This window comes from Pelecanus crispus, chromosome 1 (genome assembly GCF_030463565.1).
Source record: "Pelecanus crispus isolate bPelCri1 chromosome 1, bPelCri1.pri, whole genome shotgun sequence".
Lineage (NCBI taxonomy): Eukaryota > Metazoa > Chordata > Aves > Pelecaniformes > Pelecanidae > Pelecanus > Pelecanus crispus.
Genome location: NC_134643.1, coordinates 149890962 through 150035140, shown reverse-complemented (window position 1 = coordinate 150035140; position 144179 = coordinate 149890962).

Sequence of the window (144179 nt, the reverse complement as noted above, 5' to 3'; positions counted from 1 at the left end):
CAGCCCTTTCCAACATCCTTGTCTTCTTTCTAATGGGGCTTCCTCGTGAGGAAAGGAGCACAGCTATTCAATGCCATGTTTCTGGGGACATCAGCAGTTGAAAAGACCCCTGTTCTTGTGAAATGCCTTCCTCCCCCTGGATGCAGGTGAAACGTCATCACAGCTCCAGAATTCACAGTGAGTTTTGTTGAGGATCAGCCGATCATCCTGGATTTTCAATCAGCACCATGAATTTTTAAAGCTGTTAAGGGTGTTAGGACTAACAAATCTGCCAGCTCTTCCTCAGGCACCTCCATCTGAGTCTTTGGTCCTAATCCAGCAAACTGTACAAGCATACGGTTATATGCAAGTGGAAGAGCAGCATGGCTGCAACTACGTACAGGTCCAACATTGAGTAGAAGTATACATTCTTTCCTGAACTGGAAGTTTCTGATGAAGCAACTCCTTAGTTCATTCATATTATCATCACAGTCTGATTTAGGGGGATAGAGCAGCTGTCCTGTGTATGTCTGTGGTGCACAAACTCGAGGTTCAGAGCACAGAGACCATGTAGCATGGCTGGAGGGAAGCAATGATTCTTCCTAATTTTTTTCCCAGAATGTTGGAAGAAGAACATGTTAAAAGGGGGGAGATAATGTTCTTTTTGACACAGTGTATTTAAAATACCCAGGTTTAAGCTGTTAGTGAATAATAACGATAAACATCTGCAAGTTAGTATAGCGAGTACACTTGTAACTTCTTAAATTCATGTAAGAGAAAATCATTCTTTTCCTTTAAATTGCTCCTGTAGTGGTACAGCCTTTGCAGGCACATCATTCGTCTGCTATCTACCTTTTAGTGGTGTTTATCATTCTGCACATTTTCCTTCTTGCTGTTATTAGCTGAGGCATAAAATGTTAATACCTCTAATTGTACCTCACACACATATATATACATATATTTATATCTATATATGCCATGTCTCAGCTTTGCTGCTGTGCCAAGGAAAATGTTGGATTCTATTCAGTTTTCTTCATATTCATTTTCCTGCCCACTTAACAAAATTACATTCAATGAGCTGTGGGAGAAATTCACATCAACGGGCCATGTAATGCAATTTCTGGTATATATGCAGGAAGAAAAAATCCTACATTTTCTTTCATTTCTGTCAAAATCAATCAAATTGTACTGAACTGAACATAATCTCTTAAAAAAATCACCCAGGCATTTCTAGTGAAATAAGCCTCTCTTACATGGTAGCATGCACATATTTAAGAGGTCTCTGTTTTATTTTTTTTTAATCATGCCTAATTAGTTTTTTTTAATCACCCACACAACTAAGGCTCTTGCCTGCATAATTTATGACATAGAGGGGCCGGTGTCAGAAATCAAATGTTGTAAATTAAAAATAACAAGTTTGAGACTAGTGATTCAATTAAAACCCTAGAAAACATTGGATTATGCATAATTGAGAGCTTGTATGCAGAGATGCATGTCATGCTTGTCAGCTTGGATGGGAGGATTGGATTGGAGCTGTCAAGAGCATTTAAATCAACTCAGTAAAAAAATTAGAAAACAAAGATGATATTTATTATTAACTTCCAGTGTTCAAAAATAAACTGAGAGGTATTTAAATTGAATGCTTAGATGACAAGGCTTTATTTATAGCAGAAGTTATAAAACTCAGTAATAACCCTAGCTGGCACAGATGTAAAGATACTACTGTGCAGTTGAGCTGCGGCCTACAGTGTGAGGATTCAGCGGTTGGCCCTGAATCAGGTTCAGCTAATAGAATGCTGTGTTGGAAGAGAAGAAATCCAGATTCTTGAAGGGAGCTGTGAATGACCAAATCCTTATTTTTCTTCTCCTTTTCTTCCCCTTCTTTTCTTCCTCCCAGAGACGACTGATGATGCTCCATGGAATACTTTGTGACCTCTGAGAATATGCGAGGCCATCCTGGGGAAAGGCTGACTTGTTCTGGTGACCCAGCTCTATAGGACTACATTTTACCAGCCAGTAATGCTATTTGGTAGGAATAGCTGAGGTCTGAAGATTAACAACATCTTCCTACTTCAGCCACACATCCCAGAGTCAGTTCCAAATTTTATTTGAAATTGTTGAATCAACAATAAATTGGGCTGTTGAGAATGAACATAAAAGCTAGCCAGGACACTTCCTACATTTGAAATTAAAGAACACTTTCATTTCTATCTTGAGAAGAAAGACTCCAGCAAAACAAAATTGTGACTCTTGGGAGTAAAATATATCTGTCTCTAAAACACCTACAGACTCACCAGGACTCATTCTAGCTCTCAGAAATACACCAAGGAACTAAATGCTCAAGAAGATAATTTAGGTCCTAGCCTATGTATCAGTCACATAAAACAAGCTCTATTTTTAAAAATCAGCCTAGTCCCTAATGATAAGGCCTTTTGGATGATGTGAGATCTTATTGCAAGGTACCTGGAAATGCTGAATATTTGTAACTTCTTTTCCTTTAAACAGGCTCTTTTCCCTCGTTCTCTTTCAACAAGTTCCAAAACATGAGATTCCATATTTTTTTCTTGAAGCTTCTGTAAATCTAAGTTTGCCTGTTCCCTATCAGGGTATCTCATATGAAACAAAACAAGAATGCAAAGAGATTGCAATCAACTTTAGAAAGTTTTAAAGCATATGGCTCAGTAAGGCGATACCTGAGAGCGGCACTGCCAGCCTTTTTAAAGTTTTACAACACTTAAACCTAAATATAATGCTAGGGAAAAATTCTTGCCTTGGGAAAGGCAAAAAGGACCTTCAGAGAGTGGGGAAAACTATATGAAGAGTTAAATTCTTCTCCTTTGGTACACCGCTAACTGCTGACGTCAACGGGATTTGTGAATGCACATCTGAGAGTGGAATTTGGCCATAAGTGAGGTGGAAAAATGATTGATGACTGCCTAACGGCGGAGGGGTTGGATCAGCGCAATCACACAGTGGAGCTGGAAGTTGCTCAGTTTACCCTCAGCAGATTTCTATCAATTTCCCCTGCAAACTCAGGGGCAGGTGGAGAATCTCCAGAAACACAGGCAGCTCTTGGTACCCGGCTACCTCGGCTGAACATTAGCCCCTCACAGTGCCACTGGGGGCAGGTTTTTGGGGGCCTGGCAGTAGAAGGAACACACCACAGAGGCGAGCCTGGGCCACCTTTCGCTTAGCGCGTGCAGGGGATGCACACCAGCCCTGAATTTAGAAAGCGAGGCAGAGATGTATTTAGGCAACTTCCAAGGATTCTAGAGGGAAATACATAGTTAAAGCCCCTTAGTGAATCTAGAGGTAAGATTTTAGTGGTTCATTTTTTTAAACCTCAATTGGCAATTCCAAATCTTTGCTATACTAAATTCCTCTTATAACCTACGATCACTTGGTAGCATTTACATATACTATCTTTGTATCTCTTTCATCATCTTTCTTTGATGTTTTATTAGTTACAAGGTTTAGCCTAGAAAAGTCTGTGCATTCCTCTTTACTTAAAAAAATTAAAATGTGAAAGATTTTAATTTAAGCCATTCTGAGAATTCTCCAAATTATAACAAGAATATAAATATGAGCAGGAAAGTTATGTAAGCAGAAGAGATGAAGCAGTGGTGTATGATTTTTACTGTATTGGAAACTGGAGTTTTATTCCTGAAAGTTCAAAATATTAAAATAATTTTCCATTTTTATAGGCAAAATCAGCTAAATGAGAAAGTTGTGTAAGTTACGGGAGATCTGCAAGTGCTTTCAACACTGGCCTAGCTTTGCTCTTATTAACCTCTCTAACAGTTTTCTTAAAAGCTTCAATGGGAATAGAGTTCAGCCAGAGTCCCTCCATTTATTAACTCTGGTGTCTGGGAAAAGGATCAAACTTTTGCTGTTTTTTTGAGGAACTGCTGGTGTCAGTAAGTAAATGTGTAATATTGAAAAAAGTTAAATTCCATTTCTGTTAGAGCACAACCAGCTATCGGAGTTCCTCACTGAAAGATAAGCAAGCCCTTTTCTTCTACACCAAAAAGAAAATGGAAATATTTTATTTGAACTGACTTTCTAGACTTGAAGGAGTGGAAATTAGAGACCATTTTTGCAGGCAAATACATTAATCATTAATACTGTTCATTGTCATGGGACTCTTCTCTTTACTGTGTTCTACACTTCCACTTCCCATAGAAACTAAGAGCTTTTGTGTTTCCCTCATGAACTAAAGTAAATGGAGGGGTACTTTAAAAGATATTTGGGCAATTTAGGTCTAAGTAGATGCACCCCACAAAAATACGTGGCAAAAAAATCTGAGCACAGATTTCTAGAATGAGAAGATAGTAAGCAGACTAACATGTTGAAGACTGGATGTGGATGAAGAAGATCTTTGAAAATGGGAATGAAATTCTAGGTCTTTGAAGTAGATGGGAGTTTCTACACTTTATTCTCAGAGATTAAGACATCTCTCTCGCATCTCTCCTCTATTTTCTATCACCTCCACTGCTTCTGCAGATCATCTGCAGATCTGTGCAAAGGAAATAAAACACAAAACCACATGACTTCTGCCTGTGTTAGAGGCTCATTAAAGTTTTTCAGATTGTCCCTGACTTGGTTTTTACTTTTGGTGGAAGCTGCACAGGGTCTCAAGGGATGAGAAGCATGAGAGAATACAGGGCTTTCATTTGGGCAAATGGCAAATCAAATGTATGTCTCGTTGCATGGACCATGGCCTAACACTGCGTGACTCATCTCTTTAATGGGATCCCCAGGTCTGAGTTACATGCCCTAACTCTATATACAGTGTGAGATGAGATAGGACTTGGAAACATTTTCCATGAAATTCAGTGTGCTGCATGGGCAGCCCCGTAAAATTACCACTTAGAGAAACTGTATGTAAACCCTTGCCTCAGCTTTCAACTGCCTCCTTGAATTAGAGATCTACAACAGCTCTTAAACACAAACTCCTCTGGAAGAAGACATGATGAAGCCACTATGACTCACTGAGAGCAAGAGGGGATGAAGGTGCACCCACTCTTGGGAGTGTTTGAATTTTCCTTGGGTACAGAGGGTCTTTCATAGCCTGGCCAAGCACTTTTGACCATAGCCTAAGCTACTAAATAAAGCAGAGAGAGTGGGCAGGCTCCCTCTTCTTGTAGTTGCATTTCTCAGTAAAGCTGAAACCAAACTGAGACCATCGTGTGGAGCTGCATTTTTCTAACATATAAGCAGTGTGTTTGGACTTGACCTCACACATTATACTTGTGCATCCCACTGTGGCTCCAAACCAGAAATATTCTTTGGTTTCTGTTTTGTCTCCTACCAGAGCAATATTTTGTGGTGTAAATCTGGGGGCATATGTTGCATGCGTTGGATAGTGTCATAAGGAGCATGTAGGCACGTTTAAGGGTGTAAATCTTGTGGATACTCTGATGAGGGAGATAGTACTTTGTCTTGTGTGGGCTGGAACAAGACAGACCTGGTGCGGTGCTGCCTATACTGCTGCTTGAGAGCATGCAGGCTGACCCCAGAGCTGTATGCAGGCGTTGCCTGGTGGAAAGGTACCAGGAGTGGTCCAAAGCAGAGCCAGGGAGCACGCTAACAATAAACCAGTATGGGCTATATGCAAAGTCATCCCTTCGACCTCCTAGCAGTGCAGACATATCCTCAGAAAGTTTAACTGGAGAATAGCAAGTTTCTGGATGCCGGCTATGCATAAGCATGAGCCAACTCTAAGATCAAAATTGAGTTATATTAGGGCACTTGCAGGGATAGAAGTTGTATGTTTCCTGCAGAAGTTTTCAGGGAAAGAATGTTGCTTGGGTGTGATTAGTGTCTGCCAGGTCAGGTGGCAGCTTAATGGAGCTTTTCAGGGTTACAGTGTGGCACACAGACAAATACATTTTTTCCTAATTCCTGCTAGAGACACCTACCTGTCTTTCTGGATGTGGTCTTGCATACCTAGAGAACATTATTAGCAGAAATTTAGGTGCCATGGGGAGACAAATATCTTCCTCTGGGGTAAGGCAGCAGCTCAGCTGGGGTTTTGAAGATCTACATTTTGGACTTAGATGTTTACAATGGCTGTTAGACTCCTAATTCTTTTTGTGGATCTAGGCCATAGCATGTAGGCAAAGCTTGGTAGAGTCAGCTGAATTTTTTCTTAGAAGTTTTGGGTTTCTTTGAAGCTGAAACTCACAATGGAACTAATTATAACTTAACTGTAGTTGTCTGCCTAATGCCTTATAATATTCTTGTTTGAGACATTCTGTACAATTATTTTTATACTTTTAAAAATGTGGTATCATGTTATATATATATAAAAATTAAGAGTGTTTGTGATGAATATGAATTCTAATATTGAATGGTAGGTGTAGAATTTTAACATGAAACCAGAAATTTCTTTTTTTCTGTTGAAAAGCTTAAATTTCTGCTGACCATTAAAGAAAAAAAAAATACGAAGAACCAAAATCAACAACAGTGTTTCAGTTAATTCATGTTGGTCATACTGGATTGATGGAACACATTACTTAATGAGTATGAATAGTGATGCAAAGTTCTGTATAGTAACTATACATCTTAGTAACTTAAAATCTTAGTAATATCTTAAACCAAAGATTTCAGATCAAAGCATTCAAAACCTGGGATTTTTGACTGAATCATTCATAGATTTTAAGATCACTAGGACCTGATACAATCATACACTCTGACCTTATATACTCAAATGCTCATCTGGCAAACAGTGAGAAAGAAATTCCCATTTTGTGGCTGTACTCACTATGAGAAGTGTGCATCCAAGAGATTGCAGGAGAGCTACTTCATCAGAGGAACCAACTTAAATGCTAGCAGACTGCTAGCTTGCCCCTAATAATTAGCCTGAAATCACTGTATTGCATTAAAGGGGAAGCTTTTCTTCCTAACAAGCTACAATACAAGGCTAATGTGATATACGTAACAAAATATTAACCTTTATACTAATCCATTTTTTTCAAAAGACAATGAAAAATGAATCTACTTGTATAATGCTGAGGAATTAATTGGGGCTGCCCCATTTCATAAGACTTGATTAAAAAGAAAAAGGAATGGCATGATGAGAAGCAAAGAACTTAGAAAAGAGGAGACCTCAGTAATAAGAAAATGAAACAAGGGCTTGAAAATACAGGTTCCAAAATCCCAAATCATCCAAAAAAAAGTAGTAAGTGAAATCCCCAAAATACAGGATCAAAAAAACATCAAAGCAAGCACGTATACACTGCCAACAATTAGAACAGTATTAATTAGCAACAATGTTCTTTAATCTATAAATAATAAAGTGATCAAACGGTCCCACAGAGAGGTGTATAACAATACATAGAATTTTACAGTCATAGGTCAAAAAGTCTATTTAAAATCCCTGTGGCTAATTCGTATGTTCAGATTTAAAGCCCTGTTTATCGTTTAGTTGAGAGATCACTCTGAGGTGGAAGAGACGTCAAAATCAGACCCAGTGCCTCAGACAAACTACATAGTGTACAATGAAGAAACTGCATTCAATCTCTACTTCTCTGTAATGAAGGAAAAAGGTGCGGTAAGTAAAAAACTACAGTAAGAAAGAGCCTATGTTTTAGAAGAAACTTAAAACAGGCACTAAGACAAGGAGTCTACACAGCATATCGGGAGTGAGCTGTGTCATCAAACTAAGAGTTCTGACAGGTGACCACAGAGCTGTAACAATACATAACATAGATATATATGCATCTATATATCACACTATCTAATAGGCCAGAATACTTAGAAATATTCTTGATCAAGTAGTATCAAAAGATTTACGTAAGTAAACCACATGATGTTCTGATGAGCTAAGTTAGTATTGCTATCTCCATTTAACTATTGAGTCAACTGAGGTAGACAGGTTAAATGAATAATGGAAGGTTAATTTTTGTCTCCTTGTTCCATCTGGGAGACTGCTTTAGAAACTGATTACTCAAATAGTTAGGAGACTTCTTATCATTCACCCAAATTTATTAAGAATTTATTTCTAAAATTTGAGTTTTTGTCATTTTATAATACACTAAAATCACAGATCATTCTCCATCTACTCTTTGATTATTTCCAAACAGGCACAGAACTCTGTAGTTTTCTTTACTGAATCATGTATTGATTTTCTTTTTTCCTGGACACTTCTTCAGTTTATCAGTCTTATAATTCTAACTGTGACCTCCAACAGGTTGCATCCCTATCCAGATGGCTTAGCCTGAAGACTCAATGAATACATTTCCTATTCTTTCATTGAAGTCATTAATAAAAATATTGACCAGTACCAGACTCCAGACAGACCCCTTCAGAACCTCCAATTTGACAGTAGGAAGTTATACTCTTGCAGTAAAGTTTCCCATCTAAAAACTGTTTCACCAGTGATATTTCCCTAGCTTGTTCATGAAATCTGTGAATCTTTGACTGTAAGCGACAGTCAAAGTACCACTGAAGTCAAGATAGATCAAGTCTACTTTTCCCATAGGGTCAAAACCTGTTGATTTGTCACAAAAATAAAAAATTTACATTAGTTTTTCCTGATCAGGATTGGTTGTTACTTGTTTCCTTGTTACCAGCTTAAAAACTGTCTGCTCTGTTATTTTTCTTGGAATCTGTAATTCCTAGACTCCTCTTTTTTTCCTTAAAAAAATTGTATGTATATATAGGCATTATACTTGTCATTTTCTGATCTTCAAGAAACTCCTGTGAGTTCTCAAAGAAGTGGTCCTGGGTCTGATCCACTCACTTCTTTGAGCATCCTCTGTGGAATCTCAAGAGGTTCAGGCAACTTGAGAGCAGCTAGCTATCACAGTGTATTCTGACTGTTCTTTCCAGTACAGAGTCTTAAATCTTAGTGATAGCAGCTTTATCAACCATTTGGTCTTAACTGGCTATTTTGGTTAAGGCAAAAAAGCTTTGAACAATTGTTTTACTGTAAAAAACCCTGAGATCTTTCCTTTCCTACTAAAATTTCTACTCTTTGCTTAGTCTTCCTCTAACTACTCTTATAGTCATGAATTTCTTTATGTGCTTTGCTACTGATATTTCATTTATATCTTGGTCTAGCTGCTTATCTTCCTATTTTTTTGTATTCTTTTACATTTGTTCTTGTTCATTGGACCTCCTTCCAGTTTCCACATGCTTTCTCCTCGTTTCCATGGCTCTTGAAGATCTTCTGCTATATAGTTTACTAACTTTCTTAGCTTTCCTCCTCACAAACATAGTTTGGTCTTCTGCTTTTTACATAGTTTTTTTCAAATATCTACCAACTCTCCTAAATGATTTCTTCTTTTAGGCTGGTTTCCTAGTCTGTTCATTTTTTGAGTTTAATCAAGGAGTTTGTATTTTGTAATTTAAAACCCCATATTATTGTTAGTTTCCTTCATCCTTAGATTTATATAACTTTTGGCCAGTTCAGGGTCATTCTGGGCAGTATTATTAGTATCCACATGAATAAGCAGCATTTAACAACACCACGAGGGCTAGCTGGATGTTGGTGACTTTCCCACAAGGTCAGATTGGGAGCACTGTAAGGTCCCAGTAGCTAGCCAAGAAGGTCTCTTTAGCCTCTGCTGGAAAGAGAGACCAGCCTGTTGTTTTCTTTCTGGAGTAATCTTGAATCTCAGGTCCTCTGCAGCATGGGGATTCTCCTTTGTCACTCCTGGAGGTTAAGTCTGCACTTGTGGATGACCACCAGCTTTTCTGCTGACTGTGCGGGGCAGTGGCAGCACTGTTACAGTAGGCAAGTGGAAGTGCTGCATGACTAACCAGCACCTTTGGGCCAGGCTTGCAAAGCTACTCAGTGTCTTCATTCCTCTCCATGAGCCGTCCATGAGGCAATTTGTTCATTTAGGCAGCTCCAGACCTACCCCACAGTAGTGCCTTCAGATAACTCCTCTCTTTCTCTGCCTGGTATTCCCATCTCAGTGTCTGAAGCAGGACATTGCTCCTACTCCCCCACTCTGGGGAACGCCAGTGGGTCCTTCACTCACTGCACTGTAGACCAAGCCCAGGATCCCTTACTCCTTCCTCTTTCCCTCTGAAATGCTGCTACCAAATTATTGTTATGTGGGCTCTGCTTCTCTGCATTCCCTGCCTCCTGTGATACTGCTTCATTACCATTTCTCTTCTAGAATGTAAGCAATGGTCCAATGGGGCAGGTTTGGTCCAAGATGCATGCTACAATCCTTGTTGTTGTGACTGAGGAATTACGTCACACATCCTGTCTGGTTCTGGGAGTCTTGGTGTCCTTTGTGCATAAACACCACCACAGGGAGACTGAGGGAATGGAGTCAAGCTGCAGCCGTAGCATACACCCAGGCATAGCAGCCAGGATGTGTTCCTGAGTACCACAACATAGAAACATAAATATAAATGTTATATACCTGGTGAGCTATAAACATAAAAAGGCTTCATTTAGGATCTTGGAAACTACTGAGCATTGAATCTGACTTCCCTTCTGGAAAAGTTGGTTGGGTCCATAACAATGAACAAGATCCCTGAGGAAATGGATTAACGCGGTGCCCTGGACACTGTCTGCTGGGTGGATTCAGCATGGCCTCTGTAAAGGGAAATCCTCCCTGGCCAACCTGAGGCACTTCTGTGAGTGAGTCAATGAACACACAGACTAAAAGGAGCCAGAGCAGGCAACATATTTTGTCTTCAACAAGGTTCCACATCAAGATTGTTAAAGTAACTGAGTTTCCTCAGGACCGTAAGAAAAGTCCTTTTATGGACTTAAATCTTATCAAACACCTGGGCATTTTTCACAGTTTAGAAATGTCACTCGTGGGCTCCCATAAGGATCAGTGCTAGCCCTAGTTTTATTCAGCAGGGACCAAGGAGACTTCAAAAATGTGAACGTGTGGTTAAAAGGTGGCAGAAATACTTCAGTATAAAAGGTATATTTTAGTGGTGAACCTGGGAAACAGTAATTTAATGTGTGCCTACATGATGCTAAACTCAGAGCTGGCAGTCATAGCTCAGGAAAGAGACCTTCAAGACATTGCTGTCTGGTTTCCAAAGTCATCATCTCTGTGTGCAGTGGCAGACAAAAAGGCAGCAGCATTGGGCATTATCAGAAAGAGCTCTGAAAACAAAGCGGATGACAACATTTTGCCCCTGTATTAAGTTGGGATGTGCCACACCTCGAGTGCTGTGTGTGCAGTCCTGGCTCTGTGTCTCAGGAAGGACTTAGCAGAGTTGGAGGTGGTATGGGAGAGAAGCAGTGAAGAGTATCCAGGGGACGGAGCAGCTGCCTTCCAAAGGGAGACTGCAAAGGTTGGGATCCTTTTGATGAGGGTACACAGTGAAGGGGAGAAAGAATACGTGTGATAAGAATCAGGAGGGTGCTGGGTAAGCTGAATACAGAGTTGTTATTGACTACATCCTGCAACACTATAACCGGGGAGCACTTGGCAAAGCAAGAGGGAGACTGGTTTAAAAGCAAGCACTCCTTTACCAAGCAAATAGTGAACTTCTCTATCTTTCTCCCATGGGGGGTGTGAAGGCAAGCAGTACCAGCAGACTGAGAAAAAGAGACAAATTTATGATTGGCAGGTGTACAAACAGATACCAAAATTACTATAGAGGAAGATAACCTTTAATAACCCTAATCCAATGATTGCAGAAGCGGGGATAGTGCAACGGAAATGGTCTGCTGTGAAGGGCCCAGCTCATGTGTTACACCTCTGCTGTTTGTGCAGGCAGAGGGCCAGGCTGGATGGACCGCTCATCCTGCCCTGTTGGGCATCTCTTCTGGTCTTATGTTCATTTTAGGGGAATGGGGGAGATCAAGAACTGAGTATCCTGTCACCTCTGAATCTGGGTTGTTTCCAGCTGTCTTTCTGTAGAAACTAGCAAAATTGCTTATACTGCAGTGCTCCTGGGGTTTTGCATTACAGAATGGTCTGGAGGCAAAGGAGAAACAAACTGACAGAAAAATATCTCACTGCAGTCATCTCAGTGTACCTGGGTCTCTCTCCTTCCCTCTTACTTGAAACTGATTAGCCCTTAGCAGAAATTCTTGCTATTAGTCCCTAAGTACATGACCTTATACCACTTATTTTATACACTTCATTACGAATACAAAATACTTTGACAGAAAACATGTATTCCATATATAACACAAAATAATTATACACACACACACGTACTTGATATGTTATATGTATTTCTATAAAAATATTGAGTAGAAGTACTGTCATTCCTGGGTCAGGATGAACTTTTACACAGAATTGACCTCTATCTTGAAGATGCAATACAAGTCTTCTAGCAAACTAATAAACTGTTTTTGAGAACTTTGAATTTTCATTTACATACCTTGTGTACTTCTTGTATTATTTCTGTAATTTTTAAGATTTTCAGAATCTTCATAATGTTTGTCAGATTTAAGCAGCTAACCTTTATCAGAGACCTGGGTAGCCATGACTTTTCAGCTTGGTGATTAATTCACCTTTAACCACTATAATGAAGTTTAATGTGCAATGACTTCATGCTGATGCAATGTTTGTGACAGATCATTATCATTAATATCTTTTGGAAACTTCAACATTATTTTACTACTGGCTACACGTATCCTTCAACATTTGCCTCCAAAACTCAAAAGTCCTTTAACAACCCAGTTTTTCTTTGCACATATTGCAGAGTAATTAAGTCTGTATTCTTTTTAGATTGGTCATCAGGAGGCCTGGTCCATACAGCTTTCTGCTCCCAAGCTTTCTTAGGCCAGAGGTCCTATACACATCCAAAAGATTGTACTTCTCTGTTGGGAATAACTCGAAGAGAAGTTGTTTTTAATATAGAGCTCTCCCCCTGTGCCCCCATTAGTTGTGGTGCATTTCTCCTCAGCAAAGAGAACTTCAGACTTTTCTGGCTTGCAAAAAAATGCTGCCATACAATAACTGAAAACTGTCTCCTCTTTACGTTTTTTTGGTATCTTTCTTTTTGTGTGATGTGCAGCATTGGAATATATGTCCCTTTTGTCATCCTAGCCTCTTTAATTTTTTTTTACTTGAGCGTCCTTTTAGCTGATTTGGGCCTAGAATCCTCTTAGCTGTCTTTAGCCAGAAAGACTGGCTAAAGACTCTTCCTATCCAGTTATAAAAACTCCTTCGCCACTGTAGTAGAGTGCATCAAGTGAATCTGCTTGTAGACAGAGATTTAATTTGTTCAGCTGTTAGGCAGTTTTGGGGCTTGTGGTTCCATGTTTTCCATTTTCTCATTTTCTTTGAAAGAAAAATCTTGCTACTTAGCACTACTCACTCATGTACTCAAAACCATTAATGCTGCATCTCAATGGTAATTTCAAAATCAGGCAGACACACAGAAAGAAACAATTTAGCCACAAATGTTTTAAGTTTGACAGTAACATGCACTGAAAGGAGTGCTGAACAACTTTTAGCTGCGGCTTTTTCTACTTACATTGCCTACAACTCACCCCCAAGGTAAGGATGACTCTCTCTTACTGTGTTCTATGCTCTTCTAGGCTAAACAGCACTTTGAGGAGGTACTTACATTTTTTCCTCTAGAAAAGTGTGATTTACAGACAAATACATCTGGGCTATATGATACGTATTTGCTTACCATTACCATTTTTTCTGTAGAATTGTAGGTGGTTCACTGTTTGCAAAGAACATAATCATAAGTGCTGATAGCTCTATGTCCACAGGGTCTGCTAGCTTTTCATGAAACAGCAGGAGTTCTCTGGCGCTATTTGGTCTACAGATTTTAGCTTATGCAACTGATACTTTTACATTTCTGATTTTTCCACCTGGGGACTAACTAATGAATATTTGGACCATTTCCTACTCTTCTTGTCTCACTGTCTGCCCCTTCCCTGAACTGTATAACTCTGTATAGCAAATATGATATGATTCATGGTACATAAATGAGCCAAAAAGAAGAATTATCTGTTCTCTTCAACCAAGGAAAAAGTAGGTTTGTGTACTATACAGATAACATCAGAAAGCTGATCAACACAAAAGCATACATTTTTCTAATGACATAGGTAATTTCATTCAATGAAACGAGGACATTTTCATGTCATCTTAATTTCAGTAAAATTTCCCTGGGCAATATCTTACTCACATTGTGAGTGTCTCATAGTTAATCCAATTTCAGAAAAGCTCATTGGTGCATTTCTCAATATTGATATGTAAGTAATTGGGTATTCGTTAAAATTTTAATATTAAGCACAGTTTAAAGAATTCCACTATGGAAACCTTGGACTTTCCTTTTCAGATTCCTATTCAGAAACTTGGGGTTTGGATGGTTATATGAACATCATAGGATGTCTGCACTGGAAAATGATTCCCGTCATGATTTTGTAAGAAACTAGGGCCAATGTTTTAAAGTTATATATCAAATTGTACAAGGGTGAAGTGGGTTTATAATTCATTTTGCCAGAGCTGGAAGAAAATCTTGACAACACCACAAAAAATTGCAGAGGAAAACAAAACAACTTTCTGCCTGTTTTTCCTCTCTGTGGTGAAATTCATAATCAGATCAAGACAGTATTCTCTGTTCATCTTCTGACTTATATTGACTAGGCACTATCCTCTTTCTTTTTAAAGGCTTCATGTTACGATCCTTAGTTCAGTCCTGCAGTAATTAAAAAAGGACAGTCTTCTGGGTTGGGGAAGGTTCAGTTAAGTTCATTCCTTTTTGTAGTTGCTCTTGGTGGTTATTTAGCAAATATATATACAGACAGACTACAGAATAAGAAGGAGGGAGAAACTGGTAATTGCAAATATTTGCTTAAGTAAGCTGATTCTCATCTAGCCAGGACACAGGAATGTGTATCATGTAACCCCAATTTCACACCTCAAAATATATTGAGAATTAGGTGTAGTTTAACAGGGCATAATCTACATGCTGATCAAGAACTTACAGAATAATGAATGCTTTTTTAAATAATGAATACATTTGACAAAATCAGTTTGTTCAGAAACAATCAGTGAAGAGATAGGTATATTCAGCGAATACGATTTTTGTTATGAATTATTAACCTATGACTAGTAATTAGCTCCCAAACATGGAATTCTAACATGAGCCTTTTGCAAGAAGTCTCTTCCTCCCAAATACTGGAAATGTCCATCAGCAGAGCAGTCATTGCCTGGTCAGGAACAGAGTTAGCATAGGAAAGTCATAATTTAATCGTACATGGAGTTTTGTGAAGTATTTTACACAAAGCACTTTTTACTCAGTCTACTTTCCTTTCACCCACTGTGAAATCAGGAATAACAGAGGAAGCTGGACAAGCTGATGATCAAAGTTTAAATGTTGCTCGCAGCATCTCATAGACCTCAATTTGAATTCTGCCCAGTGTGATCTGTGACATTCCTATTGTCTTAAGGAAGCTTTGAAAGAAAAAGGAAAAAGAAAGCTCACTGTCAGGGGAGAAAAAAAAGCAAGCCTGAATTAAAATGTAAATTAAAAGAAGGAACTAATCATTCTCTTCTGCTTTGCTGCTGATGGCAACAGGGTTGTCTAAAGATAAGTACGCACTTAATTGTACTCCTGAATTTAAGGTCCTTGTGCAGTTTCTGTTACTGCAGTACCTAAGCATGTCACCATACTTCTTGTAGGCATACACACAATTCCCTTTGAGGTAGCAAAGTTTTATTTGTATTTTAAATGAGGAACAAACAGTGAGTGAGGGAGAATTGCCTAAGCCCACTAAGGTCTGAATTTATTTCACCTATTTTAGGTGTTTAACTGAGGGACTTAAGCTAGCAATACAACTGCCCTTTGGTAGAAATGTAGAGTCTCAGGTAGCCTCTCCCTTGATGCCCCTAGGTACTTCAGTGGAGTGCTTACAGTTAGGCAAAGTCACCCAGACAAATGATGATGGAGCAAGGACCTTCTGAGTGCTTCTCCAGCTCTCTCATTTCTGGAGCCTCCTTCCTCATTTGTCAAGTCTTGGCTTATTATTATCACAAAAAAGGGGACTATGTGGTGATGATAGGTGACTATGTGAGTTCATGCCGACTGATACTCACTTTGACTGTGGGGTTATGACTAAAATCACCATAACGCTTCCAGTTATTGCTGGCAGCTCTGACTGGAAGGCTGTCAACCAAAGGGACAGGAAATAAAGTTCTTCCTCCACAGCTACTGTGCCGCACTTGTGGGCGATGTGGTGGAATGCACATTGGTGCCTCTGTGTCACACTGCCTCTGTGGGCAACGAGTGCTCCCACTGCCAGCCATCTCAATGCACATTTTTCTGGAGTGCTCGGTTAGCTCAAACACCTTCCTGCAGGCACATGGTTTACAAAGGAGCTGTTTTGCCTACTTGCAACCCTTTGAGTTTTGCTAATCTGTAAGATTTCATGTCTGGGGAACAAACCCTTCTCCCTGGGCTCAAATGAATAGTTCTGCTAACTTCAAGATGAGTATTGGCTGCCATAAAGCAAGCAGAATTTGGCCCTTTCTCTTACCAGTGATAAAATGTTGCAAAAATTCCTTAAATTTTCAGAGTTATATTGACAACACATAGTTGCAATCAGCCTTGAAATATTTTGATGTTAGCCTTTGGAGCACAATATAAGCATGTGTTGTTTTTCTTAAAAAAAGAAGCTCAGGCTCTCACGCTGTAAATATTGAATTATCATTAATATATTAGCACAGAGAACTTAAGCCCTAAGACCTTCAGTGTCTTTGCTGAAGTCAGCAGCTTCAACCAGAGCCTATCATTGGTGTCTCTTGTGTAAATCCTTTGAAGTTATTACTGCTCTGAAGTGAGGAGAGAAGCCAGGATTTTAAAGGGGGAAAAAAGTACATATTGAACTGGCAGATGAGTTCTGTTCTGGGAGGAGGTGGGATCAGAGTGATAAACTATGTGGTGGACAGTACAGGACCACAGAGTGCTGTCAAGGGCTGATCACTAGCTTGTATTAATGCATGTGGCTCTACTGACTTTGGTGGAGCTACACAGGTTTCCACCACCGCACCTTTCTACTCTGGTCTCACTTGAGCTACTCTCACTTCACCTCCACCAAGGACTCCCCTGTGACAGAGGCACAGGTAAAAGATCTTACTCCTCCCACCCAGGACAGAGGTCTGGAGCCTGGTGGTTGTCCCAGCTGGGAAGAGTACTGAGACTGAAAGAGGGCTAGAGGGGGGACTATGCAAAGAGTGTATGTGTATTGTCCAGGTGCCAAAAACTCTACTGCAGCTCCTAAAAAAACTCCCTTGCACTGCTAGTGCCAAGATGATAGTTTGTGTTGCAGGACTTGCCTGCATCATTCATCTTCATGAAATTCTTAAAGTAACATTGATCCAGGTTGCTGTTCTTATGAGAAAAAAACCCAAGACAATAGGAGTGACCAAGTAAGACTCCATTGAGAAACCTTCTCCTTGTGAAAGGAGCAACAGCTCTTCAGTTTGGTGGGGGGATCCAAACAGTGCACTACTTCAGCAGTGGAGATTTGATGGTGTTTCTAGTGCTTGAAGCAGATGAACTTCACATGTAAGTAGAGGTAATCAGCTTTCTTCTGTGGGCAGATTTTGCTTCTTAATCCTTCCTTTCCTCCCACAGCTACACAGCACAGAACTAATCTGACATTCGAAGAGGACTCTAGGGGAAATATAGTTCAGTACGTTGTATAAACAGACAGGATGAACTAACATGTTAAAGACGCTGGGCAACTTAGTGGAAAAATCCCTACTGAACATCCTTTCCTATTGCTGTAGAAGACAAAGCAGTTTTAACTTCTGTTTCTTAGAAATTGGAGCAATTGGAATAAATGTTTTATGTGCTGGCCATCAAGTTATTAACGTCATCTGAAGGGCTGAATAGCATTTTGCCTTTGTGTAAGTGGAAATTAGGCAAATAGAGATACAGCCTTTCCTTTAAGAAATTTAGGTAGTTGTGCAGGTTGGGGAAAGTATTTTGTTCCATGATCACTAACCATCAGACTTCCTGACCTATAGTCACTGCAACTTTCTGTACGTTTAGCTGTCAAGATCTCCCCAGAGCGGCAGGACCTACGGATGAAAACTAAGATGTCTATGTATTTTTAATTTTTCTGCTTTTTAAACGTGATCACAGTAGGAGCTGGCACTGATGTAATGGTAAAGCATGTCCGTGCAAGTTTTACTCAGATAAAACTCTAAACTGAGTCACACTAAGTTGGATCACATAAAGAAACATGGATGAATCTCTTGCAGCCAGAGGTTCCCTTGAAGCAGTTGGAAAAAAAAAAGCAAGGAGTACAGCAGACCAGACAAAACTCTTCAGTACCATTTCAGAGTATTATGATCGACCAGGGATTCATTTTCATTGCTAGTTCAATTCCTTAAGCCTTGTCTAAACTATGGAAATGTACCATTCTAAGAAGTGGTTGGCTCTCCTAACACGGTTGTAAAATACCTCATGTCCATGCCTATAGGCCTGATTTGATTTGCGGAAGTGTGCAAATAAGAAAAAAATTCCCACTGGTGGGAGCCACAGGGTAGACAAGACGTCTATGAATGTAGCTATTTTTACCACCATTTTGCTTTGCTTTGCTTTTCCAATAGGTTTAATGAAAACTGTGGTTGTGGCTCCCACTAGTTTTAACACATTCAGCAGCATTGGATTTGAACCTGTGGAATTTTAATCAGTTGTAAATTTCCTCACTTTTAACTCTGCCAGAAATTCTTCAGTCCTTTCTTTCTTTTTTCTCTCCTTCTTTTTTCTCTCCTTCTCTCTCACTCTTTCTTTCTCTCTCCTTCGTTCCTTCCGTTCTTTCTTTCTTTCTGCTTCTCTCTCTCTCTCTCTCCTCTTCTCTCCTTTCTCCTTTTCTCCCTTCCCTTCTCTCTCTCTTTCAATACAGCTTACATTACATTTGATATGAGCTATTCAAACCATTACTGGAGCCTTATACATTACACTTGCATGGCCTTGATGCCTGTGCAAACAGAAGTCACTACCCTTCATGCAGAGACTTGCCTGAAGTTCACTTCTGGCCTTTCACAGTCTTCAGGTCTCATTGAGATGACAGAGCTGCCAAGTGCATCCGCAGTGTTACTGCCCCCGCCGTGACTAGGTGCTGTGTGAGATCCATAAGCAAGATGGGTGGCAACTCTACCTTCCCTCCAATGGACATGCCAAATGCTCATAAAGACCAGAGGGTCAGCTAAAGGACCCTGGGAGATGTAGGTGGAGGAGCTAGGAGGTACTTGGCAGCTGGTCAGAGAACTTAGTGGCTGGGAAAAACCAGAGGGTAAGGTAGCTCTGAAGAAGGAATGATCCTAAGAAGAGAACATCCCATGCACCCGCATGTGTGGCTTTGCTTCTGTCACTCAATATGCCTTGTTCGTCTAGAAATAGCCTCGTTTTCTACTGCTGGCACATAGCCAGGGTGTTGAAAAGCTTTGTGTGGGTAAGTACCGGAGAATCAGGTTATGGTCTAGCTCTGCACTTTCCTCACATTACACAAATACTAGACACGGTACCAAGGGGGATACATTTTTAACCTTAACACTTCAGTGATGGATAATAGGATGGATAGCTATGCTTTCTAAGAGTCTTTCATTTATATTTGGGGCTCTCAGGTGACAGACTACTATTCCACCCTCCTTGAGCTCTCTTTCAGTGAATAAGCACAATTGCAGCTTAGTTCCAAAAACAATTTTTAAGCTGAAAATAAATGTTTTCTTTTCTCTAGGAGGGAGAGAAAAATCCCTGTCTAACAACCACAGGCTGAGGCTGTCTCTTTAAGTTTTCAAATCTTTACAACCAATTTACAAATGAGTACATTTCTATAACCCCTGTGAATAGCCATGTTTTTTTAATGCAAGAATCTGTTTTATTTGGACTGTCTCTTCTTTTTTTCCCCAAGAAAGTGTACCACATGAAGAAGAATGTGTGGGCGTTGTGAGAGCGAATGATTTTCAAGCTGTGAGGACATTATGGCCTCATGTACCCTAGGAAAAGTACTCGCTGCTGATGACTGGTGTCAACAGTGACTGCGGCTGAACAGTGTTGAAAACAATTTAAGTCCTTCTGTCCCCCAGCTCACACAGTATTCAGCAACATTTCAGGTAGTTTGATTAAAATCTGAAGAGGCACTGATTCCGCTAGCCTGGTATTAACAGGAGAGTGAGCCCTAGTGTAGACAGCTGCCTGGCTCCAGAAGCCATCGGCAGTGCTCTGTGTGCTCGACGTGTCCTGGAAATGGCTTCTGAGCCAGAAAACTGTCTACACTAAAGTGTTCACTATTTATGCCACCCCTTTTCTTGTGTTAGCATCAGAATGGGGTGAAAATTAAAGAAGTGCAGTTGAAAAATATAAATGTTCTTTTTATTTGAAATTTTCTCACCAAACAGATTTAAGATACTTTGGCGAAATCTGAATTACCTTTTCTTCATATCCTTTTCACAATAGTAAAAAGAAAGAAAGATAGACTGAAAAGGAAACAAACCCAATAGTTTTCTGGATTAAGATTTTCAATTAAAAATATAATCTTGGCAGGAATCTTTTTAATTCTTCCCAAAAGAAAAAGACTTTTTCACATTAGCTTGTTATGCATGTATGAAAGGATAAAGTGCAGTGCACTTTAATGCTGTTTCCACGGGAAACAGCATGAACAATCCTCTGTTACCCAACAGGTACTTCCAAATGAAGCTGAAATGCAAAGCTAGTAGCTTCATTTTCCAATAAAAAGTGTAGCAATAGGTATCAGCACCTTGTTAATAGAAGGACTTTTTAATGGTGTCCTACCCACCTACTGTATCTCAGCCCATAGACTGAGAAAGAGATTAAAAAAAAAAAAAGGTGAGAAACAAGCAAGCTAGAACTACTTCTTTTTTGAATGAAAGAAGTGTGAAATTCTTTTGCAAAATTCTTTTGTAAATTTCTTGTGAAAAAAAAGACAAAACTAAACATTTGGCCTGATGAGTGAATTCAAAAACATTGTGAACAGAATTAACTAATTCATATTTACAAAATTTAACAGATTTAACTCTATGTGCTGCAGAACATATTGGGGTGGTGGTGGTGAAACATGCTAAATCCTAAAGTGGGATCCTACATTAGTTTATGCCATTTGGCCGTACAATTGTAAGGGTGAGAGCAACATATTTTATACATGGAGCAAGGGAGAAACACACACTTGCAGGGACCCCCTTTGCTCATGGAAAAGCGTGCACGCTATGAGGTGTCATCCCAGCCCCAAATGTGCTCCCATGCCAAACCATATCTATTCAGAGCAGCAGGTTTAAGCCACCTTCTCAAAGAGCCAACTTTTGCTTCCCAACTACCTATGGAGATGAGGGACACCACTCATTTAACTTCAGTCACCTACACGAGGGCAAATTTTTTCCAAATTCCTCCCTGAGTTACACAACTTTGCACCTCTGTTGGAAGTTAAAATAAATAAAACCATGGGGAGTCATATCTACTCTGTTTAAAGCAAACGATGTAGCTGTTCGTTTGCATGCTTTTGCATTCGGATTCTGTCATCAAACAACACTGCAGATCTTAGCAGTGGCCCACAGCACTGGAAAAATTCTCTTTCTTTTAGACCCTCTCATCAGATATAAAGTATCATGTTGGATTCTTTGTACAAGAATTTGTTTGGGAACTATTGGAGGTCTTACTGTACAGAGAAAAGTCTCCAAACAGCATACCAAGCACTACACCTCTCTGTCTTGCTGAAACCGTGTGCGAACCAGGTGCATTTGAAAAGTGTGTGGATCGTATTTTCTAAAATGATGCTTACCTTCTCCCATTGGTTCACTGATCTTCCACCTTCACACACATGAACATACTTGGCACCCTACACTTCACCTTTCACATGCAATAAATGGAAAAATCATTAGTGCTGTCAGTCACCAGTACATCTTGTTCTCTAGACCTGCGAAGCCCATTGGGCTCACTGTCTGTTTCCCAGGCACGGGAAATGCAGGAAGGATAGGTTTTGGAACACAATGGAAGATTTCCTTGCATTAGCTACCAGAAAAAAGAGACACCCTGAAGGCCTTGTCTTTTTTCATTAAATTCATAAAAAGCTGTATAATTACAAAGCTTGTGCAATGCTAATTTTCTACATAACTTTCACACTTTATCAGTCCTAAAATATATCTGAAGTGGCAGCACTGATACACAGATCAGGTACCAGCCCACATATCCTGCCATAGATAATGTGACCCACAGAAGCACAGTCTAGTCTGTAAAGAATTAAGAAGAAATACCTCTACCACGGAGAAATACTCTGGTTGGATTACTCAATGAGTGCTGACAGGAGAGGCATTAAACCAGGGCATTAACAGACTGCAAGAATTGCAGTTTTGCCCCTGCTAGGGAGAAATGTACCTTAATCATTAAATTAATGATAAACAGAACCTCCAAAAATCACATGCAACTATTAATAAACAATCTCACAAAGTTACATTTCATTAATAACCATAAACAAATCTATAAATGGTGCCCATTGGAAGGATAATGTTTTTCCCTCTCCCTGAGAACATATGTTTGTAAACCATGTAACTGGGCCCCGAGTAATTTTGGAGTGAGTAATTTCCGAATGTGCAATTACAAATGGCTAAAGTGCAATAGCTCCCCGAAGCATCATCACAATTTCTGCAGTGAGTGTTTAATTGTAGCCAGACTTTGTAACCTTACCATGGCCTGTGTCCTTGCCATAACCCTAGGCCTAAGCTCCACTCTTCAACATATGGGAAAATTTTTCAAGCTGATTGCTCCAATCTGATTAGGGGAAGTTATGTAGCTGCCATTTATTCAGAGTCTTGTTACCACACTCTAACAGCTGCTTTGTAAAAGATTCCCATTAAGGCCATTTTCTGCCTACTCCAATTCCAGCATGCCTGTCAAAGTAATTGTGATTGCACTGATCATTCTGAGGGTGCCAGCAATAAAAAAATTAAAAATGTCTTTGATATTGGGTTGGCAAAAAGCAACTTCAATACAATGGTAAATTGGTTAGGAGAAAGTGCTTCCTGCCTCAGCCAGCTTTCCTACCCTGAATCCCTTGGTAAACTCCTCAGGGCATGTGGGCACAGGTGTCTCCAGGACAGTTTGAGAGGAGTAACTTGCTCTGTAACAGGTGACTACTAAAAATCCAGCACATTTGCATTTTAAGACAACAATCTTTCCCTCCAGTTGCCACTTTGGCAACCTAAAAAGCTTTGCTGGGTTTTTCACTCCCAGTTGTAGTAATGTTGAGGTTGATAAGCTGTGCACAGCTCAAATGTCATGCCAGTACTGCAAAGCAAGTGGAGAATAGATGGCTTTCCATCACAGTGATCGTTTCCAAATTTAAAAAATAATTAGCAAAAAGAAAAATAAATGTCATGTGTTCTGAAGTGGGGGTGTCTAAAAGATGAGAAGGCCTCCTCAAATTGGTGCCAGTCATTTCAGCCTGTCCAGAAAGCTGTCATCCACATAGGATAAAGCATGATTTTTTCTCCTATTTATTCAGATATTTTGTTAGGTTCAGAAGTTTAATTAAACACACAGTTAGAGACACTTGATATCAGTTAGTTTCTGATACGAATATGCAAATGACTGGGTGAGGAAGGGTTAAAAATGGTCCAGGCTTTTGGTTTGAAACAGCACCCACATAAGTGTTTCTTGAACTACCTGGAGTTGCTTAACACTTATTCCAACACAGATGCCTTTGTCCATTTACATTTCAAATGTGTTTTTACACTTAATCCAGTGAAGAATTTATCATTGCTTGGTAGTCAGAGATACAAGATTACCAAATCTTTTTACATTCTTTCTTCTAGCTAAATGGGAATCAACATTAACATGATTAATGTCTGTCATATGTTTCAGTGCTTGCTCTTCCATGCAGCAAGTATAAGGATCAAATGCAGAAGAAATAAAAGGCTTTTCTTTAGAATCATATTCTCCTTAAGAAGCTTTGGGCTAATAACTTGGAATTATTAAAATTACTTTGTATTACATATGATCCATGGACTATGGATTTTGGAATTGCAGGCTATATTCCGCCTCTAACAGTAGTGGTTTGGCTGAGATGGTTTTAACAGGTTCCTCCACAAGTAAGAAAGTATTTTGGTCTTGCTTTGTTTTGGGCCAAAATTAAAATGCACAAATCTAATGAAAATTCTCCAACCTGAATTTTACAGTCAGCAAAACGTGTTTATGGTTGACATAAGCTTACTGAGTACCTCTGCCTGGACTGTGCAAAACATTTAAAATTGAACCCCCAAAATCCAGTTACAGCTTAACCATAGTCTAAGCAGGTTAACTCTGGCCAATCCACATTTTTTTAAAACCTAAGCTCTTCAGATCTTCTAAGAATTAAAATAACCTCAAATAACAATATTTCTTTTTTACTGAGGCAGAAAGATTTAACTTCTAGTTATTCCATGCAATGAAAACTTTTGAGAAGTTGACAAATGGAAAAGTTCTGCTCTAAGCTGTGAAACCAGTGAATTTAAGTGATTTTTCTCTCTTTAGGCATTGAATCCAAATTCTGGGTATAGATCAGGTAACAGCTAAAGGCTAAGATATATGCATGTGGGGTCCTGTGCTAAGCATCACACCTAAACAAAATACCTAAGAAAGCCCCTAAGCAAGGTTTCTAAATCTTTAAATAGGACAGAGTCTACAATAAAAGGCATTCTTGAAATGAGACTTTTGCTCTTCAGTTAGTTATGAAAATTGTCTTCAGTATCCACGAGGAGTGATTGCATGTGTTCTCTATTATGTCTGGCTTTCCAGGGGTCAGCAGCACAGAAGTTTATTTGGTGAGTTGTCCATGTTCCATGTTCCATGACAACTTGTCTGAAGGGGTCATGTTCTTGGACAGAGAATATTACATTTTCAGGCTATTTTAGATTAGTTCCTGGTGGCTAATAAGACTTCTCAGATGTGACTGAGCCTTACTGTGTAAAATAAAGTGGTTAGTTATTCCAGCAAAAGGTGCTGGCAGGGTGAACGTAGAATCTTTCTGCCATCACTGCAGACGAGTCATGCTCTCCAGAATCCCTTGTGTCTCATCAGCTTATCACAGCAGGGCTCTCACAGGTTTATTTCTAGCTGGTTTTTTGATGATGTATATTATAGGGAAGGACAGTTTGGCATTACAGAGGCAAGAGAAGAAGGCAGGCAAAGAATTTAATGTCATTAATTTTACCTCATGATGTCTTGGCAGAAAATACTTTCATGAAGTAATTTTTGGAGTTGAGGCAGAGTCTAAATATTTTTAGCTTGAAAATGGTGGTGAATAGATTTTTATTTCCGTTCGGAGGCAGAAGTGGTTTAACCAAGGCAACGTGTTCATTGTTTATGCCCACCGATAGCCTAAGGGCCCAGTCCAAATGACAGCTGGCTGTGCACATCCAAACATTACCTGTGAGAAACTTAAAATCCAGAATTCAACTATAAAGCTTTAAATCACTGCACTGAAAACTTTCTTTCTAAAGACATTGATATATCCCATGGCTGCAACTATTTTGAATTTTATAAGAACGTTTCCCTCAGTTTTCATCAAAATGTTAATTTTATGATCGCTTCTTGTAGGTCTCTGTTTCTTTTGAGTCCATGTGAGTTAACTGTTGGTTAGGCTTTGCTGGGCAACTCTGTTTTTCCTAGAATTCTGTTGATGGTATTTTTTCAAATACTTGCTTTTTCTGGGACAAGAGACTGGGTGGCCAGGCTTCTCAACGGTGGTGAAGTAGTGGTGTAACACCTTCTGAGAGAGTGGCAAAATTGTTCAAATCCCCACTGCTTTATAGGGATTAATTTAATGAGAGCTGTCAGTGAACATCGGAGGTGTGAGAGAAGACCAGGGTGTCACAAGTGCTCTTGAAACCATGCTCTGGCTGCATACCTGCCAACATTTCAAATGTTCAAAGTGGTAGACTTGGCAGATAGGCTGAGTCTGGTTCCTATGTCTGCCTGCTCCTGCAGAGCCTCCTGCCCCCTCTCTCCACGCCTCTTGGAGAGGCCAGCAGCTTCTTGTTCTTGCAGGCTGGCTTTCCGTCCTGAAATGTCATGCGCTCCCTGCTTGAATCCTCCTGCTGCTGTTGTTCAAAGAGGCAAGACACCACTGATCCTCTGAGCAGGGTACCCTGCTTCAGTGATTATGTGCCTGTCATTTTAGCAGCAGTAGAAATTTTGCAAAATGAGTGTGTTGGACCAGAGGTCTAGTGTTGGCAGGAATATTTCTAGGGCACCAAGAGGAACACCGGTCAAAGCAGTGGAAAGATGGATTATGAAGCGAATTAACTAACAGACCCATTGTCAAGTCATTTAGCAAAGGGGAGTGGTGAATATGCTTGGCATTGCAGGAAAAAGTCTTTTAGACATGAAGCAAAGTAGGACATAATTTGGAACTGATTTCAGATCTGAGATCCCCAAATGGGATTAAAAAGTCCTGCTTTGCTTTAAGCAGATAGCTTTCTCTCTGGTGGATAGAGATTCTTGTGAATCTATAGGCACGGTGTGAAACACAAAACTGGTAGACTTGTGCACTAGGTTCATCTATCTACTGAGGATTTATACACGGTTTTATACATAAAGAATCCAAGTACACCCAGGATGCACCTGATTTCCTGTGTTGTCACTGTGAAATGTATTTCTGCATGCTCTGCAAGCTCAGGGCGCCCAGCATAAATGTGAGATGTTAAGCAGGTTTATACGGGCACAAGAACACTTGTCTGGGGTTTGCAAGTGCCCAGAAACTCAGTAGATTCAGAAACTGTGAGCAAATGGCCAAATTCCTTTTGCCCCCACAAGAAGTCAACAGCAACACGGGAAAGGGGAGATAGATGACTCACAGAGGTGAAAATCTATGGCTACAAGTGTCAGAGTTGGCAGACATGGGTTCTACTAAAAAAAAAAAAAACCAAACAAACCCCAAAAACAACAGAAGAAAGCAGTCATGGAGGCTACACATGGCCTGTGTCTATTGTGGCTGTGGCAGAAGGAAGGAAATAAGAAAGCAGAGCTCCCAAGCCCCTAACCTCCAAGTATCTGAAACTCCCTCAGCAATACTCTTATTTTGACCTCAAAAATGAATCTAATGACCAACCACACAAACAAATGTTGGCCAGACCAGTAGCTAATACTCTCGGCAGAGGCAGTAACATTAAGGACTGCTTCTTTGGTTACCCAAACCTGAGCTTCTCTTCCTTCTGGCAGGTCATATTTTTTCCTCACTGCCTCGCTGATCTGGTTAGCCCTTGGTACTCTATATACCCTGCCCACACTCACTGCATTTACCTCTAGTGAAGGGAAGGTGTGTGGTGGGGAATTACAGGATCCTTCTGAGAACGAAGTATGGGAGGAATTATCCAATTTCTTTCTCCTCTGAGGAGTTAGAGTTGTAGCCAGTGGAAAGAAAAAGAGGAGACCTGGTACTGGACTAAGAAAACAGAAGGAAAAACCCAACATCTCATTTTGGGCTTGAAAATCATAGTAGTTGTCTCCTGATGAGAGACACCCAGAAGGAGAACCCAGAGGAGGCTGTGACTGCAAGAACAGGGGTAATTGCAGGTGCACAGAAGCATGCCTGGGGAGGACATCAGAGGGAGACAGTTGCTGAAAATTAGGTAGGGCTGGGAAGGCTGAGAGCACGAGAAAGACAAAATAGAGTGGTGCTCTCTGAAACAGCTTTCAACAAAATGGGTAGAGCACATCTTGTGTTCAGATGAATCTGAATGCCTCTGGTTGAGACTTCAGCGTGGGTCACCCACCTCCTTGTGAATGCTCTAATCAACAGGTTTTAATACAAACAGGGCCTAAATCCTCATATATTAAAGAAAAAAGGAAAGGCTGTCTTCAAAAGCAGCAGCCTAGACATCCTGCTCTAAGAGGGCTTGCCAGGCTCTAGGTCTTCAATTCAGACCTAGGTCTCCAGTGCTGAGAAATAATAATGGTTAGCCAGACCATGTTGCTTCCCCGCTGGCTAATTCTGAGTCCTGGCACGATGAATGGGACTGACTTTGGTGGCTCCATGCCTAATGAGGTGTGCCTTGGGCCCCATTCTACATCAGACTCTCTCCTCTTCCATGTAAGAGCGGGGCATAACCCCAGCGAGGAAACTACCCTCTGCTCTGGCAGACACATGCCTAGGTGTGAAGTGTTCCTAATGTTAAATTATTTTGGTGATGTCTCGTGGTGTCTGTGGCTGATACGGTATTTATGTGCTGGATACACCACACAGGCAAGAAGGTATGTGCTACCCACCTCCTCCCCAGTCAGTCAGACCGAGTATTTGGTTGCAGCATGCCCATCTGGTCTATGTCCTGAGGTTTCCTTTAACGCCAGGCGGTGGATGGGGAGGGGAGAAGCACGCCTTGCTCCGATCCCCATCTGGAATTGGGGTCCGGCGGAAGGCCGCACCTGGGTGTGGGAGCCGGGGAGCACTGCTGGGCTCAGCAGCACAGGCACGGTCTTTGTGTTAGGAGGGGCTGTGGTGAGCAAGGCGACTCCTGCCACGTAACTTCACTTCTGCCTTAATGGCGAGTGTTTGACTTTGAAGCTCAAGTCTGCCCTGATCAGTTTACTCCATAAATTAACGTGTTAATTGTACACACAGTGCTGTCTATTAGGGAGGTGTGTGTTTGACAGCCTCCAGCTGCGTGTTTGCAGAGATCCTGTTGTAGAAATCATTACAACAAGCAGTTTTCACAACCTTTTTAATGCACTCTTAAAAGTAACAATTACAGGAGCTTTAACATTTGCAGCTGAAACATGTTTGGAGAATGGCTCATTCAGCTGCTTTAGTGTTAACTTGATGCTAGATTGGATTGCATGATGCCAAATTAGCCGTAGACCACATATCATCCCACTAACATTGTAAGAGCTTTTCTTTTTCTCAAAAAACAAATCAAAAAATGCCACCATTTTTAAAGCTCGTACTTCAGAAATTCTTTTGTTCCATCTGTTCCATCTGTTCTTAATTTCTTGCCTAAACAGGCAGGCTAGAAAGCAAACGCTTTACTCACATCGACTCCTTGTGTGAGACAAGGCTCACAAAAGGGTGCAGGCAGTCTGGCTCTGAGATAGAGGCAAGTGCATGTTATGTATTTACAGCAAATCTGTTTGACCTCTCAAATGCAGTGGGCACTACTGTTAATATACCAAGCCTTGTGAATCAGACAAGCAGAGCCAGAACAGATGTGTATTAAAGTTTTTTTTTGTTTGTTTTGTCATCCTTTTCTCTTTGGACACTGATTCATACACCTGTAAAAACAAGTAAATATAATTTTGTTTCTTTTAATGATAGGAACTAAAGTCTAGCTGATGTGTATATATGTCTACAGAAATTACTATTTCACAGTCTGTCAAATGAATATTGCCAGGGTGCTCCAAAGGGTCCAGACATTAATGGGTTTGAGAGTATCCAAAAAGGCATTCACACCCACCACCAAGGCATACAACCCAAACAACAGCTGATGAATTGCTTGTCAAATCTACAGGCAAATGTGTATGTGCCGGAACAATGAACAGATCATTGCATTGGTAAAAAACACTTGCACCTTCAGCTGGACCCATGTTCCAGTGGCTGTGGATAGAAGTTGTTTGTCAGGAAAGCAGAAACAATCTGTTTTTCTTTCCCTTTTTACACTAATTTGCTCTCTACAAACCTGGAAGGGCGTGGAGGGTGACAGCAGAGAGGAAGCAAAGCATCGGAAGGTGAGAAAAAGATGCAGTGGAAGTTAAAGCGGCTTGACCCAAGGAGACACCTATCTGTGTAATGTAGATGGGAAAACTTGAAGAAAGAAATGGTTTGCAGACAAATAATTGGAGAAGGTTGACCTCAATACTGAAAGGGGAGGGGAAGGAGAGAGGGAGAGAAAGAGGAAGAGAGGAGTGAAGACCTGTGTAATGTAAATTAAAAAGACTTCAGTATAAGCATTTACAGACCAGTTGGAGCCTAGAGAACGTGCGCCTGTCCTCTAGCCACAGAATGTTTCAATATGCAATTTTCTAAAGTAATCTAAAGTGCTGCTTGTTTCAAGAAAAAAAACCCAAACCTTTACAAGGCTCTGCAATTTGCTATTTAAATTGCTTTGAGGAGTTTCACGTAGTAGGTCACAGGTATGCTGCCCTACTTCACCAATCCTTTTCAACAGGCAGCGTGCTTAATGCATGCTGCTACCTATCAGGGTTTTCCTGAATTTACGGATGTAATAATACAGTAGGTTCTAAAATGCTTGAAAAATAAAATGAAGATTAAGATTAAACAAAACATTTTTCTTGGTGATAAATTTAAGCAAATTGAATGTAATTGCTCAATTTTATTCAAAGAAAGAATCTGTGCTGACTTTACACTCAAATATTCTTCCTGACTTTTGCAAGCCTGGGTACATGACATCATTTGGACAATTTGCACATATTTATACAATTTGTCATCATTCTGTCTTACAGTCTGGAGAGTTACAGGATTTGCCTCTAGGCTTACTTTTCCCCCTGCACAAGATGCTTTATGAGAATCATATGCTTGCAATACTATTTTTAAGAACTCAAAAATTTAAGTAAACATTGGGAACCTACTTCATATTTAAAGCTGATATGAAGAAAATAAATTGTGAACAGAGAAACAGGGGCTGGAAAATTCTAAACCCAAGCACGTACTGGAGTCACAAGTGTTTTTTTTCCTTAGGCTACCTTTGACATGGGTATGTATGAACAGCATGGGCCAGGATAGTATTTCAGAGATGGGGGAGGCATTAAATGAATTTTTTTGTGCTTCCACCCAATGTAATTGACTCCCGTACCTCATTACCATATCAGTCAGTTGTGTGGTTTATCAGGAATATTGGGAAAGTGGCTATTTGGCATGCACTCCAAACTTAGATTCTTTTGAGATGAAGGAAGGGGAAAAGATTAGCACAGTAGAGAATAAAACCAATAGATGCTTCAAATGAAAATTAGCATTAATTTTTGAGATTTTAAGCCCTTATATTGGGCATTTTCTTAGGTCTGCCCCATTCAGCTCCTAGGTTTCAAATTAGAAAACGCTTTGCTTGTTTATAGTAGTTGTTATTCCCAAGGCAGTCTTTAAAAGAAAACAGCAGAGTATGTTCTTGAGAGGGCTGAGATGCTCTTTTCCAACTCTGTTCTTTTATGCTGCACCTAAACCGAGGACATCTGTGAATTTTGGTTTAGGTGTATACTATGGGTGTGTTTGGTTTCTTATCAGGACAAGACCTGACTAGGTACCAACATTCCCTTCTGTCTGCTCATTTACTTCTACATCCTGAAGTACAGTTCAAAGCTGATCTATATAGCAGATTGGCTGAATCACCACTTGAGGGTGGTAGTAAATATGGGGTTGGCAGAACTCATTGGCTTTGTGGTGTTTGCTACACTTTTCTTAGTCCTAATAAAAAGATCTAGGGTTTTTTTTTGGGTTTTTTTTTTTTTTTCCCCAAAAGGGAAAAAAAAGAATTGATTTAAAAGAAGCCCAAGCTATTTGTAAATAAAGATCAAGTATGACAATTTTTTTTTTCTGGGAAAGGGGATTTTTTTTTTTTTCCTAAAGTTATACTTTTTCTGTTTTGAATCAGCATTTTGGATTTCACTTCATGATTTTAGAATAATTATGATTATCCCACAATTAAAAAAAAAATCACCTCAGGTTGAATTAAATTTTTTGTTCAAATAACATTTTTTCAGCATTGTGGTTTGACCATTGAATCAAGAAAAACTGCAGTGTGTGCAGCTAGTAAGACTTTTCTCCCACAGCAAGAAACAAGCTTGGTCATTGATTTCAGCTAGTATAAAATGAGGTCCGAATCGATTCACACCAACAGCTTTTGACTTTCAGAGGGGGCTTACATTTGAACGATAGACTGAAAGTGAGTGATCCATAAACCTGATAAATAACACTTTATTGCTCTTGTAACTCAGTAGATGTGCATTGAGCTTTATAGACAAAAGCAAATCTTCTCTCTAAGTTATTATGAACAAATAGAGAAGAGACAAACAGCAGACTCAGAAAGGTGAGGATGGATGAAGATGGTAACCATCAATTGAAGTATACTTCCAGAGAGTAATTGGAAGCAGGGGTCAGATATTCTGGCTTCTTGAAACAATCACTTTTTTAGGAGAGTTAGAGGTAGAAAGATGGAGGGTCTTAGTGAAAGCAGAAAGAGATGAAAGCAGAAAGATAAACACAGAACCTTGCTTTGGGGGCATGCATTTTGGGCTCAGTGACAGATGCAGGGAAAGAGGTATGGTAAGTATATAAAGCATCAGCACATCATAGGTAAGGCTGAAGAACTTTATTCTGACCCTGTAAGTGAAAACAAACCTGAAGAGAGACTTTCAAAGCTCCTTGTGGTTGAAGTCATGCCATGATTTTGCAGAAAGACTCAGTTAATTAAAACCTGGAAAACAAAACACTGCTAGTAGTGCATTAAATGGTCCTGTGGACTAACAGGCTGCTAATGTAGCTTATGCAGACCCTGTGCCACTTGCCACTTGTAACAGCAGATCCTGCAGGCAGCGATGAGGCAAGACTTTTGCTTATGCTTACCTTTATGCACCGCCACTAAATCTTTGCACAATCAGGGCCTAAGCATCTGTCAATAAGTCCTGACCACACAGGCACATTGACTTATAATCTGACTTCTATTCAGTATGCGCACGGGTTATCAATGCACATATTTGGTACCCTTCATTAGTTTAGTGTGCTATCTTTAGAGAAAAGTCAATGGTCTGCCCATCTCAATGGATACCCTAGAATAAATTTGTGAACTAACTACAAAAGAGTACATAAAACCAGATGAGGCATGACAGAATTAAAGTCTTTGAGTCAGAGGCTCAGCTGTGGCAAGCAGCCAGCTGTGCCACTGCCAGTTAGGCCATGCGTATTACCATTACAATTATATCGAAGGGAAATGACTTCATGTGCAGGGTATGGCTTGAATATTAAAAATTCCTTGAGCGAAATGAAAGGCGCATTACAGTATGATAGAAAAAGAGTGCAAACATGTTTCATTTTATTTCAACACTATGCTCCAGCAGATGCACTGGTAAGCAAAGGAAATTGCTAGGTCTCAGTTTCATGTTCCAGGGCTTTACTGATTGGAGGACAGATTTACAGCACATGTAAGAAACAATTAGAATAGGGACTCCACCAACAACAAAGCGAGGGAATAAATTCCGATAATGAGACGGGAAAAGTACAAGGTAGAAATGATCTATGTGCTTGCATTCGGGGTATAAAATGTCAAAAAGCCCTGTGTCAGCATGAATTGCACTAGGCAACAGATGGTGTACAGATTACGCTCTCTCTCCTTCTCTCTCTCTCTCTCTCCTTGCGTCTCTTTTATAGGTTTCTTTCCAAAAAACCTACAGATTTCCCCCAAACACTTTGCTATTTATTGGCTGTCAACTGAATAACCATAAATGTTTGGTTGGGAGATTGTTGGGTAAAGAAAGAAAGGAGGGAACAGACAGGAAAAACTTCAAAGTTTCCCAGTCACGTTGCATGGACAGGAGATCTACTCTTTGGATTCTGAATTGTTGTTTTCGGTTAAATTTTCTAGGCTGAAAGATTTGATTTTTTTCTTTCCTATCCCGGAGACAGTAACTAAGTGTCATGCAAAAAAGAAAGAGAGAGGTGCCTGAGGACTAAGGGCTATGCAATGCTGAAGTCACGTCTGACATCACAGCAATGAAACAGAGCTCAAAGAAACTTGTTGCTCCTTCTTAGCATCTATTTACGTTGCATAGAGCAGAGTGCCCGAATCATGCAAAGGTCTCATTTTGTGTGAAAAATTCATGAGTCACTGAGGGATCTGAAATTTGTGACATACTTTTACTTTGGTGAATCATAAAACACAACACTTTATCACTATAGAACAAACAACACTTCAGAAGCCATGTGGGTAGGGATTGTTTTAATCTATTCCCCCAGTGTAGCCACTTTGTGTGTGAAACTGTGATATTATATACAACAGTTCAGGACAAGAGGTGAAGAAAATATTAGTTCTAAGTCAAAGGTACTTGAAACACAAACAAGATGATAACCAAATGAGAATTCACTCACAAACCTCCATCCCAATGAAAACTATAATATATGAATGTCAGTTGCATTAGGCATTTTAAAGTTAGAAGCACAAGCAACCTGAGATTTTACAGTTGTTGCATTTCTACGGTCTTCTGTTGTTTTTAACCAAACTGTTTTATTTTCACAGGGGCTGAATGCTCTGGAAGAATTAGATCAAAATAATCCTCTGGATGACATTTTTCTAATTTTCCAAATCTAAATTTGAAAACTTTTAGATGCCATTTATTCAGAATGCAACTAAACAAATTGTTATTATTTTTAAATTCCCACAGTGTATTTTCTGGCTAGACTTTGGACAATCTAAGTGACCAAAATTTATTTTAAAGTTCAAAATTCAACTGTATTATTGTGATACTATGCCTTGCACTTTCCACCCAGACCGATGCAACCCATTTAAAGTCAGACCTGTTTCTAACTTGCTTGATCACAAAAATGCAAGAGATGCAGATTTACCAAAACAGCAAAGGAGGGTTTTAACCAGAAGTAATGACCGCTTCATAGCCTGTTAACAGTTGGTGAGGTGGCACACACTCCTCTGCTTTGTGGCATGGCTGCAGCTGTGTGCTAGCCTTGTCCATCACACCCCTGCTCTTGCCCCAGGTGCTGTCCACACTGCTGCTGCAACGTCCTCCTTGCCCCACCTGGCAGTAACAGGTTGTTGCGGTTTAGCCCCAGCCAGCAACTAAGCACCATGCAGCCACATGCTCACTCTCCCTGCCCTGGTGGGATGGGGGAGAGAATCGGAGGAGTGAGAGTGAGAAAAAGCCTTGGGTTGAGATAAGAACAGTTTAAGGATTGAAATAAATTGAAATAAAGTAAGATAGTAATGATAATAATAACAATATAATAATAATGATAATAACAATAATAATATACAAAGCCAGTGATGCACAATGCAATTGCTCACCACCCACCAACCGATACCCAGACAGTCCCCGAGCAGCGATCGCTGCTCCCCAGCCAACTCGCCCCAGTTTATATGCTGAGCATGACGTCATATGGTATGGAATAGCCCTTTGGTCAGCTTGGATCAACTATCCTGGCTGTGCCCCCTCCCAGTTTCTTGTGCACCTGGCAGAGCATGGGAAGCTGAAAAGTCCTTGACTAGCATAAGCAGTACTGAGCAACAACTAAAACAGTGTGTTATCAGCATTGTTCTCCTACTAACTCCAAAACACAGCACTATGGCTGCTACTAGGAAGAAAATTAACTCTATCCCAGCTGAAACAAGGACACAGGTGACACTTAGATGTATTATGTGAAGGGAAGGACAAGGGATGCTGTAAGGGGCAGTGGTTCCTATTTGTGATAGGTACTTTATCACCACTAGAGCAAGGAAATGTGTCCAGAGGCAAAACATCCACAGCTGAGCTCAGCCCACAGCTGAGCTCTGGGGTTAGGACAGTTACAGAATTACTTTCACTCTCAAACAATAGTTTCAGTGTCAGGCTCCAGGTGGAAGTACAATTAAGTATCAAAATCCACTGGAAATGAAAGTATGAGTTATCTAGCTTTGTGTTTTACAAGTAGCATACCAGGTTGTCTAGAAGCTTCCCAAACCCAGCTGACTGTGGGTGGCCATCTGGTGTTTCCTAGTGTGTGCATCATGTAGGCATGTACTTTCAATTTGCAGATAGAACCCACCTCATTTTCTTTGCCTGTTGAGTAAGGTGACAACTGTCATATGTTGGCTCTGACTGAGTCCCATGCCTACGGACCCTCACCACACCTGTAGCTGTTCAGAGAAACCCCCACCTCCTTCTGGGGTTTTCTAAATGCCCTGCTTCTGAGGGAACCTGGCCTCTCAGTCCCAGGGAGGCAGATACAGCAAATTTGATCTACCTTTGTCTTCTGGGGATTATATGGAAGTGACGCCTTCACAAAAGTGCGAGGATGTGTACCTTCTCTAGTGTGTCTCAGAAGGATCAGCAAAAGAGCAGTAGCAGCTGTTCTCCCACCCCCTCCAATCACTCAGGGTTTTCGCACTTAAGGAATTCTAAAGAAGCAAACGGTATCACGATTTGAGGGCCTTTTCATTTCTCAGTGAACGAGGAAAACGTTTAAATTGTTTTTCCTCTAAAGATAAATGTCCCAGGATGCACACCCATCCCCAAATGCATATTGACCATGCTTGGACAGGAACAGTATTTCTAAAGGCAGCAGTGGAAATTATGAAAATGCCAATGATAAAAGTGTCTGGGATGTGTTAGCAATGAAACAAGGAGGTCTGCTGAGATGGAAAGGAGAGTGAACAGTTAGATGAACATGTACGAGGGGCTGACAAAAGGAATCCTAGTGGGGAATAACATTAAGGACTGAAGAATGAGACTACTGGACATCACATTATAAAACATGAGCAAAGAGAGGTCCAAATACATGAGGACTTTTTCATATTTCACAACTTGGAGAGAGAGACATTCAGCTCCAGATCGTACGGTTGGGAGTTAAAAGTTCCAGATTTTCAAATTGTAAAAGTGGCTACAGCTTCACAGTCTGCAGCCAGAGGCACCAGCGCACAAGAGGATGTCATTTATTTCTATTTCCATCTCAGAATCCCAAATTAATTTCTAAAACTTAATTAAGACTTCAGAATACCTCAGTAGTATAGATATTCTAATCACTTTCTCCATTATACAGATTGTGAACAGAAAGAGAATGAGATTTTAAAAAATACTTAGCATTAAGCTAATTGATTCCTTTGAAGTTTGTAGGAATATTACAAAGAACATGAAAGCCAACAGAATTAAGCCAGCTTTAAGTGCCAGATTTTCAGAGATCTCTTTAGAACTGATAAGAAAAAAAAGATTTCCTTTTGCTTAGGAAACTCTGACATTTGTTTTTCATACCAAAATAAGAAATAGATTCAAAATTTCCCAAAGAACTAAAATGTCAGCTCGGATGGACCACAACATTCAATTGTCAGGTAGTCTGTTAAAATTGCAACATAGATGTGCTTGTTATTTAGCTTTTTATATTATTGAGTATGTAATAAATTGTCAAAATGAAATATAAGAAAACACTAAAGTTATACTTTTCACTTTATTTGCATGAAATATTGGCTACTATAATGAGATAAGATCAAGCCAATTTAGTTTGACTTTTAATTGTAGAAAATGTCATAACACTTTGACACATCTTTGTGGAATGCTTTGAATCTGACAAAAAGTGCCTTTTCAGATGGAAACCCATTTCACCTGAAGTGTTTAAACATTTCTAGCACTTAGGTCCTCAAAGGTGAAAATTAGTTGCCTTGGAGGATCGTGATAACTACCTGAACTGGCAAAGTATGCGTCTTTCAATGAACTGTATGTCTGTTTACATCTTCAGGTTTCCAAGTAACTTTATAAAATATGGCCCTAATACGCTTGAAAATCCCACCCAGGCGACTTGGCTATCTTGCTTCAGGCCACTGAGCAAGTAGGTGTTGGCGCCAGTGAAACATGATTCAAAAGTCTACAGTCTTAACCATAAAAACAAGTATTGCTGTCCTTCCTTTTACAATAATAGAAAGGAGATAATATGAGATTTGTGTAGGAGAGAGGTACAAACTAGACTAAAAAGAGAACCAGACGGATAATTTCCATCCTGGTCGCATACCCTTTCAGTTGGCAGTGGTAAGGGCAGTATATCCTTCCTATGGAGCCAGCAGCCTGTACAGGTAGCAGCAGTTCTCCTGCTGCTTTTGTGTTACCCCAGCACCATTTCATTTCATTTGCACTGACCTAGATACAATGGTTGCCATGCCAGGAACTCCTAAACTAGAATTTGTGTTTGAGTATTGCTTTCTTCTTTTTTTCTGTGTTAAATCTTATGAATCTTAATTCTCCTTAATTCTCCTTTCACTGCCTCAGTTTCTCTAACAGTAAGGTATACACCCTGTAGAGAAGTTGTGAATACAAATTAATGAATACCAGTTAAAATACAGTGCAGGGGAAACCCTTATTAGTTAGCAGTATGTTGCTCAGTTTTACTTTTTGGATCACTCTCCCTTTTTAATCTCGGTTTATTTTAGATATCCCTTTGAGAATCACTTTGTTTTTCAGTTCCCAATAAATATATTCATTATCAGTTACTGTGACATTGTGTATTTGCAAGCCTATGATATGTTCAAAGTTTCTTTAAAGAGAAATAAGATATTGTTCTTTTGCCCATTGATCCCCAGATCAATGGAAGTGAAATTCTGAAGGTAGGCCCATTACAGACAAACAATACGTGCATGTGTATGTGTGCGTGTGTGTGTATGTATATGCATATGCATTTCTCCTGAAAGATTATATTTGAATTGCTGTTTAAATAGGCATAATTAAATATTGTTCAAAGGAAAACTTGTCACACTGAGGTGAATGTGCATGCCTCAAGACAGAGCTGTCTTAGAGAGCTTCATATCACTAAGGATAGGATAATCGTCAACTTGCAGGATTAAACCTATTAATCTGAAAAGGAGCTCAATAGACAATATTTCTAGTCCACAAAATAGGCAAAATTAAAAGCAGGTTTTCAGATCAAACAAAAAAAATCTAAAACTGTCAGTGTCAAGCTGTGAAGAAGTTAATGACAAAACTGTGATCTGCATCATTAGTTTTTGCAAGGAATCCTTTTTTATAGCTTCTACACTTAAAAACCGATCAAATTTAAATGTAGCAGTAGGTTGGGAGTTGCTTTGAGGAAACAGCAAATGTTACTGATAATTTTGGTTCTAGTGTGTACTTTGCATGCGCTAGGTTGTTAACTGCTTTATTATTTTTTCTCCTGTTACTCTTTTTCTTAGATGTAGAAAATCAACAAAAACTATAGAAGTATAAATTATGTGATGTATGGAAAAGTAGCCAGTAACATTAGTTCAGTCAGGAAAAAATGTGACAAAAATGTCCAAACCTCTCAGCTTTACATCATTTTTGGACAGTTATCACTGCCATGACTGTTGTACTTGCCCATTAAAAAGAAAATGTATATTAAGAAGAAAGAATCAAGAATAAATGTATGAAACTCAGACATGCATAAATGGATAACATGACTGCATAACCGATTTCATTAGGCAGCAATGCTAAAATGAGGACTTTGAAAAATGATTTCAAGGAGGTCTATGCAAAAATATATAGCACCTGCAGCAAAGACTGGTTCTAGGCTTCGAGGAATGCAGAGGACATGGCATAAATCATAGAATCATAGAATGCTTTGGGTTGGAAGGGACCTTGAGAGATCATCGAGCCCAACCCCCCCGCAGTAAGCAGGGATTGAACCTGTGAACTTGGCGTTATTAGCACCGTGTTCTAACCAACTGAGCTAAATCAACTTAGATAGGGATGGTGCAGGAGTGCGACTAAGTGATAGCACTCAACCATATGCCATGCCAAGTTCCCCTGATTTCTCCCAAAAGATTCTGTAAAAATTGTCTTCTATTTTGATTTGATCACCTCCTGTTCTGAAACCATCTGCCGGCTTTTACTTGCTTCCCACTTTGTTCGCCAAACTTTTCAGCTTCCAACTCAAGGCTCTGCAAAATCTGAGGCTGTGGATGCTGCACACCTCTGTGCTGCAGGTGTCTCCTCACGCAGACCAGGAGCAGAGGCAGCGCAGGCTGTACCACCATGGTACACCATAGTACAACGTGCGTGGCTGCACCACAGCTCACACAAGTTCTTGTCACACCGCATAGTGCTAATGGGATTGCATGAAAGACCCTTACAGTCTCTACTTTCCTGCTAGTAAACCTGCATCTGTGAAACTCACTACTTTGGTTGCTAACACTCCTGCAAAATATATTTTTCCACGTGGCTATCAAAAAAAAAAGGAAGGAGGAAAGAATTTTAAAAGGCATTTTTCACAGGTTCCACCAAGAAAATTGATATATTTACCTGGACTGCATGTCTCAGGAAAGGGAATTTTCTTCTGTAAATTCCACCCTCCTGTTCACAGCATCAGTGCTTCAATGAGTTAATTGCAATATCAGTAATGCATTATTAATTCCAGGATTCAGCAGAAAAAATGCTACAAAAGTGGTCTATTATGTAACTTGTTTTTAAAGCCTTTTCTTTCTTCATAAAGGAATATATCCAACAGTGCTGGTTAAGAGTATCATTGCCACTTTAATTTTCTGTAGTTTGTTTCTTCTCTGAGACACAGATCAAACATGTAGTGCTGTTTATTTTTTCCTGAAGTAGTAAATAATACCTTTATTACAGAGGCACATGACAGCTGATGTGTGATCTTCAGGCTGCAGTCTATCTTGCTGAATCAATGGTATTGCTGATAGTGTTGCAGCCTCTCACATAAAAAGCCTGTCTTAAAAATGTTTTACTGAGAGTACAAATGCAGGGTCTTGCTGTCCTAGTTTGTACAATGCATGAAGTAAGCCTGAATATAAATCATTAGCAACCTACCTTTTTTAATGGTGGACATTATCTAATGCTGATGTCAAAAGTACTTCGTTTAAGTTTCTGACGTGAAATTCACTCAAACTGATGCAGTCACATATGGGAAACCTGTGTGGTCCCCTGACAGAGCTGTCACTGGCACCTCTACTGCTGAGGTCACTGCACACCAGCTCTGCATAAGCTAAGAGTAGGGCACCCGAGGAGGTCAAATAGGTGAAATCCCGACCATTGATCAGGAGATGAGGATGCAGCATGGGATACTTGCTCCCCTCTGCTGCCTCCCCACAACTGTTCCTCTGGGCTGGAAGAGTTATTAAAAATTCTCTGTAATGCTCCATGGGAAACAGCATAATACCTATATAAATATGAATGTGTATGTGTTTTTCTCTTTTGGCATCACCCTTCACCTGTTCCTACTAAGAGCTGTGTTCCTGAGTACGTTAAGTCAACTAGAGACCTTGTGGCTGATGGCTGCAGTGCCATTATTTCCACGAAGGGATACTTTAGAGGTAAACTTCCTCAGCATAGTTATATGACAGTGATTATATGGAGCCTTGAACATACCCTGTTGTGATTCAGTGATAGGTTCCACAAAAATATGGAAATTTCTTTTAAGGATGCCTTGCTTTTTAAGTGTCCGAGTCCTTTAAAATAGAATAGAACAGGCATTTCAATACTGTAAAGAGAAAAATTCTAAAATAATCTAATTCAGCTCTACAGATATTAACACTATTTGTAGAGTCACACTCTTCCAAGTTTTTCTCGGAGTTTGTTTGAAGCAGTAGACGATAAAAGACGTTAGAAGGCAGGTGTGCTTCTACTAAGGGAAATTTATTGCTGGAAAAAACCTCCTACATTTGCTTGCACACTCACACATACAGATGGGGTATAGCATTATGCCATATGGAAGATAACCTAAAATATTAAAATACATTAATTCTTTTGCCCTGAAGGCCTGCTGGCTGATTACAGACAACTCACTGGGGGTTTACACTCCAGTAAATTCACTTAGTTTCATAACATAGGTATTTGCTGGTGCTGTGATACACTGTAGGGCAATGAACCTATTGATCTGCTGTTATTAGATGTGTTAAGGCTCTGAATCATATTTAAGAAATAAAATAACTGAATTCTGAAATTTTTCAAAAAGTTAAATATTACAAAGCTGCAAGCAAGCGGCAGAAAGTTTGGCACAATGTTGTCTTATTTCTCTAGCAGTTTTAGACATCTTTTGGTTCTGAATTTTCTTGCAGACGATTATTTCTTGGTACATCCTATGTTTTTGATTGTACCTATATGCTTGTGTACAGCAGCGTTACAGATCATGACAGCAAAAGAAGATGTGAAGCCTTTTCCAACCAGCTTCCAACTATTCTAGCTGCCTCCCACCTGCAACTGGAACTTAGATTTGTTGAACAGGTACTTAACAGTGGTCAGAACAGGCTGTAAATCCCACCATGGTGGTGCTCCTTTACTCATTGCTGGTCTGATGCAGTTGCATGAATTTTGGTTCCCTTGAGGTATCAGCCTTCAAAGAGGATAAGATAGCTGAGTCCTTTCCACTTTAGGGAGAGACCACTCACAGAGGACACTAAATCCACAAAAATCATCAGCATTTTTTGTGAATAAATATGAAAAAATTGTAAAGAGGACATTAATATGAACAGAAACAAACACTCAGTTGGATGAAGCTACCAATGTTGAATCACCTGGCTAGTTGTTTCTGAACATAACCATACTAGTGAATGAAATTTCAGCTGCTGCAATGCCTGTATATGTTGATAAAATGGGCAGCAGGGAGACTGTAGTCACATAAAGCAACTGCCCTGCAGATACAGTGGGCCAGCTCTTTAACTTCTGTAAGTCAGTTTAATCTGACTAGCTCTCCTGTAGCTATTATGGTTCAGCCTAGAAAAACCTCTGGCTGAACCATTGAAGTCTCACTTCAGGCCTGTGTTTTATGTTCTTATAAAATAGGGAGTATTTGTAAACAGCGAAAGAATCTGTTCTTCATACAATGTCTTTCAGTTGACAGCCAAGCAGCCTTCTCTTGTTGTTAGTCTTTGTTTCTATAGCAGACAGTCATAACAAGTACTATTTCAGCAAACCAATTTTTTTTCATGCACCAGTTTCTATGGAAGTCAGTGGAAAGGCCTAATGTCAGTGGGAGCTACCTGAGGCCATTGCAGCTAAGTTCTCCATTTGGGGGGGAAAAAAAAACCCAAACAAACAAAAAATAAAAACACCAAAGAGAAATACTGTTTTCAATGTCATTGTGTCAGGTCTTGATAGTTTTATTCTGAACAAGACTTAAAATGTAATTAGGTGGTGGTGGTTACTGTCCATTTTGAAACTCTTCCTTGGCTCTGCCAAACATTCACCAGAGGCAGCCTGGCCTTGCATTTTGTCTTCATGGGTACATGCTGGTCTCATGGCTGAGCGTCATTCCCTTGTCTGTGTCTCCATCCACCCATTTCGTGTTCAGGCAGGGGCTGACATGATAACCGTGGTTATTGGTATTACCTACTGCTGCCTCCTTCCTCTGCCACAGTCTCCTGGTGCTCCATCGGTCTTCACTTGGTTGCGTGGTGCTAATGTTCCCACCTTGACAGCCCACATTGTTAAAACAATTATTTCCACATCATCAGTTAGTATATGGTTGTTTACTTGGTGCCAAACTGGGTCTGGTGCCCATGGATGGGAGGATTGGAGTGGGGGCGGTGGGAGCTCTCCCTGGCTGGTGGGGGGACACTGGATGGGCTGAGCACCCCGGGGTCTCCATGCCAGGACTCACCCCCTGCCTGGCAGCACCTGGCAGCTGCCTGCTGCTTCAGAGCAGTTAGGTGTGTATCTCTGTTTTCACTGATGGCATTGCTGCAGTGAATTCTGTGATAAATGTTGTATTCACACCCTTGGAGAAGGGCCACCTACGCTTGCCAGAAATTCAGCAGATGATATCAAGAAGATGGTTCTACTTGCCTAACTGTTTTTTCCAGTATCAACTACTCCAGCACATAAAGCATTGCTGTTAACAAGCTGTTAGCATGGTGTAATATGCACCCCTGCTGCAATTATTTTTGAACAAATTATTCTTTTTATTCAACTATTTTTTTCCTGGTGAGTGACTGTCATTGGCTGCATTGGCTAATCCACAGAAGACAGACAAGAAATGCCATGGCATTTGTCACCACTACATTTATGTGAGTTACTTCTTCCTGGGTCTCAGTTTCTTTATTTACAAAAGTAGAAATAGATGATCAGTGCTGATTTCTTGGATACCATCTTATAAATCTTCTGATATAACATTTCCTAACCAGCCATATATCATCATTACTTGTTACTTCACTAATTTCCACATTTACCACATGACCTTGCCTTGGTAACCATCTGATTTCTAATGACTGAACTTCCTTTGTATGTCTGCTCCTACTAGAAAGTGCCATTAGCTGATTATAGTGCCAACCGTGGCATTTTAACACAGGAACAACCCAAACAGTATACAAGTCCCTACTGCACAAGTCAGATATCCACTGACATACTGCAAGGTAGGATCTGCTGCCCAAGTTTTAAAGCACTGGGCTTGCTTAAATAAAGGCTAAAATCCCTCCACATACTGTCAAGAAAACTATTCTTTTTTAGATAGCAAAGCACACAGTCAGCTAGCATTCAACTGAAGCAGTGTATTAAAAAAGAATCCCCAAACCTCTACAACAGCCTAAGATGCAAGGACACAAGACTTTTGATTTTTGTTGGTAAAAACTTTTCCAGCCTCTCACGTGTGGCATTTCTGGTTTCATCACAAACCTTTTCCTGAACATAGTGTCATTTACACTATGGTTCTAGATCCACAGCAATAAACATTTAGGTCAGACTGGTGAACTCTTTCCTACAGCTGAATTGACATGATGTGATTTATGTAGACAGTGAAAAAAAAATTTTTTTTCCATTTTACCCTGGAAACAGTTGATCTTCCCCAGAACTCTCAAATTTCACCTGTAAATCAAATACATTGATTTCTTTCTCAAGGAAAAGAAAAAAAATTCCCTTGAAGTAAAAGCTTTTTTTTAAAAAAAAAAAAAAAAAAGAGCTGTCCACTAAAATGTGTGAGAAACTATCTTAGCCACGTTGGTTTATGGTTCCTAACCTCAAGGCCACATCAGCCGTGAAGTTCTGCTGTACAGCTTAAATGTATTTGAGAAAAATTGGATGAAGATCAATGTGCCTCTGATGTAAAATTTTTAAAATCCTTTAAAAGAAAAAGGCTTCCAAATCCTAAGGTATGCCAACATTTTAAAGAGATATTTTCATCATCCTCTGCCTTTCAGTTAATTTAAGACTGTTAAAATTAAATGTGACTCCTTTGTGAGGGTTATTATTTTTGCACTCGGGTGGAGAAAGACAACTTCAGAGTCCCTGGGCTGAGTTGTGGCAGCCCTTCTGACACTGCATAGTACCTTTTACTGAGTGTTGTCCCACAGCCCTTTCTAGGTATAGATATAACATATGTTGGAGAGCAGCATGCTAAATGATGAATATTATTCTTGAGATAAAAAGCAGACCCATTTAAAGTGGTCCTAAGTTTTCTCATTGCATTTTGTCCCTGGGACAGGATAAGGCTATTGCATCTTTCGGTTCTTTGATTCCCTCCCCCTTCTTCATCCCACCTTTCTAGACACTTTTTAAATCTGCAGTTTGAAGACATTATTCAGCAAACTCCTAGTGAGAAGGACTGGATGAAAATCCTTTCGAAGGCTTCTACATCTTCCCTTAATCACGCGAGGCGTGGTTGGTAAGTGATGTAAGGCATGCCTTTCCCCAGGGACTGAGTGCTCAAAGCTCCTGATTGCTTGGGGAACAAGAGAGCCAGAGGGGATCCTAAATCAAACCCTGTCTCTCATTCACCAATGCACCGATTGCTGCAACAGCTCGTTTTCATTAGGAATGTTTTCTTCAATTAAGGGAGGTGTTGTCAAGTATTCTACTTTCAGAGCTCTTAATTTGTAATTTTATACTGGCAGAATTTGTAATGCCATCTCAGAGTCCCTGGCATCTTCTGGGACAATATATTGTGTGCTCCTGTGCCATGACATATTGCCATAAAACATAGGGCTATACGAGCCTATAATAATTTATGAGAGTACATTAGGTACCCATGTATAATTTATCAAATGGGCATTATGGAGGCAGGACTATGCCTGACTGACAAAGGTTACCTCTGTACGGGTGTCTTGTATAACCACACAGGGAAGAATCCAATAGTTGATGTTCACTGAATTACAACAAAGAAGCTTTTACTCCACAAACTGGGCACTCCAAGAAGTGATGACAAAGAGCATGAAAACAATTCCTGATCTTTAATGTTTTGACTCCAAATGGATGCTCTCCACAAGATTCAGACAGAAGTTTCAATACACATTAAAACTGGAGGAAGCTAAGTTTTTAAGGGGAAAGTGGTATAAAGGCCGTTCAAACTTGAGCCAGGATCTGGACTGGATTTGGCAAAAAAGCTGTGGGACATGTTCAAAATTTATTCAAATCTAAAGTAAGGAACCTGTTGAACCTTTGAGATTCCCATTTCCCAGGACCTGCTATGCCTACAGTAGCAGCTTAAACACGTCTTCACATAGCTTTTGGGGCTGAGCACTCTCCAGTTCAATTCTGCTCTCACTGAACTGAGCATGAATTGACTCATCTTGGGGAAAACCTCAAATGTCCCAGGGTTTGATTCAAAATAAAGGTCTAAATCTTATTCACAGGGAATTTTTGTTTCCTAGACTAAAAAATCTGAATAGAGACCTGAACTAAGCCTCTGCAGCACGGTACTGTGCACTTGGCCCTATGGTGATGTTATTTATATTTGTCAGAACAAATTGGCAAGACTCTGGGCTGAGCCAGCAATTTATACGCTGGCTACCCTGATGTAGCCTTTCTTCTGGGCCTCCCAACCAGACTGGCAGCTGTGCTGGTGGTGTAATCAATTGATCACAGCACTGTACGTTCAACTTTTTATTCAGTCCTCAGGGAAAGGGAATTGGTTAGAGCCTGGAGCTACCAAGCATAGCTTCTAGCTTGAAGTTCAATGGCTGCTGCTTTCAGGTTTCTTCACTAAAATCTCTAATTTTAGCAAAGGCGATATTTGTCATAATAGCTAATAGAAGACTGAAGCCAAGAAATTAATTTTGAGTCAGCTATTAAGCAGCCATCATGCAGTAAAAAAAAATGCTTGCTGCACCTCTGAACTAAATTTGTTCATTAATTCAGGACTGAAAATACTCTAATATCCTTAGGAATTGGAATTTTTTGCACTAGTATCATTTTCATGGCATCAAAATGATCTGTTTCCCCTGGGGAGGCAGATAACTCAGTGGGTGGGCTCTGGTCTGGGAGTTAGTAGGGCATTTGAGTTTTCTGTCTTGTGGAACCAGTTGAGAAATACTTTTAACGAGTAACAATTCTCAGAGTACAATTTTATTGCCTTTAAAATATTTTTTGTTCATCAAGAAAATTTCATTTCATTGTAAGCAAAAGGAAAAAAAGTTTTCTTTTTCGAAAGCTTGTATTTTACTTACCATTTCCTTTTATTACTTTTGGAGGAATGATCTTCCCTTCCTTTCTCCTCTTGCCCTCCAAGTTTTGAATGATGTCACGTTATTGCTTCTTTTGGATAATTTCCACCAAATATTCTTCTATCTACATAGAAGTACACAGACATCCCATTATCTGAGTCCCATCACACCTATCTTCCAAATCTCCCTCTGAGGCAAGCAAGTCCTCTTATCTCCATTTTCCTGAAGGGATGATGAGACAGAAGTCTAGGATCTCAAACTTATCCAGACACCCCAACTCACAGTAAGAATGGCTGACTCAGCAAAATATTAAAGTCCAGATTTTAAAATGTGTTTAGGCATGTAGAATGGGGGACCCTGCCCCCCAAAAAACCCCCACTGGTTCTATTTTTTCCCCCCTGTTACTTTGGGGAGTTTTTGTGCCCATCTTGAATGAAAAACAAGAAGGTCTGGAAACACAAATATCTCTCCAGAACTGAAATCCCACTTCTCGCACATTTATACTAATGACACATCTGTTATAATACATACCACAATGAGTCTAGCCTCAGTTGAATACAAATAATTAATATGAATAATACATGGAAATTTTCCCATTTCTTAAGTGCTAGCTGTGCTGTGTGGTCTACAAATAAAGAAAATGATCCTGCCCGTGTTCCAGCCAGTTTGGACAGTAACGTATGTAGTCATCAGTGTTCAAACATGTAATGTTGGTTGGTGGCACATTCTCCAGGAATCGTGGTATACTTTTGAAAGGAGTTTTGAGGCTCTTGTTGGAAAGCTTTAAGGAAGAAGTGAGTTTTTGAAAATAATGTAAATCAGTAAACCAAAGATTAATACCCTGGTATGAGAAGGCACAATTTCCTTGAGGTATACATGCGATACACTTTCATATTGTGTGTGAGATGTATCTAAGAGATTGTGAATTACATGCAAAAGCCAACTGGCATTTTTTACTATTTAAAGGGGAAAAAAAAAAGAAAGCAAGGCCTGGATGATGTTGCCTAGAAGTGTGTACACTTGTTTATTTTCAAAAGTTGGCTGAGGGCTTGCAGGGAACAGCAGGGTAATGGAATATTCATGAAGCAAATGCCCTTCACTTAGAGGAGGGCAAAGGAAAGCAGATTGCTAAACCCCTTCAAACTTCCTGTGCAAGAAGCTCACGCTACAGAATAATGAAGCCTGTGTTTGCCACTCTGCAGCGCAGTCCTAACCTGGCACCGCTCATCTCTTTCGCCAATCTCTTCCCTTTTGAGTCCTCCTCCTATTTTCAGGCATGGATCCCCAGCGCTGCCGCATGCTACCCCTTTGACCACAGCTGCAGTGGCACAGACCTGCATAACCCATCACAGCCTCGCTGAAACCCTCCTGTTTTCCTCTGGAGCCAGCCTGGGAGGATGAAAAGCACCAAGCTGCTGCTGCGAGCATGGTCCTCACCTGTCAATGCCTGAGCACAGCGGGGGTCAGCACGTGCCCATCACCTGCTAGCCCAGAGACACAAGCCAGTTTTCACTGTTTCATGGGTTTACACTGGGACAACTGGAAGGAAACTGTGTCTCCATTATCACGGGACACAGACAGAATTCAGGGCTCAAGCAGTCAATCTGCCGCTGTACAGAAGGTGCCAGCCATTTTCAGCCCCGCAACTGCACAGCATCTTGAACGCCAGAAAAATACCCCACCCACCCCAGCACCCCAGCATCCCAGCACCCCAGCATCCCCGCACAGGCAGGCACAATGAGAGACCCGCTGCAGGAGCGGTGCCTGTCGTGACTAACAAAAGCAGGAGCGGGGGGCGATGCCTTGTCCTCGCGTGGGCTCCTGCGCCCGTGTAGGCTCGGCGTGGCCAAGCGCAATGTGCCGCTGCCGGGCACGCAGGGCGTGATTGTTCGTCCCTGGCTGGCCAGATTGGTGTCAGCTGCCCGCGGCCCTGGGCGTCGATCCCCTGGGACCCTGCGGACGGAGGCGGCCAGCGCACAAAACCAGCAGGCACGAAGCAGCAGGTGGCCCCCGCGGAGGTAATCAGGATCACATTCAACTGGGGAGCCGGCTCAATTTTCAGTCCCATGTCTGCCGAGGGGCCTGGAGCTGCCTTGTTAATGCTGCAGGGAACACGTGGGACACATTGACTGCATTAATTGTCCCCACTCATTCAGCGGTGGATGAATTATAATGTTACCACTCCAGGGTAAAGCAAACACCTATCATAACAATCATGTCATTAGTGTGCAGATGCCGGCTGCTCTGCTTAACCTTTTGTATCTTTTTTTTTTTTTTATGGCATGCAATAAGAATATTTTTTATTGTTTTTCATATAATTGATTTTTAGGTTGCAAGTGTTGCTAAACCTTGAAACAAGCACAGCCGCATTACTCAACAGCTAGGAATAAGCGCACAGACTGGCAAGGCATAGATTAAAGTTCCTTTAGAGAGAAACAGAGAGGCTTTAAAAGTTTATGTTTGCAGTTTGGTTTATCCGTTTCAGTGTGACTGACACATTCGTTATTCACATAACAAGAGCTCTACAAAGGCTAATGGTCCTTAAAAAAATATAACAGTCTTAGAAATGCTTCTAATTTAACTACAGCTACTAGTGACCAAAGATTATATATGCACACCCAGACAAATGCTGCATTCTGGTTTGAAGATTAAACTATTCCCATCTCTGCAGAAAATCTTTTTGTTTGCTGTTATGTACATGTACACACATATATGGAGAGAGACACACACATATATATACACACACACTGTACATATGCATGCACCTATGTATATGGACATTCCTTTTTATCTATGAAACTTCATATTAATTTAATATCAGTATGTACATTAATAAAATGCTACATTGTCTTCAAGTTGCATTTACTCACACGTGCACCACAAAGCTTCTCTGTGTTACAACATCATTATCCTGCAATTAATCATCCCAAGCTGGTGCCATGTTCTCATTTCTCTTTAGTCAAGCTCTATTCTGCATTTACTGGGTATTCTTAAATGGCACCGCCAAGTGTGCTTGGAACTTCCCACTGCACGTTCCTGAAGCACTCATGTGCCCTTCCATTTGTTGCCCGTAATCCCTTTCCTTGCAAGATTTGCAAGCTGAGAACCCACTCCCACCAGCCCTTGTGCATGCCGTTAGCAATTGCTTAGCTAAACACTCAAGAAAGCAAAACTGGCAGGTTGTGAAAGGGGTTTGCATAGTTCAGCACTTGGCCCTGACTCTTCACTGATCTCTGTTAAAACACACAGATCCCTTATGCTTGTGTAGACCACTGCTGGAGCCAGCAGCCTTGTGTCACTTTTTGTTAAAGCTACTGATATGTATTGCAACACCATATAGCAGTTAACTGTTCATTCATCTTCCATACATGAGCTTCGGCATGCATTCTTTGTGAAGGTGGAAAGGAGATGCTCCCCCATCTCCCCTCTGCCCTCTCCCATCACTTCTTCATGCCCCCTTCATTAGGAAATGAACTGGGGTCCCCGGCTTGCAGACATTTATCAGTCAAATCCTTGATGTTACCCCACTGCAAGTAAGCTCAGGAGGTTCAATGGAAAGCCAAGATTGCAAACAAAATTTTGAGTAATTTGCACCTAAGACCATGGTTCAAGAGGTGGGACATGTGCATAGACAATATTGGTGTACTATTTGTAGATGTACAAATGTAAAGTTGCATTATTCATTGTGTGACATTATTATTGTGAGTTGGGTTTAGAATGAGATCTAACAGTAGACACAGTCTCTTAATGGAAGAACAGGGAACAGGAGAGGAATGATAGAGTAGTATCAATGCAAGTACTTCTGCTAAATACATGGAAATCTATAGCATGAGCAAATGCATGGCAGGATGAGGTTAAGGATGAGGTTAAAGTTTTATGGTTATTGTTTTGGTGTTTTTTAAAATCATTAGACATCTTAGCCGACTAATTTTGTGTAGGTGCTTGCGGTTTGTGAAATGGAGAAGCCATTTAAAATGGTTTAGTCACATTTTAGCCTTAAACAAGTATTTAATTTTTACATATGCATGTAAAACCATGTTGTTTATTGGTATTTCCACTGAAAATTACTGTGATTCAGCTCTTTTGGATGCATTTCAAAAGTGTAAAGTGAATTTATGTTCCATAATCAGTAGAAGGTGTATTTCCCTGAAATCAAAGAAGTTGTTTTTTATTATGATGGCGGATTCATCTGAGAATATAATACCATTTTCTGGTATGCTATATTTCTATAAAACCAGAATACAGTCTTACATAGCCCTTATAATGCCATATACAAATACATTAAACAGTATAATCTTTTTTCCATACTTCCCCTTTAGATTGTTTGTGAATGGGCGAATTCATCTTTCATACTTTCATTTGCTTTATGTGTGCAAGTACACACTGTCAGACTAAAAGCTCTGCAGTTTCTGAAAAGTGTTTTTATGAACAAACTAAAAACCTGCAATTGTATCTTGTTTGATCATTTTTTTTTCCCCTCCAAATAATATTTACGGTATGTTTTTTCAAGCGCACATATTTGGTTGATCAAAAACAATGTTATTCAGTGGCAGTTGGGTGTCTGTGCATGTGTTTTCCCCCACAAGTAACCTAGGCTAAAATCAACTTTATCCAGACTTTTTTTTCCCCTAGTCTCCAAAAAAATTACCGTAAAAATGAACCCATATGAAAATGAGCTCTTGTATGTAAAATATTTTCCCACACATTGCTGCTGCTGAATGTTTTTACTTAGCTTGCTGAAAATGGTATGTCTGCACAAATAATGAATGTGTGCTGCCGTCACATCCATTCTCACATTTTCCTATTTGAAAAATATGTGTACAGTATGGACATGCTATAGATTGGGAAATAAGTCTTCTTTTTTTGATTACAAAATATTCTACTGTAAATTAGTAAAACATTTGCTGATAATTTGACCCACTGCAATATACTGAAGTTTGATTACCAATTTTTAAACCTATGTGTGTTATTTGCTAGCATATGTGTGCATATTTATAAACATTAAAGCAGCATGATATTTTAGATTGTATATACAGATGTAATAATACTTAATAGATTGTTAGGCACATTTATTTACGAAATATTTTTGCTAATCCCTGGATGATAATGAAAAATAAAAATCTAACCTAAAGATGACTTGTGTTACAGTTTGCTATGACAGTTGCTGTAAAAATATTATTCAGACATGAAAACCACTTATGGGGAGAAGTTCACAAGTAAATAAGCTTATAAACTTAAATGCTGATTTATACTAGCTGAGGTTCTGCTCTCTAGAACATTTTTCTTTTCCTTAGCAGTCATGGATTGTTTTATACCCAAATAACTGGATAATTTAAACAGTTTATAGTTCCCCATATAATATCTATTATTATATTAACAACACTGCTGTAATGGTTTAAGAAATATAAAATTAAATTCAGGGCTGTTTTCTTAAACCCTTCATAAATATTTTAGAAGTTAATTAAGCGACTACAGGTATGAACAGACCAAGATTTATTCATAATTAAAAATCAGATATCACATGTCACCTCTTCTGATAGAGAAAAACCTTTAATTGCCTGTAATTAGGCAATTGTCCCTATAGTTTGCTAAAGTGGATTGAATTGGAATGAACTTAGTAGAAAGACATATTCATAGTAATAAGCTAAGTTTCCTGCATTTTCTTTGTTCAGTTTTTTTTTTTTTTTACATGTTGGTACAGAATATGGTAGAAATAGTAAAATATGCATAGCTTGCTTACTGATACATCAAATCACAGGAAATACCTTTCTGTATAATTTGATATAATTTGGCATCTGACCTTTATCTAATGCCTCATAACTTTTCATGCCAATTATTTTGTCTTCCTTTACCAAAATGTGAACAAAAAACTGAGCTCATGAATGACAATATATTCATTCAGCAGACCTGAGATATATTTTTCCAAAGTTGTAATTAACATTCCACTTTTTACAATGTGGAAATGAAACAAAGAAAAATAGATTTTCTGGAGCCAAATTCTTGGGGGAAATTACTGATCAAAACAAACACCAGAAACATTGTTGCTCAGGTATCTGACCCTGAAGTATGGTGTATGAGATGCATGCATGGTCTAGAGCCCTTCCCAGAAAGTATGGTGCTGGCTAAAATTTTAAAATCTGCCTTCTTTAAGGCAGGTATTTACATATAAACATCTAAATATAAATATCTTAATTTCTTGCAGTATGAACATCTATGAGTTTTGCCAAACTCAGTAAGGACTACATATGCCGTTTGAGAGTTAAGACAGTTTTAGTGTGGTTTCTACGTCCTGTAAAGACTTGCACACATGCTTTACCTGGCATACTGACTGCCTTTGAAGTCACTGGAACTTCTCACAGAGTGCAGAGTTAAGTCTGCAGAAGTTATTGCTGTGTTCAAGCCAAGGGTCTGACTCTGGAATATTCTTGCCCTTACGCTTACTAAGTGCCTTTCTAATCAATACGATATTTCATTTTCATTAGAAATTCCCAGCTACAAATCTAATTGGACTTGACTCACCCTGTATCATCAGGCATGCAACTCTCAGCTCACAGCCCTGCTGAGCCATGTCCTTCTTGGACATGGTTTGCCAAATGCCGGCTCTCATAATATCTCTGCACTGGGCATGTGCCCGGTCCCTCAAAACTAAGTAATAAAGCAAAATAATAGGTATTTAGGACGAAAACATTCCAAGGTATTTCACATCCTTCAGTTAATCAGACTTTTCTGTTCAGGTTCAAGTCAGTTGTTAGACTTGCTTTGGAGTCCTCCTTCTTTCTCATATCTATCTATCTACCTACTTATAAATACACACACACACACACACACATATATATGTACAATGTTGCCTATACAGCTTCTGGATAATGGTCATTTCTTCTGCCCTTCCTAATTACTCTTTATCTGTTTACTTTCATTTGGCCTCCAGGGTTTATCACCTAGGCTGTTGGCTATGCCCTGGATTTGTCTTCTGGGTTTTTTTTGTTGTGTTTTCTTTTCTTTTTTTTTTTTTTTTTTTTAATTTGCTCTTTGTAGCTCTTGTGACTTTGGCTCTTTCGTACCACAGATATTTAACATTTGTTATTGAGCATTGGCAAAGACTTTGAAACTAGGCCAGACTGGATGTCTAGTGCACATGGTTGCTAGCAGCGTCAAAGGACTGTACTGAATGTCATAGGTAATTTCTAGTCCTGTGTTTTTAAGTTTCTGGGTTTTTTAACTCTGGAGACAGGATTCTTGAAGCCTGCAGCTCACCTCTCTGTATTAGCAGTGTGTGCTGCAATGTCCTTGCCTTCATTTGTCATGTTGCTTTCCAGCTGGCATTTCTTATCACCCTTCGGCAATACAGGAATACTAAAAATCCTGTTAAGGTGCAGTTGCTAAATGGCAATGCTGCCTTCCAACTGTGGCTTTCCTAAGTTGTTCAGAAAATTATTACATCTCAGTTATTTAGATTATTTGTATCTGTTACGGGTATGTCTCAGAGACAGTGAGAAACACACTAACAGGTTAATTTTTAAGGTGTTTCCAGCCACCTTCCCTACTTGTTACAGCCCAGTCTTGGAGTTCCTTAAGACTTGTCTCAGCAGAACCAGAGATGTTTAAGCAGATATTTCAGGATAGTCTATGTTAACTTTAAAGATAGTTGTTGTGATATTAATGAATTACTTTGTCTTGACAACAAATTCTCGTTTACAGGTGGGATATGTCTGAGCCTAATTTTAGCCATTTAACAGTGGGACATCCAATTTCAAGTGGTCATGTAGGCTTCATTTGTAGTCACTGCAGTGAGAGGCAAACATACATTTTGGAGGCTATTCGTTCCACCTATTTTAGATGCTTATTTTGAGGATCAATTGCCCTCTACAGGTTTGTTCCTCCTTGCAGTGACATTACATGTAGCCTAGCTGACCAGCTTACACTGGATGCTTAATTTTTCTATGGCTAAAAGTAACTGAAATTAAATGAACTTTAGTTCTGTCACATTTGTAGAACTGAATTTTATTGACAATACTCCAAACTAAAGTACAGGGTCAGATTCTGTATTTCCAACTACACTTTTTGTAGGCAAAATTTGACTTGCATGTCCAAAGCTAAAATTAAGATTCTTAATTAGTCCTTCCCATAAGTATTTGAAATCCAGATATAGCAAGTTACCATCTCTAGATAAAATAAACAGACACTGTACTGAGGAAATAGGAGACATGGTCTGGTGAGTGTACTGTATGTACACATATGCACAAAGATATATTCTTATACAAATACATGGAGATGCATGCACATGTACACAGAGACTTATAGCCCCGTTCTGCAGATAGTGTTGTAGGTTAAACGTGTGTATGCATGGCATGAGTAAAGGCAAATGTCTGGACAGCTTAGTAAAAAGAAATAAGGGCCATGAAGCCATTAAACTTTACAGACCAAATATTAGTTTGCCCTAAATCAAAGTATACCGTTGACGGTCTTCCAACAGAGTCTAATATTCTGTATTTCACAACATATTACGATCAGTCATAGAACACCTGTAAAGAGTTAGTCTGGTCACGAATAAGTTGCCAGTGTTTTATGAACATCAAGATTGGTGAATGGTTAGGCATTAAACCTTTAGAAATATTTAAAGGAGACTGACAAGAAACTGTGGACTAATATACGATTTACACATGTTATGTAGGATATCTTCACTCTGTTGTGCCCTAATCAGTGTGGAGAGAATAATGAAAACTGGAACAGAATTTTATTTAAGAGAAAGGAAAGACAACAAGCCAGTTTTGAATGGAAAGCTCTTCTTTTGAAACCCTGAGCCCATTGTCTTTCTCAGATAGGAGTCGTGACTGATTACATTAAGGTTAAGCCTATGTCACATTTTGAGGGACTTAGCCTAAACCTGAGATGACCTTGGCAAACAAGCCTACAGGTGCTACTTTCAGCACTACTATAACCTACCACCAGAAGTGTGTCGGGCCCTGTGTGCTCAGGCACACTCTAATGGGCCATTAAAGTGTGCTTTGTCACTTAAACATGCCCAGAAACAATGCTGATGGGCTGCTCATAGGCTGTGAGTTGTTGGCAAGTCTGCTTTCTGTGTAAAGGAGGAGAACAGAGACAAACCTTGGAGACCAGCAGAGGTACAGCCTCAGATCCTGTTTTTGTCAGCCTTCTGCATAAAGCCAGTCACAGCTGATGGCACAGTGAGTATGGAGGCTTCAACAGCAAAACCAGTGGCTCAGAGGTGAGCTCCAAATCACAGCCAAAAGACAAGGTCCCGATAGGCTTGCTGGTCACATGACCTTGAGCATCACGTCCTCCCTGTGCAACCCAACCCCAGCAGAGTATCTTCTTGAATCATCTGTTGTTCACAGGCATAAAGGGGAAGTCTGTGTCCACCCAAGCCAATTTGTGAAAGGGAGCTGCTGGGACTGTATCCGCACACACCTTCCTCCCAAACTGTACTGCTGCAGTGATAAACTATTTGAGGGTTAGGGTTGTTGAGGCTAATGAAGCTGCTGAGATTCCAGACAAGGCAGATATCTTTCTAGTGCTCCCTTAACTTTATGAATACCTGACCAACATGCTTTGGATCCAGTTTCTTGAGGTATTTCAATACTTATCTAAATTAGAATAATCTAATTTTAACGTGTTATTTTATTATATATAGAGGTATAAACGTATATTTACATATATTTACTGTATAACACCCATGCACACACACATATATTGTTTATATGCACATTATTCATAAATCCAGCTGGAGTAAAAATCCTCATATTTGAGGAAGAGGGAAAGGAAGATATTGTCTTTCAGGATTCCATTTTCTAGTGCTTTGACTTTTATTCCGAATTTAACAGGATTTTAATAGATTTCAGTGCAAAAGAAATAATGGATTTTCAATGCCCATATGATATGCTGTGTTTCTTTATATGAGCCATATTCTGCTTAATGGGAAGATTTCTGGGCTATGATCACCCATAATATCTGTTCCATTAATATGGTCTTCATAGAAATACATCATATAACACAGGGATCCTGTGCAGTATTTGTTTTTCCATCTCCCCAACAAAAGCACGCGATGACTTTGCACAGTGTTTTTAAATAAGGACAAAACCATGGTGCAAGGCTGTAAGCCACAATTCTGTGTTTTATCAGAAGACAAGGTATGAAAGGGTAAGTCAGCTTTCGAGGAATCTCTGCAATCTGTAGCCCAGTATAAAAAAGGCAGTGATAGTAATTAGCCTTTAAAAATAATTCCTCATATCCTTAAGCACATTATGGAAATTTATAGTACACATCAGATGTCCGTCTGTGTGTGTGGGGGGATGTGCATGTATGTGCATGTATGGGTATGTGAGAGTGAAAGAGGTTTCTAACCATCTTTGCATGGCTGCATTTGTAACTGAACTGAAATGATGAAGCAATTTGTAGTGGTGTCAGCAGCTCCTCGGGGGATGCTCACTGAATGCATGTCATTAGGTGCCACACAATTTGCTTGGCTTGTTGCTCACTCTGTGACACACAATTTGCTTGGCTTGTTGCTCACTCTGTGACACCAGTTCATGATATGTCCTTAAAGATTATAACATTCTGCTCTTTAATTTTAGAGGTATTACTGTTTGGTTAATCCTAACTAATCCCAAATATTCCACTATTCCCATCCTACCACTGGATGCTCAGTGATCGAAAATACTTTTTTACTCTTTGCCAGACTGTTCTTACTGATCTGTTGCCATGATTATATTAATCAGTAACACGTACCAGAGAAGAATAAGGCGGTGGTGCAAGGCTCATTGCCCTCTTAAGTACTCCTAACTTTTCACCATAAAAAGGTAAAGATAGTATGAGACTAGGGGATTGACTTCAAATTTGAACCACCACATACACACAGACTTACTGTGCATATAGTAGCCGCTTGTCTAGCACTTCTGGACACTTGGACATTTGGTAATTACTACCCAGGAAGTCAGCTTTACAGAAGATGATCTAGAGGGTCCTGGTGGCTAAGTCGAATATGAGCAAGCAATGTGCTCTTGCAGCAACGAAGGGCAAAGGCATCCTGGGCTGCATTAGCTATGTTCTTACCTAGCCACAGGTGGAAGAAATGGTCTTTCTCCTCTATCTGGCACTTGTGAAACACTGTGCCCAGTTTTGGGCTGCCCAGTATGCATAGGAAGTCCCATGAGTGGCTACCAAGCTGGTTAGGGGCTGGAGCACATGCTGTATGAGGAGAGGTCGGGACAGTTGAGTCTGTTCGTCCTGGAGAAGAGAAGGTTTCAGGGGGATTTAAATGTTGTCTACAGCTACCCAACACGGGAGAAGACAGAGCCAATACTCCTCCCAGAAGTGTGCAGGGATAGGACAAGAGGCAACAGACATTGTTTGAAACACACAAAAATCTGAAAATTCTTCATATCAGAAATTTTTTTGGATCAACCATGAGGTTGGTCAAACACTGGAAGAGGTTGCCCAGAGAGGCTGTGGGATCAACATCCTTGGAGGTGTTCAAGATTAAACTGGACATATCCCTGTGCAACCTGATCTGAATAGACCTCCTCTAAGTGGAAGGTGGGTCCAGAGAGCTCTTGAGGTCCCTTCTGATCTACGTGGTTGTGTAATGGCCTGATTCAGTAACAGAGTCCCTTCTTCCTCATGTCCCCCACATGCAGTTCCATGCAGTATCCTTCAGCTGAGAAAATGAGACTAACATATGGCAGAAGAGGTATAGACTGGGAGTTAGGCTATACATTAAATTCTCACAAGTGGTGTGGAATGCAGGTCTCCTGTGTCTTATATGGTGCTTTAACTACTGGGCTCTTGGATAAAAGGAGGGAACCATCTCCCTCCTTCTGGGATCTGGCTCTTTGCTTCATTTGCTTTTATATGCAGTGCCTCTAAATGAAGTGTTCTGTTCTCGATTGACCCAAACACTTTTTTCTTTTTTTTTTTTTTTCATTTCTTCAAGAAGAAACAAAACCTGTTTAATTTAGTTCAGGCTGAGCCAACTTTTTTTAAAAAATGCTTTGGTTTGGCAGCTGCCTGTGAGTGATTCTCATTGCCCTTAAGAAGGAATAGAAAGTTCAGTGGCTTCCTTCCCAATCTATGGGCCAAGACAGTGGCCAGGAAGGATTGTTTTACAGCTTTAGACTCCGGCCCAGGGTCTGAATTTCATTCCAGTTTATCCTCCACTTCATGCTCATGTTACATCCAATCTTTACAATCTTTTTTATAGAGACAAAAACATCCAAAAATATTTAAAAAGATTAAAGTAAAAATCACCATTGGCAGCCTACTTAGCACTTAAATAGCAATCTCCCTCCTTTGATTGTTTTATGCAATAAAGAAAAACAAATAGAGAGTAAATAAGACAAAATTTCTAAGTGAATTCCAGACTTCTAGTTGTCGTGTTCATAAGTTTTCCAAGAACAGTCTAGAAAATTCTATGGTTTTTTTTCTGTGTAAAATTATAGAAATGTCAGTTCCAACATGAATATACACTAGTATTCAAAGAGCAACAACCAGCACTCTTCTTTCCTCCAAATTGCTTCTATACCCGGATATAGCTGTTTGTTATAGGTGAGCTGCAAGGAGAAGGACCTAGAACATGGCCAATAATAATAACTATCATCATCATAATTATTATCATATTATTATTAATAGTAAATGCTTTTAAAAAGCATTAGAGGCCGAATTAAAACAGTAGAAAAAGCGTGTTACATGGACATGTGCTTGGACGGGAACTGAAGAGTATCTGTTTCCTGTGGCCTCAGCTGCCACAGAAGAAAGCCAAGCAACTCCATACTCCATTTCTGGCAGCTCAAGACTGTTGATTTTGTTTTTAAAAAAGATGTAGCAAGGATGCATTGAGTAAAATTCCTTTTGGGAAAGATGCCAAATAGATGTATATGAGGTATATATGTGGCTTCTCTCCTATCATACAAGTACTGGCCCTGAAGTGCACCTTCCCTGTTTCCAAACTGAGCTTTGAACCTGGTACAGTGGGACCTAACCTAGCAGTAATGGGGATTAGAAAGGCTTCAAGCCTGGCACTGTCAGAGTCTAATTTGATGTAGCACAAACTATGCAACAGCTGCGGAAGGTACAGGTAGCAGAGGGAGTGGCTGAGTTGTGAGGACACCATTATGTCTTGACACAGCTCTGCATATCAAGATACCTTGAGGTATCTGCATACAATACTACCAAGAGTTCCTTGGTGAATCCTAGATACAAGTGAATCAGAGGGATTTGGGGCAGGCTTCAGTACTGCAACCTGAAGCAAACCTTCTGATGGAGCTGTTTGCAATAGCAATGGAAATGTAATCTCCATATGCTGAAGGAACAGAGTTTTCAAACACTTGCATTCTTATAACTGCCAATATCTCCTTGGTCAAGTAAACCACTTCTCATCAGTTTCCACAATTGCAAAAGGCAAATGAGGATACTTATCTTCCTTGCAAGAGTTTTTGAGGTCTGCACGTGTAAGAATTTCATAAGTGGGGGTGTTGCATTGCATAATACTGTCTTTTATAGCTACAGAAGGGCATTTGATTCTGGTAGATTTTGGTATTATGTTTAGGTAAAATACATCCTTGATGAACTAGAGCTAACTTTAAAAATAAATAAGTAAAAAAACCACCCTGAAAAAATGAAAAAAATAATCTTTTCCTTCTGTTCATTCATTTTATGTTAAGAATTTATGTTGTTATAATCAATTCCCCCCACTTTCTTCCAGGAGAAACCCACCTGAACCTTCTGATTTCATAGATGGTGAGAGCCACTTTGACTGGAATAAATTTTATAGAAATTTTTTCCAGTGATGTCCTAAGCTTTCTTTTATTCTGTTCCTTCTAAGGATGCTATAATTCTGTGGACCTTCCGTGGGAAACTGCTGGGTACTTTCCCATTCCTGCCACATACCAGACTTGGAAATATAAGCAAAGAGCGGTGTTGTCTCTTTGCATCAGTTCACACCACCACAAAGAGGCCATCAGTAATGTGAGCCTTTAACTAATATGAAATATTTCATTTATAATTACCAGTATTAAACATGTTTTTCTAAATTTTGTGTTTATGGTGATTAATTATTTAGCAATTGCATGAAGTCTGAATATTTGTGTAAAATGGGTTTAACCTTTAAAAGTACTGAACACTGTGCCAAGAATATTATCAGAGTTTGAAAAATGGGAAAGATCTAGCTGAAGAGGACTTTTGTATGTGCCTCACTTTAAGTGCCTAAGCGTGCACTTCTGTGCTGTGCTGTGCTGGGATCCTGGTGCTCAGCACCTTGCTAGATCAAGACTTCAAGAAGCACAGATTACCATTAATCCCTTCCTACTAGGAAGGACACCGTGTCCCAGCTGTGGCTCTACAGCACGCTCTGCCTGGCTAAACCTGTCCTGGCAAACAGCTTCAGGCTGTGAAGATATTGGGCTGAACAACAGAAAGCTCACACCTGCTTTTCTTCACAGCCGTAATGTACTTTGGTGCTGCCATTCCGGCACCAGGGCTTCCTACAGCCCCTCTATCTGTCTTTGCATTTTCTCACTGAGGGGAAGGTGTGAAGCAGGCTCAGTAGGAACTGCAGCGGGCTGCAGCCCCGGTGCAGCCCCGGCCAGGCTGCAGGAGGCTTGGCTGCCAATCACCCCTCTCTTTAAGCTACGCTACCCTTGTTCAATAGAGGTAATGGGTCCAGTGGGCAAGTAATAGGTCCGGTGGGTCTATTACACATTTTTATTGAAAAGCAAAATAAATAGCCCCGTAAAACTCACACACTGCCCCAGGGCTGCAATAATTTATGCACCTTCTTACACCTTCTTTTTCCTTCTTTTCCTCTTTGCCTTTTCAGTGTTGCTTGAGTGAACTTTTCCAGCATGGCAGGTAAGAGTTTTTGTAAATTCATCACCAATCATTTAAATAAGGCAGTATTTGAAAATACTGCATGTTATGTAAAGAACTGTGGCAGGCCTTTACTACTTGATTATATACATGTGTAGTACCAAAGGAGATCACATTTTACTCAGCCAAACTTGTTTAATAGAAAGAGCATAAAAATCAAAGTATGTGTACTATCAGGTTTGTTTTCCAGAGAGAATGTGTTTTTCCACAAAACTAAGGAAAGGGTAATTTACCACTCAAACAAGCTGGGAAAAAGGAGAACATTCTTCCCTAAACAGCAACAATTATGCATTTGGCAGGCAGTAGTAAAAGCAATTCTGCTTCCCTTCTTAGCCCATAGTAAAACTGTACCTGGGACTGATTAGAGAACAACTGGAGAGGTGTTGCTTTTTTTCTTCAAGGTCTACCAATGAATTTTTCTCTTTTTTTTTTTTTTTTGGGGGGGGGGGGGTGTTTTGTTTTGTTTTTGGTTCTGAATATGTTTTAGCAGTAGAATTAAGACTATCCCACCTCCTTTGTGGTTGGGTCCCACTTATTCTTCATTGTACAAATACAGATTTCTTATGAGTGGGGAGAAGAAACCCCAATGCTGCTGGAAAGTCAGGATGATGAATCAAAGGACACAATAAAGGAAATCATCCTGGTGGGAATCCCTTGAGATGTGCAGAAATACGTATTTTCTTGAGTATCATAAGAGCAGTGTTTTGAATGATGCTTTGTCTTTTCCTAGTCCAATCCAGAAGATGCAGCAGGATATGAAAATGCTGCACCTTTAAACCCTAAAACTAGTTATGGACAAAATCTTAGTAAAGTAGGTGTAGCTTTGCTGTATCAAACCAAATGACTCACTGCTTTGCTGCTCTATCTCTGGAACCTGTTTCTTCACAAGAACGTGGCTGTGTTAAGCACCTTTGGAATAATCTGTGTTTGCAGAGAGAGAAAAAATCTTAACTCCATCACTTAGAGGGTAGCATATCCCCATGAGCAAGGGAATGGATATATTTTCTAAAACTCTTTGTTGACTTTTATCCCTATTGTTAACAATTTGGATAGTCTCATTACCAGGTGGCTGTTGTGCAGGATGATTTTATCTAAAGCAGCTGTTTTCCTTTTTTTTTTTTTTTCACTTGTGAGACCAAAACAAGAGGAAAAAAATCAATTTAAAATAAATAAAAAACACTTCCTAAATTCAATAGAACACTTTAGGCAGAGCACTTGAGGCAGATGTTGAAGAAAGAGGAAAACACAATATCTTTATGTTTTACTCGTTCCCTTCTCACAAAATTGTCATTAACACCTAAAAATTGGGAGACAATAATAATTATTTCAAACTGCGAAACAGTGAATAAAACTTTATAGAAAAGCTCCTGGTAGGATTAGTGCTCAGCTGGAAACTGAGACTGCCACGTGGAGAACACCACGGCTTAACATGGATGAGTAAGGCACCAGTGAGGAAACTAAATAGGTATCCAGCACACAGGAAATAAAAGGAGAGCCCTGGGACTGTATCAGGTTGTCTTGTGTGCCGTAGTTGGCTTCTGCTCGTGCAGAAATGGTTTGGAATAGGCAGCTAATGGTGGAGAGAAGAATAGTGGGCTATTAAAACAGACAGTGTTGAAAGCTGATTACTTGAGGTTAAACCAGAAGACAAAGATTAATAAAGCACAGAGGAAAGCTTTCTTCACGGTGTTATTTTTCTAAAGTATTCCTTCTTCATATTTAATGCTGTGCCTGTGAAAGCCAACAAGCCAAGAATCCTGGAAGTTGACATGTATCTCATCTGCAGAACAGTGAGAGGATGACTTGTAGTGAGCTGGCTTCCCTACCAGCCTCAGCCTGAAAGAAATTCCCCGAGAGATGCAAAAGGATACAGGTTATCTTCAGCAGTCCTAAATTCTACTCCAGGCCCCTTTTCCTAATGTTTCTTCTAGGTAACCTCCTTGTTTGGGGCCTCTTTCTGGCTATTTAAATGATCAGGAACCTCAGAGGCACCTTGCTTTCTCTGTTGGCAAGAAAGATCCACAGTGGACCTTCAGGTGAGATAAATCCATCCCTGTGTCCCTACGCTCATTCAGCCCGGGGAGCCTTGGTGGAGACAGTGGAGCAATGTAGGTGTTTGTCTGCTAGGACCTGGGTTGGACTCGCAGTGTATTAATGTGTGAGCACAGGGTAAGCAATCTGATTACCTGTGGTGATTCCTTACAGGTCAGATCACCTTCCATATGGAATAATGACTGTGCACCACTATTTGGGAACAGTAGTGAAGTTTAAGCAATAGCAGTGCTATAGGCAGGCAGAAGGAAGTCCCCCTAAGAACAGAGAACTTACAGATGGACTGGAAATTTTCAGGTCTAATGTCTGGATTTAATTTTTATGCTGTTAGAGACAGCCTGAGTTTCTCTAAAGAATGAGCAAAGATACTGTCCTTTTACTTTCCCAGGAGTGTAATCTTAAAAAATGTCTTCACTGTTTTTCCAGTGGCTACAGCCTCCCATCACATTGTGTTACCCTGTATAGTGAGGACATCTGGGGGGTATTCAACCCTCTGGCTCCAAGTGAAATTGGTACTGGTTGTCTCTCACCTTCCACTCTTAAAAACACTTGACAATTTGACATTCTCACTGCTAAGTGGAACTGACAGAGGCTCATCAACAATAGGACATTGTTATCAGCCCTGGCAGAAATCATACCAACAGCCTTATGCGAAGTGATGACTTGCATTTACTTCCAGCAGGATGAATGCAATTGGGTGTCAAGTGTTCCCAGTGTATGACTAGGGAACAGTGAGGAAGTTACTTAAAGAACTTGTGTTCTTCCTGCTTCCATCTCCATCATCTTGGAAGTAGATTGCAAATTGTTTAAACCTTAAAATGCTGCAGAATAAATGTCTCATTATTACACTGTAGTTTGATATGGCTTGGAAAAATCCCCTAATATGGTCCAATGATTGTTTTCAGATGTTGGGCTTTATCAGGCCCAAGATGCTGGGCAAAAGATGAAGGCAAATTGTTAGTACCACTCTGCTTGCCAATAATTCTTTCTTTCTTGCTTTCTTCTTCCTTTTTTCTTCCTTTTTTTTTTTTTTTTTTTTGAATCTGGTTGTATTAATGAGACTGGTTGCGCACGCACACTGCACTGACCTTTCACGTCTAGGACAGGCATACACACCCTGCCTTCACCAGTGATGGAAAGCAACTCGGATCTGAAGGCTATAAAAGGCAAAGCTGAAATGAATTCTGACAAGTCATAGCTGAATTCTTCTTGCAGAGAAACAGCCATTTCTTTCCCACTACCCCTGCCTCCCAGCTCTTTTTAAATGGTCCAGAATTGGCTGTTTAATATCTGAGAGCTCTAGAGCCTGAGACTATCGGGAATGGAAGGGTTTTATTGATGCCAGCTGAAGGTGCTCTCATCAGGTGAATGGAGGTGTGTTGACAGCCCTTGAGTGTGCAAGTGAGTGACATTCAAGTCCTGCATCCAACAGTGACCTTGGAGAAAAGTGTATGAAGAAATTAACGGAAGAATTTCAAGAGGGTTAGGTTTCCATCCCTGTCATCTTATTTTGTGATACTCACTTAATAAATAAAGAGATAGATTAAATATTTTCCTCTCACTGCCCCGTTGCTGTGCAGACGTGTTGACAAAAATGAGTAATGTGACATTTCACTAAAAAATACTGAATGAAAGTGGAGCCCACGCTACTTAAAAAGAATCATTATCGCACTGCATAAAATAAAATGTTGTAAAAACCTTAACTTAGCTAGGGAAGGATTTACCTCTTCCTTTTTCCTAGCAGGAGGTTTTGTTGTTGCTGCTTTTAACTCCTCATTTACAATGCATTTCTCAAATAAAGGTAGATTAAAGGACATCTCAGAAAGAGGAAAACAAGAGCCAAAAAGACTCTCCTGAGGAAGAAGTCATCCACTCACAGGTTTGTTTCCGAATATGGAAACAGCAGCGAAGGCCATGGGTAGGAAAGAGGGGATGAAGCCTCCAATTTTGCCTTTTGCCAAGACTGTAAGTCCCATCGGAGCCCACCAGGCTGGGGATCTGTGCCAGGAGATTCAGAAATGTAGAACCAGTAGGTTCTTCTTTGTTTCCTTGGCATCCACAAGAAGAAGCTTGAGCTATGCAAACCCAAATAAACAGCTGAGGGAGCACCTAACTGTTACCCACATTATCCTTTATTTTCCCTTGTTTTTTAGCAGTGTGGTGCTGTAGGAAACACCTGCATGGGGCTCTGGTCTCTTTCTACCCAGCTGACTTTTTTCAACCATGCACTGGCTTGGGGTCAGCCCTCGTGAGCAGGTGTTTTCCTTCAGAATAGCTTTCTTGTCTGAACCTGAGTGGATCACAAGGGCCGAACTTCACTGCCGAAGGTCACAGGTCAAACACGGCAGCACAGGGTCCCCTGGGTACTGCGCTTACCAGGTGTTTAATATTATCAGAGGTTATTTGCTGAAACTGTGATAGAGTGTTCTCAGCGATTCAAAATAAATTTAACGAGAACAGTTTTAAAAGCCCCCACATTAGAGGATGTCTGTTCAATGGACAGAGAGGTTAAAGTTAATTCGATCAGGCATGTGTACTTTCTCCAAAAAGGAACATATGCACTCAGCGGCTTGGCCCCATTTGTTGCAATTTTGGGTCTCATTTCCATTTGCAAGAAAGATAACTACTTGCATATGGAAGCAATAAATAAGAGAAGTCATTAAAATTTCTCTAATTTAGGAAAAAAAAAAAAAGTCTTAACGAAGTAATATCTTTGCCAGGGCAGACAGAAATGTAAATTAGAGATTGGAAGGAAACCTATTAAAGGAATTGCTATGTTACTAGTCTTTTTTAATCTAATGAATTTATGAATTGCCACTTGTTAGGTCACAGACTTTGTTAATTTCCTATGTGTTTAGTTAAGCAAAGAAAGTGTGGGCCAGGAGAAGGGAGGGGTGAAAGGAAAATACTTGTGAACAATGAACCTGAGCAAATATTTTTGTACAATGTGTTAAGGCTATTAAGTTCAAAATTTTTGAATAAAACCAGCTATATTTAGAAAATCTGAGAAAGATTGGACTGTGCATCTACTAAACAGGATGATATACATTTCTAAAACTTTTCTTGTGTTTATTGTTTTCACTTCCACAAACTTATGCCCTTTAAAGGTGTAAAGGGTTAAAAGGTCATGACATTTACTGAATAATTTTATTAAAAGCAAGAAAAGTTTTAAGAAAACAGTGTCATCTTATGGTGCCAATTTACTAGTCACACATCCATGGACAACAGTGGCAAAAGTTATAGCTAATCCAGTACCTCCTGGGTTTTCTTTGGTCCAAAGCCTGAAGAAGAATTTTCATTCTAACTTTTTCTGTGGATCACAGAAGCTAAAAAATTATGCTGCATCTTGGTTCTCCTTTTATTGCTGGTTAGGATCTGGGTTGCTGCTGAAGTGCACTAGGAAATGGTCATCTGTGAACCCACTTTGACGAATGTTGAAGTAGGATTCTCAAGTGTCTCAGTACCAGAAAGTGAGAATTTTTTCAAGCTTTTTTTGAAAAGCCAGCCTTTATTACTGAGGATGTGACAGAGGAGTATAAACACAAAAAATAACAGAGCAAGCTAAGTAAAATAAAGCCTTGTTATCTTTCATATGAGTATTCAACAATGGGAGGCCAATTAATGCTGTGTGCAGTGGATGGCATTTTGCAATCCTATGCTATCAAATACACTGAAAAGGTAATGGACTGGTCCTACTTCTATCATTCATTGCAAGCCTTCCCATGCTACCCTGTCCTGACACACGAAGGGTGAAAGAATGATGCCAATTCAGTGGCTTTTTAAAGCATGTGACTTAGAGATAGCAGTGTATCAGCAATTGCTCCGTCAACATTCAGCAGCATCCCCTCCCAGCCAGGCAGATGAGTGAGCAGCATACTCAACCTGCCTACGTTGGCCCTGGATGTCTGTGATTTCCTTCATTTGTGGAGGCAACCAGGTATTCAAAGCAATTTCTGAATGTGCTGGATTCCTGGTGATTAATGAAAAGTGTTTAAATAGCAACCTGTTGGGGTACCAAGCATCTACTTTCTCATCTTTGGGGGCTGTAACAATATCCCCTCTGAATGGGCCAGTGAGTATAGACTGAAAAATAAGTTACACGCATAGGCATGCGTGCACAAGCACACACACACACTCAGAAATTCAAACCAAACCTTGATGAGTTTTGATAAGCTCCCTGCTGCACTTTGTTTTAGTGTAAATCTGTGCTCCTGTGTGATGCTTCTGGCTCCACTTAGAGCTCTCAAGTAAGAAAAAAAAAAAAAAAACCCAAACCCAAAACAAAGGCTGTTTTTGTTGCATTTCTGGCATAAAAGGAAATAGAAACGAATGGAAATCTAACTAAAATGTCTGTTCTCAGGAGGCCCATGTCTGCATTCTTGAGGGTTCAGATCGTTTGGATAAACTCTGTACAAGTATCTGAACTTTTTGGTAGGTCTCCAAATTGAACCTCTGAACCTTCTGAGGCTCACAGGCGGCTAGCCACTTTTGTGCTGCTGCTGCGGGGTTGGACTCAGTTTGCTTTCTCAGGCCCTTGTTACTGAAAATATTTACCAGGTAGTTAGTAGAATCCAGTGAGAGAAGTCATGAGCCTGTCGTTTGGGTTTCATTGGCTACTACAAGGGAAAAGTTTCTGCTAATGAATTAGTCATCAAGGGATGAAATAAGAGTTGTTTTGTGGTTCAGATACAAGTGTAGGCCTAAGAAGATCTGGTCTGTGTTCAAGGTCCTGCTACTGACTTCCTATGGGATTAAACAAAGCCCTCCAAACCTCAGTGATATGTTTGCTAAAGGGAGATTGCTATGTTAGAAGAATAAACTTGTTGTTATCTGACAAATGAGCACATCAGAAAGCCTAGAAATCTACTAATTCCAGAAGGATGAGTAGATGAGTGTGGTTTTCGTTGGCTAGTCCCAGGTACAATCCAAGAAGGAAATTCTTAGGAAGGCTAATGGACTTGAGTTACTAATTTGTTTGGTGCTCAGTAATATTTAAAACAGCTTGGATTTTAAACCACATGAAAAATATGCCACCCTGCTGTTCCCACAGGCATGAGCCAACAACTCAAGAAATTACATCTAACTTCTGTGCCAGTAATACATTTATTATTTATGTTTTCAATTACATTTCCATACCAACCTCCATGTGTAAAACTGAAAAATTTAAGCATACAACCCCAAAGAATTATCCATGTTTTTCTTACAGCAGGCACTGAATCTTTGAAAAAGACACTGTTCCCCTTGACCTAAGTGGCATAATTCCCACTGAAATTTGTGTGAGTCAGAGTGGGAGTCCTTTTCCCCTTCTCAAAATGAACATGCTACAGAAAAAGCTTCTGAAGCTGTATAAAGTCAGAGGCTCAGCTGGTGCTGCAGTCGTTATTGAGCAGCCTGGGGCAGATGACTATTGACACGAGCATTGGAGCCAGTGTGATGCCCTGGAAATGAACTAAATGAACACTGAAAGATTTCAATGACCAAATACAGGAAATTTGAGAACCAGCTCATTCATGTAACTTAGAAGACACCATCAAAACCATCTAAATCTAAAGCCTTAACTTCACTCTCCTACATCATCCTACATGAGATGATTTCTAAGGAAGCTGGGCCACAGGCACAGTGGAAAAGCCTTTGTGATCTTTTATAGAATCATAGAATGCTTTGTGTTGGAAGGGACCGTTAGAGGTCACCTAGCCCAACCCCCCTGCAGTGAGCAGGGACAACTTTAACCAGATCAGGTTGCTCAGAGCCCCATCCAACCTGACCTTGAATGTTTCTAGGGATGGGGCCTCCACTACCTCTCTGGGCAACCTTTTATATCAAGTCCTAAAAATATTTGTGGACCATTATGACAGCTATCAGAATATTTTGGGGTTTTTTTCTTGTTTGGACTTCAGGATGAGTGACCTTCCAACATTGTAGTTTTCAAGGTCAGATCTACCTATTGTAAGCAAGCAGCATTTTGATGTGTTAGTCAGATTTCAAGCACTGAACTCAGCAAAACCTGTCATTCGTCACCTATCCTACTACTCTGAAAGTAACGTATATTCCATATATTTAATATAAGAAAACATCTGTTGCACATATGCTGAAGTACATGTGACATTATGCAGATGCATTTAAAATATTGTAAAATTACTTTGTTTTTCTGTTATATTTTAAAATATTTCATGGCACAGTGTAGACTATAAAACATAGGAATGTATCACAATCCTAGTGTCATGCTGCATGTATTAAGTAACAGGAACACTGATGACTTTTGTAGCATTTTATGTGTGTTCTAACTGATCATATCTTTTCCATTTGTTGTGTCTCTACTACCCTACAAAAGATATGAGTGATATATCTCTTTTTTTCCATATTAATGTTTGCTAATCTAATACTATGTTTCTGTGCTGTGATGCATTAACACCGAAAAATAGTCTTAGTATGGGAAGAAAAAAAACCCCAAACCCCTGGGAGGTTGATAGTGCAAAAAGATAAGAGAAAGCAGAAATTCCTTTTCACACTTTTCTGGAATATGAATACATGAAAATTTCTTTGGAGGATTACTTGAATCTGTACTGTTTACAGAGCTCTAGGCGTTTGCTATCTGTTTGATTTCTTACTTAAGCATAGTTTTACAAATAGAAGCATTGTACAGCTACAGGATTCCAAGCACCAGTTAAAAGAATTAAAAAAGCTGTTAAAATAATTTACAAAGCCCTACTTGCTGAGATGAATTATAATTTTTTGGCAAATGCATTTCCTGAAAAGAGGAGTGTGGAGAGATGGAGAGATGGGAAGCACCTATTACAAATTTGAGACAGACACTTTCAACAGCATGTAGCTATCATGAATGAAATTGGTCCCATCTTCTTTTAAGTCATCATCTTGAAATGACTGTTTCTAAAATAGGATAGAAAACAAGATCCAAACTACACGTACTAATTTTTTTGAGGTGAACTGAACTGTCCAGTTGTGGATTAATGTGAGGCGTTTCATCGCTGGTCCAAATCTAGTGCTCCCAAAAAGGACCTTTATGCTTCTTGCTGCTTATACCTCTACCTGTTGTGCCTTTTGTTTCTTAGCAGTGGTCTTCATTGGTTCAGCTGACTAAATATAAGTGCCTGGTGTTATTTGTGGTGCTCTAATATATGAAAGAAATCCACACAGCTAGCAGAAGCATCATAGGAACTTTGGGACACCTGTGCCCCCTGGAGCTGCAGATGGAGGCCAGGTGTGGTAAGCTAGGGCATCTCAAGGGACAGTAGAAAGAAATCTGTATTGAGACAACTGAATCAAACCCACTCTGAAAGTGCAAAGGTCTCCCAAAAGCCCTGTGTCTTATCTGCAAGTTCTAAGCAGACTTTTTGAATACCCTAGGGTGTCTCGTATTGTGGCCAGCAACAACATTCGGGAACCCAAATCTTGTGCTATTGAAATATTGCAAGGATTAATAGTGTTAAATTTATTAAAAATAAAGATAAAATTTGGCCTTCTAGAAGGGAATTTCTTTTGAAACTCCCTCATACAGTAGTAGCATTCACTCTAACGTGGACTCCTATTTTTCATCAGTTGAAAACCCCTCTCAAATTCTTTGCATCTAAACTTAGGTGCCTTGTGCCACCTAAGATGCCTTATAGTAACCAAAACATCTGCATAAGGCCGGCAGAGGTGGCACAGGACCCACGCACTACTGGAGACCCATTCATTACTGGAGTGGCAGCCGGTGCATATATCAGGAGGGATACCCTGTATGTGTTGACAACAACCATGTCAAAGGGAACTGGGTGAGTGATGTACTGAGAACCATTGATTGCATTTATAATCCCATTTGATTACAATGTGAGTGCAGATACCAACCTAGGGAAGCCTGCATTTAAATACCTGTTGTTTCAGATGGACTCCTGCCCCAACTCCCCTCAGCTGTCAGGGGGTTCTTTCCAGGCACAAGAATTTGCTGGTCTTCATGCTGCTGCCAAAGTTTTGTCATGAGGTTCAATCCAGAAAATATTGGTACTCTGGCCACCACAAAGATACTTTAACTATGGGCTTACCTTTAAGTGTCCAAAATCACTAGGATTGTTCAACACTTTGAAGGAATGAACCTATAAAACTGCTTTTGTCTTCTTTCATTTACAGAATGTCAGGCCTATTTCTGGTATCACATAAATGAGACAACAGAACAAAAAATAATCTTCTTGCATCAGCTGAGGTGGTTCAGTGACTACAGATAGTTGGGATTTGATTTGAGAAATCTTATTGTCCAACTCCAGTAACTGAAGGAGGAGTTTCTGATAGGCTGAGACAAATCGTTACTAATTGCCCCCAACACAGTAAGAAACACAACTCGGTTATTCATCTCTTTATACATACAACTTCGAGTCCTATTTTATGTTTTGATTGTACATAACAACATTAATAGCCTTCTCTGTGGGGACGTTTTTCCCATCCCTGGTCATTTATTATCGACTGTCCTCCATACAGATTGTTGTATAGTATTTATGTATGTTTCCATGGACCCATTTGCTGTCAACTGATTTCACATTCAGACCATATTAATGACTCATTTATTAGTCCTAGAGTCTCCTTATTTGCATGGACTACTTGTATTGGTATCATTAGCCTTGAACAATCCCGGTAGTCCTGTTCATGGCCATAGCTTTTAAGTTATAAGCTCAGGTCTTAACAATATTCAACTACCAAGTTTTCAGTCAGTTCTAATTATTCTCAGCTTAAAAAAAAAAAAAAAGCAAAAAAAGACATAATAACAAAAAAAACCCAACAAAAGCAACACATTCTTGGTGGCCATGGTTTCTTCTTTGTCACACACTCAAACATTTTGGTGTCATTGGTACCTGAGCATTTTAGAATGTCTGAAATGCTTCCAAATATGAATTACATATCTGAAAATTATTAATGACATTCTTGGCATTCCATTAATGTTATTTATTATTTATCGTGTGTGAGACGGAACTGCCTAGAGGCCTTTGCAAAGGATCAAGGGCCCGTTGAGCTAATCTTTTGCTAGGCATATCAATCCAGATGGATGAACAAATGCAGGAGCACATGGCAAACAGCAAAACCTGTTTGTCAGTTCAGCATTCCAGCCTGCAAAATACAGCCGTAGCACAGCGGCAGTGGCACAGTTTGTACTAACTGGCACCATCAGCTGTCGCAGCTGAAAGGACACAGACTGAAGAAAATCAGGCTGGTTTTAGACTTATTTACCATGAATCACCTCATCTGTTCTTTGGCCTGAATGTTCATGTTTTCTAAAGCAGGCTTCAAACATAGGAGGAAGTACATAGCTCACTTCTGAACCCATGATATAGGATCAGAGTGTGGCTGAGAAGCACAACCAGACTGGGAAATGGGGAAAGTCATCCTTTGTACCATATTATTAAGCATCATCTTATAGAAGTTTTAACTCTGGCAAGCAAATGAGGAAACTTATCCTAGAGCTGTGTTGTGCTCATTTTGTGTATCAAGTTAACTGTCTCTGAAATAGGTAGCATTAAAAAAACCCTTCAGGTGTCCTCCATCAGAAACTCTTTCCACCTGCCATCAATAATGTATTCACCAATATTTCTACTTCCTAACCTTCCCTCTCCACCTCCTCCCCTCTGCACTATCAGGAGGAAAAGGACTCAGTGGTTAGGGCCTACTCAGTGACCAGGAAGAGCTGGGGTCAAAGATTTGTTCTGTTGCAGGTCTCTGCCGTGAGCCTGAGTCACTCGCATGGGCTTTCTCAGCCTTTTTTGCCTGTGTATTTTATGGAGGATGATGTTGCCTTCCTGTGGGGCCATGAGGATTCATGAACTTGTTATTGATAGGTGGTCTCTGCTTTTCATCTCCTGGTCTCCCACATCACTTTTTTAGCTACCTTTGCTTCATGATGTCAGGAGAAAGAAAGGTTGGGAGGCTGGTGATGAAAGATGCCAGGAATTCAAGGGTGACAGCAGGGCTGCTGTGTGAGGCTCATGCTAACAGCTGCAGTCCTTTATTAACCATCACAGTTTCTCCCTTTAGATTGCTCATGCTCAAAGGCCTCTGAAAGCAGAAATACAACTGAAATCAGGAAATTTCCAAACAGCAACAAGGCCCAACAGCCAAATAAAATAAATGAGCTGGCCTAGGAAATCCTTATAACTTGCCACCCAACAATAAACCAAGCCGACAACACACAAACTAGAAAGGAAACAAAGAAGCCTTTTAATTATTTACAGTAGGCTTGTTGTGGCTAAGTAAACATTGGCCAAGGACTTCTAAAGTTAGCCTCAGTAAAGTGGGCTTATGCAGTCATATATAGCCTGTGCATTTCACACAGCAGCTTTTTTAACCAATTCCAGCCTGGCATAAATAAAACATATCTCCCAGCAGAAGGGCTGTTAACTTGGGAAATGGTTTTCCATTTACCAGTTTCATGGACTGCAGTTGAGTTCCCATTAAGGCTTTCCCTTTAGTGTTGCATTATAATTAGATAAACTTATTATCAATTTTTGTCTTAAGTGGGTAATCATGGAGTTTTAGAGACAGAAAATAGTGTGATGGCAGAAGAAAGCCTCCTGGGATGGGGACAATGTAGTCCCACTGCACCCAGAGGTTTCTCCTAACTCCCTGGTCTATGTTTCAAGGTGGCTGCTCATACCTCTTGGGCATACTTTTGGGTCTCTGCTTCAAGCCAAGAATGCCTCGTGTTGCATACCCTGTCTGGGGACAAGGTGCATGTGGGGCCCAATGTCTCTGGCATGCTGTGTGAGGCATGTGTGAAGCAAGGCAGGGTGCTTGGGCCTGGTGGAGCTGGGCAGGAGGGAGACAACAAGCCCAAGTTGATCCAGCAGTCCTGCCCACAGTCCATATCTAGTAAACAAGCAAGTGAAGAAAATAGGAATTTTAAATGTATGTACTCATTTGTACAAAAAAAACCCCAACAGTGAAAAACCTCTCAAACTAAGGAGATTTTTATGTGGTGGAATTGATGAAATCTGATTTTTTTTTTCTGTGGATTTAAGTAGGAAGGCCCTTGAAACCCCTCAGTATCATGTGTGGCTTCACGCCATTCCTCCTTTCTTTCCCGTTCCCTTTCCCCCACTGCCATCCCCCTCAGCTCACTCGTGCCTCCCCCAGCCCCAACCCAGCACACAGGGTGCTGTGGCCCTCCACTGCCCACCCACTGTCCCGTGGCAAGAGGCACCATGTAACAGATAGCAGTTGAGTTCCCATTAATGCCTTTCCTTCATTGAAGCATTACTTCAGCTCTCTCTCCTCTAGCCACTCCCCAGATCTTATGAGATTTTGCCATCCCTGAGACCTCCGCTGCTTCTGGAATTTGGTTGAAGTTGACTACAAGTTACAAAAGGTATTAGGAGTAAACCAGCAGGCAGAAAGGCACAAACTTTAAGAAATCAAGTTACAACCGGAAGGAAGCTCACATATAAAACGTATGCACTCTATGGGTGGCTGAGATTATAGTGCAAGCAAAGTACTTTTAGCCAGCTAAGTACTTTTAAATTAACAGCAGCACAACCCACCCCACTTTTAAACGGAGTCCTTCCCATCAGTGTTAACAAATGATTTTTATGACAGAGGCTACAGCCCAAGAAAGTCAAGAAATTTCAGAGCAGATGGCAAACAAGTACCACAAAATGATTGGCCAAGGCCTGATCCTCCAGTCCTTCTCAGGCAAGATGAAGTTGTGATTACAGTGTTTCTGAAGATTTGGTTTTGGCTTAGGCCAGAGCTTTAGCAAGGAGTAAAAGGTGCTATTACTCAACAAACTCCTTGTTATTTTAATGCATCAAGCAGAGGAGTGCCACTAGTTCTGCCGACAAAAAGATTTATCTTCACTTTCCATAAATGAATATGTTTTGATTTTTTTATTGGAAATAGCATATTGTTCTGACCACACTAATTTTTCCCAAGAGTCCTTTAATAGACTGTGCCTTCTTTTGCATCAAAATCTTCAGCCTCAGCTTTAAGGCTCTTTTCTGATTTCATGTTCTCAGATGCTCACTGCTCTCCCACTTAGTCTTCCACTTATTTAGGTCCCCTTCTGGTTGCATCTTCTGTATTCCCTAAATAGCTGCAGGCTTCCTCCAGTGACTCTGAGTGCAATGTATAAACAAGTCTTTACCCAGTGTTTGACTCAGCTGTCTCCCTTGCAGAACATGACTTTCTGCAGACCTAGTCCTGATCTCCTGTCTCCTAGGTTTAAAGTTATAGTCTGCAATGTAACAGGGTGACAACAGCAGTGTGTATTTCCCTCCCTAGCCAAATGGTTAAAAAGCTATGCAAAATGCAAGAAAAAACTAAGAAGTGCTGCTTCACCTTGCTGCTCATGGGTTTTGTAGGCAGCATCTGTCCTGTTAAGTGGACAGAGTTATCACAGGAGACAGGGCATTATGCATTGCAAATCAGGAACTCAGTATTATGTAACAACCTAAAAAATATGCAAGTATGGTTTGAATGAAACACAACTGCTGGGATACCAAACAGATAGGCAGCCAGGAAAGTAATTACAAATATAGATAGAAAGCAAAAAAGAGACACTAGGGAAATGTCTTACAATATTTTCTGGTAATCATTCAGTAGTTTGTTGTCCTCAACATGGGTCAGAAAAAAAAATCCTACAGGTTGAATTCTGTTAGGCTTTATGTTATCTTTTAATAAAAAATAATTTATACAAAGACCCACAGGAAAAAAGTCAGCAATGTAGTTACCTTTCAATATATTCAAATGATAATTGTTATTTGGAGCATAGGATATGCCAGATGCTATCACTTCAGTCGTTTATCTACTTTCCAGTAACAGGCTATATGAAAGATACTGGTCACAGAGAGTTTTTCCAACAGCCAGCAAAGAGTTTATCATAAAGACTTTAACTCTCTTAATAACATTTCTCTTAACTAAAGTGTCATTTTCATTGGCTTTATTTAACACTGCTGTTGCTTTGGCAAGAAGGAGAGGAGCAGTATTTTAAAAAAAAATTGTTCACTTACATGGAAGAATTTCAAGTAAATCTGCAGAAACCATTGACTTTGTTGCAAGGAAATCTAGTGTAGAAATACACTTTTGATGAAATGAATCTTATCCTTGCCCATGTTTTGACAGACTTAATGAACTCCAGACAAGAGCCAAGATTATTTCAAGGAGAAAATGGTCAAAGTGATTTCATTTTGTTAACATAGCATTTTAATTTCAATGCAATTTATTAGTTTTCTTTTGAAACATTGTGCATTTTTTTTTCCCCCCCAAGGTAACTTAGCATCAGAAAAGATACTTTTCCATCCCAGTCAATCTACTTTGTTCAGGGATTTCTCAGTCTGGTAGCAAAAGATGATTACATGGAAAGGAACTTTAAACTAATAAACAAACAAACAAACAAGCATTGCATTCTTCCATAACTCTTATTATTTCATGTGACCTATTTTTGTTGTTAATTAGTTTGGTATGTGCTTGGTTTGATTCAGGACAAAAAAGCCCTAATAAAAATTTAGATCTGGCGGTCTCACCTGACCTTTGTCTGTTAAGATTGGTCTCCATCAGTACTCTGACTCTGCATACTGGTTTGCCTCCTGCTCCAGATAGAGGTTGGGAATTCAGATCCCCATTTTACGGAAACAAAAAGTTTGGAGGGTAGGGATAAAGTTTTAAATCAAAATTATTCTCTCTCCTTGACATTTCTTACTGGCTGAGTTAGTTGCTCCATCTCCCTCCTGCTACCTGTGAATCCCACTCAGAATTGTTGAGACCTACCAAGACAGGGTGGCAGGAGAACAACTGGGTGTTATGAATTCTGCTCTTGGAGAGGGAGCCTAAAAGGGCATGCCAGTGCTCAGCATTGTTGCTTTAGGCTGTGTTTTGCATGTGTGTGACTATGCTACCATTACTGCCCAAACCCCTAATGAAACTTAGAAAGCCAGTTCTTTCTTCTTGAAACATAAGACTCTGCTATCTCTCCCTTTCTCTTTCTATCTTCATCTTCTCATCTTTTGTATGCACTACTCAGAAAACTCTGTAACTCCAAAGAAAGTTAAACACTATAAATGGTATATAACTTACTCTATGGATAGATTTTCTTTCTCCTATATACTTTACAGCAACGCCTGAGGCATATGACAATGGACCCTCTTCTTGTCTAGTGATTTATGGACCATATTAGATCACTAGCATATTTTTAGTTCCTCCCTTTACTCTGTGCTCATGTCAACTGGTAAAGATTTATTTATTTTTCATGCTTTTTCCCAATGGGAGTTAAAAAAGTTGGAAGTTTAAGTCTTAGCACCAGAATGATGTGAACAGCCACCTTCTCTGTCTTAACTCCTTAAATTTGTACTACATATGAAAAGGGGATGAAAGGGAAGGGGAGAGGAGAGTAGAGGAGAAGACAGAAGAGAAGAGAAGAGAAGAGAAGAGAAGAGAAGAGAAGAGAAGAGAAGAGAAGAGAAGAGAAGAGAAGAGAAGAGAAGAGAAGAGAAGAGAAGAGAAGAGGAATAAGGAAAAGGAAAGAAAAATATCATTTCACACTGGCCTGTTATTTTAACTAAGCACATGCATTGTAAGTGGTAATTTATCCTAAATGGCCAAACACTAGTCGTTTTACTCAGTAATGGTTATTTTCATTCCTGCATGCCTTTCATGTAGTTCCATCATTTTAGAAGAACTAACACAGGCTGAAGTATACAGTGAGTTTGTAGACTTCCACTTGGCTCCAAGAGCATTTTCTGACTGGCGTTATTTTCCTATAGCTTCTGGATCTCAGGCAAACATTTAAGCTTGGCTTTAGGTTTTTGCCAGCAAAAGTATTGGCCCAGATATCAAGTTTAAAGACACATCACTTTCCCTCTTCCTCCCTTCTCTTCTTTTCCTAATACCAATACAATAAACTCCTAATAAAATGGGGTGTTATTTTAGTTCTTCAGAAACAATATTGTTCTAGGAGGAAAAACAGTTTGCAGATGGGCATTAAATTTGGCTGTAAAGAAGACCTCTCACTCCTAAAGCTGCTACCAGTACCTGGCTGCCTGAAGAGAAGGCAGATAACAAAGGGAAAATGATGGTAAAAACCCCTCATATTCCCATGTAATATAAGAGTTATTTATTCTCTTGGCTGAATCTTTACAGTTTGGTGAGATTTTCTGAGGTCAATATTACTGTGAATATTACAGCGTCTGGAAATCAACTATATTCTTCCAGAGCACTTAGTGCTGCTAAATCTCACCCTCCTTACCCAAACCAGACTTTCATTGGACTCAGTAGTCAATTGCCAGGGCTGCAGCTTTTTTATGAGAAGTTAATTTTCCGTATTATTTATCACACAATAGTATAATTTTAAGGCTATGAGAAAAAAATATTTTTGACTGAATGTAATAAACATCAACAGTCTGTACCGCGGTCAGTATTAAAAGAGAAATTCAGCCCATGATATTTCTTCCGTTCTAAGGTGTTGGTCTATCATAGAATGAAAATTCAACCCAGGAAGAGTGGTTGGCCAATTTCTAAACATGACTTATTCTTAGTTTTATTTACACTTTCCCACTGGATCAATTAGATTTCTAATGAACAACATGTTGAATATCAAACAGTGCAAGATATTGTCCTTCTATGCAAATCTATGGGTGTTCTGACCCTGCACAACTGGGCCTTTACAGATTGTTTTGTTAGAGAGGAGGAGACAATTTTTTGAATGTTTCTTCATCTCTTACCTGAAAAACCTGCATCATCTAAAGGGAACTGAAAGATACCCAAGTACAAGTCTTATGAGGAGCGGCTGAGGGAACTGGGGTTGTTTAGCCTGGAAAAGAGGAGGCTGAGGGGAGACCTTATCGCTCTCTACAACTACCTGAAAGGAGGTTGTAGTGAGGTGGGTGTTGGTCTCTTCTCCCAAGTAGCTAGCGATAGGACAAGAGGAAATGGGCTTAAGCTGCGCCAGGGGAGGTTTAGACTGGAAATTAGGAAAAATTTCTTTACGGAAAGGGTGGTCAGGCATTGGAACAAGCTGCCCAGAGAGGTGGTGGAGTCACCATCCCTGGAGGCGTTTAAAAAACGGGTAGATGTGGCACTTCGGGATATGGTTTAGTCTGGTCTACCCTTGATTAGTCTAGAGTGGGCTTGGTAGTGTAGGTTAATGGTTGGACTGGATGATCTTAAAGGTCTTTTCCAACCTAGATGATTCTATGATTCTATGATTCTACAGTCATCTTCACAGGATTTCCATCTTGTCCTGGTTTTGTTTTGGCTTGTCAAAGCTGCAGTGTCACTTTAGTTTAACACTTCTGTTTCCTTCCTTGGCTGTAGACACTGACTGAAAGGAAAGGAAGCAGAACTAGGATGTTTGTTTTGTAAAAGAAGGAATCAAAAATGGTAAGATTTAGAATAGTCTCTTTATTTTTTTCAGTGAAGTTTGTCTCAACATTCCCCATTCCCAACTCTGTCCTGAAACAGAAGTGCCCTCAGCAGCATAGCTAACAGTCATTATTTAATATGGGTTGGATTTACCTCTGACTATGTTGGATCAAATTCCATTATCAGAGATAATTGCAATCTAGGTGTGTTAGTGCAGTTTCTTTATGACTATATTCATGACTGGCAGCAAAACCAGGTAGCTGGCATTGAAAGCTCTTCCCAGGAGGTATTCTTCTTGTCATTTTTGCACTATTTCCTTGATTTCCTAGGAGAGCTGTGAGTCTGATGTTGCCTTGCAAAGATTCTGGGTGCTTGTGCATTAAAAACTTCAACAACCACTTTGCAGATGTCTAGAATGGTCATAACACTGTATTTGCTATTGCTATGGCAGTGATTTCAAGCTCAGTTCCATATGTGCTGTGAGTAGCTTTGGGAATTAGATTAAATAGTTATTGTATAGAGCTACTGTTAGATTTTTTTTTTTTTTTGGTACATCTTTGGCCATCTTGAATCCTTCATTCTGAAATCACAACAGAAGCAAAGTCCAACAAAGAGTCCAACTTACTTCCTACACCATGGGAACATTTGCATGAGAGGGGAAAATCACCTTATTGATCATATGTAAAATAAAGAAATATGCTATGAGAGTTGCTGGGATGCAAGAAATTTGTGATCTTCTGTTAGAACTGTTAAAAAAATTTCCAGTACTAGAAGGCAGCCATTACTGCTATGGTACAAAGCTTTGCAAGATCTCACCTAGAATGCCAAACTACTGCCCAGCATTCAAAAGCAATAAATTCAGCTTGAACAGGGTTGGTTAAGATGGTCAGAGGATGAAGAGCTTGATTAGTAGAGAAAGACTATAACTTGCAGAGCTTAGTGGAGAGGAGGTGTAAAGTCATTACTCCAAATAATTCAGATGAAAGAATGTGAATGTGGAAATACACAGTAGAGAAGGAGAGGAATTCTTTAGACTAATGAATAACATTGAGTAAAATAAAGTCCTGATACCAAAGTGTGGTTCTGGTGTAGCTTTGAAAGGTTATTCCAGTAGAAAGGACAGAAAACACTAATTAGACAGCTGGGGAGCAGACTTGATGACCCATGAAATCCCCTCTGGTGCTCCATTCTTCTCCTTTTTGAAAGCTTTCTGTCTAAAATACATGCATTTTAGGAGCTTTTTTTCTGTGTGTTCAGTTTTACCTAGTAATGACCTACTAGGGCCAGCAAAAGGAAATTGCTTGACACATGGTGTTTGACCTTTGCTTCATCCCCATGTAGTAAAAATATGTTTTAATACAGATCAATAATATTGTCTTCATCACATCAAATATGAAGTAAATACAGCAAAGGAAAGGTCTGGTTTTTTTACATCTTGCTAGAAATCAGTGGTTGCCAACATGTATACTGCTTGGCTTCCTGACAAAAAGTTTTACATACTTTCATTGCTCCCCCAGAATTAGATGTTGTTCACAATCCCTTGAAATATCCACACAATGAGTAGGAGGTAATTTCCACCAAGGAGTTTAAATTTCACCGGTACTGTCATTCTGTTTTAAAACAGTGAACCAGGAGAACACTCAGCTAAATCTATGTTAATAATGGCAACGTAGTGTTGATAAGCTGTCTTTCCTTCCTTTCTTTTAATTAGGCAAACTAACATTGTTCCTACTGTTTTGAAGAGAAGGATGGTCTGTGGTTCTCATCTTGGTTTTTTTTCTGATCATGCCTGGTATTGTGACAGTCTTTACTTGTGTTTAAATGGGGACTAGAATTTACTTTCTTATTTTGCTCATTTAGACGCCTAGATCTCCAGGACAGGCTAGTACTTTTTATGTACTAGGTACTAAAAATCCTCATAGTTCAACTGAAGCCCATAATAATAATAATTGAAGCCCATAATTCTGACTGAGATTTCTTTCAGAACATTCACATTATAGCCATTTCATTAAATGCATAGATCACTTTTTTCTTAAGTCTCCAGTGCAAAAGGAAGCACTGCGCTCTCAAACTTTCTCTGCAACTTAACGCCATCAGTATACACAAATTTAAATGAAAACCAAATTTTGTCTCAATATTTATTTTATTGCCAGTTGATGGGTCCATGGGCTGAAGTGCCATTCACAGCACAGGGGTGCTTCATAATAGACTAATTTGCATAAGTACTAAATAATTTACATATATAAATTATATATCAAAACGTTCTCTAGAATCATTCAATTCAATGATATTGTTGTTTTGTAGCCTTTAATACTGTTGAGTCTTTAATATTTAAATCCAACACCTCTTCCAACGCAAACCCACAGGATTTCTTTAATTTTTTTTTTAAGAACTGTACTGGCTTTGTTATTAAGACAACAACTTGAACTTGATTTTGCTGCACTAAGAGAGATACAGATGACTCCATCAGAAGTTTGGGCTCAGGAAAAAGCTTCACATGAAGATTATCTGAATATTCAAAAGAACATTAATCATCTAGAGAATTGTAGTTGTTCAGAAAGGTAATTAGGTGGGCATGGAGGTACTGCATCAGAGATTCCAAAAGCCTTCTCTGTTCAATGAGCAATGAAAGCTTTATACTCAGAAATGTAAGCAAGAAAAGAAAAGCAGGCAGCCAGAAGAAGGGCCAGAAATTATCCCATCTAGGTTTACAAAACTTATAAAATGCCAGCAGAAAATCAAGTACAGCTGAGTAGATTAAAGATCTTCCAAGGTTTTCCCACTGGCTTTTGGAGGTAAGGTTGAGTGGGTCTCCACAATACGCGGGCATGAAGCTTTCATTTGCCAACATCAACTGCCAAATAAGAAATATTTGTACCAGGTGATTAGGTACACTGCATATTAATGATGCATTGAACCGATAAAGCAAATCCTGGTTTTAAAACAGTATTTAAAATTGTTCTACAGATACAGGCAGAACCACTTCTAGCCTTCACAGTTAATCTGTTAAAACATTTGGCCAGAGCTGTCACAATGTCATTAGCAAATCTATTTATTAACATGTAAGTCAAGACTAGACGGAGTTGCTTAACCATGCATTTTTTTAAAATGTGAAATTATAGGGATTTATCTAACCATATGCAGCCTTCACTGTGGATGTCCATGTATCCATTAGTCATCTGAGACTTGTTCTATAGTAAGTGGGGGAAAATGTGCATTGTAATGGCATGATTTACCTTGGTATAACGTGCACATCTCTAATACATCTGATGAACTGAATCCTGAAAGTGCTTGCTTTTGTCCACTGATCGTAAGGGAAGCCCCGGGTGATTAGCCCACATGCAGTGATTTAGTACAGTTGACTAAATATGATGTCTAATGATTTTTAAGATGACTGAAGTTATCCAAACTGACTTCCATCCATGGACTAATATGAAAGTCCTGTGTCATGTCTTCCAGCCCTTGTGGATGTCCAAGACACCATAGGACACATACTGGGTTCCTGTGAGTGATTCCAGCCTTAGATGCCCTCTTCAGGATGAGCACATAGTTCTCTAGACTCCATACTCTATTGACTGGACATGTTATGATTGCCTAAACACAAGTATCTACTGCAATCAGGGATGGCTTAGAATGCATGAGACACTGTCCATCAGATGTAACATGGCTCTGCAGAAGATCTGCATGCTTTGGCAGGAGGCAGAATATGGTACTTCATGCTGTGTGTAAATTAAGCTGTAGATCCCATCCACTACTGTGAGAGCTTTCACACCTGTCTCATGTGAACACCTACCTACATTTGGTTCTTAGATATCTGCAGTCTGGTGCTGAATGCTTTTTCCAAAGTTAGGGGGAATGATTTCCACTTCTAGTAAACTTGTAAATAAAATCTTTTGTTTTTACAGACGATAGTCTGCCACGGGGTTAGAAAGCTGAGCTACCTGTTTGCTTTATTTTTGACCTACTGAGCTGCATAATATTTAATATTTTGCATAGCCCCCAGCACAGGTAAAGCATTGCAAAAAACCCCTTTTGCTTTAGAAATTTATCTTACTAAAAGTGCTGTGAAATTCAAGTCTGGTAGCAAAGGTTCTTTAAAACAGTAAAAGAAGCAGACAACAAATCAAGAGAAGCAGTGCAATACACATTATTTTGGCTATCCTTGCAGACCTTGGGAGGGATTCAGTAGCTTGAACATAAGTGTCTAGTGCCATTTGATATGCCCCAGGATACCCAAGACATCTGCATGGGGCTGACAGGTATGTCACAGGACTTACAAGAGACCTGTGTCCTCCTAGACAGGCAGCTGGAGACCAGGTGGGGTGGCCTGAGATGTCTCAAGTGGCAACAGATGCCAATGTTTAAGCAATTGAATCCCATTCTTTGTGTACAATAGAAGCCGGACCACCGCATGTGTTGCCTTGTCAGACACAATGCAGCTAGCATGAAAGCTTTCTCTCTGACAGGAATCAGCATCAATGATTTGTCTTTTAAACCATGCTTAATAAATTATTAAGAAATAAAACCACATGCATTAAAGAAGCTTAGGGCTGGGTTCTGAGCTAATATAAATTATTGCAGCTGCACTGACTTCAGTGAACTGACTCCTTTCTTTTAATCAGCTAAGGATCCAACTCCTAATAGAGCTTATGCACCTCTTTTACATTTCACATCCACTGACGTGGGTTTTCTTGGAGCCAAGAACATGTGCTGCTTGGCACATGTGTTGGGACATGGTTGCTGTCATTTGGGTGGCTTCAGATATTGTCCTTTCTCTAGGCATCATTAGTGTGACTTCCAGTTGCTCTTTCCAGTCACAAAGAACAAAATTAAACAATAAAAGAAAAAAATCTCTCTTTTTTCTTAACTGTGCATGAGAGCACATGTCCTTCAGCCATTGTATTATTTTTGGTAGCAACTGGGTCAGATTCCTGAGGGCCTGATCTTTCAGGAGGATGCGGGTGGTGGCTGTACTCCTTATTCCTGTGAATGACTCCTGGCACACCCAGGATCCAGGGAGAATCCCATGGTGCAGCCTTCTCTTTGGAAATTAATTCTTCCTGCAGTATATGTGGCCTGTATCCATCCTGCCCATTTTCCAATGAAAGACTGCAAAATTTTGGGTTAAAAATAAGCACCTATTACAAAAATATGGATTCTCCTATTTCTAACTTCAAGATAAGCAGGAAGGGAAGTCAGTACCCTTGGAACTGAAGGGAATTTTTCCCACTGCTTGATTTTAGCTTTTTGTTAAAATACTGAAGTAGTACTTGGCTTTATGACTCCCAAATAATTCCCCAAACATGGATTAGATTGCTTCCAAGAAAGGCAGGTGGGATAATACAATGAAAAACCTAGGGATGAAATCCAGTCCATCTAATTTAGGCTGATAGGATAGGCATCTGCCTATCAGAGGCATCTGCCTCTTTCTGCTGCAGCTCCGGAGAGCTTGGGCACCAGGACTGTGCATCAAGAAGAACAATTTGGGCATATTTTAGGTGCTAAACTTAGTTACAGTGGATTCCACTCTGTCTAAAACCTTTAAGCATCTGCTGTATTTCCTGCAAGGAAGAGTTGTATGAGTGACCGGTTTTTCATTTTTTCTGTATAAATTATCAGTACCTTTTGTAAAAGAACACACTTTGTAATAAGAACTATTTTGTTTCTTTTATCTTTTTATTGGTCAGCAAGATATTGGTGTTTTAACCTCCTTTTCCCTCCCCCCTGTGTAAATATAGGCATAATTTCTTCAACAGGTATATGCTTTTATTGTTATAAGTGGAAAAGGAAATGTATACACTGTAAATTTAAAACATTATTGTTACCCATAGGAGAAAAAAATAACAATCATGTTTACTGAAATGACAGTCAGGCAATGGCAGCTGTCAGACCAAGCATGACAGTAGAGCAGAGATATCACATGGATTTGCCAAAAGCCCATTCACATCAGCATTTAGAATTACAATTTTCTGCAGTATTTAGCTGTTTATAAACTATTTTAGGCTGAATAGCAATTTCAGTTTTGTCTTATTACACAGTTACCTGCTTCTCTGCTCTCCACAAAGGGAGAATTGGCTTGGCATAATATTTAGCTACTTTTCTGAAGAGAGCTTTTGTCTGAGTAATTGGTTCTTGTTAATAGGTGAAGGCTCAGACATGAGCTCCCTGAAATTTATATGTGAGCTACAACTCAAGATAAGCTAAATGCCACTTGTCCATGAGTGATGCACAGAAGAGTTGGGTCTGCTGCTGTCATCAGGTCTCTAACACAAGCTGTAGTGACATTTCGTGATGGAGAACTCCTACTCTGTTTCCCGCACATGGCAAGGCGGAGCCTACTACATTGCTTTGAAGTTTTTCGAAGTGTTTGGTATGTTTCATATGTTGTTACAATTTTCAGCCAGCAAGGGAAAACAGCTGGCACATTGGTCAGATATGTTATGGTCTGCTAACCTGGAGAAGATACAAATGGGTCTGCATACTCAGTCTAGACTTATGCCAAAACCTCTGGACACACACTGTTTCCCTCCTTTGGTGTACTACACAAGACTGGGGCCATCAGATCTCTAGGAGAGATTTCACAGGTAGAAGATGCTTTCCTCACTGCACAGCACACACATAATTTAGACCACAATGTAAAAAAGGAAAGAGAGTCAAATCTACACAGTATTTCCATTGCTATGCAGGTGGGTAAACCTGAGCTTACTGCCACCCCACTGGTCAGTACAACTGAGCAGAGTGGGGAAAGAAATCATGCCAGGAATCTTGATTAACTTTCCCCTGTGGAGAAATGAGGAAGCAGCAACTGAACCGTGACTTTGCTGTATTTTCTGGTAGTAAAGCAGTGACAAGGCCACAGCTGAAGTACAGCATTCAGAGTCCAGGAATTTTTTAAAAAATATAATCAATTTTTTTCCTGAGTTTCAGAACAGAAAAAATAGGGCAAGGGGGAAGGAACTAATAGGAAATGAGTCTTGTTAATGTATTAGTAAAGTTGAACACTTTCAGTGTAAGAAAAATAGTGCCTTATCCTAGTGCCAGTAACTGTTGAGAGAACAAGCCCTATCACGAGTCTTCTTACCATGCAAGAAGACATTTGGACTTGATTCACCAAAAACTTTACTCAAGGTTTACAGAGTAAATTAATTATTTTTGTTGGCATTGCACTGCTGTGAAAAACTGTGGTCGTGTGAGGGTGAAGCCAGATGCAAGTTCCCCTGCAATACTTGCCTGGTTCTAACAACTTATCCTTCCTCATTTCACTTCCCACATTGAATTATTTACCATGAAAAAGGGAGGTTATACTGTATTTGGATATGATTAGATTATGATTTACTCAGCCATGGCCTGATTCTACATTAAGTAAGATTTTCCTGATTACGTCATAAACTACTTAGTGTGATGTATACATTTCTTTGTCCTGCATGTCAGATATTCTTCATTTCATAGCAAAGGATATATAAGAAAGGATAACGTTAGTCAGTGGTAAGTGAAAACTAAAACTCAATGTGAGATGTTTTTGCATGAATCAGAGCAATTATTTTAACTTGCTTGCTTCTCTTTCTTCAAGACATACTCTAGATTTCATTTTTTTTCTATTTAAGAAGTTCTGTTCCTAATTTGAAGAACAATGGCTTATGTTTACATGAGTTTAGCCTGAGTAAAAGAAACAGCTTCTTTAAATTCAACTGCAAACTGTGTTTAAATATCTATCGTTCATATCAACTGAAAATTGAAAAAATATGAACTGAAAAGAGATTAAAAATACACCAGAGACTTCTTCAATGAAAAGCTGATAAATACATAAGAACTGTAAAGAACATGAACCAAATGTCCAAAGATATGATACTAATCTGATTTTAAATTTATCTGATGAATTCTGGAAAAATGAGAAGCTCAAGCTTAATTCAGTGTTTACATCCTCAGCTTTATTTTCTAGATTCTTTGTAATAGGATGACAACATTGAAACCTGGAAACACATGAACTTCTGTATTAGAATGACTGGCTAAAAAAGTAAAATATTGTATATAAACTCAGTTACGATAGTTTTTAAAATGTGTTTGAAGTTCTATATACAAAACAATACTGCTAGAAAATAATTTTAGAAGTTGAGTGTATTTTTTCCTTTTGCAAGACAAGTATTTCAAGACAAACATTTCCTTTTGCAAGACAAGTGTACTGTCTGCCTTCAAAGCTGGGAGTCAATAATCTAAATAATTTTATAAAATACATCTAATTCTGTTCATTTACAGTGGAATTAGACTTATTTTAGGGCTGAACGTGGCCTTTTAACACCCTACTGTGGTGACTGATCATTTTGTACTTCCCGGATACCAATAATTCTTTTAGTATGTTAGAGAAATGACGAAGAATGCATCCATGTCAAAATTTGGATCTTATTCTGAACTATCAGAAATAAAAAAGAATTAAAATTCTTTTCTTTCTAATAATTTGTATATGTCCTTGAATCCTGCAGGCCTTTTTGATGTATTATGCATAGCTTAGGTAGCCCCTTTTCTCCATCATATAATCAATATATGCATATTCTTTTATACTAGTTACAGTGCTAAAATATAGAAGGAGAGTGTTTGGAAACCAATGTACAATATGGTTCTAAATCATTCCTCTCAAATAGAAATTAAATAGACCAAATTCATCCCCACTGGTTTCCACAGAGCTACGTGAAGAATTAATTTATTGTCAGATACCTAAATGGAGTTATTAGTAGGTACTTAAAAATTTGTTTATCCATTTCAAAGTAAATAAACACTCCAGTTGAAATTCATGCTGAGTGTAATTTAACTAAAAGTGATTGGAATTTGCTAGGCATGAATGTGGTCTCCTACTGTCAAAAATGTTCTCTGATTTACTTTGTGAGGTGAATTTAAGTCAATGATCAATACTTCACATGGAAGAAATGTGCTAAAACAAGTGATGAAATAAAGGGTTATATAAGCAGCTCATTTAACTCATAAAAAGCAACAAATTAGTATACACAGCTTTTTTTTACACAAATTTTGCATTTAATTGACATGAAAGACTTGAACCTTAAAAAGATGAAGAATGTGTGCAGCAAGACAAGTACGAAATAAATGAGGTTCACAATTTTTCAAACTTACATCCTTCCTGTCTGCAACATTTTCACTGATCTGCTTGGTTCTTTAATGAAAGTTTGCATAAGGATAGCTTTTCTGGACAGTCTAGTATTTTTTTCCAACAGCAGTTGCCAGATGCTTATCGAAGAGTTTCAAGCAGACCATATGTACAGTAATCTCTTCCTGATACAGTTTTTCTGGCAATTAGCAGTTTAGTGACTTCCTGAGAAAAAGATCACACCATCTCCATGATGCTAATAGCCACCAATGAACATACCCAGCAGTTACCTGTATAATGTTTGAACGCACATATATTTGGCCTCCCTAATGTCCTGTGCCAATGCCTTCCCTGACAGAGTCATGTTCTACATGAAGACAAACTATGGGCTTCACAGCTTTTCAAATCTGCTGCCTGATCATTGCATGCCCCCTGTCGTGCACTGTGGTTAGAAGTGCAAAGTGCTACTGTTTTTAAAGACAGATCAGGGATTCAGGACAATGCTTATAGGTAACTTTTTCAAGGCAGGCAATTGCATTGTACCTCAGCTTCTTTCTTAGTAAAATAGTACTGAGCAATATTTACCCGCCTTACTGAAACACTTTAAGACATACTGAGTAGTAAGGAAGGTGGCTAAATACACATATTTTTATGCTGTATAGGAACATTTTTTAATTAAATGAAAGTTGAACACATTTGTGAAATTCAGTGATGTCCTTGTGGAAGTGGAGGATAGCATAGTATACATAATAATTAGCACTTGGCATGATAGCACTGTAGAAAACACCAGCAATGAACTTGAGCAAGTCTCATCAGAAGAAAATAATTTTAAAAATATCAAACAACATGTATGGAGTTACCACAATGCTGAAAAGTTTATGTTTCTCATAAATTTTTGAGGTGCAGTGCTTGTAAGCAGAGTTTATTGGCTAAGAGACTGGTTACTGAGCCCTGGCTAGGCATGGATTGCGCATACAATATGTTGATGTGAGCTCATAAGTGACTTTCATTTACTAAACTGACACACAGTCTTCAGACCTTGGATACTTCTCTAAAATCCTGTGTAAGATGGATGACTTGCTTTCAGATTCACTTAAGCAAAGATGTTTGGCCACGTTTAATTTGCTAAAGTAATTTCCAGATGAGTAGTTTCCTCCAATTGTCCATTAACATTAAGTGAGATTAAGGGAGCTATTAAATACTGATTCTTTTACTCAGGAGATCTCTATGCCTAGACAGCTTTCCTGCTGATATTTATGAGAACTCTTCTGATATACTTATACCTCATATGCTAAATATTTTAAATTCCTCCAAAGAGACAAAGCAGGTGGCTTTGTACTCATTACAAGGAAATCTCATTTTGCTGTCCAAATTAGCTGTGGAACCAAAACAACATAAAATGTACACCCATCTCCCTGATAAATGTTGACAGAACCTTCTTGCCAAAAATACATCCATTTAAATCCAAAGTATTATGACTAGTTATGTTCATACAGTTTTTATTTACAGTGGGGAATTCTTCACAGTGATCTCTGACAAGCTATCAGACTATGATAAGTGATGGGTAAACTTCGAAAATATAGTTTAGTAAGGCAACTAAAACACTGCTTGTTTATCCAGACTTCGCTAAACCTTTTTAGTCAGAACATCTGATAAGATCTGGCATTCTCCTGAGATGTTCAGTACTTGCAAATTCTGGCTGAGCTGTGCATGGGAAATATTAAAGAGGTTTCTCTAATGTAGGTGAGATAGGTTTGGGTGAAGGAAAATTCAGGCTGGTGCCCAATTTATGACACTTGTGTTATATACAATGTGTCTAGATCTTTTCAAAGACCACCAGAAAACAAATAAACAAAGATAATAATTGGTTTGAACACAAAGAGTTAAGAATCCTGATGAAATTATTAAAAATATTTTGCAGCCTCTAGGCATTTTGGAACACCTTTGCAGACTGATTTTAGTTAATTACCTTGCAATATTTACTTCTACCTGCAATTCACTACATTTCTACAACTATGTGACTAAAAATATATTTCCCTTCTTTTCTTTCTCTGCACCTACTGTTACAGTAAACGTGCCTGCTGTGTAAAGTCCTTGATTTTTCAGCCCTGTGGTTTTGACATCTTGAATGAGAGGACTGCAAGGGGCCGGGGCCAGGGCCAGGGCCGGAATGGGTAGGAAGGAGGCTGATAAGTACACCCGCACTCTGAATAGGAGGTGCAGAGGCAGTGCACATGGGTGGTTGGCTGTGCGTCCCGATACACCCGGAGGATGCAACCTGTGCTATGGGAGGTACCCAGAGCAGACCCCCTTTTGAGAACACCGTGGAGGGGCCAGAAAGCAGAGAGAGGCTCCTGCTTCTGCCCAAAGTGGTGGCAGATGTCTGGTACATGGGAAAAACGTGTCAGACCTGTGCCCGCTGTTACGCCTTACCATTGACTGTGGGGTATGGAAGAGGACACGCCGCATGAGGCAGCTCCTCTCTGCAGAGCTGGCAGTCTGGTGGCTGCGGCTGATCAGGAGCATGGCTGTGCGCAGGGGCAATTTCCAACTCCGTCCTGACACACAGCTTCTTGGCAGTCCAGAAAAGTCTTTTGCGTGTGGCTTCCCTAGGCGATTTGCTGCGGAGCCTCTCTTTGGAAGCTGCAGTGAGAGGTACTGCACCACCTTCCATGTTCTCTACCTGGCAGAAGGACTGCATGGGCAGGTAGTGGGGGGTTACTGGGAGTCCTATTCTGCCCAGCTCCGCTGAAGGACTTCCATGTCTGTAAGAGCCCCTTTTTCCTTCATTTTGCTACTTGTCTGAAGAGGATATGCAGCTTTCCAAGGAAGAAAGTCAAAGATGAGATTTCTACAGGAAATCTGGGAACTTAAAATTGCCAAGAGTAGTTGATTCTGGGCTTATTAAGCACTAATCACTGTCTGGTGTCAAATGCGAGATATGGTATTGCCTCAGGTTTTGCAGAAACATTTCAACCAGATTACACCTCAGCAGGCAAAGACAAACAGGTACACAGCAGCCAACCTGTGCTACAGCAGTGCAATATCCTATGCAGAAGACTGCCTAGTGCAGGTGGGATGAGACCGTATCTGCATGAACTTCAAAATGAAGAAACTCTTGTAACAATGGTTTATTTGGTGCGAAAGAGGATTAATTACCGAAACATGGAGAGGCAGTAGCTGTGAATGAGGTTTTAGAGGTGGAAAAAACAAATTTGTTTGGATGTGAAACTTACACGGACCATCCATCCTTGGATGAAAACCTGTTTGCAAACAGTTCTAAAATAAGTGCAATACTAAAATAGCTTTTGTTGTAGATGTTTCAACTGTATTTCTGTACATAACAAAAGTTCAAACTATCAGCAAATGAAAATTAAAAACTGCTTGGAGCTTCATTTCTTAACAAAGGTTGCTCCCAAACTTAAAAAATGGACCTGCTTTGCCTTTCTGTGTTGAATTTTTATGAGAGTTGCAGACCTTTTTCTCCTTTTCTGTGTATCAATTGTAAATATTTGAATTGTTTTATTCTAGAAAAGATTTCCTGAGTAACTATCAGTTTGGGATATGAACATGCTGCAGCAAATCACCAATACTTAGATTCTTCTGCTAATGATGGTTCTATAAACATAGATACATTTATCATCACATTTTTGATAATTCAGACTCATTTGGATGAATCTCAGAACTGGAAACAAATCTCACTGATTAGTCATTTACTTTCTGCTCTAACAGAATTATTTTTTCCTTCACAGCTGATGCTGGTAAGTGATCCAAGTATTCAGTTTATCTTACCATGCTCACTTACATCAATTACAAATACGTAGTTTAAAAAGTAAATATAACCACTTATAAAAACAAAGGGGAAATGGTGTTCCCCTCCCACAAAAATTCCAAGAAATTTCCTGTTTGCATTCCAAAGATTTTCAAAATGTTTCTATAAAAAAATGAGAACAAGTCATACCAGAGCAGCTACTCTTTGAATAGTCCAGGTGATTCCTAAGGAGACCTATGGCTGAGTTCCTGCTCCTGCCTAGCAAGAGTTATTGTTTGTGTTGGATTGGCTGCAGTTTGTATAAAGCAGTACGTCTAAAATTGGCTTTGAACCTGACTCATCTATATGTCTCCTAGACAAAAGTTTTAGAGTAGATGTAATTAGGTGTACAGAAGGTATCAGAAAATGTTGGAGACCAGCACACTGGCATCTGGGGCATGATCCTGTTCTCTTTTCTGCCACTGCAAATGTATTGACTTCAGGGGAATAAACATGTGCACATATTATATCCATATCAGGGTCTTTGTCTTTAGTTCCAGTTCTCCTAAGACACAGACTATATAAGATAAATTCAGATGAATTATTGCAAACTATTTCAAAATTATGGGTCATTAGCTCTCCTGTTCTTCAGACAAAATGATTACTATTCCAAAAGAAAAAGAGAAGTTGAAGGCATAATATCCTGCAGGATGATTTATTTGAAAAGAAAAAGACGACCATCAGATGCTAAAGGAAAACTAATTTTGTAATAGTCATTAAAGATTTTGAAAGAATGACAATATCTAAAAAGGAAGACCAGCTTACTTTTCCATTTTATTCAGATAAACAGATCAAAATATGGATGAAAATTCCGCTCTAGAGAACGTGGTAAGAACAGTGAAACACTCAGAGCTATACTTTCTTATGCTACATAGTGAAATGGAGAGAAATAGACACTCTGAGGTCACTGTTTTTCTGACCTGTTTCAGACACTGTTTGGAAAAGAATGAAGTACCTGCTGCTTTCTGTTCACTACAACAAAAGCCTGGAGTAACTAACTGAGGTGTAGACATCTACATTGGTTTTATCTGGTCAGGTGAACCTTCACCGTTAGAACTGCTTTAGCTAAGTGTTAGTTGTTCAAGTTAAAAAGTTCTCTCTCACACTTCAGAAGTGCTAGAAAATACAGAAGGGCCATAATTATTTATCTACAACATGCTGACTTCTGTAACATTATGCTCTGATTACTCTGATTCAAATTAGTAGAATTTGAATTATCTTTAAATGTTGTCTTTTCATGCTCAACTTGAATTCATTAAGATTACTTCTGTGAGTTATGTTTGTTACTGGTGTGTAAGCAGGGAGCTGTGGAAAGATTTGATCCTAAAAACCAGTTCTTCAGATATGTATTGACAAACTTCTGTTGACTGCTGGAAAGCTACAGGAATTGACATTCCATTTCTGTCAGCTCAGTCAGCAAATGTGTATCCTGAAATACTATGGAAATTAACTAAGAAACTTCAGTACTGCTGATCATTTTTTTCTGGAGAAAATAATGGTTAAAAATTAAATAATTGAACTATTATAGTAATTTTACCAAAAAAAAAAAAAAAAAAAAAAAGAGACGTCCTGATATTTCCCATTCTATGAGATTAACTACTTTCCCATGCAAAATAATGGAACCAATATTAAGGGAATGAACTTTCAGAGTATCTAAGCTCAATCCTGTGAACACTTATGCACATCAAACTTGATTGTTCTTGCTGACAGAATTATATAATGAGTAGATGAAAGGAATGCAGAGAGGTCATATGTTTGGAATTCAGCACAGCATATGTTCTTGTGCCTCATGACATGTTACAACGAAAAGTTATTTACAGTTTGGCTATAAAAGAAATTGTAGTATATATGAATTAGATACTATTCCTTTAAATAGTCTTTACCCTACCTCATGGGATTCCCTCTTTTCTATTGTTTGCATGTGTACATTTGCACAAATTACTGAGCACGGTTTCTGGAGTTTAGATGTCATACTTTGATACATCCCTAATATTATGTTGGGTAGAGAGCAAGAGCACAAAACTAATGTTTTCCTATTGTCTAAGAAGATTTATGACACTCTCAGGACTCCCAAAGATCCAGTCACTCTACAGATTGAAAGTGCCAATATTGCCAGCTGTCATGCAAATGCCAAGATCGTGTGGGAAAAGGGATATTTCTGATTCAGCTTCAACAGATCTGTAAGTGTTTCATTCACTCTTGAAAATGGCTAGTTCTTCAAAATTTGAAATATCTTTTTAAAATGTTCAGTGTGAAAATTTACTATTTTTCTACCCCATTGGAAAAATTTTTTTAAAAAGCTAAGTCTGGTGGACATGACTGTGCTAGGTTAATGGTTGGATTTAATGGTCTTACAGGTTTTTTCCAACCTAAATGATTCTATGAATCTGTGATTCTAAAAATTCGTTAGTGTTGCCAAATGCACTATTCCCTTTTTTTCCTATTTTCTTGTCTCTCATTTCTTTGGATTTCTTTGAAAATGTCGTTGAAAAATCAGAGAATTTAAAATTAAACATTATGAACTATTTGGCTAATGGTTATGGAAAACTTTATAGAAGTTACTTCAAGTAAAAAATTTCAATCAATTTACAATCCTTTTTCAATAGGATTTTTGAGGTTTGAATTTGTTTACAGCCCATGAGGTCACACAGTGTTCAGTTGTCTGTAGTTGAACAGAAGAACACAATCATAACTTTACTGGATCAGATCAAGGTCTACCTAGCCCACCATCTTTATTAACATAGAGCCTACAACAAATACCTAGGAATGAATCAAGGAACAAAACTGATATATCATTATGGTTTTTCAAAATATCCTTTTATCCTTCCTTAGTGATTTATGGTTCTGGGACTTCTTTAGCCAGAGCTTATGTCTTTGTATCCAAAATTATATCTCCAACTTCCATCACAGTGTTAGCACAGATAGATGTCTATGGAGATCACTAATTATGTAGTGAAAGTTTAAAGAAACAGGATCTTATTTTTCAGTGTTTCCTATGAGTGCATCAGGAAATTCAGATAATAATGTCTCAAAAATATTTATTAATTTTTTTAAAAGAGCTAGCATTCATTTTCATTGGGGTAAATATTTCTATTTCCATGTGTAGTTATGTCCATGTCATGAAAATTCTTTCCGTACTGAAGAGGGAGTGAATATGTGAGCCCTCTATGTAATAAGATGTCACTGCTTTCAGATGTATGTCAGCTGACAGTTTGATCTGGGTATTGGTCACATCACTTTTTTGTTTTTAATTATAACATAGATATCTTACTCAGGAATTGTAAAGCTTTGCTATATTTTCTTTAATCCTGTGGCACAATAAATACTAAGAAAAAAATTCTTTTATGCCAAAAATCAGACAAGCAAATGTAGAATTTGATTAAAACCTCTGTAAGTGTCAGGTAAAATGTAAGGGCCTTTCCGATTTTTATTAGACACTGGACTCTTTTGTCAGCTGGTATAAATCAGTCAGCTTCAATTTATGTTAATAGAACTAGTCTGACTTGTACCAGTTGAGGAACTGGCTCTTTCAGTTCCAGCATATGAAAGCATCTCTGTTAAGTCAATCAAAAAATTTTCTATGACAAATGATGAAGGTATGATATTAACTAGATGGCAGGGAGTTGTGTTGTATAGTGTATTTTAAAATTTAAGGTCAAAGGTGTATATCCTGTTCAAATCACAGCGACTGAGTTTTGAACATCCAGGCATTTCCTTCAGAATAGGTGATAAAAAATAGAAAAAAAAAGTTTTTTTTTTTTTTAATTTGAAATAATTTGAAACTGTCTGACCATCTATAAGCTGTTTGATTGCCTACCTGAACTGTCATAAGGAAGTGATAGCTCACTGCATTTTAAGTGAAAAAGTTGTCACATAAAAAAGTCATTCCAATGTCTAGTCCTGTCATCACTCCCAGTGAAAAGATCAAAGTCTAAACGGATCACAGAAGCTAAACTGCTCATCTTTGGAACATGTTCTTCCAGACCAGAGTTAAAATCCATTGGTTACATGAATGAAGATAGACTGAAAGATGTTTATTTAGCTGTTTAACTATTTAGCATGAGATTCATGCCACTTGACTGTGGTCTTTTAACTCTTAGGGTCTTGTCCTGTGCTTTCAGTTGTGTGAACAGGCAGCCCTCTTTACAGTCATTTATCATGCCTGCCTGGGGAGTGATCAGTTTTCACAACAGGTTGAATCTCCCTCTAGTGGATTTTGTGTTTCTCCTCGAGTATAGAAGGAGTCTAGGTGAGTGCCCTAGCCTGCCCACTGACTTTTTGTAGAATAGGTGGTTAAAATCTGGACATAGAGAGCAGAAGATGGGGTTTCTAGGCAGGAGTCATCATGGTAGTGGACAGAACACATCTCCTTGCCACGAGGGTGGTGTAACCACACAACTATCTTGGGTAAGAGCAATCACTGCCACCCTTTTGGAGACCAGCCACAGCCCACATGCAAAAGTCAGTGGTTAAAGGGCACTTTGAGCTTTATGGGTAGTGTATCCAGCCAGAACAAGGGCAGCATTAGGGTCCAGGTTCAGCTCCCAGATTTGAGAGCATGTTCTGTATCAGACTGTGAAAAACAGACCCTTAGGGAAAAACAACACAGTCTGTAGTACCGGCAGTCCCATGGTTCTACACTCCTGGCTGGACAGGATGTGGAACTAGATCTTCTCTGAGCCGCAGCTGGTTCTGATGCCATTACTTACTGCAATGAAGGAAACTGACATATTTTTATTTCACTGGCATAAAAAAAAAAAAAGAAAGAGAAAAAGAAAGAAAAAGAGAAAGAAATTGGTAAATCTTTTTTAAAAGATATCTGTAGTTGGAAATAGAAAGATATAGTGATTGCACTGTGGGAAGAGGGAAAGCAGTTCATTAGCAGCAGTTGTTATGAGGAGCATGTGAAAATTTTTTAATGCTGTTTCCTTCTCCTGGGCAAAAGGATCTACTGGAACCTCCCACGACCTCCCCCCTCTCTGTTAGCAGCATTCCAAATGGGTTTAATGTTTATATGAATGGTAATAGTTTATTGCTAGATTCTAAATATGTTACATAAAACATGTGTTCTGATTTTCAGTTGATCGTGCTGTACCAGAGGGGAGGAAATGCAATTAAAATAAAAATGACACACTAACTGGTATTTCTGAAGGCAGTTTTTAGAATTTAAATTGTGACCTCAGCATAGACCATAAATATAAAATTCATATGTGCTCTGCTTCCTGCATATAATTACCTATCACAAGGTTCATAGTTTAAATGAAATTCTTTATGAAGCAAGAAATAGTATAATAGTGTTTTCTGGCTTAGTGCCCTACAGGATACATCAAGCGAAGATACTTTTTCTAATTTTAAAGAGAAATAAAAACATGTGGAACATATGCACTTTTGATGCTGTAATCCTATCAGAATATGTTTGTTTTTATTAAATTTTCCTCATTGAATGCTTCCTTTTCTCAGCGCATTCGGGGGGGGGGGTGACACTACGTTCCACATGAGTTTAGTAGTTATGTGAGCAGTCTGAAGGAACTTTCATATTCTTTTCTTTCTCCCTGTTTATAAATACTCAAAGCCTGCAGTCTGCCTATTGGTAATATTTCCTCTCATCTTGTCACAAAGCCTGAACAAACAGGGTTTGGGTAGGTGAATTGTGCAAGGGTTGAGGGTGGACAGGGAAAAAGGATTAATCCTTCCGGGGTGTAGACGGGCAGCATAATTTTGCCTAATGCAACCTTTGGGCTCATTTAATTGCCCTGTCCCATCGTGCAGTAGGTTCAAACTGATATGTGCACAGGCTGGATTTATGTCTCCATCCCAACAGTCACCATCTTTCTGACAGTTCATCTCTGCATGTCTGTGGCTCTGCATCTTTGAAAACCATCTTTGGGGACACTGTACTTCTTTACCCCTAGTGCAGAATCTCAAAGATGTCCATGTACCAGCTAATATCACCCTTGGGATTTAAAAGGTATGTCTGAACTCCAAGTTTATCTTCCTCTTTCTTCAGACAAATGGGTTAAGCTGATCAATGTGGTTGATTATTCACATGCACTAAGTACATCAGTCACTTCTGTCCTGAAGAGCTCCTTTATATTTTCACACTTCAAGACTTCTCACAAGGCATCATGTTGTTGATCCTGGTCACTAAGGAAGCTCATTGTTATACTATTTGCTCTTGCTATATTAGTCCTTGCTTTCAAGCTTCCAAAGCTTCTCTCACTTAAGCACAGGGAAGTGCTTTGGTGGCTCCTACAGTCATCATTCTGAAAGTAGGGAACTGAAATTTAAAATATTTACAGATCATAAGGGGTTTTTCTATCAAATAATTTTTGCATTCCGTCACATCTTGCTGTTTAAATTGTGTTCTTACTATGTGTACAAACATATCAGAAAAAAATAATGTTGAAAAAAATATTTTCTGTACATCTTTGTCATGAAAGTTGGTGTTTAAAAATCTTTAAATGTGTATGAAGAAAACTGCAGCTATGTTTTTGTAAGAATACTGATTTGAATAGATACATATGACTACAATAAAGGCATTAAAGAATAAGCAAAACAATAGTGTGTGATAAGCAAAAAATTCCTGTCTATATTAAATACTATTTGTGCTCTCATAATGATTCTGAAGTTCCACGCATATATTTTGATCAAAAATCCTGTCGTGGTTTAACCCCAGCAAGCAACAAAGCACCACGCAGCCGCTCGCTCACTCCCCCTGCCCCGGTGGGATGGGGGAGAGAATTGGAAGAGTAAGAGTGAGAAACACTCCTGGGTTGAGATAAGAACAGTTTAAGAATTGAAATAAAATAAAGTAAAATAGTAGTAGTAATCACAACAATATAATAACAATAGTAATAATAATATACAAAGCAAGTGATGCACAATGCAATTGCTCACCACCCGCCGACTGACACCCAGACAGTTCCCTAGCAGCGATTGCTGCCCCCTGGCCGACTCCCTGCAGCTTATATACTGAGCATGACATCATATGGTATGGAATAGCCCTTTGGTCAGCTTGGATCAACTATTCTGGCTGTGCCCCCTCCCAGTTTCTTGTGCACCTGGCAGAGCATGGGAAGCTGAAAAGCCCATGACTAGCATAAGCAGTGCTTAGCAACAAGTGAAACATCAGTGTGTTATCAGCATTGTTCTCCTACTAAATCCAAAACACAGCACTATGCCTGCTACTAGGAAGAAAATTATCTTTATCCCAGCCAAAACCAGGACAAATCCCTTCAGTTACAATAGCACCTTGTTCAATGCAATCTTATTCACATGTATTCTAAAGCTGTGGTGATCTGTTTTGTGGTGCATGTTCAAGGATGTCTGTAGCTATTATGTGCACATGACTACACAAGAAGATGTGGCAGGTAAAGAGAAACACATGAAATGTGTCTAGAGATGGCAGCCTACAAAGATGGCAGTGACAGATGTTCTTGTTGCAGTAATCTGATCATGGTGGAATGACGACAGTAAAAAAACAGGAAGAAAAATGTTCAGAGAGCACAGAAATGCTAGCAGTTCCACTATCAGTAGAACAAATGAAGTTTAAGGTAAGTTTCAGGGCTCAGTTCAGTTGCCTAATTATATTTGTCTAATGCCACTGAAGACCACTGGTATTATAGTCTATGAAGTTCTAGTCAATAAAGCCAAAGAAGTCTGAAGAGGCGTTCAGCTCAGTCTAAAGTAGACACCAGTGGAGGTCAGCTGCATAGCTCTCCAGATTGTGGAGGGGATTCACTAGATCTTCATTGACTATCTTCATTGACAGCTTAGAAATCTTCCCTGTATATAGATATCTACATCTGGACACAAACTTCTTGGACTCTTCATTTTGGAGCTGGGTTGGTTTGTTTTTGGGTTTTTTTTTTTTTTTTTAATGAATTAGTTTCTGGTGGTTGTGTTCTCTAGTATCTAATATGGTATAACCCCTTGGTCAGATTACAAACTCTTCTCCCATGGTTTTAACATTGTAATATCTTTCTCCTGTGTGCGTTCAGTTTTCTGACTCATCCTATAATTTTTCCATAAGCATGCATGCTGCTAAGGGATCTCTGTTATCTGGACACTTATTTTAAGAATGTGTGTAGATATGTAATATCTTTAAAAATACTACTCCCTGTCAAGGAGGTTGAAACTGTGCAAAAGATTTAGAAGTTACTGGAAGAGTAGGTGGAAAGGACGAACAGAGAAATAGTGCGATAACATAAAAATGCAAAATGGATTCTCACTTATTTTTTCAGCCTGATGCTGAAAAATAGCTCTTATGCCACTGATATTTAGGCATAGAAACAGTTTTGTGAGTTAAATTGTCCTTTCCTTTTCCTATGCAGATGTTTGCAGCACCATATGCATGTAGAGACAGGATCTCATCTCATGGGTGGTGTTCCCCTCTTACACTGTGGTACATTTTGCAGTTCTAGAAGGAAAACCTTTTCCTTTTTTTCATGCTTGTACATTTCAGATGCTGTGGTTGTTGATAAGAGCTGCACAATGGTTTTATTTGTTTGGGTCTTCTAATCTGCCCTTATAAGAGTTAGCACCTCTGTGGCCATCTGTGTACATTTTGTAGATTTTCCTAAATTTATTCCAGTTTGTCACTAATATGAACAGTGTATTACCATCATTCAACTAAGTAGTATGTGGCATGAGTGTTACATTAATGTATGTATGTAGATCTTTTGTCTTTTAGTGACATCAACAAGATAATGTTTGCTTCTCATTTTCCAGAAGCAGATGCAGACACCATCTTCTTCTTATACGCCAGCATGAGTAATAAGGATTGCTAGTCAAAGTTAGAGCATTGTGAATAGATAACTACCCCAAATCAGAGAATCTTCTGACCAGAACAACAGCATCAGACCACATACTCCTTACTTTTCATGTTTTTATTGGTAGCCTTTATCATATTTGAACAGAAGAGTTGTGTTAATCTCCTTCAATGCTGAATGAAATCATGTTGCTTACTACTTATTGAAGAAGTAAATCTTTCTCTTACCTTTGCACCTCTGCTTGATGGATTGTTTAGAGAAATAAATCTGTTCTCTTCATTAAAATTGGCTTGCCTGAATCTCAGCATATTTGTTTGTATATTGTGTCTTTTCCTTTTCACATTTGAGAACTAAAGGAAGGTGCTGCTTCTGTTATTTTTCTACTCTAGGGTCTTTTTAAAGTTTTTATTTGGGTTAAGCACATTTGAGATTAATCAGTCCACAGAAGACAGACCAGGTACCCATCATGTCAGACTGTTGCCATTAGTTTTCATTTCAGCCCTTCAGATATCTGTATCAACCACTCTAACAAGAATCAAGCTCAACTACATAGTAGTACTGTATTTTTGCTGTCTGGCTCACATTTTTGTCCTGGATCTTTGCATTATTTTCAAATGTTTGAGTGATGTAAAGTTGCTTACATTTGGGTAACTTCTGTCTGGAGGGGACATTAATAAAGACAAACATTCTTCATTCAGCAAATGTAATAACGTCTGGAAGTCTCCACGTGTTGTGGAGTGATCCCAGGCTTCCCAGCCATGGAGGTATCAGTTGAAAAACCCCTTATCTCCCCCAGGGAGGAAACCTGGGATCCATTTACATGTTCTTTGTAGTTGATAAAAAGATTACAAATGGCCAGTTAATATTTCAAGATTATTCTAAATTACTGATTACAATGGTAAATTTCAAAACATTAAAACAAATGAAGACATGCTTTTTAAATATATTTCCTTTAATACTCATAGCTTCTAGGGCAGTTAGTTATAAAAGGCCAAAGGTCAACCGATTGGTTCCAGTCTGGAAATTTAGATGAGGGAAGTTCTTTCAGACTCCTGCTTTGGATCAGGAACAATTTGAAAGAGCAACAAGCTTGCTTTCCCCCGCTCCCCGTGCGCCCCCCCCCCCCCCCCCCCGGAAATGGATTAATTTCTTGCTTGAAGAAATGGTAATAATAATACAGGAGGTCCTCACTCCCTACCATGTGGTAATTTGCATCCATAATATTTTGATTTGTCTCTTCCTATTTCTCAGAAAAGATATAATAGCAGAGTGTCATACTGAGATTCAGAATCATTAAGACTTCATTAAAAATATACTAAGGCACATTTACTAGTATGTGATGTAATTTCATCATAAATAATGAAAAACTAAATGACAGCTGTCAAAAAATTTTCTTATTATGTTAATTTTATTTTTTTTAATTATAGGTCTAAAACCTCCAATAACTATAGAGGGATTTCTGTGTAATTCTATAACATAGATATGAAATAAATAGTCCTTGTTAATCCTGATGGTGAATAATGTGGATGTTCCTCCAGTACTGAGCATTCATATCCTAAGCTCATATATGAATAACTTTCATTCACATAAGGAATTGAAATTTGTCACGCAACCTGTTGTGGTTTTTCAATTTTGAGTTTTTTGCAATTTTGCTAAGCAGTTTAGTGTCCATTTAGTTCATTAAAATGAGCACTTCAGATGAGAAATGGGATCAAGAAGAAAGACCCTGACCATCCTACTTAGATGTTCATTCAATAAGGAATTAGCCTATCCTCTCTACAGCAACTGCTGACCCTTTCACCTCCTTTATTCTGTTGCCTCTTCAGCCTTCCAGGACAATATTCCAGCTGACAAGGAAATAACACATCATGTTGCTGAAGCTCCTATTTAATCTCTATCTGTTGACCCTGTTGGCAAGTAATATTATCCGTCTCCACCCTAAATCTAAATTATTTCTAACTAATTGCTCCCTTTATATCTTCTCTTCATCTCACCAGCTTGCTGGCAAAGATCTCTTTGAATGTATTGATCACATTTTCTCAGCCCTAGGATAGAGGGCATGCCACAGGCACTAACTTGCTTAACAGAGCAAGTTAACAAGAGCACTTAACACTGCGAGGAGCCAGGTTCTTCCTCCCCTCTCCTCTACCCCTCCAAACTCAAACTGAAACACAGTTATACAGCTTCTTTGTCCTGATTCTCTACCTATCTCCTGTGCGACTTTCAAAGGAGTTTATTATTATTACAGTGCTTGTTGTCAGAGCCCCTTCTTCTGTCTCTTGAAGTGCCTCCCACGGTCATTGCTGACTCCAGGGCCCCTTCTTGTCAGTTTTTACATTAATGACATTCCCAGTGTACCTGAAATCTGAAATATTTATGTTTGCAGATGACAATGTTCCTCTGTTTGCTGCTAATGTCTCCTTCTCTCCTTTGAAAAGACATATGTGATCAAGTAGCTTAATAATATGCAGTACCTCTTTCCTTTCTGCCCCTCTCTCTTGACAGAAATGTGGTTATACTCTCTTCCTGCTCACAAATTAGTTACCCTTTCATGCCGCACAAACTTTACAGTTCTAGAAAAGTAGCTTATCTGCTTCCTTAATAAGATACAAATGTTTTGCATCTACAGAGGTGATCTCTTCAGGTCAGGACTGAGGACTGTTGGCTCAGCAGTACAGGAGACCTGCGCTGCTTTGGCTTTCTGGCACATTTGGCTTTTCAGAATGGCTATATATGTAAGTGTGCATGCAAACATATGCAAATCTGTAAGTGTACCTATGCATACACACAGATGTCGTCCTCCCTCCCCCTAGACTGCACTGGAGCATCCAGCCCTTTCCAAGGGTATTGCATTTATTTGGGGAGGGGGGTGGGGGGAGAAAAGAAAGCTTCTTGTCAAATATTATGACTACTTCAAAGGAATGGAGTCCTAATCTATGTAAAATATGAAGTACATTTCGATAAGCCATGTAAATTAATGTTAACTTGGGGAATACTATGAGTAGACAGCTAAAAGGGGTGGAGATTGTTGAGGAAAATTAGAGGGGAAAAAAGAAATGAGGAATTTTTTAGCTAGCAAGAAAGAAGGGAACTTTAAGCACTAGAATATGTATTTTTCCTATGAAAATAAAAAGATGACCAGCCAAATTGGTGGACAAAACTGTATTTGTTAAAAGTGGAAAGGAGTATAGGGTATCTCAGGGGAATAATAACTCATCTCTAAGTCATTAGTTCAAATGCAACCCCATCAGCAAGAACAAGGCACCCTTCCCAGCAGTTACTGCAGTATTGAACAGAGACCTGAATGGAAGTTAACACAGTGCTAGTATTTCCAAAGTTAATTTGATGGCTGCTTCTGGGTAGCTGCAAGAGGACATACACAATAGTCATAGGGTAGATAGAGTCAAAAGAATAAAACCAAGAAATGCATCTGTGATGCTGAGAGAAGGCTTCTTTGCTGGTGTGAGAATGAAATAGCCCTGAAGACCAATAATGAAATAGGCAGGAGTGAGAGGTCTCACCACACCTTCTACTCTGTCATTCCCCAACTCCTGGACTTTTTGGAGAGGTGAGAAAAACCACAGTGAAGTGTTAGCCCTGTCTGCATGCTGGGTTTTTATTTTCTGTGATGATGTTTCTGTAAAATGTCTCAAGACTGCACATAAAAGCTGTTTGACAATGCAGGCTGGGAAGACCTAATCAAGCAACATGGAATGTCTACCTGGAAGAGTGCAGTGCTGTGCACAGATACCCAAGTTATCTTAAATACCAGCAGCTGTCTCACCACATGAGTGCAGCAGACTCTCGGTGAATGCATCCTTCTCCCCTCCTTAGCCTGGACAGAGCACTCTGCTGACGTGAAGACTGCTCCCACTTCTTTGCAGATGTGCTCAGAGTCAAAGCTGAGGATGCAATATTAACCCCAGACTCAGAATTACAGTCCCCAAGCTGACAAGAAATGAAACATTATTGGAGCAATGGAGAGGGGGGTCAATGACTCATCCTTAGAAGCAGGCTGAAAAATGGAGTTGATGTGGCCAATCCTTCTGCCCGTAGAGAATGGCTTCACCTACAAAGGCATCTATGCTCTTCCCACAGACCCTTTTCTTGAATGAACTGCTCCTGTGTCTCTGAGGCCCTCTTGCCCATGCCAGTTGTTAAGTACAGGAAATCACTAACCAGGCAGATAGAAAAGACACGCTCAAGTGCCCAAGCTAGGCAAGTAACTTCTTTTGGTGGCAAATTGTTTTAGTAAGATAGACCACATGCAGAAACATACCTCCTTTACAATATCCCAGGTGACACATGCATCTCAGACTTATACAGATGTTTGTTGTTCTTTTTAGCTCTTCTATGCTTTCGGATTCAAAGGACCACTAAATAAAAATAAAATAAAGTAAAATAGAATAAGATAAAATAAAATAATAAAATAAAATAAAATAAGATAAAATAAGATAAAATAAGATAAAATAAGATAAGATAAAATAAAATAAAATAAAATAAAATAAAATAAAATAAAATAAAATAAAATAAAATAAAATTAAATTAAATTAAATTAAATTCCACCTGTAACTCACTAGAAGATTGGGCTCCATCCAGTTCATCACAGATCTGACCATAAAAGTGAATGAATACATTTGTGATGTTAAGGCAGGATTTTTGAACTCAGCTTAGATGGGGGAGCTAAACTGCTGCAGTTTAATCCACACTTTTTGGGGGGAGCTGTTGCGCATGGGGATTAGCTCTTCAACCACACACAGCTTTTGCTTTGGGGAAGCTGGCGCATCCCTGAACAGTCAGAGAGTGACCTAACTACTAAGTGATGTGAAAGGTGAGGATCAGACCACTCTCTGAGAGTAGCAATTTGTACTCAGCCCTTTTGTACTCAGCAGAATCAGTGTACCCAAAGTAATTTTAATCTTTCACCCTCAAGTGACTAAATTATAGAGATCCTGCTGGATATGGAAGGTTACAGGCATTAGGTTTCCATCAAGCTGAAAGAATTCCCATGTCCACCCATGTCTCAGAGGGATAGTTCATATCTAAATATAGAATGAGTCTAATTCAACTGCGAACATGTCCTGCACCTGGGTCGGGGCAACCCCCAATATCAGTACAGGCTGGGGGATGAAGGGATTGAGAGCAGTCCTGCAGAGAAGGACTTGGGGGTACTGGTGGATGAAAAGCTGGACATGAGCCGGCAATGTGCACTTGCAGCCCAGAAAGCCAACCGTATCCTGGGCTGCATCAAAAGCAGCGTGCCCAGCAGGTCGAGGGAGGTGATTCTGCCCCTCTGCTCTGCTCTGGTGAGAGCTTGCCTGGAGCACTGCCTCCAGCTCTGGGGCCCTCAGCACAAGAAGGACATGGACCTGCTGGAGCGGGTCCAGAGGAGGGCCACCAAAATGATCCAAGGGCTGGAGCACCTCTCCTACGAGGCCAGGCTGAGAGAGTTGGGGTTGTTCAGCCTGGAGAAGAGAAGGCTGCGAGGAGACCTTATTGTGGCCTTCCAGTACTTAAAGGGGGTCTATGGGAAGGATGGGGGCACTCTTTTTAGCAAGGCCTGTTGTGACAGGACAAGAAGTAATGGTTTTAAACTAAAGGAGGGTAGATTTATACTGGATATAAGGAAGAAATTTTTTACAATGAGTGTGGTGAAACACTGCAACAGGTTGCCTAGAGAGGTAGTGGAGGCCCCATCCCTAGAAACATTCAAGGTCAGGTTGGACGGGGCTCTGAGCAACCTGATCTAGTTGAAGATGTCCCTGCTCACTGCAGGGGGTTTGGGCTAGATGACCTCTAAAGGTCCCTTCCAACCCAAAGCATTCTATGATTCCATTCTATGATTCTATTCTATGATTCTATTTTGATGTTTGTAAGGCAGATTTCCCAAGCATGATGACATCTTTGCAAATGTCACAATTTGGGATTGCTCTAATGCGTAAAGAGGAGGTAAGAATTAAGGAAAAAAAGAACAGAGAGAAATATTCAATCATTCCCAGACTTTTGAAATACCTCCAATCAAAAATATGGAAAAAAAAAGTGCATTTCAGCAATAGATTCCAAACACTGGCTGAAAAACAAAAAAAAAAGCTTATCTAAAAATGGTTCATTTTTACATATAATGTGTACTGTAAGACTCTATCCTTGTATACAGTCTTTGAAATTACATCATCCTGTACTATGCCCATGCAAAATCTCACCTTATATCCAATTTGTCATAACCCTTTATTAGAAAAGTTGACTTGGGCCAGTTTTGTGTAAAAGCACATAAGGAACACTTACTTAGTAGATGTCTGGCTAGACATAAGTCTAATGAATCACATCCCAGAAACTCCTGTTTCCGCTGAAACTCAGAGGGCCTACAGAGGGATAACTCAGATGTATGTATATACATTACCATTTAACGTTAGATGAGATGAATTATACACTCCATGTACAACCCCATGCTACTAATACATCTGTGTTTCTACAAAAGAGGCAGAGACATTGAAGTGGTAGGCAGAGTCTGGGGTAACATGTAAAACCTATACACTACCCATTTGTGGGTATGAAAATTTCCAGCATAGTTTAAGTCGCATTATAGTTTTGAACTTTGTTTATACTGCTGGCACCTTGTCCAAAAGTCATTGCTATAATTTTCAACATTCTCTGAAATACCAGCCAGAGATTATATAGTTCTTCCTCTCTTTTTGTCCTCTCTTTTCCTAACCTGTTGAAAAATATTACTTTCAACTGTTAAGCAGTGATTGAATTTGAGAAAACACTTTAGTGGTGGATGTAGGGTATATGGCTTTTTAATCACTTCAGGACAGACAATATTACTGTGCATCCTCTGTGGAAGAAACTATTAAATATTTGCTAGGCTACCTGCTGCACCTTATCATAATTGTAATTCTTTTTTCCTAAATGTTTGCTTTCAACTAGTTTCAGCCTCTGCTACATAGAAGGTTTTTAATCTTAGTTCTCACCCATACATATTTACCTGAGGCTGTCAAAGAGTAAGCACATTGGTTTATTAGCTGTTCTGCTAACCCAATCAGGCTGATAAATGTAGTCTTCAAACAGTAACAATAAATCAGAAAGCATTTTGGATAAGATATGACCTTGTCCTGTTCAATCAGATATGTTTGAAATCATTACATTTGAATATATGCACTGTTGCTGATATAAGAAGCAATGTTTAAAATGAAGGTCAGTGAAGCTTTCAAAGAGATGACAGGCAACAGGAGATGAGAGCAGCATAAGCGTAGGTCCAGTATAGCTGGGGTTTCATTATGGTATAATAAATTGAAAGATAATTTCCCCATGGAAGATGGAGCAAGAGAAAGCATGACCATAAAATATTGTATACTGGAAGTCCTGAAATAAAGAAATGGGAAATCTTGAAAATTCCTTTTCCCATTGAATCTGAGAGAATTGCCTCAAAAGACACAAAGTGTACTGCTTTGATCACTGCTTAAATTCATACTGCAAAACTTAGTGACAAAGAGGCATGTGTAACGTGTACATCTGGATTGGATAGGCATTTGTTGTAGGGGAGAAAAGCATGAAGATGCACTCTAGAAATGGTAGTGAATTGGACAACATTACGTTCCTAGAATGTTAAAAGTCCATCCAAGCCCAAGTGTTACCTTGTATGCTCAAATAAATGCAACACTAGAATAATGGTTATGATTCTCACTTTCACTCCCCAGTACGGAATTTGTATATATCCACATAAAGTCTGGACCTATTGTCTCTTTTACGTTAGATTCACAATAAATCTACCTAATCTTTTGCTCATCTTGCTATCTCTTTATGCCTACTGCTTTAGAATAACTACCTCTGAACTGGAGATGCTTTGCTGAAGTTAGTGTAGTTCATCCAACCAGCAACACTATGTTGTGCATGAACAACATCCAGGGCTTTTGGGTGGTCTCCAGTGAGCCTGGAGCATGAGAGCAAACAGAAGTCTATCCTGCTGTTGCTGACTTTGTACAATAAAATAATAAGAAAAAGGGAACTGAGATAAAGAAAAAGGAGCAATATGGAAAAGGAATGTAACAGATGCTTGGAGAACGTTACTGTACCCAGCACAGATAGCTGGATGGTGATTGTAATGGGTTCAGCTACTGTTTGAACCTCTGGGGTGGAAAGAAAAGATCTGAGGAAAACAGTGGACCCTTTTTGAGTAAATACAGTATTCAATTTAAATCTGTAGACCTGGAAGCATTTAAAATTGCAGGCTGTATGAATTTTTTAAAAAAATAGTCTTGGTTTCTACTTTGTAAGACATAATTCTGATAGGCTGGAACACAGTATGAGTTTGTATTTTCCCTATTACTTTCCCACAGAACAATTTTGTATGCAACTCCAATTGCAAAATGCTCAGGTTTTTTTTCTGAAGAGTGAGATATCAGGAAGCTTCAACAACTTCAAGCAGTGTTGGTCTAACGTAAAACATTCTGTTTCCAAAACAAAAAACCCGGAGACCTGGCCACGAGAAGATGAAGACTGTAGTGGCATCTGATTAGCATAGCAAAAGAGAAAACACACAGTCCTATGGTGAGAGCCAGGCAATAAATATACCCAATATTGCAGTCTAGTCTAACATGGGTTAATGCTTGTGTCTTTATAATCTTGCAAAACACATTTAGAAGTGTACCCTCGTGTTGTTTCAAATTATTTCCTCATTGTTTCTCTGTGAGAAATGCACACACATAAATTGTTTATGAAAGCTCATCTCTGACACCATTTATCCACTTTCCTTGCGATATCTGATTTGCCAAAACCGAAACCTTCCTTTATGGTATATGAGACGCTTCCTGACAAAATCCCCATTTAAGGGCTAGAGACGGGGTGTCTCTTGGGGATTGGTAATGAGATACAGAGCAGAGTTCTGCAAAAGTTCAAAACAAAGTATAAGCCATGTGAATCATGCCTGGTTTCATGTCTTGCTGGAAAGAAACATTTTGTGTTTCTGTGCAGAAATCAGACACAGCTTGTCATGTGGTCTGGTTGTGATATCAAATCAGACGAAACCTTGGGTTTTTGCAACATTTCCCTTTCAGAATGTAATTGTACAGAACTCAGACTGTAACTGAAGAGATATCCTATCAATGCATAAGGAGTATACACTGAGTTGCTGCAGAGCAGAGCAATGTATAATGAGGTGTATAAGCTGTTCTAATATGACTTACAGCATCTCTCAGGTTTAAGTCCTAACCCAGGGCACTTTTGCAGCAGTGGGTGGAGCAGCATCTCAGGGCCTTGTGCAAAAGTTGCATGCTATATAAAACAAATTTCAGCTCTGGGCAACTTAGACACTCTGAATGGGTCACAGGGGATGCTGTGGAAGGGCTAAATGCATCATATGAAGACCCATTAGTACTGTACTGATTTTGGCTGGGATAGAGTTAATTTTCTTCATAGTAGCCCATATGATGCCATGTTTTGGATTTGTGAATAGAGCAGTGTGGATAACGCAGGGATGGTTTAGCTCTTGTTGAGCAGTGCTTGCACATTGTCAATGCCTTTTCTGCTTCTCACACTGCCCTGCCAGTGAGTAGGGTGGGGGTGCACAAAAAATCGGGAGGGGACACAGCTGGGACAGCTGACCGCAACTGACCAAAGGGATATTCCATACCATATGATGTCATACTCAACTTATAAAGGTGGGGGAAGAAGAAGGAAGGGGGGGATATTTGGAGTAATGGTGTTTGTCTTCCCAAGTAATCATGGGGTATGATGAAGCCCTACTTCTGGAAATAGCTGAACATCTGCCCGATAATGGAAAGTAGTGACTGAAATCCTTATTTTGCTTTCTTGCGTGCACAGCTTTTGCTTTACCTATTAAAATATCTTTATCTCATCCCACGATCTTTTGCACTTTTACTCTTCTAATTCGTTCCTCCATCCCACCGGGGCGGGGGGGGGGGGGGGGGGGGAGGAGTGAGCAAGCGCTGGGTGGTGCTTAGCTTCTTACCAGGGTTAAACCAGAAGTACATAAGGGCTGTAGGCTTCAGGATATGTGGGATGGAGAGTGGGCTGCTCTGGAGCAGCCCTACAGTCTTTCTGTAGGACTTTAAACACTAGTGCTGTCTTCTCTGCATTTCCTAGTCTAGTAGTCTGGCATTTGCTGCGTTTCGGGGCTCAGGCCTTGGTTCACATCCAGCCCAGGTAAACCAATACAGAATGCTGGAAGTGCCTGTGGACCCTTAAACTGAAATGACTTCACAACCGTGTTCCACAGAGAAATCAGCATCACTGCATGGGTTGGTTTTGGCAGGTTTGATGGGTACTTTCACCAGAAGTGACTCAGATGCTCATCTTGTGCATCTGAAAGGCCCTGAGAAACAAGTTCTTTCTTAGGAGAGACATTAATGGATGTTTCCCAAGTGTTGCTTCTCCTCTTCAATGTTATATAGGATACATAACACTTTTTTTCCTGTGGCTTCCTGTAATAAGATATCACAAATAGAAGTCAAATTTGCTTTCTCAGTTTCATGTCATCAGTTTAGAAGATGTTACTTACACCCAAATAACTCCAGATCACCCCCTTTTCATCAGTCTAATAACAGATTTAATTCAATTTCAAAAGAAAAGAAAAAGAGAGATTTGGAGTTTAGGGAAAAGCAAACAAATTAGGAATACAGATTTTGGATGGAAGTAACAAAGCAGAAAGAAACATAGAAAAAATCTCATCTGCTTCCAAGAGAGACCCAGACGATGTAACATACCTAGACACATGACTAGAAAAAACAAACCTTGCAGTTGGCTTGCAGTCAGACACCTGCTCTGAAATCCATGACTCAATGACTTATAGTTCATTAACCCACTCAAACTATTTTCTAATTATTGTCACATCTTATTACTCAGAAACTTGGCCATTTCCCAAGAAAAAGGATCATCCTCCAAAAATGTCCTTGAATTCTATTGAGAGGAAAAGAAAAGAAAAGAAAAGAGGAACTTGGGGTAAACCCAAATTATGTTATAGTATTGACAGTAAAATCCCCAAACCTGGACATGTCTACATTAATTATGAGATTCATCCTGAATGTATAGTTCAGTGGGGAATGCTATTTGTGACCAGAGAAAAACAAAAATCTCTTGACGATTTTTCATCTCATGCTGTTCTTCAAATATCTTAAGATAATTGAGAGAATTTTTGGTAACCAAAACAAACAGCCCAGACTTTTTCTTGCCTTTTTCTAGGAAATTATGTACCTCCTATAGTCACCCACATCTCTCACATTTTTGGTGCGAGGTATCATGGATCTAATTGTTAGTTTTAGAACACAATCGCTCAAGAATTCCCTCTTCTCTTTCCCCAGTGGAACAGACTCATTAAATTCCATACAGACTCTAAGATGTAAATACAATGTCTCAGAGAGAAAAATCTTAGATCAGCAGAGACATATCACCATTTTTTGGTGTTTAAAATGAAACATCAGAGAAATGTAAAACCTTATCCTAAGGTAGTTTGGCTTAGATTTTGCTCTAGAGATACCAAAATTGAGAATGATCACATATTTCTAGGCTTTTAAGTTCTGTATACTGGGCATCTTACCTACTACAAAGTACTTTGACTTGGGGAAGTAAGAATCTCACTGTCTGTAGGCTCCATCACCTATCAAAACTGTGTAAAAGACTGAAACTTTGGCCAAGGCTCTGGAGTGGTCTGATGTGTTCATTTGAGTCCAAGCATCCTGAAGCCATACCACTAGCACTGAACCCAGTAATCTCTTTCAAGAACACCATGAAAGGAGGGGTTGCCTGTCTTCTATTCATTGGCCTAACATTTTAAACACTCAGCAAGAATTTGGGAGATGTGGGCTCATGTCCTCCTGCTGAAGGTAGATGATTGTTTACAGGAAGTGAGAAACCACAAAATGAGGAATGTAAGAGCAAGGCTGACTGTAATAGAGAGGACACAGAAATCGAATCGGTAGAACTGGACCCTATTCCATGGAATAGCTCTGAATTTTGCTTTATGCAGCGATGGGATAAAAGCAGTTAATCCAAGGTGTAGGGATCAGACTCACTTCTGAGAGAGTGTCACAACCACTAGGAGACAAACCTTTTCTCTTTGGTCTGCTCTTGACCACACAGATTTTTCTTTGCAAGCTATATACTGGTGCAGTTTGAAGCGGAAGCGTGGGAGGCAGGCTAGGTGCTCTATAACTCTGTAATTAAGGCAGTGTCCAGGGAAGAGAGAAATATGAGTTTGGAGCCCCCCATGCCAAGGTAGAAATGAAATTCACAGAATCATAGAATCATAGAATCATTTAGGTTGGAAAAGACCTTTAAGATCATCCAGTCCAACCATTAACCTATCACTACCAAGTCCACTACTAAACCAATTAAAGGAAGAATAATAATTTCATGTTTCCTGGCTTGGTGGCTGGATGATTTTTTAATGAAAGTAAAAACTAGGAATCATTAAGGTTGGAAAGGATCTCTAAGATCATCAGTCCAACCATCAACCCAACACCACCATGCCCACTAAACCATGTACCAAAGTGCCACATCTACTTGTTTATTGAACAGCTCCAGGGATGGTGACTCCACCACCTCTCTGGGCAGCCTGTTCCGATGCTTGACTACCCTTTCTGTTTCCTGCTTTCTGTGCTGTGGCTGTAAATGTCAGGTTAATTTTCAGTGCTCAGTGTCTCCAAACTAGTAAGATGCCTGCTCTCTGGACATAGCCTGTCCTCCTGGACCCTGAGGCAGCAGGAGCACTTGCACTCTGGAGGTAGGCAGGTAGGAGCTGTGGTGGTGGTCAGCTGCTGGCTTGTTGTAAGTAGCCTCATGCTCACTTGTGTAGAACCACAGCGCTGACTGTCTGTGGCACTGCTTAATTTAGATGATCCAGGTGCCATGGTGGTGTTAGGAACTCAGTTTCCAGGCAGCATGATGTTTGTATTAGATGCTAAAAGTACATAACTAAGTTCTGAATCTGGCCGTTGTCCTTTTAGGAGAAAAGGTTTTCACCCAGAACACCTCCGAGTTTATTTCAATCCATAGCACCGATTTTGTCCTCTTTGAATAAACTAGAAAGATATAAAACCTTTAAAAATAGTATTGTCATAAACTATCTTTCAATAAGATCCACGAGTCCTTTAAAAATTATCTGATAATGAATAGTGCATAGCTCACATTTTCCACTGGTGAAGTTAATCTATGCTCAAGTAGCAAAAAATAACATTGAACTAAGGCTGAGTCCTCTAGAACTGCTAATCTTCAGACACATGAATAGTTCTTCTGTTAAGAGAAAACATCAGCTTAGTGACAGGAAACTCTTCCCTGCAAGTTCTAATTTAAAATAACAGAGATCTATGTAAATTTTTTTATTGTCTAATTGTGTCAGCATTCTTCATAAGCTGTGATAATTTTAGACTTCCATGCAACCCAAAGTTTTATCAGTACACCTAAAGATGACTGTTGATAATCAGTCAGGACAAAGAAGGAAATTAAACAGAAAGGTAACTTTTTTTTTTTTTTTTTAAAACTACTAGGCCTGTTCTAAAACAAGGTTAGAATAGAATTAATCACTGTTGTAAATAAATCAATTCGGTCTTTTTTCATAGTAGATACGTTTTCAAAACAAAATTTTTTTAAAAGAGTATTGGACAAAAAACGCATCTGAGATTTGCTACTAAAAAGGAGAGAGATAAAATACAAATGTAGGATTGTTTATAGGAGAAAAATAAAGTAGGCCAAATCTCAGTGAAACTTGTATCCGTGAATCCTAGAGGCAGGACAGTGTCTACCCCCATGAGGGAGGAAGAACTCCATTTAGGATCTGCTCCCTTTTTATTTCATGGCAGCTTTCAAGGTACTGGCAGACTAACTTTCTTTTATTACTTTCCAGAGAAAAGAACATATTCCCCTACTAGTGGAATTAATCACCTTTCTGGAATTTCCAGCTTTGAGAAGGGAGGATTTTTGCAATTACCTTTGTTCAGCCTCAAAATCTAGGCAGGACATATGTATTCCTATTCCAAGCTAAGCTTCCCCATATATAATATTGGTCTTTATCCTGTAAGGTTTTGTTGTTTCTTTTTTTTCTTTTTTCCTTTTCCCCACCCCCCCATTCTGTCTCAGAGAGCAAATCATGTCCTATCAGATTCTGCAGAGTGATTTTAGATATGTCAATAAAGATCTGTAGTGGTTGGAAGGGAAGAACTTAGCAACTGACCTTACTAAGTGTGTCATTATTTCTGGAGTGTGGTTTACTTTAAGGTGAGACAAATGGAAGTGATTAAAGTCATATTTTATTGAATTTAGTAGAAGGGTGATAGAAGATAATATGGAGATGATTAACTGAAAATCAGTCATGTCATGTATCAGAAATAAGTGAAATAATAAAAAAAAATCCACATAACCTCTCTTACAATATAACTAGAAAGAGACAAAAATTCATCAAAGAGCATTAAGTATTACCTATTAGTATCTTTTACTAGGGCTTTTGGCACAAGAGGATTGTCTCACCCAGGCTGGAGTTGTTGTAGGCTCTGGAAAAGGACAAAAGAAACCCCAACTAAAACGCTCTGAGCCATCAGTCAAAATAACGAGACACAAGTTCTCTGGCAAGACACCATGCAACATTATGCATCTGCCATGATTTTAGATGCGGTATACAGTTATTCACCCCTAGAACATCACAGCTCTGATGTTGTTCATGTCTGTTCTTTACCCTTCCCTGGTGTAACCAGGTGGGCTGGTTTCATGAGGGAGGAGGAGGAACTCACAAAGGCTCACAGGAGAGCAGAAACAAGCCTTGTGTAGGATACGCTGTGGTAATTAAAAGAAAAACACAGAACAACCTCTTTGCCTTAACAATACAGGTCAATTTGTAAATAAAACCAAAGCTGTCTCTTGAGACCTACAGTAAGGAAAAAAGAGGTTGGTCTCTGAACTGAGCCTAAGCCCAGCAAACTTCATCTGATCTTTACAAAGCCACTAAGTGTAAATTGTGGGTTAATGATGGACAAATCAATTCACTGCAGCAGCATCCTCATGTTACTTAGCTACTTGTCAAAATACTAGCCTCTTGGGAAAGTATGTGTTCAACATGGGTGAGGATACATAGTCATTTGAAGCATATTTACCTAGAAAGGCAAATGGATGTTGCAAGAAAGCATTTGCATCATTAGAAAAGTTTTGCTCTAGTCCTACTGTTCCATACTGTCCTTATTGGTATTTTGCACGAAATCTGCCTTTGAACAAAAATATTTTTGACTTTGTCAGTTTCAAATGTTCCTCTGAATTCTGGTTCTCTTATTTTATTGTTTACTTATTTTGCATAATATGACTTTATTTGATTGGTGAAACAAACAATACTGGTTTACAACCAGTCCAGAAACTTACTAATGCACTATTTTGGCATTTTGCTTTTTCTCAATGAAAAATCTTTTTTTTTTTTTTTTTTTTTTGGGGGGGTGGGGGTGGGGTGGGGAGGAAGAGGGATGGGAATACAAGTGATAGACCTCTGTGATGTTAACAGTTAGTATAAATTAAGAGTTTGGCCAGGGAAATTCTGCTTTTGCTGAAGAAGTGGGATAGTGTAACTTAGGGAGAAAGAATTCCTTGGAGTTTAATATGATCACTGGAAAGGAAGTGGAAATTTTGTGTTGGACATAGGTGAATGTAGGCCTTCTATGTTAGAAAATTCACAATTCAGCAGAAATTTATGATAAGCCTGTCTGGAAACTGTATTAAGTATTACTGTAATGTTATTAAGTATTAAATGACATTTAGAGTATTATTTAAACAATAAGAAATCGATTTTAGGAAAAGTATGAGTCAGAATCACTATACAACTGGGAAAATGATTTTCTGTTACAACTTGAGGGTTTTACTGAAAGGAACTTTAAGACAAGTTCTTGAAGATTATACCAGCATTTGTTACTGAGTAGTGCATTTGCCATTTTTCACTCAGGTTTACAACTAAAGGAGCATGTTAGAACTGACATCAGTCCTTTTGAGTAATAGCAATGAATAGGAGCCTTTTTCCATCTCAGCTTGGTAAAGAAGATGTAGCTGTTTCCTGTAGGTATGGAGCCTGAAACAATTGCTCTTTCCACCCCCCCCCCTTCTTTTTTTTTTTTTTTTTTTTTTGTGTGTGTGTGCACTGTTATTTTGTGGACTTGCTTCTTGTACTGCTTGCTTGGAAACCCATAGCTTGAGATCACAAGGAATGGAATGAAGCGCATTCCTTTTGAGCTCTCATTGGGCACTCATTTTTCATTAATACTGCTCAGGTTGACATCAAAACCTATAAGCCGAAGTTCCTGGAGTGAATGCATAAAACAAAAATCTAAGAAACATAACAGTTCTGCAATAGTTTGTGCAGATAAGTTTTAGTCTCTAAATTGTTTAGAATACCTTTTGGCAAGAATTGCGATAACCAGAAACAGTGCAAATCCTCAAGCCAGGATTTTGTAACCCACAAAAAGCAGCTGGTTTAACTGTCTCAGCACTTAACTTTCCTTCCTCAGTGCACCAGGACCGATTTGTTAATCATGTGAACGTGCTGCAAAGTTCCTGTCCGGTTTTGTAGGTAGTTTGGGAAATGGACGATGGACATGTAGGACAGCTGAGAGAGTCTAAGCTTTATTCTTTTTGATGAGTGATAGATGATATCTATTTGATTAAATTCTTCTTACGTGTGTTGGATGTGAAAAATTTTGATTTATTCTACAGATGTACAGAGCAATAGATAGATGTTTGCCATTGTTATAAATCAAAGGTATAAAATATATAATTATGTTCATGAGTTGTAAGAGAAGCTACAATAAAAAAGGAATTTGTTCAAATAAATTGGATCTTGAGGACATTGCATGTCATGAGATCAATAAACAGCATTTGTTAAGCAACTGTACTGCTGAAGAGACTCACAGAATTTCAGCTTCGTCAAGCTCTTACTGGAAGCATAGGCAAATGGATGAGGTGGAAGAGTAAAAAGTTAAACCACTAATGTACTTAACTGGAAAAAATAATGCTACTGAAGTGTGTCTACATGTATTTTAATTTAATCAAGATGTCATTTATAAAGATACCTATAAAAATACCTATGCTATGTCCAGTGCAAGTTTATTACTTTTTAATGTGAACCCAATTGGCAGTCACATCCAGTTAAAGGATAAAAATATGCAAGATTGAAAGTCTTATTGAGAATATTAAGGTGTGTAGATCTGCACTTTTACATTTTTTACCATCCCAATCGCAGTGGAATGCAAGTCTTTGATGCCTGTTAGATCCACTTTTTATGAGACAGAATTTTTAATATTAGAAGTTGGATAGCACTACAGCAACTTCTGAATCCCAGTTGGTTGAAGGAAAAAAAAAAGAGAAAAGAAAAAAATAGGAAGGAAAACAAAAGAAAAAAGAAAGAAAATTGAAGAATTTAGTAAAAAAAAATAATTAGAGCATACATTAAATTCTCATCTCAGCCAGAGGTGTATGGACCCATTTTGGAATGTTTGCACGTGTTGGAAAAATGAAGTTGTCTTTAGTGAGTGTCCACAGTTGAAGAGAGTTGATAAATATTTTCTTTATATGAAACTAGTAGTTGCAATTGGCTGGTGCATATTTCTATGCCATTTTGGCATTTCTTAAAAATCAAATTATCGGCATCAGATATTTTTGTACACATTATCTCCAGGCTGTAAAAGATTCCATAGTGGGACTACTGCATTCTTTTTTTAGCACTGTATCCAAATTGTGAGGAAACTTGAACAACATGTGAGTCAGAAAACCAACAAGCAGGGGTTCAGTCGTTCAGTTCTGTTACCTAAACACAGGCATCCATGCCATTTGGGATTCCCTGGGGTATCAAGGACAATGATACCTGGCAAGTACATGCATGATCTATGGGAGACCCCAAGGACATGTCTGGGCAGCTGGAAGCCAAGGAAGACAGCCTGCAGCATATTCACTTGTTACTTGCCAGGCAGCTGAATCTCATACCAAGAATGGAATTCAAGCTTTAGATTCAGCAGCTGAAATTTAGCTTTCCACAGTGCAGGCATCCATGTATGAGTTGGATGTCTATGCTCCCACTGGAGTCAATGAAGATTTAATCTATCCTAAGGGATGTTCAGAGCAGCTAGACATAGACAATTAGAGTTCAATTTATTCAACCACACTCAAGTGTCTGGTATTTTTTGTAACATTTCATGGCATTTTGGCAGGCCTCCATCTGTCTGTTCAGAAAGGCAAAGGTGTCTCATAAGTTCTACAATATGTCCAAGAGACTCTGTGTGGATCACGCAGGACCCCGTGGCATCTCAAATGACTTTAGATCGCCATGTGTGGACAATCAAGTCCTCACATTTAACTAGCTTAATAGCTGTCTGGACCCCACTCATATAGTTTGATCCCCATTGACTATATGGGCGTTTAGACACTTTGCTCACATGTTGACACCCACTCAACTTTCCCATTAGTCAGGCATCTCTGCCTGCCTGAAGAGTTCCTGAATTACAATTTCTCAGGTGCTAAAAAGAAAGATTTTTTATCCTGCCTGAATTCTTTATTTTCAGTTCCTGTATTTTGGACTGGTTCAGTAGGGTCACCCAATCTCACCCTGAGGGAATGACTCTACCCCCTCAAAGAGGGCCTCAGCTTGACACTGTTTCACTTTCTGCTTCTGCTCTGTTACCCAGTGATGCGGATATCTCAAATGAACAGAAGAAACCCCACTGCCGCCATGACTGCTCACGTACATAGTCTTGCTTAAATTCTGCAGAGTAGAAGATACAGACTGTCACTTCCCTCAATGATCGCCCTTTTTGTTAGTCCCCAGCACAATGATCCTGACTGAAAATTCTGAGCATTAACACAAATTACTAGTAATAGTACTGTTAAAATTGCTACTGCTGCTAATTACAACTGCTACTTACTGAATTTCATTTTACTAAGCTAAACTAACTAAAAAGTTTTCTATTACAACAAAATTAGCTTTAGATTGCCAGATATTTTAGAAAAAAAACATAATTTTTTATGAAAATACCTGTTTTTTGAAATATGCTCCCTTAGTAAGAAAGTTTTTTTCCCTTTTAAAAACATTTGAACTGAAAATTTTCATCAGGTGCACTGTGTATTATTGACAAAAAAGGGAGGCAGGATGGCTGGTCACTGCAGAAAACAAGAGTTACTATTCATATTCATAGTCACCAAATAAGCTTCTGCGTTATCCTGGTGAACTGTGTTTACTTCCGTTGGTGACAATGAAAAATACACCTTAGCCCACCGAAACTCACTGTAGCTTTATGCTGACTCATAATTAGGGACAAATGTTGAAATATCTAAATAAACTCACACTGAACAAAATTACTGTAAGAGGCAGAGTTGCATACAAATGTTCATCTTCATTAATGTTGAGGTGAAAATAGGCAATGTGCCAGCTTAGTACATGGGTATTGAGGTCAGATCATAATCTTTTCCACTAATGGCTACAGGTACCTTAATTAATTGTAAAATTACAGTGGGATTCCTCTGATGGTGCATATCACATTTTCATGAATAAAAACATTCATTCTTGTTGGTTTATCAAAATAATAGCTGCATCAATAAGGACTGGTCATTTGTTTCAAAGTCATCCTGTCAGCTAACACATGGAAAATCCTCATTCATTCCTTCCCTGTTCATTGTATTAACATTATTCATGCTGAACCCTGCTGGCACGCATGTGACAGAGTATGGAATTTGAGAATACTCTGGCATTGAGCAGCACCCAATTATGGGAAATTATTAACATTAACAGAAATGGCTCTAATCCTCACTTTTTCAGCAAAGAATACATTGCCTCAGTTCTAGCCACATGATCGCTCTTTTAGCCTCCCCATTCTCTTTGTTGATTAAAACCAAAGCACAAGTAGGTGAATTTCCTACCCTTCCCCCCCCACCCCCCCCACGCAGTATCCTGATAGCTGACTAAATTAACACTGCCCTCTGATCACCAAATGAATGGTCTTTGTGGGACCAAAACATGGGTGATCAAACGGAGCGTCCGCCTGGTTTGACAGGTATGGAGTTGAGTTGCACATGTGCCTCTCCTGTGCCTGACATCAGCAGCAGGAGGGGTGGAGCAGTCCAGGGAGTTAGTGCATTTACAGTTGTTACCAGGGAAACAAGAAAAATTGCAGACATTCTGTATTATATATAATATGAGCTGAACCTGGCTGTATCACAGCAACATTTGGCTAATATAGCAATGTACTGTGCAATAGTAGCAAAAAATTCCAATATTTTTATGGCTGTAGCAGGGACCTCTTATGTAAAACATTAGTCATTAGAATTTAAATTAGACTTAAAAGAGAAGATAAATGGAAATACCATGTTCATCTACCTCCTCAGAAAAAATGGTCCTACCCTGAATTTCCATTGCAACTTCATTCGTCTTCCCAGTTTTGAATGGCCAGCAATGCAGATGGTGCTTTTTTCTCCAACAGCTTCCCTTCCACTAGGGTCCCACCTTCTCCTCACTCTGTGAAGCCAAAATTTCTATTTGGTATTACACAATTCTCAACAATTTCCTACCAATTTAGACCCTTCTCTTCCCTCTGACACAACACAGAAGGACAAATAGGTTGAAAAAAAAAAAAAAAGGCTATAAAAATACCTGAAGATAAGTTTGGAATTGAATTTAAGATGTAATGGAATAAGAGCAACTAATGCAACATCAGTCCTACATTGTGTGGTGTTATAGTGTGACCTGGTACTGCAGGCAGCAGATAGTAAAGAAGAAAAGCAGCAGGTCTACAGAGTAAATCAATTGGTGCTAAAGGACTGAGGTCCATGCCGCATGAAGTTTGGAAAGCTTTAACTTGGACTAAGTGTGTGAACTAAGTCAGACCTGTGAACTGAATTCCTGTTAACAGTTAGACCACATTAGACATGTTCCCGGACTGTCCCTCAGTTTAGTTTCATCTGATGCTGTTTTAGCACTCTGAGGCATTCTATGGTGTGAACGAAAGTACAGCAAGTGGGAAAGCCCTGGAGATTTTTGGTCGAAAGACAGACTCCAGATCTCAATTGAAATGCTAATGCAGATGCACCCAAAGTAACCCACAATCTTAGTAAGCCGGTGAAAAAGCACAAAAAGATATTCTGCCACTTCTCACACTCATCTATCCTTTCCACTGTCCCTTCTCCTCAGCAAAAGTGGCGTGGATGATGGTATATTTGAATAGTGTATCTTGGGCTCAGAATAACTAAAGCAACATATTTCTTATCTCTCCTAGTTGCAGAATGTCTCTTCATTTTAAGCTTTGTTTTATCTTGGCTATTTCTTTAATGCTTTGGGTTTGGTTGTTTGGGGTTTTTTCATCAAAATTGTCTTAGGCTGAAGGACAAAATTGTTTCCCAGCTGTCTGAATCAGAGATCTTTTTAGATCCATCACACATATCTCTATAAATTAAACTAAAGCAATAACTGGTGAAAATAGAAAGCCACTACTCTCTCTGAGTTATAACTACTTTCTCAGTGCCTTACGCCAAGCCTTTGTTACATGTCAAAGGAGCATGAAAAACTATGAATCTCAGCTTTATTTTTGTAGCCTCTTTGCTGTAGAGAGCAGTCAAGTATGTACACTTATTTGATACATTCATCCTGAATGGGAGACACAGACTCCAAAGTAATCACCAGAAAAGAGACCCTTAGCAGCTCCATAGCTGTCTTTTTTTGTAAAGTAAGTGTGGGATGCTAATGGGCTCTGCACTTCAGAGGTGTGAAACAATGGTGTGCGTACACTTATCCCTGATCAGTAGAAAGTAGGGTCCAAGGTGACTTCTAGCTCCCTTCCCATTTAACTGGTTCTGAAGAAATAAACTGACCACTCCTGATATGACCTGTGATTTTTTTTTTTTAGGTGATTGCTGTGTAGTCAAGTGACACAAGGATTTGGGGCTGGAACCTGCTCAGTGCAGGTTTAGAGATAAGAAGTCTCTAACAAGCCCTACTGCAGGTATACAGCTGCAGTATATAAACTGATATATATCAGTTTTAAAAGTCTATAATCTAATCAAACCCAGCTGGTTTTCGAGGTGACAACAGAAGAAAATATTTTCTGCAATATTTATGCTAACTTTCATCTTCCAACTAGTGCTCACCAGAAAAAGAAATGGAAAATGAATTTAACATTGGCAAAACCATAGGTAATTCCCTACCTTTGTTCCTATAAATGATTTTCTCTTGCTCCTCGTGTTCTCGGGTAACTGAACCTTCATGAGAGGAAATCATGAAAAACAGTAACCAGTTACGGTTTTGGTATTATTAGCAAAAGAAAGCAAACTAGAACTAAAAAGCGATAGACTTGCTCTGTGCCCAAGTACTAACTGGCATTTCTATTTCTGCCCAGTGAGTTGAGGGTGGCTTACAAATGTTAAGGTGTTAAACTTTAGCACCATCACAGCAGTAGCTCTGCCAGGGACATCGCACTGACAGGTGGGTGCCGGGGGCCATGGGCCGCTGGTGCCGTAATTCATTGGGAGCGCTGGGATGGGAGCTCACCGCTCCTGACTTCCACCTCCTCCCCGCCAGCCTCCCTTCCGCCTTGATTGCAGGCTCGTCTCAGCTCACAAAGTGCATTAAACATAAACACCATTCAAATCATCCCTGTTCCCTCTGACTGACAGCAGCACTTTGTCAGCTACAGCAGCTCCCTGCGCTGGCTTCACAGGGGGGGTGTGATAAAGAGGATGTACAGAAGCGTATTTTAATTACAGGCATTTTTACTTGAGGAGAAGAGTAAACAGATGAAAAATGTAGAAGTGTGACAGATCTACATAATTAATTGGGGCCTCAACGAGGCTGCCACTGGGTTGCTGGCAGTCACTGGGCTTAGTAGCAAATTGAAGATGAGGAGAGGGAAAAGGAATAGGCACCCAGAGCCTTGGATTATATGTTTTAATTGAGAGCATATTAAAAACATCTCCACCGTCCTTGGTCATCTCACCAAGCTGCATGTTCATTTAAAAATATAAATAAAAAATTAAAACTGTTTAATTATTTTCTTTCAGAATGAAAGTAATAAAGAACGCCTCTGAAAGACTTTTTAATCAGCTTCCAAAAAAGCCTTAGAAAATCTATCCCCCCCATTCCCCTTTTTAAATGGAATTTGTAATCTAACGAGGAAATTATTTATGAAGTATTTGCTCTGCACCTGAAAATACCTCCAGTGAAATTATGTTTGGCAACCTGAAGCACTTTGAAGTCGATGGAGTGGCAATAAAAATTAGGCCTTCATTAAAGAGCAATGCCTTTTCTCCAGCAAACTGGCACTGCCTCAAGAGGTCAAACTCTGGGAAGGCCACAGATCTCTGCCCAAGCTGTGCCTGTGCGCCACACATGGAAGCAATTTTGCCCATATTCTCTGCTGCTCTTTATGAATTTCTCCTTCTCCTTCCCCCTCCCCGCCTTTTTTTCAGGCTTCCTTCTACAGCTTTCATGTTGCATTTAGGAAATTAACAGTAACTGTCAAATTACTCTGCAAATAGGAGAATATAAGTTTGGAAGGAGTAGAACTTGCCTTTTGCCCTAGGGCCAAGTCAGTGGAAGAGCAACAAAGGGATCCTTGAGAAGTGTTTGGATAGACTGTTTTAGCAAGCCAGGCTCTTATTTTATCAAGTGCACACAATTTTTCCATTGGAAATTTTCCCCCCCTTCCTGTAAATTATTCTTTCCCCTTGTGCACCCCACTTGCTGCATGGACTGGGAAAGGTACTGGGAACGATTATAGCCACTAAGCACTGGCAGGGTGGGTATTAACCCTTGGAAAGTGATAGAAGAGGTTTGGAAGTGGGGGTTCCTTGTGGGATTATGTACAAAAGGTGCAATTTGGTTTGGGAAAAAAACCCACTTTTCTCATGTGCTTACAAAGACGATGTAAAGGAAGGCGTAGTTACTTTAATTAAATACTGAAATCTTTTGGAAAAAAAGTGAGAGAAGAAAGCTCAGAGGAATTGTAATCTATGGAGATGTAAGCTAATTACTTAATCACTTGCATTTGTAAATCTTATTATTGGAAAAGAAATTACTGTAGTGATTAAATTACAGATATTTATCTGCTAATAGCCCTGATTAACTGGTGATGCTAATCTGTCATTCTGAAAGCCAATATTAACGGCATCAATCTCACAGAACAATAAACAGTTTATATGAAAGAAAACTTTGTCCGTGCAGAGTCCAGATGTGCAAAGGGAATGTGGGATGTGTGAGATTCTGGAACCAGTTTGCTGGACCAAAACAGCTAACGCTCTCAAAATGAGTTGTTTTGGCCCATTAACCCGTTGTCAGGCACAAAGTGCTACTTAGTTATGAACAAGTACTGTCTTATACTGCAGAAGCAATTTAGTTAGCAGCACTTCTAGAATAAATAAATAAATCCCAGGCTTAATTTATTACCAGAAAGTTATTAGGGCTGGGGCAGGTAGGCCAGAGAGAGTTGTTACTAAGTCTTGCTTGCAGGTCCTGCAAAGAAAAGGTAGCTGATAGAAGCCAAAGAGAGGTATAATTTATTTATTTTTAACAGATACCTGACTGATGCTATTGATTTTCACTTTGGCTAAATAAACTTTTTCTTTTTAATCAGTGTTTCTTACCACAAGGGAAAGTGATGAAGGGGAAAAGTGGAAAGACCAGTACCTTAATTTCCTCTCCATGTTGCAGGGCAGGTTTTACAGGGAAATGAAACTCCAGCAAATAAACCCAAGTTAGAGCTTCAGAGGAAATTTGCTGTGAAGCGGACAATGGCAAAGTACCCAGAGAAGATCAAGTTTCCTATTTAAGCTGTTCAAGAAGTACTGCAGGAAAAAAAAAAGAAATGAAACAATTGCTGTAAGTGCTCGCCTTACAGAGCTCCTATCTCAAATATAACTGGAATCTACCAATGTAATCTTTATGATGACCAGATGTTACTATTTCTGGGAATGTCCTGAGTTTTCAAGGGCTGCTCCAGTTTCCTGACTGATTATATTGAAACTGGTGTTTGCCTCAGTTACAATAAAAACTGCCAGCTGGCTCATCTCATCCTATCAGTGCCTCCCACTGCAATCCCCTTTATCCCAACAATTTAAAGCAACCTTTCTTTGTGCAGAAACCACTACAATAGTCTTTAAAACAAGAATTGAGACATTTTGATTAAATTGTTTGGGGATTGTTGGTGAAGGAAAAGAGAATATGGAAAGCAAGAGAGGAGTATGGCATGGTGTTCCTCGTGTTGGATACAAAGATAAGGATATACTGATAGTATCAGACCAGAAAGTGTAAGAAAATGCTTTTGGTTTGGCACGTCACGAAACAAGTCTTTTTTTTCCCCTCCAAGATTTTGTGTGGTTGGATTTAGAGGATTTTTTTTTTCTTTTCTTTTTTTCCCCACCAAGAATGACAGGGATTTTGCTAGAACTATCAAGTCAGATGCAATTGAGCATCCACAATAGGTCTGCGAGGTTGCCACTCATCCAGAAGTCCCAGATAAGTCTGCACCACCAGTGCAATGCAGTTCTATGGTATGAGCTCAGCGAATCCTTTCAGAAAACACCAGACTCATGGCCCAGTCTTTGAACATCTGTGAATGAAGTTGCCTACAGAGCAGTCCCAGGTAGCACTGGACATCCTGCAGATGCTCCCTGAGATGAACCTGTGCCTGTGCAGTAAGTCTGAAGTATCTCAGACAGTGACGGCTTTATGGTGTGAGTGTAGGCAACCTGTCCAGTGCATGCACCAGTATTTTTGTGTGGGAAATATTTAGTGGATGCCCAGGTTTTAAAGGTTTTGCTCCTAATAACAAAACCAAACAAATGAAAAAGAAGGAAGAGCAATATAAAACATTCAAGACATCCCACATTCAGAGTCAGACCTTTTGAGGAGCAGAACATTGCCAGTTTTCTGATGTGCTCAATAATGGAGAATGCTTCCATGGATAAACACAGATTACTGTGCATTTGCTTCCTCTGCACTTTTGAACTAAATATGCCGTGCACCTATGCAGTTAGGAACATGGGAGAAGAAAATACACAGCTGCCTGCTTCCATCACTCCAGCTATAGATGAAGGTGATAGCCTTGAGACCTAGAAACCCTAGATGTTATATAAATTGTTTTGGTTGAATAAGAGTGCCTATGTTGATAGCTCAAGATGTTCTGGGTGTCTCCAGGAGCCTGAGATGTGCTCAGGGATCAAATGGCATGGGGCCTTCTGGAGTCCTGTGTCCTGCAACAGCAGGTGAAGACCAGGTCTGGGGGACTCCCCCCATACCTGGCAAACACTCATTCTGGGGACAACACAGCAGGAAATCTCCTAGAGAAGAGAAGACTATGTTTTCAGGCAATGTAGCGATGCACTCAATTTCTGACTGTAGACTGGGAAGAGGAATAGAGGCGGCCCTCAAATTTCCAATCAGCTTTCTCTTGCAGAAAGCTAGGAAGTACAGAAAACCCTGTGACCAAGGAGTGATATTGAGTGGCTACTGAGAAATGTGGTTTTTTGTTTGGGGGCGGGGGGGGAACGGGACACCAGCCTGGGGAGTTACTTCCCTAACAAACAGGGTGTCTTGTATGTAAAGATTCTTACCACGAGGAAAAGGATCCCAAACCCAGGATTGACTGACTGGATGCAATGGCAAATAATTTACCCTTAGCAGTGGTGCCTTGATTATATAAAAACATTCAAATGAAAGGGACCTTCTATTTTTCTCCTCTTACTGGAATTCTTCTCTAATGAAGAATTTAAAATAATATTAGAATATTTTCCCCTTTCTGGTACCCACCCTGACTTGTTGGGATCCAACAGATAATAAAGGGAGTTGGAAGCTTTCAGTAAGTCACTGGAAGCAGTCACATAATTCACATAACATTTCTGAAGCCTGAGTGCTCTAAAAGAGAAACAAAATGTTTTCTCAAAAGTAAGTACATGTATTAAGTAGAGTAGAAAGGTTTGTTTGTTGCCAGACTTTTGGTGTCTAATGTAAGTTACCAGGGAAGAAAAATCAACACTCTAAACCTGAATTCTGGTATGAAAGCACAGGGAGCTCTAGTATCTAATTTTCCACCCACTTAAACAAATAATTTTAGGCATTTTGAGCCAAGATCTTTTGAAGTTCCCTTAACTGAGTTGTTGTTTTACACTCTGATTTCAATCATGCAAGGGCAGAGAAAGGGACATTCTTTATTTTTTCTGAAATATTTTAAACAAAATGTCTGTTTTCATAAAGCATTAATGGTAAATGGTTAAAACAGAAAAAAAAAAAAAACCTTTTATAACTTACTTAGGCCCTTCATTTTTCTTTCCAAGTGTTTTGTCTTACGTATTTTCTTTTCTGTGGTTGTACTAATTATGGTATAGTTATATGTATATAAGTAGTGTTATCCTTCTGGTGGTAAAAATGGCAATTAGGACAAAGCAAAAAGCTTTGTCCTGCTTTCAGTTTGTCTTGTCTCTTTTGACTGGGAGCTCTGCAAGGCACTTTCTTAGTCTGTGTTTACTGAGTAGGGATACAACACGATCCTGCTGTCAGTGGGAGCTGCGGGAATTCTGTAATTACCTCTAATGTTCCCATTTTCCTGGTAAGGGAGCGGGAACAATCCGTTAGGGCCAGACGCACATCTTGAGTCTCTTCTGAACACTAGGACACTGCGAATGCTTCATCCTTCTGCAGTCCTCTTTAAACAAAGTTATATTTTTTAAAAGAAATACATTTTTTCAGTTTTAGGGGTGATAATGCTGCATCACCAGTAGAGACAATAGACAAGTATTGAGGAAAGGGATGAAAGCCTGGTCTTCTAATTGATACGGTATGTGCAGCAGGAACTCTTATTAGAGTTGAAATATTTGGGCATAAAGGAGGCACATCAGTTTTCACCTAATCCTAAGTTTTGCTTCCTTTCTGAAAGAAACATATCTTTCTATCAATAGGGCACAAATTCCAAGGAGCTTTACAAAACATTATCAATACATATTATGATGCCCAAATGCAAACCTGCAGTCAATCTGTTTAGACAACAGCTCTGATAATACCCTTCTTTCTGAATAAACAGGTCTAATAACATCCCGTTAAATAAATTATTTTCCACACACTCTAGCAACTCTAACTACCTAGACAGTAGCTTGAGCAGCCTTGTACATACAAATAATACATCCTGAGCTATAAAATTATTGTGAATTAATTTGTGAGATTAAAATCATCACTGTGCAAAATATCAGAGAAAAAAAAATGTATTTCTGTCCATGTAGCCCCCAAATCTGTGATTGTAAGATGAACTTGCAGAAGTTATAATTTCGGTTTTGCAAACAGGCCCATGAAATTTCGGTCAGTATACATGTGATGTACCAAAAAGCTTTCAGGATTATAGACTGATCTGGGGAAAGATGAATCTTTCTAAATCTTCTGGATCTAGACGAAGAACAAGAGCAGGTGTGAACAGGAAGTATGAGATGAAACTGGAATCACAACCATCACTGTTCCCTGAATGTGCTCAAGATCTTTCTGATTTATTATTTGCAAGAGTTGTAGAACTGTCTCAGAAACAAGATGTTCATCATCACTCTGTCAATCAGTTATGAGACTGTCAGTGGTGCTGTCTAGTGAATTTGAACACTTTGACCTGCTTGAGTGACTTGCCCAGTTACAGGGACAATTCTTGGCTACTTGGATGTGGGTGCAGTTCTTCTGTCCCAGCTAGCTGCCCATTCCCCACCAAGAGATCAATATTTTCCCAGCCACGCTGGGGCATTCCTTCCCCACCAGGGCGGCATGACCAGGCACAACAGAACAAGGAAGGCAGACCTTGCAGAGCACCCTGTTGTCAAAGGCTGGTGAGAGGAAGCTTCTCATAGGAACCTACATGAGCTGATATTTGGTGGACAAACAGTCTGGAAAGCTTATTCTGGCATTTGAATGAGACATGGCCTTCTGCCAAGTCAGAAAGAAGACTGTCAGCTCCCAGAAGTGTCATGAAGTGTTTTTTCCCTGGATGTGACTAGAGCCACAGGCTGGTGATTGGAGTCACGGATAATGGTGCAGACTACCGCTTCTGTGAGTGTTGACAGAGTCATTCAGATGGTTCCTGGGACATCTTGGGGCTTCATCTGTGCTGGAGAGCAGTCAGGTGATTTGGGGGATATAAGGTAGTCATGGGTTATCCACAAATAGTGACTGGCTATATTAATCTGTTTCTGTGGATCAGGACAGATACCAGCTGGTGCTTGATAACATCATCCTTCAGTGTCTCTGGGGGAACACACACAGTTTTTCCTGGTCATTATCATACAACCTCAAGGAAAGAAAGCATATCTCCACTTTAGCCTCTCTTCTAAGAGCTTTTCCAGTCCCATCTCTAGAAATGGTAGTACATGATTTGAAATAATCACTTGACAGACACCGAGGCAGGTACCCAAGGCAGTCCCATTGGCTTGAGATTCAGAAGGTTTTTTTCCACTTATTGAGGTCAGTGGGGTGGACTTTCCTCTGGTCTTTGTCTGTCAAAGGAGTCTGGTGTAAGGTGGGGTAGAACACATACGGTTATTGACCTGACATGTGGGATGTGGTTTTTCCAAACTTCTTTTTGAGCTGTCCAGAGAACTATTTCTACTGGCTAGTATGTCTCCCCTCCTCATGCCTTTAGCAGCAATAGGTCCCTTCCAACCCAAAGCATTCTATGATTCTATGATTATGAAGCATGTAATGTATTGTGTTTTGCTTCTGCTCTGTTCAACAAGCAATTATTCACATTCAACTGTGTCGAAAGCCTTTACTGTAGATGGAGAAACAACAGAATATTACGCAGTCACAGATACCTGAATTTTTCAATGTTGTTCATGTCTTTCATCTATGCTGTTTTTATGCAGGTACAACTGTGGTAGAATGAGAAACAGAGAATGTAACACCTTCAGGAAGAATACAGAAGAAAGGTGCAAGGACCTAATTAAAGCAATATAAATAGTTGCAATACAAATAGTCAGTTTTAGTTGGGGGGCCTACAAATGCTCAAAAGTATTCTGTGTTTAACAGAATATTTCCTTTAGCACTGTCCTGGTTTCAGCTGGGATAGAGTTAATTTTCTTCCTAGTAGCAGCCATAGTGCTGTGTTTTGGATTTAGTAGGAGAAGAATGCTGATAACACACTGATGTTTTTAGTTGTTGCTAAGTTTAAGTTGTTGCTTATGCTAGTCAAGGACTTTGCAGCTTCCCATGCTCTGCCAGGTGCACAAGAAACTGGGAGGGGGCACAGCCAGAATAGTTGATCCAAACTGACCAAAGGGCTATTCCATACCTCATGACGTCATGCTCAGTATATAAACTGGGGGGGTTGGCCGGGAAGCAGCGACAGATGCTCGGGAACTGTCTGGGTATCAGTCAGCGGGTGGTGAGCAATTGCATTGTGCATCACTTGCTTTGTATATTATTATTACTATTATTATTATCATCATTATTATATTATTATCATTTTACCTTATTTCAATTATTAAACTGTTCTTATCTCAACCCAGGAGTGTTTTTTTTTCCACTCTTACTCCTCCGATTCTCTCCCCCATCTCATCGGGGTAGGGGGACTGAGCGAGCGGCTGCGTGGTGCTTAGTTACTGGCTGGGGCTAAACCACGACAAGCACTCAGATCTTCTTCACCTCTCAAGGATCTACAAAATTTCAGTGACTTATAGCCTACTGGTCTAAGTAGTCACATAGACACAATTTAGTTTCTTACCTTTTTTAAGAATGTTGCAATCACTAGGGCAGAGGGGATTCTGGTATGAGGAAGTTTGGGTTTTTTTTTTCTTTTTTTATAAACAATAAAATAATCATTTAGTTATTAGAGAATGGATAATGTAAGCTGAAAATCTGAATCAAACTTAACCTAAAAAGTGACTGTTGAGAAGTATGAAGATAAAGCATGTAAGTTTAAATACCTTTCATGCCTGATTTGGAGGAGGTTTCAGCTCTCTCATGTGGGTATTTTACATGGGCATGATGGGACATCGACTTCTTTTATCTTGTGAAAAGGGCCTGGACCTGTTCTGGAAGTAACTCCCAAAATGTAAATGTTCATTTAGAGGATGCTTTTTTCAGCCAGATATATTAGTCAAGTTTAATTTGCATACAAGAGTAGTTACAGCTATCATGACAAAGAATTTTTAAGTGAGATATAAACTTTTCACACACACACACACATACACACACACACAAAAGGTACATCCCATAGCATGAGTGTAGCTACAACTGCATAAAGATGTCCCAAACCAATAATGTCCTGTTCCTCTCCTTGTCAAGAAACATTTTTATTCACCTAAAGTCTTGTTTCACCCATAAATAACTGTGTCCCAGTTAGGAAGTGTGGATTGCACAGTTTTAACCATGAGTACATCTTTTCTGAGCAATGTAAAACTTATCAACAATCTCTCTTCCCCTCCACTAGAGGTTTCACCTTCAGAATGGCTGGTTTGAAATGAATTAAGAGATTAATGAAGGAAAAAAAGATATATTTTTTCTATCTGGGGAAAAAAAAGAAGTGTATTCCTGTGGGTAAATTGTTAACTACAGAAGATCTGCTTTCCTGTATTTACCAAATACTTTTATTTACCAAAATTTTACCAGATTTCTACAAATTTCAAATAGTGATGTTATGTCAAAGTAGATTTTTCTCCACTTTCTGACATTTTCTAACTGCTTTTCAAATGGAAGAGAATGTAATTTTTACTTCTTTTTGTTGCTCAGAAGAGAAAACTAAAACTAACAAAAAGTAATACTTTAAAGTAACTTACTTTGCAAACAAAACAGCATTTTGCCACAATGATTTTTAAAAAACTCAGGAAAGTAAAAAATTTTGGGGTTTTGTGAAATAATTTCTCAACATTATGAAACAGAATATCTAAAAAAACCCAAACAAAACCTCCTAACAGACTACAGAAATCCTATTAATTTAAAGTACAAATTAAACTCTTAAATAGAATACATAAAAGGAAATTAAGGACTTGGTAAAGAAAATAAGCAGTATACATTAAAAAGGCAGAAATACCTATAGTTTTGTTCAGTTTTGCTCATTTTGTGCTGTTCTTGTTCAAAGGGATAAATAAATGTCAATGTATGCTTTCTTACTATGTTGTCAGTGTTTTCTAAGGAAAACCAGCAAAACCCAAAGTAATTTTTCATAAAAGCTGTGTGTTAGTTTGTGTAGGTATGTGTACTCCATCTGGGTTATACTGCAAGCGAGATGTCTGCCATCCCCACATAGAGGCAAAGTCTGTAAATATGTTCGTATATGTGTAGTATATCGGGAAAGCAAAGATGCTGCAGTTGCACAGCTAAAGAGGGCACAGTTTTCCCATGGTATAATTCATTATTATTGCGAGTTTAGTTAAGTGGGAGGTCTATTTATGTGGTGGTGAAGGTGCCTGTCAAAAGGGCGCTTGGCACTTGCTCCTCCTTTGCACTTTGAAGTTCACTTCCTACAGTAACATTTTCCAGTCATATCACCTCCTTCTTCACAGCTAAAAGTCAAGGCTTCTAGCCATCCCCCTGTGCTTCAAAATGTAGAAACCGTAATTTAGCCCTAAGGAAATGAACCAATTACAAGGAACTTGGTTTAACTTCCTGCTGTGGTAGACAAATGGAGATCTACTATGAAAGTAAGCCTGCAAGCTTAAGAAATATGTGTAGTTATTGAGCAATTGGAGCCAACTGGAACATGCTAAGCAGCAAACCCAGTCCTTTTCTGTAAGGACCAGTCACTGCACATAGCATCTGAGGATAATGAAACCATTATGGTTGGTGTACTCTAGACAGAAGTGTGTGTGAAATTTCCTGTTCTGGTTGTAGATTTTGGTGTTTTCATGGTAGTGGAATAAAGGACTAGTCTATAAACTGCAAAGAATGTGGGTCAAAAAAATGTTTTCATTTCTGCCAACAGAAAACCAGAGATATTCTGCAAAGCTTCATACACATAGATGGTGTGGATATATTCACAATTAAAGGTTTAGCCTAATAAGGATTGAAGGTCTGCAGTAGAAGTTTAGGATACCTTGAATCACTGCTCATTGCTTGATGCCTGAAAAGTTAGTACTTGCTCTGAAACCTGGGAAATATAAAAATTTCTATCAGTTAATAACATTAAACTTTAATTACCTTAATTAATTCAGGTTTTAATACTGCTGGTTTAGGAATAGCAGTCCAAGAATACAAAGTAGACAAACCTGGTATCACTTCTCTCTACAAATTCTTCTCATTTGTTGGCTGGAATTGCATCACCTGTAATCCCAATACTATTCACATTTTTTTTAACATTTAAGAATTTTTCTTTGAAATTATGGATCATCTTTATCCCAAGAAATAAATAAAGTATACTGTGTGCATTCAAGACAGCTGAAAAATATGAACACATCACCATGACACAGTATCTTACAAATCAGTTTTAAAAAGAATGTTTTGAAAATTATTACAGTCAGTTTTTGATAGGCACTAATATAAATATTCAATATATTCAGCAAACATTTACAAAATAGCTACTGATATTATCTAAATTGCTTTGCTAATCCTGCTTTGCTGTGAAAAAAATGTTTTAGGTGTAACCAACTAGTGGCCCATAAACATTTTTGAAAACACTCTTAAGAGACTGTTTTACTTATTTCACTACTACCTTTTGAGATGTCACTAATATAGTGTACTAAACAATGCAGTGAACAATGTAAGCAGCGCATAACAAAATGAAATATAATGCTCCGGAAAGGAATTATTATGTTTTTATGATTCCCATTTCTTGCGATTGATTTTCATTCTAAAGCACAGAAAAAGTACACATTGAAACGTCAGAATAAGGTGAAGTGGCAATTCCAAGCTTTGAGACATTCTACAAATACTGCAGAAAACTGGAAGACATTCAGCCAAATATCTCCAGCACAGGATTTCTGGTTTGTTGTTTACCGGATCAACAACAAGCATTCTTTCTTCCGTCGGGATTTATGTAAATTCCTTTAAGCTGAAACTATGCCATATAGGGCGATTGTACAACCCTTCGTCAGCTCCCACAAGTTAAATGAGGTCAGGGTCAGGCTGGGTTAGGATTGCACAGGAGGTCTCCAAAGAGAGCTCAGGATGCAGCAGGAAGTGGTCGCGGTCACAAGGCAACCGGGCAGCCTCAGACTTTCCCTGGCCCAGGCGCGAAGCAGCGCCTCACATGTTTGGACCAGCCTGCAAATAGACCTGCTGTCCTGACTTGGAGCAAAAGCCAATGCCCTGCCCCTGTAATGGCTGTATCCCACTGCTTACTTGGCAAGCTTAAAAATATTAGTGCTACCGTCCTGGCCAAAATGTCATCTGGGACTGTAGTTATGCTGGCCAAATTAATTATCTACTTTGACTAATTTAGGCAATTAGTTTGGCCTGTTTATTTGTTTGTTTGTTCACCATTTGTTTTCCAGATAAAACATAAACAAATATCTACTTTTTTATAATGTTTCTGGTGAAAAGCTTTTGCAAACAATTTCTTTTTTTGCAATTGCACTGTGAGCCAGATTACAATGAGCTGTCCAATTTTCAAAAGAGCTCAGTCTTTAATAACCTACAGTGAGCACATGCAGTGGAGACTTTCAGTATCAGGTACTCATGATAGAAAAACTTCAATAGAAATACATTTTTAATTAAAAAAACCCACCAACAACCATGCCGAAACTGATTTTTTTTTTAGTCTGCAAAGCTGTAAACATGGGGGACTGTGCTCTTTATCCTTCTCACTTGTCAGTCTCCCTAAATAGTCTCTCAGTGTACTGGGCAGTTTTTATTAAACTGAAAAAAGAAAAAAAAAAAAAAAAAGGAGTAGATGTCTCAAAGTTAATAACATTCCATAATTTTTAGGCACATCAGTGTCTTGTCAGGGGACACGGATCCAGACCAGTACCTCCACTGCCAGGTATGACTTAACAGGCACATAAGGACTGCTCAGCTGAATATCACAGGTTTATCTCCAGACTAGCCATCTTGGGGTTGCCTCTTAACCCGGGAGCACACAGAAGGGAATGGAGATTATTGTAATCATCAGATGGTTGATGGCTCAAAGAACATAAAGCCACAGGAAAGGAGGCTGCATTAATTCCAGTGGTCATGGAGGAACTTTACGTTTTATATGGAGGGAAGATACATCAAAAGCTGGCTTTGTTTCAGAAAATGTTGATATGCCATATGAGTAAATCAAGATTAAATTTATACATTGATTTTTTTTTAATTTATATATTGTCTGTGTTATTCATATGTTATTTCATAGCCTGCTGTGCCTATCCAGATCAAAACAGGTATCAAAATGCCGAACATTTTCTGCTCAGTGAGAACACTGTGTATCTATCTGGCTTTATTTAAGTATCTGTTTTTCAGAGAAGAGTAGGACTGCACAGGGGGTTGTTTGGTTTTTGTTCATTTCATATTATCTTGAACTATGCTATTTCATTTTAGTCTTCCATGTGCATTTCATAGGGAAATAAGATCATTTTGAGACATATGTGTTCCTGATTTGTATTCTTCTTGCCAGATCCACACTCTTTGACCTTGTCTCTCGCAGCAGTCTCCTTGTCAATCTAGCTGTGCGATCTCAGTGCAAGCCTCCTTTACCTTCTATAAGCCACCAACTTCGTGACCACGGGAAGCTGCCTCCAGCACTGCATCTGGACAAAGCCTCAAGCCAAGACCCTGTGATTTACCCAGTCCCTCACCAAGCTGGTTCCCTCCTTGCAGCCAGCAGTTTGCCTCGCATTTCCACCCTCCCAAGACCCCCAGGAGGCCAGATGGAGCTGCTCCTCCAGCAAGAAAACTCTCATGGAAGTCCTCCTTTGCTAGACAGTATTTTCATGACAATGAAATGACAATGAAAGCAGCAGCGGGGGCAATGTTGGAATAAAAGACACACAGAGTGGTGAGGCAGCACCTCAAGTTTAGCCTGATGTCTCAGAAGCTGTAGAGCTCCCCTTAGTGAGGCACCGGTCCGCACACTTTCTGCTTTCATCTTGACTTTGTCCTCATAGTTAAGGGTTTGGTAATGTAGCAGTGAAGTTAGATGCCAGTAAAGAGGACATAATCAGCCATGTCTTGGCTTGACAAGATGTCTTATGGTACTGTGGTATCTCACCCTGCAAAAGCAATTTTTGTCCCATGAAGGAGGAAGGGCCTACTGGGGAAATACCTACAATGTAGCTGAGGAGCTTGTGATAATAGTGCAGTAACTATTGCTAGGAGTAAACATGAATAAATCTAGCCAATGATTTCAGTCCGTAAAAACTTTCTCCACTCAGATAACTCTATCAGCACAGTTCCTCTTGGGCTCTGAAATATTTTTAAAGTAGATTGTTGTCCTTTTTTTTAATTTTCAGTTTTCTTCCATCCGAACTTTGCATGTCCCTCAGCTCCCATTAAACACAATCCATCTGACCAGTAACCCTACACATGTGGTGAAAAAAAAAAGTAAAGAAAAAAAGGGGTCAGGGAAAGGTTGGTTGAATAGGCAATTAGTGGGAAATTTCATAAACAATAAGGGAAATGTGTTAGAGAGCAGCATATTTTTTCTACATAAGTCTCCATTTCATCTCCAGGAATATTCTTTTCATGCATATTTAGTTTAAAAAAAACCCCACCGTGTGTCTTTCAGGATATTTTTTCATTCTTCATTTCTGATACTGTAAATGTTTAGGTAATAATTCTGGTATTGGAAGCAAGTCAAATGAGTGCAATTCAAATTAGTCGGGAAGCTAGAGCAGAGTCTTTCATTTACAATCCGCTTGATCAGACCACATTAAAATCAGCAAGACTTAAGCCTACTCTGTTTACAGCCCACAGGTTGTTATCTAGTTTCAAACCTTTCTGTTCAGAATTGTTAAGCAAGTGCTGTACTGCATGCAGCTCACCATTAATTGGAAGCTTGGATTCTAATGGTTGTTTTTTGGGGCGGAAGCTGGAAATCCTGAAACCCACACCGTGCCCTAAAATGTATTCATTTAATTTAAAACCTTTACATAAAATTACTGGTAATTTTAAAGTTAAATACTTAGTCACAGCGTTCTGTATCAGATGCTATGAATTTATTCACATTTAGATTTTAAATTACCTCCCTTCCGTTTAAGATGCCAATTCTACTAGGCTACCTGAGACATCATTTGCATAGAGTTATTACATCAGGAAAGAAAAAATCCTCTCTTGTGTTCAGTGTCTTGTTTCCCTAATCCCCACAGATGGTGAGGAAGAAAGGCTGGCTTTATATTGTCAATTTCTTTTACTGCACCCATTGGCACTTGTCAATATTCCTTACCAGACAAAATGCGCAAATATTCTTGGACATGTAACAGCTTCAGAAGTTTGCTGCCACTTATATGTGGATCTACTGTAAATGTCTACACACTAATTAATGGAAAACCAGGAATGTTTTGATGTTGCAAACACACAAATGGAGCTCTATTAGCTGAGCTAATGAATTAGTTCTGTGAAATGTTTGTACTTCTAAATCACTATCATGTTTAATAAAAAAAAATAATATAGGCAGCAAAGTACCTTCTTGTACTATTTAGTGGGAAAAAGTCACTGTACAACTAATAGAACCTTGTAAACATACACAGTTCCTTAGGGCTTTTCTGGGAGATGGAATAAGATATGCTTCCAATGCACACTCTCCTGTTATTTTTAAATGTGGGCTCAAACTGAAACTTACACAAGATCTGGGGCCATTCAGCACTGGACCTGTAGCTTTTCCTGCAGGTCAATGCCTTAACTTATGTAAATTCTGAAGGCTCTCAGTAATGGTATTCATTCTTATGCAGTTGTGCAAACATATTGCCTTTCAGTCACACAGGACTCAGTCACACCTACTTGCAGTCATTCTCTTGTCACACTGAGTTAGAGTGACCACTAACAAATAAGAAACAATTGAGAATCATGCCAGTATTTTCTTCTCTTACCTGACAATTCCTCCTGAGGAGCCCTGTGTGTTAGACCTGGCTAAATGTAATTTGAGTAACTGAGCTCTGCCTAGCCAGCTCTCCCCGCAGTGATAACTCAGTGACGCATACTTCTCCACTCCTTGCTCTCAACTCTGAGCTGGACTTGTTTTGTGTATCATTTCTCAAAATAAACAAAACAGTTCAGTTCTATTCTGGGAGGTCATTGAGATGACTCTTCCCACCACAGCCTGCTCAAGCTTTTAATCATGAAACTAAGTCTAGAAGATGTAAGTTGTGGGGCATCTTAAAAATTTAGTCCATCAGATATCTCAGTCAGGTACTAAACTGGACTGCATCAGGGCTCTCGTCTAGCTTATGCACATGATCTTCCACCTTTCCAGAAAAAAGCAAGGCAGGAATGGTTGAGACCAGAAAGAAAAGGATAATTCTCTCTCTACACCCAGGATTCAGTTGAGACATGGCAGGTGTGTGCATATGGACTCATGAGATCCAAAATGCTTCCATGTTCCACAATTTAAATAAAGTCTTAGAGATCAAGTACTTGTACTTATATTGAAACCCTGAATGGAGCGATACACCCTTTGAGGGTACGGTGTATTTGAATTAATCTGAAAATTGAGTGTTTAGTTTGTAAGAGTGACGCAATAAAGTAAAGGGAATGAGAACGCTTTTTTAAAAATAAAGAAAAAAAGAAAGAGCGTCACAAATTGGATGAAGACAGATGTTTTCTCTAACCTGTATGCTAACAGTAAGGTTTTAAACCCAGGGAGCTCTGCTAATGAAATACCCACATATATTCCTGAACTGCCATCCCATAATCTACCTGGTGTTTGCATTCTTACCTGCTAGTGCTCCAGTCCAATATGAGGCAAAAGGACAGCAAAGTTATGAAAGAAAGTGTAGTTTTGTATTCAACAAATTTACTTTTTGTAATTGTCACGAATATGATTTTTTTACACAGCTTTAAGCAGTAATTTAAGATTTATTAGTATTTTTGAGATAGATCACAAAATTAGGTTGTATAATTCTTAACAACACTTAAGCATCAGCCAATTTAAAAGAGCAATTTGATGGAACTTGTTACAATCAAAATAGCGACTTAGTTAAAGACTCGAGAATGGCAAGGGTCAGTCTAATACTACATGGAAGAAGTGCACAACGGAAAATTAAGTTACTCGAGTTAGAATGATTCACAGAGAGATGGTGGATGCAGGGGACAAGGGCGACCTTCCTGTTGAGTCATAAGGTTCAGAATAGACCCCCTTGTTTTCTAAACTCCTTTCCAGAGAGGAGTCTAGGTGCAGCTAGGTCCAATCTTAGTCTCAGACTTGGTCAAAGGTTTATGTGAATAAGGATAATATATATGTATATACAGTCCATTTGCACACACTCCCCCACACACCCCAAGGTTAACCTGTGATTAAAATTTCCCTTTTCATGAGTTTCATGACTTACTCACTTTTTGCAAATCTACCCTGAGAGGCATCCCAGCTCAGGGGGACATACTGCGTCACACAGCCCCCTGTGGTCCCAGAGAGCTCCCCAAAGGTCTCCTTCTTCGATTGCTATTTATAGGATCTCGAGATGATTGACTTTGGTCCGTATTTTACATTCTGGCCACAATTCGTGCTGAATCATTCTGGTACTCAATTCAGGGAGCAGATGGCCCAGGTGTGGATAGGGAGTGCTTGATGCCCAAGTTGCTGCACTTACGACCAAGATAGCAGCACAATAGGGCTTATCCTGGGATCTCAGGGTGGTCGGGGGCTGCACCACCACAATAATTTAGGACTCCCTGTTTTCAGTTTGCTCACTATTTAATATCGAGGCATATCACACAGTTTGGACCAGCAGGTACTGAGGGTAAGCCACAAGATAACACCTGACATTTAGGTAATTTGCACAAGGGATGAACAAGGAAATATTCTCTTCCCTGACTTTAGATGTCTACATCTGACTGTGAGTGTCTACGTATGACCTAATAATCCTGAACTCCTTCTAGTAATGAGAGAAACATGTTTTCCAGGGGTGACAGTTTTCACTAAATGTAGATGTCTACTTTGGGACAGGATAAATCACATTCTAGAAATGTGTGTTTCTTTCCATTAACTATAAATAGACCCACGTTGATTAACAGAGATGTAGACATCTGTGTTATAGATTCTGATATGCAGTCAGTTGAATCCCATCCAAACACTTAAGAGATATTTACAAATAAAAGAAATACATTACACAAGTAATTGACAGTGAATATTACCACTCATCATCACACAAATCCTTAATATTTTTCTCTGAAATATAAAGGAATCCTGTCTTCTGGATCGTTGTATATTATGTACTAGAATTTTAATCTTAGACAGTGGATAAATTTGTATATGTTTAAACAAGCTCTTCCTCCAAGAGCTTTTGAACTGAGAGAAAAAAGAATTAAAACTTCACAGAATTAAAAAACCCTCATCTCTGGCACATTTTATACTTGTATAATAATACTATGTAGTTACTATCTAATTTTTAATAGTAAATATACAGACTTTAAATAATTTCTTCTCTGCACAAGAGTAGTCGTATATTTGCATAATTCTCATACATTGCATGCAAGACAGGGTTTCTCCTCTACCACTCCTGTTCCTCTCATTCATATCTCACAGGCCATGGAAATCTACCTGGCCATAGAAAATAAAAAAGGCATTAAGTGTGAGTGAGAAAGCTGAGAAAAACTACGTATGGTATGTTCGCTAACTTTTTATAATGGCCTTTACCAAAACCAGCCAAACTAAGGAGAGCTCACTTGCTCTTTACAGCATATAAAACTGTCACAAAATACATGTGTGTTGTATGGGGCTTGACAGCAATTGCTGTGTGACTTGTGACTGGAATCCTTTTTTGTGACTGCCCAGAATTTATTTCCATAAGCAGTTATGCTCTTTGATGCTCACTCTCCTAAACTACTGCATTGTCTATGACTGTTTCAGTACTGATGCCCTGAGCATTTGCCTAGCTGGAATAAATAATTTCCATGTAAAACTTCTAGTGCCAGGCAGACTCTAAGATAGATATGTAAAAACCAATAGCACAGCATTTGAACTCTTATCTTTTCATTTTGACTGCCAAAATCCTGATCTTAAGTCATTGATGGAATAATCTACCATATAATAAAGGGCTGGAAAGCTTTCTTATAATTTCCTCTGTCATGAACAGGGGATAATATTTCCTTTGAAAAATTGTATTTAGGTCTCGTGTGTTCCATAAGCTCTCTTTTCCACAGACTACTGTAATAAAGAGTAAACTTACCCATTCTGTCTCACTTTGTGCAGTTCGTAATTCTTTAAAACTTTCCCTTTTGTCTGGTTTTTTTTGGGAACTAGTTTTTTATCATTGCACTGCTATCTGATGGTAGTAGGCAATAGAGTGATGTACTATTTTTTCTGTAGTGAATCTGATATGAATCTGTACACTAATGCACACAGCATGGGGAATAAACAGGAATTAGAGAATAGTTGCAGGGCTATGGTCTTGCTGGGATCATGGAGATGTGGTGGGATGGTCTGCATGACTGGAGGGTGGCAATGGAGGGATACAGGTTCCATAGGAAAGACAGACCCAGACAATGAGGAAGGGGAGTTGTCCTTTATGTGAGAGAACAGCTGGAATGCATGGAGCTCTGGCTGGGGATAGATAACAAGTCAACTGAGACCTTATGGGTAAGGAGTAAAGAGAAGACAGGTAAGGGTGACGTTGCAGTGGGTATCTTCTACAGGTTGCCTGACCAGGAAGAATAAGTGGATGAGGCCCTCTGCAGACAGCCAGAAGTAGCCTCAGGTTCACAAGCCCTGGTCTTCATGGGCTTCATTCAACCATCCTGATATTTGAGGGAGGAATAACACAGTATGACATAAGCAATGCAGCAAGTTCCTGGAGGACATCTGTTACGACTCCTGACCTAAGTGACAGAGGAGCCAGCAAGGAGAAGTGCTCTGCTGGATCTCATACTCACCAACAATGAGGGACGTGTTGCAGATGTGAAGGTCAAAGGCAGCCTTGGCTGCAGTGATGATGAGATGGTGGAGTTCAGGGTCCTGAGGGCAGGAAGCAGGACAAAAATCAAGCTCAGAAACCTGGACTTCAGAAAAGCAGACTTTGGCCACTTTGAAGTCCCATGGGATAAGGCTCTGGAGGGAAGAGGGGCCCAGGAAAGCTGGTTAATATTCAAGGATCACCTTCTACAAGCTCAAGAGCAATTCATCCCAATGATTACAAAGTCAGGCAAAAATGCCAGAAGGCCTGCGTGGATGAACAAGGAGCTCCTGGCCAAACTCAAACATAAAAAGGAAGCATAAAGAAGGTGGAAGCGGGTACAGGCAACCTGAGAATAGAGGCACCGTCCAAGCATGCAGAGATGTGGTTAG